This window comes from Grampus griseus (genome assembly GCF_964374135.1).
Source record: "Grampus griseus genome assembly, chromosome: 14".
NCBI classification, from domain to species: Eukaryota; Metazoa; Chordata; class Mammalia; order Artiodactyla; family Delphinidae; genus Grampus; species Grampus griseus.
In genome coordinates, this window is record NC_139008.1 from 6,128,134 (window position 1) to 6,241,231 (window position 113,098).

The 113,098-nt window shown below is 45.2% G+C and overlaps 5 protein-coding genes across 14 annotated transcripts in view; 3 read left to right on the forward strand and 2 right to left on the reverse strand.

Annotated features, from left to right (window-relative positions):
- Positions 1-8,888, reverse strand: part of ZNF789 (zinc finger protein 789) — an 11,355-nt gene extending 2,467 nt beyond the window's left edge. For 2 of the 5 annotated variants that reach the window (XM_082669910.1, XM_082669914.1), the window contains exons 1-3: positions 8,183-8,301; positions 6,453-6,530; positions 2,426-2,552 (exon numbers count right to left, since the gene is read on the reverse strand). In XM_082669910.1, the coding sequence (XP_082526036.1) occupies positions 2,426-2,552; positions 6,453-6,530; positions 8,183-8,281 (304 nt within the window). In that variant the 5' untranslated portion in view covers positions 8,282-8,301. Of the gene's footprint in view, positions 1-2,425; positions 2,553-6,452; positions 6,531-8,182; positions 8,302-8,618; positions 8,668-8,693 lie in introns of those variants that run through there. The other 3 variants (XM_082669913.1, XM_082669911.1, XM_082669912.1) reach the window with 3 other exon arrangements.
- Positions 8,889-25,310: 16,422 nt separating this feature from the next.
- Positions 25,311-38,872, forward strand: ZNF655 (zinc finger protein 655). 5 transcript variants are annotated; one of them, XM_082669905.1, is made up of 6 exons: positions 25,311-25,383; positions 26,349-26,511; positions 27,724-27,809; positions 28,206-28,332; positions 34,281-34,385; positions 34,891-38,872. In XM_082669905.1, the coding sequence occupies exons 2-6, from the start codon at positions 26,376-26,378 to the stop codon at positions 36,282-36,284; spliced, it is 1,848 nt and encodes a 615-aa protein (XP_082526031.1). In that variant the 5' UTR covers positions 25,311-25,383; positions 26,349-26,375; the 3' UTR covers positions 36,285-38,872. The 5 variants fall into 5 exon arrangements, with proteins under 5 accessions (XP_082526031.1, XP_082526030.1, XP_082526033.1 ...); XM_082669904.1 differs by lacking the exon at positions 25,311-25,383 and adding an exon at positions 25,404-25,599; XM_082669907.1 differs by lacking the exons at positions 25,311-25,383; positions 34,281-34,385; positions 34,891-38,872 and adding exons at positions 25,404-25,599; positions 29,328-30,250.
- A 3,016-nt stretch (positions 38,873-41,888) lies between these two features.
- TMEM225B (transmembrane protein 225B) lies at positions 41,889-70,831 on the forward strand. Of its 2 annotated transcripts, XM_082669993.1 has the most exons (7): positions 42,250-42,386; positions 58,297-58,468; positions 59,830-59,910; positions 62,179-62,389; positions 63,320-63,466; positions 64,239-64,376; positions 70,519-70,831. In XM_082669993.1, the coding sequence occupies exons 3-7, from the start codon at positions 59,899-59,901 to the stop codon at positions 70,689-70,691; spliced, it is 681 nt and encodes a 226-aa protein (XP_082526119.1). In that variant the 5' UTR covers positions 42,250-42,386; positions 58,297-58,468; positions 59,830-59,898; the 3' UTR covers positions 70,692-70,831. The 2 variants fall into 2 exon arrangements, with proteins under 2 accessions (XP_082526118.1, XP_082526119.1); XM_082669992.1 differs by lacking the exons at positions 58,297-58,468; positions 59,830-59,910; positions 62,179-62,389; ... (1 more) ...; positions 64,239-64,376; positions 70,519-70,831 and adding exons at positions 41,889-41,985; positions 50,907-52,519 and having other exon boundaries at positions 42,225-42,386.
- A 7,560-nt stretch (positions 70,832-78,391) lies between these two features.
- On the forward strand, positions 78,392-88,729 carry ZSCAN25 (zinc finger and SCAN domain containing 25; the record flags this gene model as incomplete). The annotated part of the gene is made up of 6 exons (XM_082669858.1): positions 78,392-78,409; positions 79,735-80,151; positions 81,299-81,500; positions 82,110-82,201; positions 83,547-83,673; positions 87,897-88,729. Exons 2-6 carry the CDS (start codon positions 79,765-79,767, stop codon positions 88,727-88,729), a joined length of 1,641 nt encoding a protein of 546 aa, XP_082525984.1. The 5' UTR covers positions 78,392-78,409; positions 79,735-79,764.
- A 338-nt stretch (positions 88,730-89,067) lies between these two features.
- On the reverse strand, positions 89,068-99,661 carry LOC309832234 (olfactory receptor 1f45-like; the record flags this gene model as incomplete). Its single annotated transcript, XM_082669859.1, is given in 7 exon segments — positions 89,068-89,169; positions 90,036-90,115; positions 98,395-98,469; positions 98,472-98,577; positions 98,581-98,799; positions 98,801-99,429; positions 99,652-99,661. Coding segments are annotated over 7 exon segments (1,221 nt in total).
- Positions 99,662-113,098: the final 13,437 nt, after the last annotated feature.

Consider the following 113,098-nt stretch of genomic DNA (forward strand, 5'->3'; position numbering starts at 1 on the left):
GCAATCTTTATTGAAAGCCTGAACAATATTTACACTCGGGGATGTGGTAATCTCACTCTTAGAAATATAGCCTAAGGAAAATTAGGACAAAGGTTCATGAACCAGAGATGTTCAGCAGAGTTCTAACAAACAGTGCAAACTGGAAATAAACTAAACGTCAATAGGGGAATGGTTAAAGTGTAGCACATGAATACAACAGAGGCGAAAGTATTAGGCAGATACTGAAAATCCACGTATTCAAAGAATATTTCTTTTGGGCTTCCCTGGTGGCGCAGTGGTTAAGAATCTGCCTGCCAATGCAGGGGACACGGGTTCGAGCCCCGGTCCGGGAAGGTCCCACATGCCGCAGAGCAACAAAGCCTGTGAGCCACAACTACCGAGCCTGTGCTCTAGAGCCCGCGAGCCACAACTACTGAAGCCCGTGCGCCTAGAACCTGTGGTCCACAACTAGAGAAGCCACTGCAATGAGAAGCCCACGCACCGCAAGAGTAGCCCCTGCTCGCCACAACTAAAGAAAGCCTGCACGCAGCAACGAAGACCCAATACAGCCAAAATAAAGAAAAAAAGAAATAAAATACATTAAAAAAAAAACTGAAAGAAGTTTCATATTAAAAAAAAAAGAATATTTCTTTTTCCCCCCAGTGCATCTGATACATTCTTCAAAGAATGTTTCTTAAAATAGGAAAATGCTCCCTAGATATTTTAAAGCAGAATACAAAACTCATGTAAATTATGATCCAAATTTTGTTTTTAAAAACTACGTGTGTGTCTGTGCGTGTGTGTGTGTACAGATCTTCCTCTACTTACAAAAGGGTAACTTCCTGGTAAACCCAATCTAAACTGAAAATATGCTAAGTCAGAAATGCATTTATTACACCTAACCTCCCGAACGTCATAGCTTAGCCTCACCGACCTTAAACACGCAAAGAACACTTACATTACGCCACAGTTGGGCAAGATGATCTAACACAAAACCTACTTTATTATAAAGTGGTGAAAAGCTGTTGTAACTTACTGAATACTGTACTGAAAGTGAGAAACAGAATGGTTTCAAGTGTACTGGTTGGCTGCCCTTGTGACGACATGATCACATAGCTGTGTGGGAGCTGCGGCTCTGAGCCCAGCGTCACCAGAGAGAACGGTCCTGCATATCGCTACCCGAGGAAAAGATAAAAATTCGAAGTGCGCTTTCCACTGAATGTGTATTGCTTTCACACCATTGTAAAGTTGAAAACATCTTAAGCTGAACCATCATAAATAGGGCTGTCTGTATACATACATAAAAGTAAACCAAAATGTTAACAGGGTTAATGCTGGGCAGTGGGCAGGCAGATGATTTTAATTTTCTGCTTTATGAGGGTTTTTAATAACAGGGAAAATGCTGATACTATAATGTTAAATTTTAAAGGGATTACAGAATTATACATAGACTATGCTCAGATAGCTTTTTTTTTTAAAAAAACAGCACAGGAAAAAAAAAACAGGAAGGAAATGTTCCAAAATATTAACAGTGTTAGCCCTGAATGTTTTCCCCTTCCGCTTATGCTTTCCTCTATCTTCCATATATTCAAGTATGCTCTTGGAATGCTTTTAGAACAAAAGTAAACAGTAAAACATCCAGTGCTGGGTGAACAGTCTCACAAGAGGCGGTCAAGACTCTGTGCCAAGAGTGTCTGCAAGGGAGCCAACACTCCCCAGAAAGAAAAAGTCATCCAGGAACCTCCCACCCTAGGGAGACTCTGCATCGGAGTAACACAAAGGCAGGCTCCTGGGAAGCTGGAAGCTGTGAAGGTTCAGAAGTGAAGTCAGTGAAGAATCATTTCCTGGGCACCCAGTGATGTTGTAAACAAGGAGGGAAACCATTTTCAGACAGAAGGAAGAAAAAGTCTTTTCAAGGGAGCAAGATGCTAGACTTGGAATCTGCGGCGGCCACAGTCTTGTCAGCGCCTAGGAGTCTTAACAGGTGTGGAGGATTCAGGTCGGGGTGGGGAATGGGCTCATCGTCTCTGAACTCTAAAACAAAAGGGAACTATTAATTGTCCACAATCCCTCATTTGAAAACTTTGAGGCCAGATGTGTTTCATGACTCAGAATTTTTCCAGATTTCAGAAAGGTGCCTTGGTGGGTATATTTTCTCTTATGCACCACCCCCAACAGGGGTTGGGGCTGAAACCTTAAACACACTGATATTTCTGATGCCATATATATATATATATAAAGACCAAATGAGAAAAAGGATGATGAATAGCTTCCTGTACAATAAAAATCAGATTTAACCACCTGATGACTTCAGGTTGGGTCTTATAGCCAAATGAGTTACGAAAAAACGTCTGGTTTTCAGAGCTTTTTCTGCTTCTGGAATTGCAGATAAGAGACTGAGGAGATGTGCAGACACTCAAAGTGAAATGTTAAGCTGACTCATTACCCAAGGAGAGCACGTTTCTGTAGTTGTCCAGCATCACGTCTCTGTAGAGGTCCTTCTGAGCCCAGTCCAGTGTGTCCCACTCTTCCCTGGTGAAGTACAGAGCCACGTCCTCAAAGGACAGCAACCCCTGGAAACACAGCGACTAACTGCAGCTGCAATTCTTACAATAACTTTGTGAGCTACAGTTTTATTATTACAGATGGTCAGTATTTGAGGCTTCTCTGGCCGTTTGATCTCTGCTGCAGTCACTCATCTCTGCTCTGGTAGCACAGACACAGCACAGACAACAGGAGAGCAAACGGGTGTGACTGTGACCCAATAGAACTACTCCCGGCTCCAGGTGAGTTTGCCGACCCTGCTCTGTGCAACCCTACCTTCCACATCCTGTATTTCTTCTGCCCGGATCTCTCAGGAAATAGATGGCTCATTCCCATGACGTCACAGAGGATGGGGCAGCGTGCGGGCCATTCACACAGGGATGGACAGGCTAATGGGACACAGGGACGGACAGACTAATGGGACACAGGGACGGACAGACTAATGGGAAACAGGGACGGACAGGCTAATGGGACACAGGGATGGACTGGCTAATGGGACGTAGGGATGGACAGGCTAATGGGGACCAACCAGGCGAGCTGGAGCTCGTGGGGCTGGCTGTCGTGGGCACCGCTACCCACTAGGTGTGAAGGGGGAGGACGGGAGGGGACACTGGGATCCAGAAAGTTGTTGGAGAAGCAAGACCGGAGCGGGGGGCAGCCTAGCAAGGAGGGACTGAGGGATAAATCCCCAACAGCGATCCCCTCCAGGCCTCTGGTCCCCACCCCATCCCCCTGCCAGAAGCCAACCCGAAGCAAGAGCAAGGGAGCCCGTGGATGGAGAATATAAAGGCCAGCCTCCCAGGGCGCAGACAAAGTGGGGAACGGTGGAGAGTGTCTCCACGGGCCAAACAGACCGCTGAGCACCGTGCCCACGGCAGAAGTTTCCATCTGCAACTGTGTATCCAGCTCCCGGGGGCCGAGAGGCCTGGCGTCTGCCCCCCACACTCGCCGTGGTTCAGGGGGTGTTCGTGCGGAAGGGCTTCAACAATAGGAACACCAGCCCCACCCGAGATGCTTCACGCCGCTCCCCTCTGCAGACAGACCCTGAGTCTCGCAAACGACAGGCCTTTCTTTCCTCCTGCCCACACCTGGCCCAGGGTTAGGGTCTCAAGCCCCCTCCCCCGATCCTGAATATCCTCCGTCCCCAGAGCTGCCCGCAGACACCCTCACCTGCCCCACCTGCCCGCTGCCTTCTCTGCACCTGCGTGGAGGCTCCCAGGCGCTGGGATACAACGGTTCAAAGCCCCAGAGTCATCTGTGTGCGTGGGGTTTCCTAGCTGGGCCCTTCGTGTGGCTCCACAGTTCTCGCCCTCAAGGTCCTCACCAGGGGTCTTCTTCCCCTTTATCACTCCCGCTCCTTCAGGAAGCATTTACTGAGCACCAGGAAGTCGCCGGCCTCCGTGCCACATGCCAGTGACAGTAAACGCACAGAGGTGACAGCTCCTGCCGGGCCCACAGGACCAGCCCCTCGGGCTGCGCACTGCTCGACTCTAGGGGACACTGTTCACATGGCAGCTGTGACAACGGGGCCCCCAGAGCTGCTAAGTGCACAGCCTGTGCGACCCACGGAGCCCCAGCCCCGCTTCAGGGAGTGAAGGGTCCAGTGGGGAAGCGGGAGAAGTCAATACGGTGACGATGCAGGGGTCCACGGGGGGCGACGGGGGCTGTGAGGACAGGGCTCGCCCCACCCCCTCCTCTCAGGAGGCACTGCCAGTCACTTCCCAGAAAGCAGCCCCCGGGGCACACGGCCCTCACCTCCTCCCGCCTCCCCACCGGCTCCCAGGCATCCCCTGCATCGGGCCTCACCACCCCCCTTCTCCCTCCTGGTGACCCTTTCTCCTCGGGCGGGCCGATTCCATTCTCTCCTGTCTCCTCCAGGGTCTTAATCCAATGACCACGACTCTCCTGTGTTTACCCTTTTCCCCCTTGTGATACTGTGATTTAAATAAGAAATATATATTTGGTCTTCCTCCCTACTTCTGGCACAGAGTTCCTAAAAACCCTTGGATTTTCCTAAGGGATAAGAACAGAGGAGCATCTTTTAATATTTGGGCTTTTGTCCTCGGTTTCTGAAATAGCTCCAGGGCCATACAGGTGAGGGGAATGTCTTGTTACTCATAACAAATCCCTCACCCACACCTGAGTTCATGTTAATGCGGAAAACTCCTAAGGATGGGGCTGGATGTCAGGGGAACAAGCATGTGATGAGAGGGTTAGAACCTTCACCCCTAGCACCTGCGGGGAGGGGAGAGGCTGGGGTTCAGTCAGTCACCAAAGGTCAGTGACTCGACCCATCACGCCCACTAATGAACCCCCATAAAAACGCAGAAACGGAGGTGCTGGGGAGTGTCTGCCTGGAGAGGAAAGCCCTGCACCCCTCCCCCACTCCCCCTGCCCTGGCCTCTCTTCCATCGGGCTGATCCTGAGTTGTAGCCTTTTACGTGAACCAGGACCTGCTCAGTAAACCGTTTTCAGAGTTCCGTGAGCCACTCTACCAGATCAATGGCACCCGCGGAGTGGGTCGTGGGAACCCAATTTAGAGCCGGTGGGTCAGAAGCACAGGTGACAGCCCGCACTTGTGACTGGCGTCTGAGTTCGGGGCGGGGGGCGGTCTTGCGGGGACTGAGCCCTTACCCTGTGGGTCCGATGCTAACTCCAGGGTGACAGTGTCAGAATGAGTTAAATTGCGGGCACCCAGCTGGTGTCAGAACGGTCAGAAGTGAGGCGTCATGAAGCAGAGCAACACAGCCGCGTTCCTTCCCAGACTATCACTCCTGCCCGTAGCCCGCAGGATGCTGCCGCCTCTCCTGCCTTTACAAAGATGCTCCTGGCGCCTTGCTCCCTCTCGCTTCCGCCCTCTCCTTCCCTTACTGGGCCTTTTCTGTAAAGAAGACCCTACACGCTCACCTCCAGTCACCCCACACCCACCCAGTGGCTCTTCTGCAGCTGTCCTTCTGAGCCCAGCCCTCCGCCCACGTGGGAACACAAGGGAGAGTCATGGGGTTAATGCAGGACCTCAGAGAGATTTCACAGGGAGGATTTTTGCGCTGAGTCTCAGCATATGCAGAGGTGGGTTGCCTGTGGACAGGGAGAACAGGATGTACACAGGCCGGGGGACAGAAGGGAGTCCACATCTCTGCGGGCGGGTCCTCTGGCCGTCAGGGAAGGCGGGAGATGCCACCAGAAGGGCAGGCAGAGCTCTGTGATCCCTCAGCAAATGCGGACACGCTGGGCCAACGGGTCAAAGCGCTGCCCCTCCAACTCCCTCTTGCCTCCCTCCCGTCCAAGACTGTTCTTTCCAAATGGTCGCGAGGGTTCCTCACGTGTCTCCTCACTTTTCTACTCAGCCTCTCACACTCACCCTCCATCATGTTACGAGTTCAGTAACTAAGCTTCCAGTGTCCCTTTGATGCCAACAGATCAGAATTTATCCTGTGTTGTGGGAGTTTGTTTCCACAGCTCCCTCTCCAAATGGCTTGTAAGCGCCTTAGGTGAGAGCTTCTCTCCCAGCACAAAGGCAGTACTATCTGGTATACAGTAGGTACACAGTAATGCTCACTGACAGAAACAAGGAGCAACTGTGGTGACAACAGCTAAAACTTACAGAGCGCTCCACGTGTCACTAGATACCCTGCCGATATGCCACGTGCCCCGTTTCATTGAATCCTCGCAACTCTGCGACAGCTACTATCATTATCCCATTTTCCAGATAAGGAAACCGTGAGAGATCAGGTAACACATCTAAAACAGAGCCTGGATTTGAACCCGTCTGGCCCCAAAGTTCAAGCTCTTTACATCCTACCTTCCAAGAAGGAAAAACCCCCAGCTGATAAAGATGGCTCGACCTGAACAGAGGAGTTAAAGCCACGTGAACGCCAATGCCCGGCGGTGAGGCTACACCAAGGTAGGGGAGGAGCAACCCTGCTCACCTTCCACAGGACTGGCAGGAACACGGCTTCCACGGCCTGGCCTCTGAGGTGGTGCAGCCTCCCGGCCATCAGGCTGAGCTGAAGGAGAGGAAAAGAGCACACGTAAGGCCAGCCCCGATTTGAAGCTCTCTCACCAGGCAGCCCAGGACAGGGAATTCCAATGGGGCCAACGAACCTCAGCTAGCACAAAGTCACTGTGTTTGGTGTTGGAATATGTGATAAAATGAAAGCAACTGCTAGAATACTCTTGTTAGGAATTTCTGAAGCTAAATCAATTTCCAATCTTTATCCAAGGAAACCTGTGGCTCTGCCCTCACCTCCTCCCTAGAGTATATTCAGCAGCACTTCGTTGAGAGACCCAATATGCCAAGGGACCAGACTGTAGGAAAAAACAGAACTCTGACCTGCAACCTGCAGCAACCCGCCTGGAACCCAAACCACAAGCAATGCAGCAATAGGCCCTACATCAGGACTTGGTCTCCAAGTGCCAGCTTGTCTCTGATATGTACCCCTGTCCTCCATCTAGGGCCGAGAGGAAAAGCCGAATATGCTCCCGTACCCAATCACGTAGGATGTTCCGCTTCTTTTATTTAACCTGCCTCCAGTTTTTCCAAGCCAATCAGCTCCAAACTCAGCATATTTGAGTCTTCCCTCTTTTCCACTATAAAACTTCCCCTGCTTGCCTTTGAGTCTCTGCCACACGCACGTGATGGTGGCCAACTCCCTTGGCCATGAAGGGAATGAAGAGCCTTTGCTTGTTCTCTTTTGGGTGGTCTTCATGTATTTCTACATCACACAGAATCAGCTCAGATAGTGTAAAAATGATTTTAGGGCAGTTAGAGATTTTAGGCTACATATGATATACAAAGAGCTAATTGTGGTCAAAAGAAAATTCAGAAGACTTTACTTGATAGGAACATTTTAGGGAGCAAAACCCAAACTGTGAACAAGGAGACTTCAAAACTGAAAGTCTTGGGCTCTCAGCAGTTACCGCTCAGTTTATAAAGCCTGTGAAGGGGTGGCAGAATAAGCCACCCCAAAATATACCACTTTGGAATACTGAGCTGCGGGACCTAAAAAACGGCTGTTTAAAAAAGAAGCAACAGGGGAACTTCCTGGCAGTCCAGTGGTTAGGACTCGGGGCTTTCACTGCCGGGGCCTGGGTTCCAACCCTAGTTGGGGAACTAAGATCCTGAAAGCTATGTGGACTCACTCATGCTAAGCCCCATGTCAGCAAACCAACACTTAATCCTTAACCTAACTGCCATTTCAGCCTCTTCCAGGAATAGAACCTCCCTCCGCTTTCCCTATGAAGATAGTATTTAGGCCCGAATTCTACGCCATCTCAGGGGTTAGTCATTTTTCCTTGGGTATCTCCCATGTTTACATGAGGTATACATGTTAAGAAACTTGTTTATTTTCATCTTTTATTGCGGGGGTCTCAACTAAGTACTCAGAAGGGTAGAGAGAAAATTATTTTCCTCCCACACACATGAATGAGGAAGTACATTGTTTTCTATTGGGACTGGTTACTAGAAACTGACATTCCTTTTAGAAGAGTAGCACCGGACAAGTTTACTTGTTTGTAGCTGATTGGCTAGGAAGCTGCAAGGTCACCCTGACACGAAGAAAGCTTGTTTCCTTTAAGGACAGAGCCAGCATTTGGGGGAAACTAGGACAGCTTTTAAGTTTTGGTTCCGCAGCTATGGGTGGTTGGCCAGGGGACATACCCAAACTGTGGCCTCCGCTTTGCTTCTTTTTAAATATAGTAAATTCGGTGTTGTTTCTCTCAGGGAATACACAAATGATGGGATACGGAGGATCTTCATTTTTTAATTGTGCTTCTCTGGCTACCGGCGAACCTTGCTTTATGTAAGTACATCTTTAAGAAAGTCCCTCACACACCGTTCACGTTCCCTAAAAACACTGCTCCTAAGCGCTCCTGCCTCTTAAGCAAGAAGGCACCCCCCAGACGGTCCTGATCAGGGGAAGGGACCTCAACCCTTTCATTATCTAAACTAGATTATCTTCTGTGAGCATTGTGCATTTGGAAGTCAGAACCCATAATCCAATTTGTTAATCTATAACAATACAGTGCCCTGAAGATCGGGGTGGGATGGGGGGGAAGGATACGGGGGGGAGGGGGTGTCTCTCCAGCCCTCACACCTTCTATGGCGGGGCCACTGAGGCTTCCCCGCGGCACCCAATCCTCCCATCACACTAGCTCCTTTCTCCCCAAACCTCGCGGCCTCCGACTCCAGCCACGTCGCCTCCTCCAGGAAGTCCTCAGGATGCACCTGCGGCTGCCATGGGGGCTGGGATCCCCTCTCGAGGTGCTGGGCTGGACCCGGAATCAGGTCCGAGCCTCTCAGCTAAACCGCACCTGAAGGCGCGACGCTAAAGGTCCCTGAGCCTGTCAGCCGGATCACTGGCGCACGCCGAGCAGAGCGTCCCCACCCGAGTACCTTCTAGGAACGGCGGAGGCTTCGCAACTCTCTGATAGAGGGTAAGGGTAGGGGCGGGGGTGGGGGGAGTGTGCGAGTAAGGGGGCGGGGCGCTCATGTCTCACGCAACCTCCGCTCCTGGCCGGAGCCAATCAACTGCCGCAGAGGGCGTTGACTAGGCCACGTGACTTCCAGGCCCTGCCCCAGCCCGTTCCAGCCTACCCTGGAGGTCTGGAGGCTAGGGGCTTTAAAAATGCTAATACCAAGTCCTTCCCCTTCGCACCGATTGTAGCAAAATCTCTAGGAGTGAGCCCTCGTGCAGTTGGGTATTTTTAAAAGCTTCTCCTGGTAGTCTAATATAGAGTGACCAACTTTTTAGAGAGCCGACCCTGGACACAGCCCTACCAGGCAAAAAAAATATGTTAGTATAATGAATTATAATACACATATATGTTATTAAGATAAAAACATAAAAATAGATACTTATCTGAAATTATGTTATTCAGAATTGTTTACTTTTCTGTGACATGAATGCTGTTATTTAAAGCAACAGAGGACTTAGTGACAATTAATTGTAAATGATAGTAGGACTAATTAATCTTTTATATGATTCCATATGTTTAGTAAAGAAGTAAGAGAGACTGCAGATTAAAAAAAAAAAAGCCTTCTGAGGTATTGTGTGAAATCTCCGTTTAAGTCCGGATTTCCACGGGATATACATATATATATATCTCCAGTATCATACTAGTTGTTTGACCTAGGACAAATTACTTAGCTCCTCTGTACCTTATTTTCCATAGATGTAAAATGAGGATACCAGTACTATGAATTTCATAGAGTTATGAGTATTAAATGAGTTAATATATGTGAAGTGCTTAAAACAATGCCTGGCACAGTAAATGTTCCTCAAGTATTAGAGTGAAAACCTTCAGTTTTCCAAACATCTTTAGATGAATACAGACATTCATTGACTCAGTGTTGTAGCAGTTTGAACTTCCATAGGAGAATTCAAAAAATCAGGAAATACAAGGAAATTCATTAATTCGATTAATGTTTATTGAGTGCCTAGAATGTGCCAGGCACTGTTAGATTTTAAATATTACACATTTAAATGTTATTCAAAGCACTTAAGGCTTGGTCCAGGCAAAAAGCTGCTGAACTCAGACAGAAAAATGCTCACACAGTTGAGCTTTTGACAATCATGCTGTGCTAAGTTGACGACATTGGAGACCTGGGGGCCTCAAACTCAGGGATAGTTTCCCTATCAAAATATTTACTGATATCTGAAGCTGCATGGAATAGAAGGCTAACGAGCTATACTAGAACATTGGACAAGGAAGAGAGGAATTTTCCAGTCTCCCAGTGTTTATTAGATAAAGACCACTATGGAGAGGAGATCAATAATTGTAAGTCTTATAAGCAATAGTTCCTATTGCTACTCTTTAGGCTTGCTGATCCTTTCAGATATTGGTGCTTTTTAAAATCTCTACAAGTTCCATTTATTTATTTATTTATTTATTTTTTGCGTACGTGGGCCTCTCACTGCTGTGGCCTCTCCCGTTGCAGAGCACAGGCTCCGGACGCACAGGCTCAGCGGCCATGGCTCACGGGCCCAGCCGCTCCACGGCATGTGGGATCCTCCCGGACCAGGACACGAACCCGTGTCTCCTGCATCGGCAGGCGGACTCTCAACCACTGCGCCATCAGGGAAGCCCAGTAAATTCCATTTTACATGTATTTTACCATAATAAAAAATTTCCCCCTGGCCAACAGTTCAAAGTACTTTTATATCACCTGGATTCTTTCAAGGCTTATTTTGAAGCTTTGTATGGGTGTATCACCGCCTGGAAGAGTGTGATCTTGGCTTGAAAGCTTGAGCTAATCTTGAAGTACTCCAGGCCTGGTTCAGTCCTTTTATTAAGGCATTATCCTTGTAGGATCTCTACTGGCTGCCTCAGGTGTTCAGTGAGGATTCCATTATAGCTGGCCAGATCATGAACGTCTCCTAGCTCTGTGTGAGCTCTGGGAATTACTCAGCTTACAGCTTCCTACTTGTTCTTTGCCTGGCTTGATTCTGCCAGGAACAAACTCAGGAGGACCCGTTATGGAGATTTCTAGAGCTTTTTCTCTGTGCAGCTTCTGGCTTTCTAGGCTTCTGCTACCCAAATCCCAGCTCCCTCTGCCTCCTTGAACTCAAATCTCTGTGTCCTCATCTGAGAGCCTGCTGTGGTCTGTTTGGGTGCCTCCTCCTCTGCACTGGGGCCTCCAGTTAGAAAGTCAGGGCCATATAGGCCTCACCTGATGTATTTCCTTTTGCCCAGGGATCACGGGTCTGCCCTGCCTGTTGTCCAAGGTCTGAGAACATTTTTTCATATATTCTGTTTAGTTTGATAGTTTTTACAGTAAGTCCAATAAGTCAGTCCAGTCCTAGAAACTGCATCACGGCCAGAAGAGGAAACTCAGTATAGTTTTTTTTTTTTTTCAGTATAATTTTAATGTGTGTTTCTTTTAATACGAGTGCACTCGAAGTTTGGGGCTTCTCATTGTCGTGGCTTCTCTTGTCGCAGAGCACGGGCTCTAGGCGCGCGGGCTTCAGTAGTTGTGGCTCACGGGCTCTAGAGCGCAAGCTCAGTAGCTGTGGCGCATGGGCTTGGTTGCTCCGCGGCATGTGGGATCTTCCCGGGCTAGGGTATGAACCTATGTCCCCTGCACTGGCAGGCGGACTCCTAAACTTGCACCACCAGGGAAGCCCTCTCATCCTTTAAGAATGGGAGTTTTTAATTGCAGTTATTCTGTCCCTGTTCCACTGTTGTAAATCGAGTATGTGCTAGGGGTAAGGAAAGGGGAGCAGATAACCTGTTTTTTAGTTCATAGTTTGTTGGACCCAAAGGAATCCCATCCAGACCTGCCGGAGACGACTGTCCATCATCCAGAGATCCTGGACTTTGTGCCGAATGTAGGAATTAGACTGGACTCTGGGTTCTCTCTTGGGGAAGAAGTAAACCTATTTCATGCATGGGACAGATGGGAAGAACTGTGGCAGAGAATGCTAGATTTCTCTAACGCATTCTCCCTTCTTTCATGCATCCAGTTTTATTACATTTCTCAGCCTCGCAGAAGTTTGTATGCATCTCACAGTTCTAGCCCATAAAACCTTCCACGAACATTTCTCCATGGCCAGAGTGACTTTGAAAACCATATGTTGAAGATGACAGAGCTAGTGTCAGTCTGGGTCCCTGAATGACTGCATTTGAATACAGAAAACTTCTATTTTGTTTGGGCCATTACATGTTGGGCCTATCTATGTTAGCACTTTAGCCTCCTCTGACTAGTACATTTGGTCCTTCCTATTATGACACAAAACCCCAAAGTCACAAAGGAAAAGATTGACATAGTTCACAATATAAAAATGTAAGACTTCTCTATGGGAAAAGTAAGATAAAAAAAGTTAAAATAGACATCAAGAAAATGTTTGCACAAGCACTATTTACAACAGCCAAGACAGCCAACCTAAATGTCCATAGACAGATGAATAGATAAAGAAGATGTGGTACATATAGACAATGGATTACTACTCAGCCATAAAAAAGAATGAAATAATGCCATTTGCAGCAACATGGATGGATCTAGAGATTATCATACTAAGTGAAGTAAGCCAGAGAAAGGTAAATATCATACGATAACGCTTATATGTAGAATCTAAAAATGATATAAATGAACTTATATACAAAACAGAAATAAACACATAGACATAGAAAACACACTTATGGTTACCAAAGGGGAAAGGGAGGGAGGAATAAATTAGGAGTTGGGGATTAACATATACACCCTACTATATATAAAACTGGTAAACAACAAGAACCTACTGTATAGCACAGGGAACTATACTCAATATTTTGTAATAACCTATAAGGGAAAAGAATCTGAAAAACGAATGTGTGTATATATACACACACACACATACACACATACACACACACATATATATAAACTGAATCACTTTGCTGTACACCTGAAACTAATACAACATTGTAAATCAACTGTACTTCAGTTAAAATAAAGAAAATGTTTGCACAATATTTAGTAGGCAAGAGATTAAGATCTATTCTAAAGAGGGAGCTCATACACATTAATAAGAAAAAGATTAAAAATAGAAAAAGGATATGAACTAATAATTCATACAAAATGCAAATGGGTCATATACATATAAAAGTGTTCACTCTCAGGACTTCCCTGGTGGCGCAGTGGTTAAGAATCCGCCTGCCAATGCAGGGGACACAGGTTAGAGCCCTGGTCTGGGAAGATCCCACATGCCGCAGAGCAACTAAGCCCGTGCACCACAACTACTGAGCCTGCGCTCTAGAGCCCGTGAGCCACAACTACTGAGCTTGCGTGCCAATCTACTGAAGCCCACACGCCTAGAGCCCGTGCTCCACAGCAGGAGAAGCCCCTGCAATGGGGAGCCCGCGCACTGCAACAAAGAGTAGCCCCCCTCGCTGCAACTAGAGAAAAGCCCGCGCCCAGCAACGAAGACCCAGTGCAGCCATAAATATATAAATTTATTTTAAAAAGTTCACTCTCACTAGTAATCAGAAAAATATAAATTTTCTTAAAGCAAAAGAAATATATTAATACCTTTCCTTTCTTTTAGTTATTTTTGACTATCTAGAATAGTATTTTTAGAGTGTACAAAGTGACAATCTGGTTTTCCCTTGTCAATTAATCTTTAAAATTTTCCCTAAAGGGAAAATGAGATGGAAAATGGGAAAAAAACCCTCAGAAACAGCTTTAGATAAACAGCCATACAATTAAGATGCCAGCACCTATTAAACCCTAAAATACAGAAATGACAAAGGATGGTATGTGTCCCGCATTAAGCAAAATGGTCTCTTTCAGACAGACGAAAACTCTCGTGAGAGTTTCTTCCCTTTTTGTTTAAGGCGCTTCTCAAATGAACAACCTTGTTCACGTCAAGTTCCCTGAAAGTGGCCATTGTGATTTCAAATTTTCCCTGGTGAAAAACTGTGCTGGTGAGCTATACATACTTGTTAATTTACAGTGAGAAAACATGAAGAAAGCAGGTATTTGACTAAGAAGAAGCAAGATTTTAGATAGAAAAGACCCCACAAAAACTGCCATGGTCCACAGGATGGTGCTTGTACAAACCTGGTACTTGGCCAAAGGCCAATTTTCACTAACAAGAGCCAAACAGATCTTGATTCTGGGCAAAGTAAGCCTCAAGGACACAGAGATAAGTCTTGGTCTCTCTTGTCCCCATCTTGGTCAATTTGGACTCTATTTCACAGAGTCTACACTGCTCCCAGACTTTACCACCAATTCCCAACACTTCCTCTCTATTGAAATGGGCAAACTCCTGGTTTCAGCTGCTGTTCTCAATATAGCTCACTGAAATATTGCAGGAATACCTGTTGACTATTTGCAGTTCTTTAATCTGTCAGATGCTTGTTGCTTCTGCTTCCTTTTACAGAATGGCTTGAGACCATGCTAGTTTTGTAACTGTTGGTGGTTCCACCACCTGGTCTTGTTGTAAATGTCCATGGGTTTCAGCTTTGCAATCCTAGTTGCTCTGTTGTTTTTTTTTTTTTTTTTCAGTTATACATACATCTATCTATCTACACATATTCTTTTTCAGATTCTTTTCCATTATTGTAGGATACTACAAGATATTGAGTATAGTTGCCTGTGCGATACAGTAGGTCCTTGTTGTTTACCTATTTTATACATAGTAGCGTGTATCTGTTAATCTGAAACTTTTGATTTCTCTCTCCCCTGCCCCCACCACCATCCCCTTTTGGTAAGTTTGTTTTTGTGTCTGTGAGTCTATTTCTGTTTTGTAAATAAGTTCATTTATATCATTTTTTAAGATTCTACATATAGGTGATATCATATGATACTTGTCTTTGGTTTACTCCACTTAATACGATAATCTCTAGGTCCCTCCATGTTGCTGCAAATGGCATAATTTCATTCTTTTTTATGGGTAATCATTCCAGTGACTGTAACTACCACACCTTCTTTATCCATTCATCTGTCGAGGGACACTGGGTTGCTTCCATGTCTTGGCTATTGTAAATAGTGCTGCTGTGAACATTGGGGTACACGTATATTTTTTAATTAGAGTTTTCTCCAGATACATGCCCAGGAGTGGGATTGCAGGATCATATGATGCTCTGCGTGTTTTTTAGGAGGGATTTGGGGAGATACAAAAACTATAGCACTATCGTCACTAGCTTCTCTTGTGTCCTTTCTTGAGAGCAAGGGAAACCTTCACAAAGATATCCTGACAGACTGCCCTACATATATCCTTCGCTAGAATTATAACATGTGCCCATGCATAAATAAACCCAGGGACGAGGATGGTGTTAGACCATGATCAGCATCAAGATTCACTTCCTGGAATTAGAACAGACAGAAATTCACTGGTGGTCCCATGGTTAGGACTCCATGCTTCCACTGCAGGGGGCCTGGGTTCGATCCCTGGTCGGGGAACTAAGATCCCCCAAACTATGTGGTGTGGCAAAAAACAAACAAAACAAAACAGACAAGGAAGAGCACATAGGCACATAAGTGGTGAGAAACTGAATCTAAATGGGGCTCTGCCTGAAAGAAGCAAGGCAGCAGCAGTGGACACGGCGACAGATTTGAGTATAAAACTAAGAGTGTTAAGAGCACCATTTTCCCAAATTGACAGCAATTCATAGAAATATATTTTACATCATTACTCTGCATACACATACACACATATTCATGTAACAAACAAGTTTCACGAGACAATACTTACTATACAAGAAAATGAAACCTAGTAAATCCCAACCATAATTTTATTAATATTTAAATACAATATACAAAAAGTGCCTAAGAACGTACAAAAACAAAATTTCGTAACGATTGTACTTAATGTGATGGGTGTGCTTGTCTGTTCATGAGTTCGTTCCAGTCAGGCACACATGAAGATAAGGCAACACACATGTCAGGTGCACTGTTGAGCTGATTTCCTTTCTTTGTTTTTAATCGTGTCAAGAGCGAAAATCCTAGTTCACACAAATAGGTAGATGTGAATGGTAATAATAGCGATATACTCTTTCTACTTAGCAGTGGAAATTCATCTTTAATCTTAATCCAAAGTGCTGATAAACTTAATGTCCTATAATAATTCCTCAGTGTGAATGATGAACTGAGCTGCAGTAATTCATTCTCTTCTTCAGGCACCAAGTGTAACTCAATTATTGATTCTGGGGTTTGATAAGCAAATGGATCTTTCATCCAAACAGCTTCCTTTAACAATGCAAATTTCTCTTCTCTAAAGTAACGATTGAAGATTTGAGACAAAGAAGTGAGATGTACTAATATCTCTAATTTTATTTCTCTTAAGCAGTCTTCATGAATAACGTTCTCTTCAATGTGTTGCAACAGCGTTGGGAACATGTAGTAGCTGGGGCGATTACTTTTAAGTCTTACCTGCCATAACAATAATGCCTTTTGGAATCCTTGAACGTGTTCAAGATATTGAAATATATCATTGTTTTTCCCTTGTAGCTTCGAATTTAATTCATTTTAAATGCCAAAAATGTCACTTAAATACGCCAATTTTGTTACCCAAATGTCATCTTCAAAAATATTTGCCAAATGCGATTGCTTTTCAATGAGAAAAATGTAAATCTCATTCCTGAGTTCGTATACTCTGCTCAATACTTTTCCTTGAGACAACCAACGAACTTCTGTATGAAACAATAAGTGGGTATGGTTCACTCCAATCTCTGAACACAGTATTTCAAGAAGTCGGCTATTCGATGAGCTTCCTTTAATAAAATTAACAATTTTCACTGCATGTTTCAATACCTCCATTAGGCTCGGTGGAATTTCTTTGGATACCAAAGCTTCTCGGTGAATAAAACAATGATTCCAAAGACAGTTGTTATGGGTGGCTTCTAACAATTTTTCAATAACTCTGCTATGTTTCCCAGTCATATTTGCTGCTCCATCACTTGAAATTCCTTTACCATTTTTCCAGCTTAATTTATGTTGACCAACAATGCACTTTTCTAATTCAGTGAATCAATCTAATCCAGTTATATGTGAATTTAAATTTAAACAACACAACAGATCTTCTATAAAATCATCTTGCCACACATACCTGACATATACCAAGAGTGTGGGACAACTTGCAATATCAGTGCTCTCATCAAGTTGGCTTGCAAAATCTATACCAGACTGTAGCCGTGTCATAAGCATTGCTTCTAAATGTTTTGCAATAGTACAGATTCGACGAGATATTGTATTATCACTAAGAGGTATAGTTCTTAATTTATCAGCTGATTTATCATCAAAGATGGTACGTACCATATCCATACATGCTGGGAGAATAATTTTTCAGCAGCTGTGTGAGCCATTTTCTCTTTTGCCACTCGATACGCCACTAAATATGATGATATTAAGGCTCTCTCATTCATAGTTGTGTAACGACTAAGAAATTGGGCTGATAACTCTAGGCTATTTCTTTCTGTTTGAAAACGGTCTTCCTCATCTTCTTCCTCTTCCTCCTTCCATCTCCTGGGTAGCCTGGGGAGACAAATCTGTAGCATTGCCTGATTCAGCAGTCATTGTTCGGGTTCAAAGAACTGGCTCACTTGATCCAAACAGGGTCTGTCTGCAGGACTTTCCTTTTTGTCCTAGATGTTTTATGAGATCAGTTTTTGCTGTCCTGCAGGGTAGAAAAATTTAATAGCAGTATTAAAAGGTTAACACAGTGTTGCTATGCTGCTTACACCTCATCCATGAAGACAAGTCACTAAATCCAATGACGTGACACAGTAAATGCGGAGTAACTGCCATTCATGTTAGCTGTGTACCAGGCAGATTCGGTACATTACATGCACAGCTCATTTAAGTCTCATGGAAGCCTAATGAAGCACACAATTATTATTCCTATTTTAAAAGCTGAGAAAGATTAAATAATGTGTCTAACAACATAGTGTAGTGGATCCAGTACTCAAACCCAAGTCTGAAGTCCAGGGTCCTAACTATGCTGCTACACTGCCATCTAGATACTCTTAAAAAGTGATCACCAAAGTACGGTGTACAAGACCACCCATTGGGGCACAGGGGAAAACAATGAAAACTTGTATTTATTTTTTAAAAACACTGAAACCCATTTAAGCTTTCCTGATAGCCACCTTATAGCATTTATATTCTGTCATCATTTGTGTTGCCATTCTTATTTTCATCTTCCAACTATTTTATTTTCTTTGCTCATTTCCCTTCATTTTTAGTGATATATTGTCTGAAAATCTCGTTCTTTCTTAGGTATTTTAAGATCAAGGAAAAGGAATCTTGGTTTTTGACATCTCATCAAAGATTTAAAGATGGGGTATGGGGAATAACACATTCCTAGAGGCCTTCCCTACCACTGGCAGTATGAATCAAAATGAAGTGACTCCAAGGGAGTGAAACTCAAGATACGGGGCTGAGGTCAGGACATGGACAGGCCCTTCTGGAGTGTTTTCCTGCTCATGTTCTAGGCAAGTAGCAGTAGAAAGACTGGGTTTTATATTGCATTTCTTGAATGATTCCAGCACTCAATCATCACTTGACCTTAAGCTCACTGGCTGTCTCCAGTTTGGTATGCAATATTTTGATAGTTCTTACCCTGAAATTTAATTTTTAATGCTTTCATGCCATATTTCAACTAGACTACTCCTCAAGAATAAAGACTGTCTTTTACTTTGTGGCCCTTAAGTCACATGACATAGTTCGTTGCAACCAGGAGATATTTAAAAAACATTTGTTTGAATGCATGCAATGTCAACATTTTTTGCCCATTTGGAGAAAGTTCAACAAATTCATTATAGGCCGGGTATTTCAATACTTGGAAGGGCATGTCATTTAGAAATTAAGAGATGCTACTCTACTGCAACTGTCAGGTTACTTATGAAGCATCTGAGTAAGATGGGAGGAATACTATAGCAGCACAGGTTTAAAATACATAAGTAAATAATGTGTCCATGGGTAAGTTACCTACGTCTCCCATTACACTATGTAACCAACCTATTTCTCCAGCAAGTAGTAAGGAGGTTTCATTGATCTGCTTACAAGGTATTCTCCACAACTTATTTATTGATTGCAAATGATCTGTGTAGCACAGTCCTGTATAAGTGTTTTCTTTGGTCCTCTGCCACTTAACAGCCTCTCTCAATGACTGCGTCTTTGTGTATACTGGTGGCATTTCAGGAAATGGCGATGGGGCATTAAGTTTGGCCTAGCTGCATTTTTCAGTTAATTTCCCTCTATCAATGAATGTCCAAGTTGGAAGGGCCCTCTGAGATATGCAGTCTAGTTTACCTTACTTAGGATAAATTTGAGACTTAGTGTTTTGTCTAAGAGCATCCTGCTAATCAGTGGCAGAGAGGGTGCCAGTGACCAATGGGCAAGTGGCCCAGCGATCTGCTCTTGCCGCCGCACCACGGCAGACACCCCTCACTACTCAGCCCTCTGAGTCAAGCACAGTTGGCTTCCACAATTGAAAAATTCACCTGGTGTCTCAAATTACTCCTGTAAAAAAAGCTTTCAGGAAGCTCGGAAACTGAAAAGAAGAGGGTGAAGTGCATGTAACCTTTTCCTGCATTCAACTCACTTTATTCACTAAGCTGCAAACATTCTTTAATCACTGCCATTAATGGTGGTGAATTTGGGGGTGAGCGGATGATCTGCAAACACTTATGAGTCTTAAACTTCTTCACTAAAAAAATCAAAAACAAAACCGTGGAGCTTGGTAGCCTCTAGGGTCTTTCTCATTTTACACCTTGAGGTCCCTAGGAACCCAGGAGACAAGCTTTCACCAGAAGGAAAGCAAAGGGGGACGATCGGGGAGCACAGAAATTAGGGTCATCTGGGGTGAAAACCGAGGACGAGGCGTTGTAGGTGGGGCACGCAGGCTGCCTCCTCCCGGTCCCAGAGACATCTCATCCCAGTCCAGAAACCAGGGATCCAAGGCTGTATCTGCAGGGAGACGGCACTTCCTACTGCCAAGGCTGGGACGAAGGACAGGGACACGGACCCTCCACCCCGTCTGGGGACGGTCGTGGCGAGGGGGATCGCGGAACACGGCCGTACACATCCACCTGCGTCCCCGCCCATCCTCCCCGGCTGGAACCCCGTTTCACCGTGAACCCCGGAGAAGCCTGGGGTGCTGAGTGGACTTGGACCCAGGCGCTCCGCTCGCCAGAACCCAGAGTGTCACAAAAGCCGGAAGTGCGTCAACATCCGCTTTCCGGGCCTGTGCTGCGCTTTTGGGGGGTGTGTGTGTGTGTGTGTGTGTGTGTGTGTGTGTGTGTGTGTGTGTGTGTGTGTGTGTGTGTGTGTGTGTGTGTGTGTGTGTGTGTGTGTGTGTGTGTGTGTGTGTGTGTGTGTGTGTGTGTGTGTGTGTGTGTGTGTGTGTAGGGGGGGTGGTCCTCTCTAGGAAAGCGGGAGGTCTTTGGTTCTTGGTGTGTGTGTGTGTGTGTGTGTGTGTGTGTGTGTGTGTGTGTGTGTGTGTGTAGGGGGGGTGGTCCTCTCTAGGAAAGCGGGAGGTCTTTGGTTCTTGTTGTGTGTGTGTGTGTGTGTGTGTGTGTGTGTGTGTGTGTGTGTGTGTGTGTGTAGGGGGGGTGGTCCTCTCTAGGAAAGCGGGAGGTCTTTGGTTCTTGTTCCCCAACTCGTGGGTCGGGCTTTGGAGATGACTTAGCTCCCCTTTTCCCGTCCGGGTAAACGGGGGTTAAGTTTTTCCCTCGGTACCCTCCGGCTCAGATACTTATACAATTCTCCTACTTTTTCTTATTGATGGCAGTAATCGTAATAATTCTAGTTATTATCAAACAATAAGGTGATTGTGTGTCTGTGGCAGAGGAACTGAAACAAAAATGTAGACAGTAGAGCAAAGTGAAGTCAAGGATGGATGGTTTCACGAAACCAAAGTGGTTGCTTCTCCGGGGACCCTGATTGCGTATTGCCACTTGAACGGACCTGGGGAGGAAAAATGTTGCCTGCCATACCAGTAAACTGCGGCTTCAAGCCAGCAGTCACTGCAGCCGCCCCCAACTGTGTACCCTGAGGGGATTCAGGATGGAGAAGAGCAGGGTACTGGCCCCAGACAGCTGAGGTGCATGTCAAAGGAATGATTTCAGTGAGCCCAGTCTCTTGCATCTTCCCATATATAGAAAAGCTCTAAAATCATTAACTTGAAATGTCTGGTTTTCTTTAATTAAGAGTAATCTTTTGATGTTCTGGCTACCAGGTTTTTGCTGCAAAACTCCTACATATCCTGGCTTCTCCCTTACCTCTTTGGAGCAGCCTCTTAGAGCTGAGAGGCTGTCTTCCCAGCTTAAGTCCTCAATTTTGTCTGCCAAATAAAACATAATTCTCAACCTTTAGGTTGTGCTTTTTTTTTTCAGTCGACAGTATTTTCAAATATTTGTTCAATAGGCAACAGATATTCTTTCCAATACTAGATAGTTACAAGATTCTGAGCTTGGCTAATGTTTCCAGGGAGTTTTGAGTGTGATAGTAATGAAATTACTATAGTAATTCGAATTTGAGGCATTTTTGCTATCAAAATGTTATCACAGTAATTACAGCATTTGCTATTACTTCACTTTTTATAAAACAGTAAAAGAGACCTTGAATGATTGTGACATGGCTCTTAAGTTCCAAGACAAATTTGAGGGCAAAAATGGAAAGCCCAAAAGGAACAGCCACCTACTACAGAGGCTACAAATGACTAAGTGATATTCTGAATAATCTTCCAAGCCCTAAGTAATGTTCCATTCCCAGTGAGGTTTGACCTTGCTGTGGTTGCCATTGTTTCCTCCTTCTACTTCCCTGTGACTCTTCAGTAATCCACTTGAGTAGGTTTTTGCTCCTCTATCACTGGCTGGCTCCCTGACCTATGGTCCTCCTTGAAGACATATTCCCAGAACTTCTGCCTCCAGATTCTTCCTCCTATTTCCTTCCAGTGTTGCAAGTCATCTCTAAGAGCCATTACATTGTTGTACGTTGTATTTTTCTTCTTTGCCTAAATCTGCCTTCTCCCCTATCCTCCCACCCCTGTTCGTACTTTAAAGCTCCTAAAGGATCCAGGAAGGTAGGTTGTTGAGTGCAGCCAGCTGGGTATGTTTTTGTATTTATGTATTGTGTGTCAAAGGGACTGTAGGAAGCCTTTGTAATAACTCCATTCTTTGCCTGCTGATATAATGGCACAAGGAACTGAAGTGGCCTGGTGGCATTTTCAGTTTCCAGTTCAGTGGAACACTCAAGGTATCTCCTAGAAGAAATGCTCTTCTTGAGAATCAGGATCATACCCAACAGACTCTAGACTGGGGAGGCAGGAAGCACAAATTCCACACATAGGTTGCTGGTTATGATGGTTAATAGGGGCCACTCCTCTTTTGACTCCTTGGTTCCTGTATCCATGTAGTCTTTCTGTTGGAGACACAATACCATATATATGTTATTGGTTCAATGCATATACTGTATCTTGGAGGACAGCTCCCCAGCTTCACAAGGTGCTGTATCTTGTATCAGCAATTTAGCTAAGTCTTCAACGTGCCATTCCACAGTTCCATCGTGCTAGTTGTTTCTGGCTGATGAGTAAACGCTGTGAATTCTGTGGTTACAAGCTCATTGTCACACCTCCTTGACTATAAAATGGGTTCTTTGGTTTAAGGTATATCCAGTGGATAAGGCATCCTATAAGCCCTCAGATGACGGTGCAGATGGAGGCAAAGCAGTCAGGGAAGACAAACCCATATTCAGAGCATGTATCGATTCTGGTGTGATAGTTCCCTTCTTTTGTATCTATCCATGCCTAGTGCAATGGTGGGCATGTGGGAAGGAGTAGTGAAGTGTTCAATCCCTTGGGAATAGTGGCTCCTACATTTTCTTTAAAGCAATATAGTTTAAGTTAAAAATCATAGATTTTGTGAGTTTGTTGTTTCCACCTGCATCATCTGAATAACGGTTGAAAGAAAATTGTGCTCAAGAGCAAAACAGTAGCTACTGTTTCTTACCATCCTTTGTTAGGGATTGGTGCCTATTGGTGGGACATGGACTCTTAAATGGGTGCCTCCTGAGGACCTCTTGCTGGAGAAAACTGCCCGAGTCGGGCAAAACTTAGACACAGATGCACCACTGTCATAGTTTGCTCACCTCTGCTGTAGAAATGCAACACTCTGCTGAGAGCTACATCCTGTGGGGCAACTCAGGAAAGAACCTCAAACTTATAGCTATCCTAGAACATTAGAAGAGCTTGAAATGGTGCCCAATTCTTGAGCTTGTTTTACAGAACAGCAGGTAAAGGAACAACTTGTTTAAAAAACCCTCTGCTGGGCTTCCCTGGTGGCGCAGTGGTTGAGAGTCCGCCTGCCGATGCAGGGGACGTGGGTTCGTGCCCCGGTCCGGGAAGATTCCACATGCTGCGGAGCGGCTGGGCCCGTAAGCCATGGCCGCTGAGGCTGCGCATCCGGAGCCTGTGCTCTGCAACGGGAGAGGCCACAACAGTGAGAGGCCTGCGTACTGCAAAAAAAAAAAAATAATAAAATAAAATAAAAAACCCTCTGCCTTCACTGAACAAGCTCGCTTAAATTATTTTTTTCAAGTTACACACCCTCCAAGCTTCTTGTAGCCTAGATAATATACCACGAGATTCCTCAACTACCCCTATAGATAACACCTCTGTCATATGAGTGGCTACAGTAACAGGGACTAAAGCTGTTTTTCAGAAACTTGGAGTCAGCTCTTGTCCAGTTCAAGCTGGCTAAGACTGGTTGGGACCACTGATCCTAAAACTCAGCCTGTGCAGGTGTCTGACGAATGAACTTTTGACATCAGAGGGCCAAAAACTCGAAGCTCAGATCATGCTAAGTGCCTGCATTTTTGAACATGCATCCCATTAAGAAGCCTGTAACTCAGATATGCCTTTGCAGAACACTGATTACCTCACCTTTCCCCAACCTCCTATCACCCTACCCCACACTTAAGACCAACCTGCTTCTTTATCCAATAAAAATCTCAAGTCCCTCACCTTCAGGGAGGTGGATCTGAGATTTGTTCTCCTACCTCCTCACTTGGCTTCCGTGTTAATAAACTCTGCTGCCAACCTCAGTCTCTCAGTGTTTGGCTTGTGCCCATTGGGCAAACGAACCTGGTTCATAACAAGTTGTTAATGACAAGCAGGAAGTAATGTGTCATCTGTTGTCCCAGGGATTGCAACAGGAACAATGGACATCACCAGGAGGTATAGTTCTGTTCAACACAAAAAAAAACTTTCTAACTGGAGCTGTCCAACAAGCAATTGACCAAGCAGTGCATTTTTTTTTTTTTTTAAGCAGTGCATTTCCTATCCGTGATGCTGACTCCATTGTGACAGAGATACTATAGACTAGAGAGATTGTGTCATAGTAGGAAGTTGCTGTAGGTTCATGAGATACTCAAGGAGAGAAAGGGAAGGCATATCAGAATCTCCCAGAGGCTTATGTAATTTGAAAAAGCATGGAGAATGTCACACTTGATTTTTCTTATATTTAACTGTAAATGTCAAATATCATTAAAGGGTAAATATCTGATTTGTGAGCTTAAACAAAGGAGTAGTACCTAAAGTCCCTTCCAATCACTGTTTTGATTCTTTAGTCGACTTGCCAGTCCCTGGCGGACCTAGTCCCACCACAAGACATCACATTCTCTAAGGATGCAGGAGGTCCTAATGCCCTAGGGGCTTCTGTGCTAGCCCTGGGCCTGCCTGTCCACGTGCACCGTGCTTTACCCATCCCTCCTTCTGCAGAGTCCCGTCTTTCCACCAGGAACACAGCTCTTTCCCAGTCTCTCTTCCACTCCAACTTGCTCAATGCCCCCACCTTCCCCCAAGAACCGTATTATGTTTCGATCCTATGATTTTCTGAGGTTCTCATATAACCGAAGCGCCTTCAACCCTGGCTGTAATCAGCGTATTTTGTACCCCTGTGCTAGTTCCCGAACGGCTGACTCATGGAGGTCGGACCACTAGGTTGGATATTTCGTCCTCATCCCCGACACGCACCCCCGCGGAAGAGCCACCACCCCGTGGGGAGTCTCGAAGGTTGGCTGCAGCCAGGGAAGGGAGAGCGGGGCCGCCTTCCCAAGTCCGGGGCTGTCGCGGTCACTACCGATGTACCGGCTACAGAGCGGCCAGCGGGGGTCAGCAGGGAGGGTGAGACCGGCAGAAGGACGTGGATGGAAAAGCCTCACAAACAAGACTTAGCGACTGACACCCGCTTATCAGGGGCCCGCATCCGGGGCCCTCATCCGGGGCCCGCCCTGCCCCCAGCCATCGGACTCCGCCTCCGGAAGTACCACAGAGAAGCGCCGGCCTCCGAGCAGCCTAGAGCGACCCCCGAAAGGCTGTGGTGGCCCCGTGAGCCAGGGTGTCCGCTACCGGACGGCTGACCGGCCCGCCCCTCCGCTTGGTGAGTCCCCGGAAGGCGTTCTGGGGTCGCGGTGGGTTGGCTCCTTGTTTAGCCTCCCGGGGAGGAGGAGTCTCTCGTCCCCGGCTGACTGCGGTTCCCGTCCCCAGGGGCGCGCGGGGCCGGGGTGCGAGGGCCCGTGTCTCTTCAGTCAGGGTTCGCCCCGACACCCCGCGGACGGAGGGCCCCGCCGTCAGGACCCGGTGACCGTGCCCTGCTGTGAGCTGGGTTTCTGGGGCCCGCTTCGCCCTTTTGGGACCGTGTCTTGACCTAGCAGGGAAGTGGGAGGAGGGCAGCGCCGGGCGAGGCCTTCTGAGGGCCGGGCGCGAGGGCCCTTTCTGAGGGTGTGGAAAGGGGACGGAGCGCTGCCGCGTCCTTGGGTGTGAAGGACAACCAGTCAGACCTGTTAGAGTCGCAGCCCTTCCCTGGCTTACTGTCAGGATTGTGGGAAGGGCCTTGCCACCTAGTCTGAGTTATCGAAGGGTCTGACCCCCCAGAGTGGAACTTGGTTATCAGTTGAGGCCATTCAGTAATTCAGAGGGGGCTGACAGTGTTTACCAAAAAATTCGTAGGGGCCTGCTTTTAAAAAATTACGAGTATCGGAACTAGTGTGTTTCTCTGGGTGCATACCTGAACCTTGAAAGAAGTTTGTAAATGTCAAGTATTTTCAATTTACACAGAAAATTTTAGGCTCTTAAATTGTGTTTCCTTGATTAAAAAAAATTCCACAAATTCTGGATTAGTGGAGTTCAAATAAACTGCATACTTGGACCATATGACTTGGTTCTTAAATATCTGAACGTGAATAATGTCCATTTTTCTTCCTGCTGTTTATTTTAGGTGTTTAATCATCATTAACTATTTTCATTGTGTCTACAGTGTGCAAGATATTTTGCTAAGTCCTGAGAATGTAAAATGATGGGTTGTTTTAACTTGTTACAATAATTTCTCCTAATCTCACCCCGCAGTGATGGTCATCGTCCTCCAGAACAGGGATGGAGGAAATATCGGCCCAGGAAGCAGCAGGATCTCCAAGGGTCCAGTTTCAGCCTTTGGAGACCCACTCTGAGGGTCTGTCCCGAGAGCCTCAGTTCGTGCAGGACACCGACATGGAACAGGGACTCACTGGGGGTAAGGCAGAGAGACCACTTCCATCCAGGAGAATGGGAGTGCAGAGGGGCTCCTGGGCCTGGTATGAGAGAGGCCAGGGATTTCAATGAGAGATTGCTCCCTAGAGGGAGATCTTGAAGGGGAGGCACAGACGCAACTCAGTCCAGTCCTGATCTCGGCCCTTCTGTTGAGGTCAGCCTGTCCTTTAATAGGCCGAGTGGTCTTCGCTCACTCTGCTCTGGCTGTTTCTCCTTCATGCAACTTTCACTTCATCACAGTTACCACATTCAGAATAATTTCTAAGAAATGCTGCTTTTGCCGCACCTTACCGCCCGTGCCTTGCTTTCACTTCCTCTTAGATTTAGGGCCTGTCCCTCCCCCTGTTCCCTTAACTTAGTTTCTTCCCTCCTTGACCTTTTGTGCTTTGCCAGCTGCCATTCTGTTGCAACTGCAGTGTTCGTGACTAATCTAATTTTGATCAAGAAAACAACCATCTAATTCCTTGGTTGAGCCCAATGTATACATATCACATATTGACCGTAAAATAACAATGTATACATATCACATGTTGACCACAAAATAACATTTTTATGTATTATAGAGAGAGGTTGATCTCTCTTGTACTGCCTTTGTCTTGTATGAAGTTTGTATGAGATCACTTGTGCCGACTGCAGTGCCTGAAATAACTTGTGTGTCAGGAACACCAGCTGAGTGCCATGGTGCGTAGAGTGCTGTGGAGCATTGTGAGAGTGTGGAAAGGAGTATGAGGAAACAGATGACCACTCCTTATTCTAGAGGGCCTTACACACTGGTTGCAGAGACAGTGCCCAGTCTCAAAAGAAAGGCTTAATGAAGTTTACAGAACAGTGTCTGGGAGAGGGTCAAAAGTCTACTAAATAACTGTGGCTCTGGATGAGCCACTGCAAATCTTTATGCTTTGCTTTGCCCATTTGCAAAACAGGTAACAGTGCTTACCCTTCTGTTAGAGGTATGTCATGTCATGGAATAATGTACAATATGAGATTTCATAATAAAATCCTGTATCACGGGTCTAAGCATGTGTAAGGAGGGCATGCAGGTGCTGAGAAGGTGCAGAACATGGTCAATACCCGATAAACGTTCGTTGGTTTTACCGTAATGTTGATGTGAGTAAGGGTCCCACTGACTCTCTCTTGCGTAAGGGAGCCCTGGGGAAGGGCTGCTCTCACTCTTGGCTCCTTTCTCCTCCCTCAGCTCCACCTGTCCCCCAGGTGCCTGCTCTTCCCCACGAGGGAAGCCCAGGAGACCAGGCAGCTGCGCTCCTAACAGCCAGGTACCAGGTGAGCTGAGGAACCCTCTGCTTTTCCTCAGGGACTATTGCTGCTGATTGAGTGTGGTCCTTTCCTCATCCCATCCATAAACCTTTCCTGAATTTTTTTTTTTTTAATAGCAGACCCCAGGTTGGGTGCTGATCATCTTCAGAGACCTGGACTTCACAGAAACCACCTTTCCATCTCCCCAATACCACCAGCAAACACTTCCTTTATCCTTGGTGCTGTCATGGGCGCTTATTAGATGTTAAAGGGTTGTGGAACCTATTCCCTAGATTCTACTCTGTTCTCCCTCCTTTCCACCATAAATGCACCCTGCAGACCCTCTGTATCATCTCCTTCATTCTCTGGCCATGATGCTGTGGTGGCCTCCTTCCCCAGAGCAGCCAGGCTGTGTTATTTCAGGAGTTTGTGACATTCGAGGATGTGGCTGTGCACCTTACTCGAGAGGAATGGGGATGCCTGGACCCTGTTCAGAGGGCTCTCTACAGAGAAGTGATGTTAGAGAATTATGGGAACCTGGTCTCACTGGGTAAGGATTGCCTTTCTTATTATTCAGTTTACCGCTTAGGATTTCTTTACTTCCTTGTTTTTGAGTAGGTGTGAGGTCTCTGAGTGTGGCTCAGATCCCTGGCCATAGAACCTCCGATTCCTCCTTCTTTAAGGTTGTCTCCTCTGGGAGTGGGTTTCCTTCGGGGGTTTCAGGAGGAGACATTCTACTCCTTAACCTCAGTTAATGTTTCTTGCTTTTGTGGGGCATCTGTTCCCTGTTGGAAAAGGGAAACTTGCTGGTGCTTTGCAAGTTCTCACTTTCCCTATCTTTTCCTTTTTTATGAGAGAGACTCTAGGGCCTCCCAACCCACAACCAGACACTTTCCTACCTGGTAATTCAGTGCCCCTGTATCTGAGAGTTTCCCATTTTTCTCAGAAGAAGAAATGCCTTTTTTTTTTTAAGATAGGCTAACGTCTTTGTTGAATAATCCCTCACCTCTTAAGATCCCTAAATTCATCTGCAAGTAGGCAGAATTTGAGAGACTTGATTTCAAGGCATGACTCACTGCGAGTACATTTCAGTGAGTCACCCAGAAGGTAATGCTGCGTAACCTCACCCGAGCTGCAGAAGTCTCAGACTTAGACCGAGTCTCTCCTTTGTCATTTGGATGGTGCAGTTGGCAGCTGAGATTAGACAACCTGTGGTGTTGTAGAGAAGGATCCGTGGGAGTTGTCGGCATCCCCCTCGGTGTGAGCATTGCTCCTCTTTCTTTTTTTGCCTGTCTCTGCTGCTCTTTTCTTTGTTATGTATGTATGTACTTAATCATACTTTTTCTTTTCTCTTTCTCTCCCTCTCTCTCTCTTCTTTTTTTTTAACTCTTTTTTGCTTTGCCTGTGCTGGTGGCATCCAGGGTGTTGTTTTGTCTCCTTGATTACACTCAGGATTAAAGAGGTCTTCTTATCTGTGGGGAGGCAGCCTGCCCACTGGGAAGGTTTTTAGTATGTTTTCCATTGCTGGCTCTTTGATCTTCGTAGGCATACTTCTCCGCCTTCCCACCACCCGGATTCATAGTGTGAATTCCTGCCCGGCCCTGAGTCATACCCAGGCAAGTGCTTTCTCTGGAGAAACACTTGCAGTCCTTTCAGCAGGAATCTCCAAGAGATGGCCCAGGTATCGGCTTCCCATCGATAGTGCTCGTCCCCGCTCGGAAACTCCTTTTCCACGGTTATGAGATATTACACTTGATTGATGGAGTAGATGCTTCTCAGGATGCCACCACTATGTAAAATTGCAGCTCCTCAGATGACCTTTGATAAATTTCAAAGGGCCAAGGAAGCCCTCCGTTGCAACCAGAATTTTGAACCCTGAATTCTGAGCTCAATCAGAAGCCATGGTTGGTGGTCATCGACTTGTGTTCTCAGAAACCACAAAGTTCGACTCCAGCTCTTCGGTTATGATCTTTTCATGTTATTTTAGACTGTGGAACATACACTGTGTGCCCCTCCTTTTCTGTAGTGAACATGACCTGCCCCTTCTGTTGCCTAAATCTCCTGAGACCCCTGGGCCTTTCTAACGTTCTAGTCTTTTGCTTCCTTTAAATCCCTGTGGCCCCCTCCAGGGTCCTGCCTTTGTCCCGTTTTTTCTTTGTGGGGCTGTACAGATTGATGCGTTTATATGACCTTTCCTGGTCAAGTGTTCCTTAGCCTTTCCTCAATGGAATGGAAAGGCTGTCTTTCCTTCAGGCTGTCAAATTGAATGTATATTCAACAACTTGTAAATTGTAAAGTGATATGTAATTGTAAATTACTGTTAATATCTAATAATTACATAATTTCCAACAGTTAACCTGTCTACTTTTTGGAGTAAAGAAACTTCTTAGTAGTTCAATCAGCCTAACAGCACAGCATACTGTTAGACTGAATTTTATCCCATTTCCTCTGTCATCTCTGCACATACACAGGACACGTATGCACAGTCACACATGCTGGGCACAATTACGTAAAAGAAGCCCTCCTACTCAACTTGTTTTTGTGACCAAGTCAGCAGCCTCTCCTTAGTAATTATTTTTTACAATCTTTAGGAAGTAATTTTCATATTGGGGGTTCAGCAAACTCCACTTGAAATTGAAGTTTATACACTTAGTTAACTTAGCTTAATGTTTTGTGTTGTAAAATAAGGACTTTATAATTCAGTCTCTGATTTAGCAGCCCTGTTTTCCAGTTCATACCTTTTTCCCATGATAGTAGCTCTGAGTTGTATTTGTCACAGATATCAGAACTTTGGTCTTTTGGTTAAGTGCTTCCACTACACAATAATAAATATACAGAGTATGAACAGAGTAAATGAATAAAAAAGTAGGTAAAAATTTTCATTACCACATCTAAAAAGAAGCATATACTGTTGCCAGTGAGTGAATTACTGGCTTGGGGGTCATACCCAAAGGGAAGTCGTCTGTGACTTAGTGCTGGAGATTAATAAGACTGGGAAAAAAGCTTGGATTACAATTCACATGGGGCAGTGTGGCAGGTGCCCTGTTAGGTGACAGCATTAGAAAGCTGCTTCCCAGAACTCTACTGGATGATGAGTGAGCTGATAAATCAGGAATGTTTGGCACATACCCTTTGCTTTTTGAAGTTGATGTCGTGAGGGCAAAAATGATTTTGTATAGAATGTCTTTCACTACCACAGTTGTTCACTACTACTTAACATATCTCATTTAATCCTTACCATAACCCTGTGAGCAGGTATTATTCTGTTTTATACCCGAGGCTAAGAGGAGTTAAGTGATCCATCCAGGGACAAAGCTAGGCTATGGACTCTGATCTGACTCTGAAGCCCACGCTTTTTCACTGTTTTGTGCCTTAGGACAGTTAGTCCAACCACATATAGTGTTTTTTTATATTTTTATGGCTCTGTACTATGATGGTAATTTAAAATGGACAGACAGGCATGAGGTTATACAGTTTGGGAGCAGAAAGGGCATGGATTCAAGAAAAAGTAAAATTGTTAGAGGATACATTCCATTATAATAGGTATCTACACAGGAACAATATAGCTAAGGAGAGATTTTATTTGTGTGTTTATTAAGGACCAGGAAGAAAAGCATGCAGCTTTTAGATGGCTAAAATCTTAGCACAGCACTGGTATAGGCAACAAACAATGAGGTAAATTTTAAATGTTATTTTTAAAGATCAGATTAAGTTAAAAATAAATCTAATTAGAAAACTGTCAAGGTTTCAATTTTAAAAATCAAAATGTTTTAATAAAAAATTAATTTTAGATAGGAAAAATTTCAAATTTCGATAGGAAAAATACATATTTTGAAAGCGTAGATTTTTGACTTAAATCTAGGAAAAAGGCATTCAGGCCAGTGGTGAGAAAACCTGCTTTAATGCTTTCTGTGACCCTTAGTATAGATTGGAAAGAATGTTAACTGTGGGTTCCATTTACCATCTGTGACTGAGCAGATATTTAAACCGATTATAATGACATTTCCATCTGTAAAACAAAAAATAATGTCTGCTTCCTGGGTTGTGTCAAGGCTTAAATCAGGTTATGTGCATAAGCACCTGGCTTGTGCTGGTTACTTACCAGCACATGTTCTTTCCGAAGGGGCAGCAAGTGGGAGCTATGGACCAGATTTCTTAATACAGACAAAGATTTCAGGAGAGTGTTCAAATTGTTTGTTCATAATGGAATTTTCTCAGATTGAATGTTGCTCAGGCTGTGCCTATTACGAAGAGATTTTCATTCCTTTGACACTAAATGTTCTCTCAGGTCCCTTTTAATTAAACGTCATGATTCTAAATCTGTTGGATCCTGTCTCTCCGTGTATTGTTCTAATTACTGTTTCTCTGTTCTTTTTATTATTTTCACCTTTTGCTCCATTGTCACTATGTTGGTCTTCTGTTCTCTTTCTGTACATATTTAGAGGAAGGGATGGATTTCATTCACAATCATTATTTTTTACTAGTAGATTATTTAAAAGCCGGTTTCTGAAATAAGACTGTCTGTTTGAGCCCCAGCTTCACCAGTTATCATGACCTTGGGCAACGTTCTTAACCTCTCTGAATCTTAGTTTTCCCATTTGTAAAATTGGTACAGTAATAATTCCTATCTCATGAAGGTATGGTGAGTATTAAGTGAGTAAAAGCTTATAAAGCTCTTGGTGTGGTACTTTGCACCTACCAAATGTTTAGTGAATCTTAGCTTAATATTTTGATAATACAAGTGACTTTAAGTCTGTATCTTGAATCCCTTTCTCTCTTCTAAACTGCAGTCTTGTATCTCTAACTGCCTGCTAGGCATTCTCTATACCTTCCTACATTACCTTAAACATGTGTCTAAAATCAAACCCCTAATCCAACAAGAAGATGATCTTTTTTGTTGTGTGTAAGTGATTTAAGTGTAGATATAGAGTAACCAAAATTAATTTCAATTTTCAAATACCTAGAAACACCTTAATAAATATCTGTCAAAAGTTGCGAATTATGTTATCAGAATTCTGAGCAGAGTAGTTGCTGTGTCATGTCATACTAACTTTTTTTAAACTTGCAAAACTATTTCATTTGACATGGAGGACCTTAACTAAAATGTGTCCAAAAAGAGAATTGACTCTATGCCCAACAGGAATTCAGAAACACAGTAAATGCCTTTTTTATATCTGTTCTGATCTCCCTGCTCTTAAGCTGTCATGTGGAATCCCATAGGACAACTATTGGTTTATCATACTTTTCAGGCCCAGAGCCCTTTTTAAAACATTGATTATCTGTTGACACTTGGGCACAAAATTGGCACTCAATGAGTAGCTTTTAAATAAATGAATGAAAAGAAGTGCAAGATACAAGGTACATGGTCCCTGTTATCAAAGAGTTTATAAATCAGGTAGGGATGATAATACCTGAAAACAATTTAAAAAAATCTGTAAACTTCATTATATAGAGACATGTCAGGATAAGAAGAACACATAATACAGTTTGTAGACATTCAGTAAGTGCAGAGAAAGGCTTTTGGAGATGAGGGGCTTGAGCTAGACCTTGTATGTGTGCTACTAGAAGCTTTATGGGCTGAATACGTGTAAAAACTGCCCCTTTGATACTGTAATAGTTCTGCCCCACCTCAGAAGCAGACTGCCTCTTGCTTTTGCTTTAAAAGAGATGAGATAAAAAAAAAATAAAATAAAAAAATAAAAGAGATGAGATCCTAGCAGTCCATTATGCAAGCCAGAGAAAGACCATTTTGTGTGAAAATGCACTTTTATTGCATCTTCCTCACTGTATCATATTAGTGTAAGTTATTTATATCTGTCTCTGCAGTTAGAGTGTAAGGTCCTTGAGGGGATGGACCTTATCTGCTTGGGCTCTTTATCTCATACATACTTTGCATATAGGAGGCACTCCATAAATGTTTGTTGAATAAACAAGAGTATAAGCTCCTAAGGGGTAAGGATGTGTCATATTATTTGTTTCCTCATGTGCCCTGAAATGAATTGTTTCTTGAGATTGGTCCTTGGAATATTTTTTCAGCCTTCACTGATTCTATTGCTACAGTTTAGCTCACCGCACAACAGGTGCTTGAGAATTCACCTTTCTCCAGTCCAGCAGAGTTATATTTTGATGACCTCCATTTTGACCAGGTCTAATACTTGTAGGCCAGGTCTAATACAAAGAGTAATCTGTAGGCAACAGATGAGGAGTGATAATGATAATTTCTGTGAAGACAGGTACACACTCACGCCACATTCCCTGAGTGTGTGTAAATGAATACTTATGCTCCCAAAAGTCATCAACTTGCCCCTCAGCATACCTCTTTCTAGAGCACAAATATGAACTCCTTGTAGAAGGTCTTTGGCCTTCTCACTCTCCAGGCCTTCCTAATGTCTTCTAAGAATTTACTTTCTTTCTCCATTAGCCATTATTAAGAGAAAAAGTGGCTGGTGTAGTATCTGGGGATAAATTGCCACATCCCATTTCCTTCTCTGTGAGCAGGATTTCCAATTTCCAAGCCTGATGGGATCTCCCAGCTGGAACAAGATCTACAGGTCTTTGATCTGGAAACTAAGAATAGAGAAGTCTTAAGAGATGACTGCTCAGGTGAGTAAGGCAGAATCAATCAGATAAATTAGTAGGGAAGTAAAGTCTAGTTGTTGAGCCAAGCTGTAGTTGCTTTGGCAGTCAATGAAGAGCTCTGTCTGTATCCCAGAACGGAGAGCTCTTTCCTTTTCCGTTCAGTTTTGATGAACTCTTACTTTGTCCCTTATCCATAAGTTGTACTAGGTCCCTATTCAAGTTGCTTATCTATGATTCTGTTGAACTAGTTCCCTGTTATCTCCATTGAAACACCTTAATTGGTTATCTTCTTACTCTGCTGAACCTGCCCTCTATTTCTCCCACACCTTGGACCACTTGGATCCTACCTCACTGCTCCTATTCATGCCCTTGCATCTGCTGTTGAGATTTTGTTCCTGTGTTTCAGAGTAAATAAACTTCTCTTACCCTGGTAGATTGTAGATTATTTAGTTTTCTCTTCTCTAAGTTTTGTTTTTCTAAGCACAGGGTACAGATTACATTTGCATTTTCTATTTATATATTGAATCAGATGGAGAGACCAGAGAAGAAAACAAGCTGTTGATTCCTAAGCAGAAAATTCCAGAAGAAGTACATTCATACAAAGTGAGAGTAGGAAGACTCAAAAAGGATATTGCCCAAGTTCCTGAGACTAGAGAAGTGTATAAGACTGAGGACAGATTAGAAAGGCTTCAGGAAATCTTAAGGAAATTTCTCTTCCTGGAGAGAGAGTTTAGGCAAATAACAATCAGTAAGAAAACCTTCACCAGTGAGAAGAACAGTGAATGTAATGAACCTGAAAAAAGCTTCAGTCTGGACTCAACTCTTGATGCAGATCAGAGAGTTCTTAGAATACAGAATGTTGATGACATTGATAAGTATGACATGAGCCTCAACCAGAATTCAGCTGGTAGACATGAGCAAATAAATCTAACACAGGATTTTCAGAGTAATGAGTATAAGGAAAGTTTAATGGAACTCTCCCACCTTAATAAATGGGAGAGCATTCCTGCCACTGAGAAATCCTATAAATGTGATGCATGTGAGAAAATCTTCCATCAGAGCTCAGCCCTTTCTAGACATCAGAGAATTCATACTAGGGAGAAACCCTACAAATGTAAAGAATGTGAAAAATCTTTCAGTCAGAGTTCAAGTCTTAGTCGACATAAAAGAATACACGCTAGAGAGAAACCCTATAAATGTGAAGCATCTGATAAATCCTGTGAGGCGTCTGACAAATCCTGTAGTCAGAGCTCAGACATAATTCAGCATAAGAGGATTCACACTAGAGCAAAATCTTATAAATGTAGCAGTTGTGAAAGAGTCTTCAGTCGTAGTGTACACCTCACTCAACATCAGAGAGTTCACAGAGAGATGCCTTGTAAGTGTACTGTGTGTGGCAGTGACTTCTGTCATACCTCACACTTAGCTGAACATCAGAAGGTCCATTGTGAAGAGAAGTCCTATGAATACAACGAATGTGGGTTGACCTTTATTAAGCATCAAGGAATTCGTCTCAGAGAAAAGCCCCATACATGTAATGAATGTGGAAAAGACTTCAGATTGAATTCCCATCTTATTCAGCATCAAAGAATTCACACAGGAGAGAAACCACATGAATGTAATGAATGTGGAAAAGCTTTCAGCCAAACCTCATGCCTTATTCAGCATCACAAAATTCATAGGAAAGAGAAATCCTATGAGTGTAATGATTATCAGGATAATTTCAACCATAGCTCAGATCTTGTCCTGCAACAGGAAGTCCTCACCAGAGAAAAAGCCTTTGATTGTGATGTGTGGGAAAAGAACCTCAGTCAGAGAGCACACCTCGTCCACCATCAAGGAATTCATACCAAAGAGAAACCTTGTGAATGTAATGAATGTGGGGAGACATTTAGTCAAGTTCAGGCCTCATTCAGCATCTGAGAGTTCACACCAGTTCATGTGTGTCCTGAATGTGGTAAAGGATTTGGTCCCAGCTCAACCTTTGTTCATCATTGGGGAATTCACACCAGAGAGAAGCCTTCTGAATGTGACGAACGTTGGAAAGCTATTAGTCCGTGCTAAACTCTTTACACCTGCGAACCCATATCAATGAGAAAACCTACAAATACATTGAAGGTGGTAGATGCTTCATGCTATTTTCATACCTTAGTCACCATTGGAGAATTCATACTGGAATAAAATTCTATAAATGTGATGCATGTGAGAATATCTTCCATCAGAGCTCAGCCCTTTCTAGACATCAGAGAATTCATACTAGAGAGAAACTCTACATATGTAAAGAATGTGAAAAATCTTTCAGTCAGAATTCAAGTCTTAGTCGACATAAAAGAATACACACTAGAGAGAAACCCTATAAACGTGAAAAAGCCTTCAGTCAAAGAAACTACATGGTGAGCATCAAATTCATTTCATGCCGAATACCTATGAATGTAATAAATGTGTATGTGTGGGAGGATTCAGCCATATGCCAACCTTCATTCAGCAAAGAATTCATACCCAAGAGAAGTCATTTGGGTATATAGTAAATGACAAGTCTAGGAGTTCAAGTCTTTTTTCATCATCAGAATATCCACACCAGACAGGAATTTGATATAATGCAAGTGGAAACATTTAGCACCGTATTTCAGGCTTTATTCAACATCAAAATATTGAAGGGAAAATTATTATTTGCATATGAAATCGTTAATATATAGTCCCAGTCTTTTTCATTGCAGAAGAATCTAGTCAGAGGAGTGACTTGGTGAATGCAGTTCTGTTTTCTCGTGGCATTCTTTTATTTAATAGATGTTATAAGTAGGTATGTATGCTTTATTTATGGAACTCATTTAAGCTATTTTTATTTTTATTTTTATTTTTTTTTGTGGTACGCGGGCCTCTCACTGTTGTGGCCTCTCCCGTTGTGGAGCACAGGCTCCGGACGCACAGGCTCAGCAGCCATGGCTCATGGGCCCAGCCGCTCTGCGGCATGTGGGATCTTCCCGGACTGGGGCACGAACCCGTATCCCCTGCATCGGCAGGCGGACTCTCAACCGCTGTGCCACCAGGGAAGCCCCTAAGCTATTTTTATTTTAATGTGGCCTATAAACATTTTTATTTTTCCTGAAGTTGGTTCTTATTGTTCACAGCTTCCCTAAGATAAATTGATACACCAATGTTAAAACATGTCAACTTCTGGAAAGTTTCTCATTTAGCTTTTTCTACTGTTCTCAGTCAAAGTTCTCTCCAAAACAGACTCTTAGGCCTGCTGTTTTCTGAGGACCCTATTTCTTTCCAGCCATAACATTTGGATTCCTGTTGATTTCTCCATTCTCTTAAGCACCTTCAATGATGGTTTCCTAGTTTTAAGCTTTACACCAGCAGGTATGCCACCCCTACTTGCTTTTTTGGTGTCTTCTGTCCTAATGCAAATTATCTTCCTTTAAAAGAAATGGATTTACACACCCTGTCCATCCATGAGTATGAAGGATTCTGTTTCCCCTGAGTTTGTGGCAGGCAGCTAAACATTTTCAAGTGACACCCAAATTCTTAGCTGTGTTAGCATTCACAGCCTTCTAAAAGAGATGAAAAAGACCTTAGGAAGCCAACAAGACTGGTGGTAGCCTAGCTATATTCAGCGCCTATTCTGCATGTCTAAGTTCAGAATTATTTTATATATGTCCATTGAAGGCCAGCAGAATGCTCAAGTCTGCTTTTGATAGGGTAAAACGTAAAGAACATATACTAAAATCAGAGATGTTCGTAAGGGAATGCTGCCTTCCATCAAAGGTATTGCTGTTCTTGTGTAATATCTTTATAGTATATTTCAAGAATGGCAGATATGCCTGTAAAATCTAACCATTACAGTTTTTCATTTCCCGTTTTTAATTGTTTACACATCATCATATTTTTTGTATTTTACTAGAGTCTACAGGCCATATAAAATAACATTTTTTTTTGATTGATGAAACTGAGCACAGATGTTGGCTCCAGAGTTCAGTGTCACTGTCATAACACCTAGCAAGAGTTCATGATTCTTTAGATGATGTCAAAGCATTCTATTGCATTTTTCCATCTTAAGCGTCAACATATTTTGTGAATAAGACAGTGTTATTTAAAATTCTAGTCGTCGTTCCGGCGATTGAGGCTTTCATAATTCATATGTTAAAATATTCTCTAGGGATCCTTAACAAATATATAAAAATTCATTGCTTACTCTGTAAGCCTCTTATGGCTAATAACCTCTAGGGTAGTTCTACCACAGTATTTTACCTCTTAGCCATCAGCAAGCATAGGATCTCATCAGGGCACGGTAGGGACCTAAATGAATGATCTAAATGTAAAAGCATATGAAAAATGCATGTTTTCGTTTTCCTGTCTATGACCATATATACCCTACGAATAGAGAACACGGGTAATCACCTCCAGTGATTATGAAACAGAGGATTAAGTAATCTCTAAATAGCAGAAAATGTAAAAATCACATGTATGCATTTGGTTTAGGAATGTGCTTTTGTACTTCCACTTGAATAAAGGTGTGTTTGGTACTCTGAGAATCTGTTTCAAATAAAATCTGAAGTCCTCAGCCGAAGCATTTGGGAATCTTAGAATCACCTTCCTGGCTGCAACTCAGTTCCTTCTAGAAACCTGCTTTACAGCGGGAATAAATCACTCTCCTTCGTACAGGTACAAAGCTTGCTCTTCCACAGACCTCTGCAATAAAGTCAGTGTTTACAATTTAAAGGGTTATTCGGTTGGGATGCTGTTGGCACATTAAGGGTAAATAGTTTGAGGTTTCAGTAGAGCTGGGCAGAATGTGTTTTTTAAATAAAACACATTTTAAAAAATGAGAAACCAAAATAATCCTTGAGGGCAAGTAACTTGTCTCTTTAAACTTGCTGATATTTAATCGGTCCAGTATAGTTTGTGTTCTTAGTCTTTTTAGCCTTGAAGACAGGGGAGGGAAGAGAAGAAATCTAATAGTTGGAACACCTAATTTTATCTATCTGTCCACCTACCTACGTACACAGGTATATATATATGCACATATTCAAACAGTCCTCACAACAACTCTGCAAGGGAACCAGCTCCGTTTTACAGAGGAACTGAGGTGTAGAGAGGTTGAAAAACCTGTAGGGTCACACAGTAAGCTCAAAGTCAGGGCTGTTTGACTCCACAGCTTTCCATCATCGTGATGTTGGTATCGGACACATCCCAGAACCTAGAGAAGAGACGTTTTCTTTGATAGTTCTTTGTTCCCTGTTACACACCCAGTGATTCACCATTAGTTTGCAGCTGATCCTAAATGCTCCCAGAGCTCTCTGGGAAGCTGGGAGAAAATATCCCAGTATCTTTTGGGAGCTAGTTAGAACCCCCCTGCCCCACCCTTTGAAACAGGCTTGACAATTTTGACGACAGGCTACAGGTCAAATCTCCTGAATTCCCATCTTCTGCCAAGACACCCCCACTGCCATCACTAGATTTATATTTCCATTTCTCAATGACCCACATGCATTCTTAATTTTTCTGCCAACTAGGACTTACTAATGGATACATATTCTTACCAAGGTTTACTATCACCTCTGACTATATTATAGTGGTGGAGCAGAGTGGGGAATGGGAAAATCAAGTTTGGTTCCTAGGTTTTCGGCTTGAGCAAGAGTGGATCGGTAGACTAGAGATGGAGAGTGCTGAGAGTGGAGCAGGGAGAGTATTTTGGGCAAAAGAGAGCATGTCAGAAGGCCTGCAGAGGAAAGAGTATGGCATTTTCAAGTCAGTAATAAATGAGCTCTTTGGAGAATGCCTCACCTTAGGAAATAGTACGTGGGTAACTGAGGATTTGAGAACAAAGTTCAAAGGAAGCCCATAGGGTGTTGTCTCAGAAACGATGGAATTTCTCACATCCAAGTATGTAACATCTTACGTCCTTTCATTCATTCAGTAATACAGTTGGCAGGCAATATTTAGTGGAAGCCGGTGGATACAGTTAACCTAATCAAATGCATTAAACAATCCATTGAGTAAAGAAGACGAATGAGTCAAAGCGATGACTTTGGAATGAGACATACGTTTGAATTTTACTAGCTATATGACTTTGGACATTTTACTTAATTAGCCTTTCTAGTTTTCTTGTGTATACAGTGTGGTTGTTAATAGCATGAAAATTAAGTGAGGTAATGTAAAAGCTACTGGTCATATACTAAATGCCCAGAAGTTTTTAATGTAAATACTAATATAAAAAACGCTACAACGGAGGAGAGATACTTAGCATAAAATCTAAAAAAGAGGAAATCAACGAGCAAGCGTTTACCAGTGCAGGACTAGCATTGTTCAGGGAGGGACACCCTGAGCTAGGAGAACTTAAAATATGACTAGAGAAATCACTAGGCATTTGTGGTCTGTGTGGTAGGAACTGCCTCCTGACAGGCACTTCCTGCTGGAGTTGGCAAACTGACACGCCTCTAACATTCGTTATCATGCGGCATCAAGTCTTAATACTCCCTTCAAAATATGAGTGCATGAAGGAACCGATGTTAAATCCAAGACTTAAGAATGGTTTCAAATAGATGGTGCTCTGTACAAATCAACAAGAAAATACTGATTTTGGAATTATTTTGCTGCCTCATCCCACTCTTTAAGAAAATGGTTACCCTTTTATATTTGTATTTCATCCATGTTAATAAATTTACAACTTGGACGTAATTACGAACGTCTTTCCCGCAGTCGCTTATGTCCCGCAGACAGCATTTCCCCCGTCTTCCTCCACTGTCTCTCCGGAGTGTGGTTAGCCTCCAGGCCCTGGTTTGAACGGGCCAGGGTTGAAATCCTGCCTCTAGATTGCTCACTAGCTGTGCAGCTTCTGGTGTGTAAGATAGTAAAAAGTATAAACTTTGTGGGATTGTTGTGAGGGTTAATGAGATAATGTTCAGTTTCAGTGCCCCATAACTGGTAGCTGTTATGTTTGAGTTTAGCAGGAAAATCCTCTATCATGAACAGCTCGTTTCCTTATCCTTTTTTCCTGCTTCAGCATATCAGATACGCCTCTGCAAACCTGTACTCCAGGTGCAGTAGTTGTTTGGATCTTGATCCTATCTCTACGGCTTTTCTTCCTCTTTCAGCCCTTTGGTACCAGTACGTTCCTCCTTTTTGTTTATATGCTCCAGGCATAACTGGGAGGCTGAGTTGAAGCGACAAAGGGAGAGGAGGACAGGCTGGACAGAGGGCGTAGATAACAGGTTTTGGCCCAGCAGGGTCAGCGTGGCCTGTGATCTTGAAGAAGGCATGTGGAGATGGGTGGAGCAGAGCGGAGGAGGCAAATGGGGTGCACACGGGACACTGGGGATGAGAAAGAAGAGACAACCAATTTAGATCCTAAGTCCACTTGGGCGATGGAGGGCAAATAGAGAAATCTTTTCTGTCCTCCTTCAATCCCTTCTTGGGAAGGAGGACAAACGCCCAAGGAAGCCCCTCACCCGACTCCGCTCTGGACCCAGCTCCCCAGCGGCCCCTAGGGAACCCGCGATCGAGATTAGACCTCCGAGCTGCCTAGACGGGCCCCGGAAGTGCGCGCCGAGGAGCAGGCGTTTCTAGTCCCCCTGGAGGCCGAGGTCGCCGACGCCGCCGGAACGTGCGGCCGGCTGAGCGAGTGAGTGTTGCTGTTCGCCGCTGGGGCGGCGGGAGAGGGTCGGGCAGCGGGGATCCCGTGGGGTCGGGGTGGGGCTCGCTGCCGGCCGGCCGGGCGCTCCCCGCGGCGGGGTTCAGTCTGCCTGCAGGGAAGACGAGGCTTCCCCGACCGCCCCCAGGCCGGGAACCTCTCAGGAAGCGGCACCTACGGCACGGGCAGCTTTCCCTACATCTGTCCTCTTCTCGCTCTCTGTCCTGAAGTGACTGCCCGTTCCTTGGGTCGGGTTCTGAAGACCTTTTAGAGAAGATCCTGGCCTTGGAGCGGCACCGGGGACTGGACCCGGCCCATGGAGAAGCTGCCTGAGCAGACGTCCCCGGAGTCCCCGTGTCCGTCCCTCGAGCAGGAGCCTCGAAAGAGCAAGGGTGAGGAGAGCTGACCTAGCTGCTTTCTTTGTCTAAACTTTGTCCTTCCCACCGCGGCCTCAGATCAGATGGACACGATTAACCGTGCGCTTAGAATTACCCTGGTGCAAGACACTGATTTTTTTTTTAATCTAAAACTCTATTACATGTAAATAAAGCCTATCACTAATGTTTCCTCTCTTCATGTGTGGAGCAGACAGACCTGCAGACCTGCAGCAGCACTGTCCATAGCACTAAGTTTTGAGGATCTGTTATTCCAGCACGTGTTAACTTGCTTGTCCTTTGAGAGGCTCAGTAAACGTTGTGTGAATAAAAGAATGAATGAACCCAGCCAAGTGTGTCCTATACCCCAAGTACCAGGAAAAGAGTGGGCTTCTCCCCCGAACCTGCCTTTCTTCATTAGGGAAGATACATTTTCCACCCAGGATGTAAACTTCGAGAGGGTACCTTGCCTGTGGAGTACAGTAGACAGGCCAGACACCTGCTGATGGAAAATGAGGTTAAACTGTAAACATCAACATTTAAATTTCAATCTACCATCCCACCATTATCTCGTATATGCTTCGCCTTTAAAAAAAGGTGGATTTGGATTATTTAGTTGAGGGACAAAGGCTTAGATAATCCACATCATAGATTTTGAGATGGCTAAGGTTTGGAGGATTTTTCTTTCACATATTTAGCTTTCTAATTCTGTTTTAGGCTGATTTTTAACTCAGATATTCTATTGAGTTATTATTATAAGGTGCTGAGACTAAGTTGAAAGAAAACGTACCTCTGTTGCCCCCCCACCACCACACACCAGCTTAGAGTTGAGTTGGAATAGTTATCTGTGAGAGACTACAGGGCAATAAACAATGTGGACGTTCACCTATCAACTGGGTATTGGCCCAGGAGGCCTTAGAAAATCATATATTTGGCCTTGAAAGAATTTAGAGTAAGAAAAGAATCAGAGTTTAGGTAAGAGGGGATAGGCCCTTATCACAGGCTCCTCACTGCTAGTCTTTCTAAGGCCAAGTGCCTTAGTTGCCATCCTAAAATATTTATTTGTGTTAGTTCACAGTGCCCACTGCATTCAGTTCATTCTCTGTAACCTGGCATTCAGGGTCCTCTGCAGTGGGGTTTCAACCCAACTTTAAAGTCTTTATCTCAGTGTTCCCCCAGACAGACCCTGCAAGACTCGTGTGTCTGCACAAGGTAATGCTGAAAACACTTTGCACTATCCACCATTGTGCCTTTGTGTCCTTTTTTTGCGTCGCTGTCTCCTACATTCTCTGCCTACCCAAACCCCACACATCCCAGTGTCCCATGCTTGAAAGCTCAGTGCAGGGCAGCCTCCTCCATCAGGTTTCTGAAGCAGACTGGTGGCTGCCAGGAAGGAAACAAACACATGCTAGAGATGTGGAAACCTGTAGGACTTGGTGGTTGACTAAGTAATAGAGGGAAGTTGGGTGTAATCACCTTTGTTCCCTTTGCTATCATACCTCTTAAAAGTCTTCACCAGTTGCTGTTAATTTTGTAACTGCCATTCACTTGGTGCAGGGCACTGCTTCTGCTGCATCGAAAGTGATTATATCCAGGTTGCCAGTGGCTTAACTAATGAATCCACTGGACATATTTTTTTTTATCCCTAATTTTAATTTTAATATATTTTTTTAATTAAAAATTTTTTTTTTTTTGGTCTGCGTTGGGTCTTCATTGCTGCCTGTGGGCTTTTCTCTCTAGTTGCGGTGACCAGGGGCTACTCTTTTTTGCAGTGCGTGGGCTTCTTATTGTGGTGGCTTCTCTTGTTGTGGAGCACGGGCTCAAGGCCTGCGGGCTCAGTAGTTGCGGCACACGGGCCCCAGAGCGCGCGGCCTTCAGTAGTTGTGGTGCATGGGCTCAGTAGTTGCGGCGTGCATGCTCTAGGGTGTGTGGGCTTCAGTAGTCATGGCGTGCTGGCTCAGTAGTTGTGGCTCGCGGGCTCTAGAGCACAGGTTCAGTAGTTGTGGTGCACAGGCTTAGTTGCTCCGCGGCATGTGGGATCTTCCTGGACCACGGCTCGAACCCGTGTCCCCCTGCATTGGCAGGCGGATTCTTAACCACTGCGCCACCAGGGAAGTCCCATCCCTAATTTTTTTTGACCCTTTAGTATTTCTGTTGATGTGATCACTGTTCCTTGAAACTCTTGTTCTTTGGTTTTGGAAGCACCGTTTTCTCCTGGTCCTGCCACTTGCCTTCTCAGGGTCTTTCCCATTCCTGTTTCTCTGCTTCCTTCCTTCCTTCCTTCCTTCCTTCCTTCCTTCCTTCCTTCCTTCCTTCCTTCCTCCCTCCCTCCCTCCCTCCCTCCCTTCCTTCTTTCTTCGCTGCACCATGTGCTTTGCGGGATCTCAGTTCCCTGACCAGGGATTGAACCCGGGCCACTGCAGTGAAAGCGCAGAGTCCTAACCACTGAACCGCCAGGGAATTCCCTCCACCCATTTCTTAAACACTGATTTTCCCCAAAGCAGTTCTCAGCCCTCTTCTCTTTCACCCTCGTGGGTGATCCTGTCCCCTTCTGAGACTTCAGGTTGCACTCTGTGCTGAACCAGACATCTGTAAGTGTACTTCTGGACTCATTCTTTTCTGCCATCCCCCACCTCCCTACCTTCCAGTGACTCCCTTGACTAATTTTAGTAGGTGCTTTTCCCAAACCAGAAAACTTGGATCATCCTCTACATTCTCCTTCCCTCTGTATTCATTTGGCCACCAAATCCTGTCAGTTTTTCTTCAGAAAGGCCTGACTGTTGCCTGTCACCACCACCTCCTCATTTTAGGCCCATTTTATTTCCTTGGAGTATTGACACATCCCTGTGCTGTTGGTAATTTCCCCCACTCTCAGCTGCCCATATTATTCTCTGCCTATAGAATAAAGTCTCAAATCCTGAGTGTGGCGTATATGTCTCTTCATTATGTTTTTCAAAAAAAATTGTTCAGAGTGACTTTATTATTGTTTTTTTGTCTTTTCATTATCTGGCTCTACTCTTATTTTTTCTGCTCTATGTCCTACTTCCTGCCCACATGGAGCATACATCTCATTGAATTTTTTATCACTGCACCTTAAACTTAGTATTCCCTTTTATGTTTCTGAGCCTTAACATATGCTGTTGCTTTTGCCTACAGTTCTCTTTACCTTGTTGATCCCAATCATAGTTCAAGATGCAGCTTAACGTCATTCTTTGAGGATGTTGTCCGCAGTTCACCTAGGGAGGGGTTGTCATTCCTAACTGTGCTTTGAAACAGCATTATAATCTCTTTACCAGAATCTTGCACATAGTCAGCGTGGTACATATGTTTGTTGAGTGATTAAATCAAACAGGAAGTATATTAGTTTCCTACGACTGCTATGACAAATTACTGCAACTGCATGGCTTAAAACAACTGTATTTTCTCATAGGTCTGGAAGCTAGAAATCCAAGAGGGCCAGGCTTGCTCTGAAGGCTCTAGGGAAGAATCCTTCTCTGACTGCTCGTAGCTTCTGGTGGCTTCCAGCCATCCTCCGCATTCCTTGGCTTGTAGCTGTATCGCTGCAATCTTGCCTCCATTGTCACATGGCCTTCTTTCCCATGTGTTTCTGTGTCTGAATCTTCCTCTCCTTTCTCTTAATAAAGATTCCAGTCACTGGATTTAGGGTGCACCCTAATCCATTATGATCTCATCTTAACTAATTACCTCTGCAAGGACCCTATTTCCAAATAAGGTCACATTCTGAGGTATACATAAATTTGGGGGTGAGGGCTCTGTTTGACCCAGTACAGGAAGCGTTGCTCATTTCTTCTGCTGTTAGAAGTAAATGTACTTGGGATCACACAGCTTTGTAGTTAAGCTGCTTGAAGAACTGTGTAGATTTCCCCCTCCCTTTAAATTAGAAGCAAATCAGTCTAGAAATGTTTCTTTAAACCTTCATCCACAGGGACACATTTTTTTTTTTTTTTCTTTTTGCGGTGCGCGGGCCTCTCACTGTTGTGGCCTCTCCTGTTGCAGAGCACAGGCTCCGGACGCGCAGGCTCGGCGGCCATGGCTCAGGGGCCTAGCCGCTCTGCGGCATGTGGGATCTTCCCGGACCAGGGCACGAACCCGTGTCCCCTGCATCGGCGGTGGACTCTCAACCACTGAGCTACCAGGGAAGCCCCACAGGGATACATTTGATGAGCCTGTTATTCCACAGGGCAACTGCTCTCTTCTTGGGCTTCTCTAGCTCTGTCTCAGACTGGCCACTGTCTGCAGAGGTATTCCAGAGGGTCCTGCCATCCATCAGAGTTTGGATCCAAGTTTTTGATATTTCTTATATAAGTGGCTCAAACCAATGAGGAGATATACCTCTCTGAATTCTATTTGAGTTTCAGTCCTGAAGACTTTATGAATGGTCAACGTGGGGCCCTCCATGATTCATAGATTCTTCTCTTGATGGAGTAGAACTTCCTTACAATGGATTGCTAGGAAATAATCAGGAGCATTTTAAAGCACCTAATGTGTGCAGAGTTCTTTACATAGTACTGGGGTTGGAGGAAAAGAAATGGAAGACACCTCTTATTCTAGAGGTACTTTCAAAATAAATTGAAGGGAATACACACATACAAAAAACTAAACATATTTCTAAGGAGAGGCCCAAAGTCGATGTGGTTAAATGCCATGAGGAGAGGGCAGGAACTGTATGCTTTAGAGATTCAAAGGAACAATCACTTCCAGCCGGGGTTTGGAGCAGGGTTAAGTTTGGGGAAGGAGGCTGCCTTTGATCTGGGTTCTTGCAGGGTGGATAGGATTTTGATTGGTGAAGTTGGAAGGGAGGCTGATTCAGGTGGAGGAAGAAGGTCGAGCGGAGAAGGAATTGTGTGAGGAGCTAAATGTTCAGGAAACATTTCAGAGTAACTGGAGCATAGAGTAGATTGATAGAGGATGAGACTAAAGGCAGAGCGGAGCACGAGTGTGGAAAATGAATGCCACGCCAAAGAATTTAGATTTGTTTGGCAGAAATTGAAGTATGTGAGCTTTGCTTAACAGGAGGCTAGCAGATGAGCATTGCAAATCAAGGAAGAGATTCTAGTTTGTTTAGTGTGAGAGGTGATTAGGATCTGACTTTAGGATATTAGCAGTGATAACAGGAAGGCAGGGGAAAAAGAGTATTGCTACGTTGTAGATAGAAGCAATAGTACTTTTGTTTACTGAGTGGATATGGGGACAGAGAAGAGAGTCACTGGTCATTATTTACCGCACCACCCTCCCTTTTATTTTGAAAAATGTTAAAGTTACAGGAGAGTTGCAAGGCTATCGTACCAAGTACTCACACACCAGAAGTGTATGTGCAGGTTTGGGATAGGTTGATCTCAAGAAACTGGTATGAGAGCCATCGTGTGGAAATGTCTTTTTCGATTATTGGAGATGCTCTAGCTGGTCTACGAATATCCCCCGTCCCAGTAGATGGGAACATCATCCCTCCTGCTACACAACCCAGAGAGAAACTTTGGTTTCTCTCATATCCATATCCGTCAGCCAGTAATCCTGTCCATGCGACTGTCAACGTTTCTTTCCAGAATCCAAGTGCTTCTTACTACCTCCTCTGCCACCGTCTTGGTTCAGGTCGCCATCATTTCTCCCCTGGATTATCGCAGCAGCCTGGTTGGTTGTCCTGCCTCTGCAGTTACCTCCCTCCAGCCTCTACCCAGCATGGCAGCCAGTGTGATCCTGGTAAAGTGTCAGCTCTTGTCTTCCTCTGGTCAGAACCCTCCAGTGGCTCCCCATCTCACTCTGAAATAAACCTCTTACAGACCTGTAGCCTACAGGGTCCTGTGTTCTCTGATCCCCCTTCTATGTCTCTGATCTCAGTTCTTACTCCTCTCCCCCTTGCTCATTCTGCTCCAGTCATACTTGCATCTTTGAACACCCAGGGTCTCGCACTTGCTATTTCTTCTATGTGTAATGCTCTTTCCCACATATCCTTATCTCCTTCAAGTCTTGGCTTAAATGTCATTTTCTTAGTCCTCCTTTGACTGTGATATTTAAAATTGCAACCCTTTTGCCCACTGCCCCCTGGCACTCTAATCCTTGTTCCTTGCTTTTTTCCTCTATAACACTTTTATGACCTTTTAACAGTATGTAATTGACATAGTTTACTATCCATCTCCCTTAGTAAAATGAAAGGTCTTTGAGGATTTTTGTGTTTTGCTTACTGACGTATCTCAGAGTCTGGAACTATACCTGGCATGTTGTTAGTGATCAATAAAACGTACTGACTGTTACATGACTTAAAGATGAGTATTTCAAGAGCCGTAGGAAAAGGATCACCTTCACCTTCATGGAGAAGGTGATATTGAACAGGGCCTGAGAGCAGTGAGATTGACATCCTCGACTACGTTGCGCAGGCTGTCAAATTTCGGGCAGTGGGCCAAATAAAAGGCACATCCTCTACAACATCCCAGCCTTCACATATTATGAGTAGAGTGGTTCAACAGATAGTAAAGAGGCTTTGTGTAGGGAGAAGATCAGAATGAGGCTGGAAAGACAGATGGGGGCCAGGTCAGGGCGGTAGAGAAGAAACCCTAGTCCCTGCTCCTCAGGAGCTTGCAATCTGTCTGACAAGTAAGGTAAACACACGTGCAAGGGGACGTAAAAACATTAAACCAGCAATCCATTCACACCTGGTAGAATAACATCGAAAAAATAAGAAATAAAAAGTGTTGATGAGGATGTGGAGAAAAGGGAACCCTCATGCATTGTTGGTGGGAATGTATATTGGTGCAGCCATTATGGAAAATGGTATGGAGTTCCTCAAAAAATTATAAATGGAACTACTGTGTGATCCAGCACTTCTGGGTATTTATTCAAAGGAAAATAAACCATTCTCTCGAAAAGATATCTGCACCCACAGGTTCATTGCAGCATTACTTACAATAGCCAAGACATGGAAACAACGTAAGTGTCCATCGACGGATGAATGGATGAAAATGTGCTATCTGTACACACAATGGAACATTATCCAGCCATAAAAAACACGAAATTCCTGCCATCGCAACAGCACGGTTGGACTTCAAGGACATTATGCTAAGTGAAATAAGTCAGAGAAGGACAAACACTGTATGACCTGACTTGTATGTGAAATCTGAAAAATCCAAACTCATAGATAACAGAGAACAGATTGGTGGTTGCCAGAGGCGGGGGGTGGGGAGTGGAAGAACTGGATGAAGGGGGTCCAAAAGTACAAACTTACAGTTATAAGGTGAATAAGTTCCAGGGATGTAAGGTACAGCTATAGTTAATAACACCATGTAGTATATTTGAAAGTTGCTTAGAGAGTAGATCTTAAAAGTTCTCATCACAAAAAAATTTGTAAGAAAACCAGTATCCAAATTGAATGTACAGAAGATGAGGGCATGTCTGGAGGTGGAGAACAAGTGTAAATATGGCTCTGTGAGACCAGATACTTCTTAAATTCCTTAAAGACAGTGACCATTCCCTACTAAAATCAGGGTTGCATATGTTTTAGACTTTCACTGCTGATGGAAATGATACTACATTGGATATTCCTCAGCACCCCCTTCTTCCAGAAAGATCCCCCAAAGCAGAGGGCCTTCTTTCTGTAATATCACTACACTTCAGTAAGCCATATTTAATAAGTAAAACTTAAGAGGAGAAATGTATTATAGTAAACAGGAGATGTTTTTCTAAGGTCTCCCTTAGATACAGCTAGGGTGCAGAATTTTTTGTTTGTTTGTTTTTAAATTTTTGGCCGCACCGCGTGGCATGTGGGATCTTGGGTCTTAGTTCTCTGACCATGGATTGAACCTGCGCCCCCTGCGTTGGAAGGTAGAGTCTTAACCACTGGACTGTCGGGGAAGTCCCCAGAATTGGTTTTTGTATGTTCTCTTAGAGTTGAAATAGATTTGGAAGTATTTCTCACTACCCCGTGCTTCATATTTTAAACAACTTTTCCCCCTATTCTCCCCTCCCTTCCTCTTGCAAATCCTCCCAGTTTGTACCATTTCTAAAAGTTGCATCTAAGGTCCGAGTATGTCATGTTCATGAATGAGCATGTGAGCATCTGTGTGTAGAGAGAGGCTCTCAACAGGAGTGAGGAAGGTGCTGGTGTGTGATTACAGGAAGGGAGCCTTCCCTGTTACCACAGTGACAACGCATGTGACCAGGGTACCGTGTGGACAGAACCTCTGTGTGAGGTTCTTTTATTTATCCGCTCAGGCCCTGCCCCTCCCCACACAGAGCCCCCAGCATCACTCTTCCTGTGTTCTGAGATAATCCCACTTCCCTCAAACTCTGCTTTCCTATTCTGCTAATTCCAGTATATCTGTCTGGTCAGGGACTTCATATATAAATCCTCACTTTAGTTTCCCCACCACTTTCTCCAAATCTGCTCAGCTTGTATCCATCTTTTCCTCCTATTGTGAGGCCATTTTTCGTACTTTTTTGAACCAGATACCCTGGAATACTTTGATCATCCTGTTTCCCACAGGGAGTTTTTATTGTTACATATACTTTTTTTGTATTTTCCATCAGATGGTGAGACCTGGACTGAGGATCAATTAATTATAAAGCAGAAAACTCTTGAAGTAGGGACACAGCCACATGAAGGAGAGGAATGTGAACGAAACAAACATGCGGGACCCTATGGGTATGGACAGAATTTTGGTCATATCTCAGACTTTATCCGACAGCCACACATTCTTATGGAAGAGAAATCTCAAATGTGCAACACTTGTGGCAAGCTATTCAGACGGAACACATACCGTATTCAGCACGAAAAAATCCACACACAGGAGAAGCCTTATGAGTGTCATGAATGTGGAAAAGCCTTTGGCCATAGTTCAAATCTCATTCAGCATCAAAGAATCCACACCGAGGAGAAACCCTACGAATGCGGTGAGTGTGGGAAGGTCTTCCGGCACAGCTCACACCTCATCCAGCATCAGATCATCCACACGGGGGAGATGCCTTACCTGTGTAATGAGTGCGGAAAAGCTTTCGGTCGGAGCTCAAGTCTCCTTCGACATCAGAGAATCCACACTATGGAGAAGCCCTATGAATGTACCGAATGTGGGAAGGCCTTCAGCCAGAGCTCAAATCTAACAGAACATAGGCGAGTTCACACCAGAGAGAGACCATACGAATGCTGCGACTGTGGGAAAGCTTACAGTTGTAACTCACACCTCATCGAACATCAGAGAGTCCATACAGGGGAAACTCCTTATGACTGTAATGAGTGTGGAAAATCTTTCAGTAGGAGTTCACTCCTTATCAAACATCATAGAATTCACACTGGAGAAAGACCCTATGAGTGTAGTGAATGCGGGAAGGCCTTTAGTCGGAACTCCCACCTTATTCAGCACCAGAAGACTCACAGTGGGGTAAAACCTTCTGAATGTAAAGAATGTGGGAAAACCTTCAAGTACAGTTCATACCTTATTGATCACCTGGGAATCCATTCATGAGAGAAACTGTGAATGAAGTGAAGGTGGTAAAGCCTTTGTTTGGAGTTCAGCTCTTAGCGAACATCAGAGAACTCGTGCTGGGGAGAAAACCTTTGGCTGTAGTGAGTGCAGACGGCCTTCAGTCCTAGCTCAACTCTTACCAAGACCTGAAAATCCACATAGTGGACAGATCTCATGGATGTGTTCAGTGCATAAGTACCTTTAGACAGAGTTCCCGCCTTACTCAGCATTAGCCAGTTTGCTTTGGGGGAATGATGGGTATGGGGAGAGCCTTGCTATGTGTCAGAGAGGGGCACGAAAGGGGCGTCATCTGACACTACAGAAGGAATGACTAAAGTGGAAGCTTAAGTTAGCACTACTTTTTATTTGATTTTGAGGATCTACATCAGAGGGAGATCCTATGGTTTTTTTTCACATCTCCATAATCTTCTGCCAGAAATGGAATGGGTTAGGTCCATTCCAGGGAAGAAAGAATCAGGGCATTCTGGATTCAGACTCATAGATCAGGAAAGCTGCAGTGTGACCTTTGAATCCAATAGCTTTCCTTGTATCTCATCTGTCCTGTTGGTTGTAACTATACATGGAAGTGGCTCTTGGGTCTTCTTGGACCAGCATTTTCCCTCCTCAATGTCCTGCAGACTACTGAATCTCTTTTTGTTTTATATTTCATAGATGCTTTTAATAAATGGGCAAATTTTCTAAGCCCAGTAATTTCTCAGTATAACATGTCATGGGCTTTGTTACGTGTCAACTCCGGTAGGCTGAAGTGCATTTGTCAGATTTCCCTTTCTTGTATTTTTCGGTTTGTGTGGTCTACAAGGGAGATTCTTGGGAGAGCTGGAGGGCAGAACAGAAGCAGCAGTAATTTTGTAGCTCACACATGTCACTGATCTGCTGACTCACCTCACTGGCACTGGACATGAAACTAGTGTACCTTCCCCAGGATTCTTTTTTGCCTTTACTGGGCCGTGGTTTTCCTTCTCTGATTGAATCCTAGTCAGACACATGCTTACTATCCTATGAGAAGTACACATTTATTTCAAGTTTAGGTAGAGAGAAATGGTTAGCTTCTGGCTGTTTTTAAAAAAGAACCTCAATAATAAGCTTCAAGATTTCCTATCAGGAAAGCTATTGTTCAGACTCCTTTATAACAAAACTTCCATCATAACCTGAGGCAGAGCTTCACTACCGTGTAATTATCGAGGGAAAAGTTTGCAAAGTAGTTGAATAGTGTGATACATGATCGACTGATAAAATTTTTAAAAATCAAAAATTTGAGCACCAATTTATCATGAATATTTTAATAATTAAAGAAGATTCCCAAAGTACCTCTAGTAGGCAGTATATTTTAGATTTATTCTAGGCATCTGAGAGAAATATCTACTTTGTTGTAAACGTTTATGTTTTGATTACAAAAAATCAGATTATTTTTCCTCCTGTTAGTCTGGATTAGTGATTACCTAAAATATCGGTGAAAACTATACTTACGTTGTAGACTCTTGAAATTGAAAGTTGCCTCTGTCTTGTATACCTTTCCCTGCCTGGTCTGGTGCTATGCACACAGGTGTTCAGTGGCTGTGGAGTGAATCTGTTTACTGGAAGCTAAAGTCTTCCTGTTTGTCTCCACGCTTCTCTGCACTCCCCCACCTTCCTCCCCTGTTCCTGTAGGTGATTATCGCACTACACAAGGGTCACCTTGCCATCTGGACACCCTGAGTAGACTCTGTGAGGCCAGGTCTGAGCCCTCAGCCAGTGGGCCCACTTACTCCATCTGGCATGTAACCCTCTTCGAGTCCCTTCCACCCCTTATACCACAGAAAGGGCCCTTTCCTTCTATGGGGTCTGAGAAGCTTCTGGAATAAGGCAGGGCTTGATGAGTGGGGTCTGAAGGCCAGGTCGGATTCTGACTGGCCGACAAGGGCACCCCAGGACAAGGTAAGTGTGTGGGGTCACGTGCCAGGCTGCAAGAGCGGAGGTGTCCCTGGAGGCCAGGAGAGGGGAGAAAAGAGTTTGCCTAGCAGTATCAAAAGCACTCAAGTAGGGCTCTGGTTCTTTAGGCACAGATATTACTAGTGGACAGAGTAGTTCATCAAGCCGTTAGAGCTCAGGTGAACACGAGGGTGACCAGCTCATACCAGTTTGCCAGGACTTCCCCAGCCTTAACATCGGACATCCCACATCCAGTAAAATGCTCAGTCCTCTGCAAACCAGGAGGGTGGATCACCCGAACCCATCGTGACCTCATTCCCCCCCCCCCCCCCCCCGCCAATGGCTCCTAGCTGCAGCAGGACCCAGTAGAGCAGAGATTCTTAGCTTGGGTTGCCTACTGGAATCACCTGGAGAGCTTTCAAAGCACTGGAGCCTCAGTCTCTGAGGTTGTGTACATTTGGTATGGGGTATGGCCTGGACTTTGGTGTTTTGTAAGCTCCCAAGTAATTCTAATGTGCAGCCAAGGTTGAAAATCTATACAGTAGAAGTAAGTTATCAATGCTTCACAGGTGCTAAGAGGACACAAAGAGATCACACAGGATCTGGTGGCTTAGGCACTGAGGGCTGGCAAGAGGGCTGGGCTGGGAGTATGGAGAGACTCCGGGGCCTGTGTGAGAGGAGACAGACTGGGTGTCCCAGGCCAGGTGGAAGGAGCGGTGGGAGGGACTGTTGTGCTGGGGGTGGAGCCAGCTATTGGGTGGGCGCCCTCAGGGCCTGCTCATTGCCGGGTTCTGGTTCTGTCCTGTGCAGTAAAGCTCTGGTTTGGGTAACTTTGGATTTTCCCTTTGGAGCTTGGGACCAAGGAAAGCACAGAGCCTGGGGGAGTCAGAACTGAAGACTCCAGCCCCAGCTCATGGGCTCTCTACCTACTTTTCCAGCAGACAGTTCCCTCTTCCCTTGCCTGTCCCCCTACCCTAGACCCGGGAAAACATGAAAATGCTTCCAGAGGAGACTATGACCTAAGCTTATACACACTTTCTAAAATATTCAGTCCTGGGAGGGGCTGGTCTGGCAGTCCCAAGCCATACTTTGAACACAGCCTTGGGCCCCCTGGGTGAGAGGCATTTCCTATGCTCTGGTTGAAGGGGTAGGAGTCTTTGGGCAATGGGGATCTTGACTTAAAAAAAAAAAAAGTACAACGTGAGAGCTGCGAGTTAAGTTGGGGCAAAATAAGGACTGCAGCCCCAGGGGGACAGCGTTTCAGATAACTCTGAGAAATTGCTCCAGATTATTGTTAAAGAAAACCAGATATCTCAAGGAATTTAGCGCTTTTCTATGTATGGGAAGATGCAAGAGTCTTGGCTCACTGAAATCATTCATTTGCTGTGCACCTCAGTTATCTGGGGCCAGTAGCCTGACACATCCTGGGTTTCCTCAGGGTTCACCACAGGGAGTGGCCGCAGTCTGATGGCTGCTAGGTGGCAGGTGTTCTTTTCAGCCCTGAGTTTCCTCAGCTCACGTTGGAGGGCTGCAGTCGTTGACAACTGTGACATCCTTTGTTTATTGATATGGCAGGAAATAGTTCATTTCTCAGGGAGACAGGAGGAGGAGGAAGTTGAATTTTGGCAGTGGCACCCACATGGACTGCTTTAATCCCACCAAAGGCCCGTCATGGCCCTCAGAATGAAATCAACAAGACCTTCAAATCCCAGCTCTGCCCACTGACTTCTCCAGCCCTCCGTGGCCTCCCCTTCTCCCAGTCATTCTGAAATTCACTGGGTCCTTGAACACAGTATTTTTCAAATGTAGGTAAAGAGCCACTAGGGGGTCTTAACATTAATTTACTGTAATGAGTTGAGAGTAGAAAAGGGTAAAAGGAAAAAGTAGGCAGAACTAGAACGGAGTAGAAAACATCCATCACAAAGGTAAGTCAGACTTTTGTTCTGTTTGTGCACAAAGGAGCATGTGTGCAAAGTATAATGTACAGTGTTTCTTGCTGTAGAGCAGGTAAAAGTCTTTGCACATTGCAATCCCTTTTTGGGAGTAAGATTCTGTCTAGAAGGGCCTTCTTGGCAGGTCTTCCTTTGGACTGAATTATTCGCGCTCTGCAATTGCCGTAGCATGCTATACTTTTTGTGCACCGAGCACACTTTAAAAAAATGATTTATTCAGTTGCCTGTCTTCTGCACTTGCTGCAAGCTCCATGAGGGCAGGGACCATGTTCACCTATCCTGGCCTCTGTCATTAGAGAAAGCACTTGTGTTGAGTGGCTGAGTGATAAACCCGGGTTCAGTTTCCAACTGTTTGTGTTCTTAGACAAGGTCTCTTTTTATTTTTTCTGATTTTTTTGTCTGATTTATATACAGAAAACTTGAAAGAATAGAATAATGAACACCCTATATATCCTCCACTTAGATGGACAGTATTAACATTTTTCCATATTAGCTTTCTATCTATATGCTTTTTTTCTGAATTATTTGAAAGTAAGCTCAGATATAACCTTCACCCTAAATACTATGGCATGTGTCTCCTAAGAGTAAGGTCATTCTCCTACATAATCGCAACAATATTAACATACCTAAGAAAAATAATTTAATTCCATAATACCATCTAAAATGGACTCTGTATTTAGATTTTCCCTAGTTGCCCCAAGAATGTGTTTTATAGTTAGATTATTTCAAATCAGAAAAAAAAATCAAGGGTCACATTACATTTGGCTTTATATCTCTTTAGTTTCTTTTAATCTAGAATAGTTCCACTTTTTTTTTTTTTTTAATGACAGTGACTTTTGGAGGAGTCAAGAAGAGTTATCCTTTATAATTTTCTACAAAATTGATTTCCTTGTTTTACTCCGGTGGTATTTAGCTTCCTTCTCGCCCCCCTGTATTTTCTCTTAACTGAAAAGAGGTTTAGAGGCTTGATGACACACACCGGTGAATACCTCACAGGTGATGTCTCCTTCATACTGCTATCACCTCAAGAGGCACACGATGTCAGATTATTCCACCCCAAGTAGTGCTGTTTGTTCACTTGTTTAAGGTAGTGACTGCTAGATTTCTCCTATGTAAAGATATGTTTTCCTTTTGCAGTTAGTAATTTGTGAGGACGATAAACTCCAGCACCATGTGAAGAATCTGTTCCTTTACAGCCTAATGTTTTTAGTAATCATCCATGATCCTTTAGCAACCATCCACGTGATAGTTTGGGCATGTTCTTAACCTGAAACTCAGTTTTTTCATCTGCAGCCTGGGTATAATCCCATGATTTGGATTTGATGTGTAAGAAAGTATGACGATGCTGTCACGGTCTGCCATAACTTCTCCCTTCTTCTGAGAACATCTTTTAGAAAGGTGTTCTAAAGATGTTCACTTCCTTTTAGAAAGTTTGTATGCTGCTCCAGATGAGTGGTCCAGATCGCCGGCTTCTTAGATGATCCTACCTGCCTGGCCTCTGTGGGGCACAGCTGAGTCATCTTCTTTGGCCAGAGTGGAATGAGCTTTTGACCAGAGCTGAGCCAATCAGAATGCTTCCCTGGGAGATTTCCAACCAAGTAGGGGTGGGAATAGGGTGAAGAAGGTATTCTTTTTCCCTCAGGTGGCTAAATGTGAGGATGTGAGTCTGGAAGTTGACTGTGTCCCCTGCCGCCTGGAGGATGATAGCCTATGGGGTGGAGGGGATCAAAACCATCTGTCTGAGATCAGGGCAGAGGGGGTCTCCCTGGCCTGGCTCCAGGCCTCCCCAGCTGTACTCTGCCCTGCCCCAGCTAAGCCAATAAAGACCCTGTGTTGCCTGAGCGCTTACAAATCTGGGGCTGAACCTTAGGACAGATAGAATCCTGACTAGTAAAAGGGCCTTTGCTATGCCTCTCCCATGATAGGTGATTCAATAAATTAGTGGTTCATCAGCTCTCATCCCTTCCTGTTGTCTTTGAATATGTGCTGGCCCTAGTGAAGAGGTGTGAGGAGGTGGCAGACATGGTCCTGGCTTTTTAAAATCTTAGGAGTTACAAATGCGTTTCCTTGGTGGGCGTAGACTCAAAGCAAGGGGGGGCTGGTGACTTATCCGGCTCCAAGTGTGGCCGCTCTTGCCACTCGAACCGGCCCCCCAGCCCCACCCCCAGGGCCAGGAGCCAGAGTGCCTGTCTTGGAAGAGCCTAAGTTTAAAAGTTTAAAACCAGCCCACGTGGTGAGAGGTGCAGTCAGCCTTAAGACGCGAGGGCAGAGAAGAGCGGAGGAATGTGAGGGCCAGGGGCGGAGGGGGGTGGGGGGCTGAAGGCGATCAGAACGCATGCGCAGGGCAAGGGCGAGGGAGGGCCTGGGAGTGGGGGAGGGGGGTGAGCGAGGGTCTTGGGGAAGGGGAGCGAACTGGCAGGGCCTTGGGTAGTCAGGAAACTCTGGCTTCTTCCAGGCTCGCGGTCCAGGCTGCTGTTTGTGTAGCGCTGCCTCTCTGCGGAGTCCACAGCGAAGTGTCTTCCAGGCACTTCCAGCCATCTCACGGGGGGAGTTACTATTATCATTCCCGTTTCACAGATGAGAAAACTGATACCCAGGAAGGAGAAGTAACTCACCCAAGGTCATCCTGCTGGTGATGGCAGAGCTGGAATCCGAATTCAGATCCGCGGACTTAAGGTTGCTCCAGCCCCCACTCTGTTCCGGGACTGCGGACCACCCCGGAGACCAGGTTTCCCCAGCCGAGGGCCAGGTGAGCGGCGGGCGGCGGCGGGCCGAGAGGTGAGAACCCCCGCCCTCCCCTGCAGGGCCCCGAGGGCTCGGTGGGCTCTGCCGGGAGACGGAGCAGACCCTCGCCCGGCCTCGGGGGCCAACGGAAGGTCCGGACCGCGGGCCGCCTGGAGGGAAGCCCCGCCCGGGAGACTGGGAGACTGGGAGATCCCAACGGTGCCTCGGCAGAGGGACGGGAAACAGTGGGGTGGGGGGCGGTGGCGAGCGGAGGTGGAGTCACGGGTTGGGAAGGGGAGGGCGAGGAAGAGGAAGAGGCCCCCCAAACCCCAAACATTACCGGCCGGCTGTTGGGACCCGCGGGGCTGGATCTGGGGGCTGATGGCCAGGTCAGCACCCATCTTTGGGTCTGGAAAATGTCACTGGGGCTTTGGGGCCACGGAAGGGTGGAGGGTGGTCAGCAGGAAGGAACCTCTGGCGGAACCTAAGCTAGTCTGCATTCCAAGTAGCCTCAAATTACTGGCGGGAAAAGTGGGGAGTGAGGCTCCTCGCGGCCCAGATGGTTCCCTCCTGGTCTCTTCCCGGTCCAGCCTGAGATGCGCTCTATGTTGCTCCTCTCGTTCTTCGCCCTGTGTAGTCCTCATCTGTCCCTGGCATGCGCAGGGCCTGGGCCGGTGACAGGGCTGCCCTCGGGCTGGGCGCGATGGCTCAGGGAGACCCTGCCAGCGGGAACCCGGGCCCCACGGAGCACGCAGCTCTTCTACTTTACAGTGCCGTAGGTCCTTTTCAAAATAATAATGAAAACAATTGGTGAGAGTAGATGGCAGTAGTTTTGCTTTGTTTTGAATGCCCTTGGCAAAGTAAAAAGTTGGTAGTTTTCTGTTACCCCCATTCTCTCTCCCTGACCCCCACTTTTGGGAATCCCGAACTGAACTGCTGGCCAGTGGCGACTAGTGAAGAGGTGAGGAGAGAGGGGCAGCTGTGCAGGACTGTGGTCCCTGCCTCCACTCTGACTGAGCCTGGGATCCTGGACCAGTCCATTCTTCTTTCCAGCTGTTTCCCCATCAGTACAAAGCGTTCTCCAAATCCCCCTTTACATGAACATGTCTATGGTCCTTTGAGTCTGGCTCATATCAGTGTGTCCCCCAATTGTATATCCCTGGTGCACAGTCGTCCAGAACCAGCACTGAGGGCTGCTCCATGCAGGACGCTGGCCTATCCCCGGAGAAAGGCCCACAAGGTCCCCCTCACTGGAGAGCAGCCTGGGGTGGGCAAGGGGACAGACAGCTAGGAGGTGGCTCCTGGCCTCTCAGTCACCCCGGGGGGGGAGAGGGGGGAGGGAAAGCGCTGTCCCGCGTGACAAGTTTATGTGTCTCTTCTCCCCAGTAGTTACCAAGAGCCTGCGAGTTCCTGTCTTTTTTCATCCCTGATTCTCCCCATTGGCCTAAGCTGGGCATGGGGCGCCCAGTAAGTACACAGTGCACTTTTGTGGAATGAATGGTTAATGGCTGGTGGCTGGGAGGGTCCATGGAGTGGACAGGACCAAGGTGAGCTTTGCAGAAGATGTGGGATTTAAAAGGTCTAGAGGTGAAGTGAGGGCACCGCACCCCCCTCCCCTGGGAAAGGCTGGAGGTGCTTGGGGTGACTGTGGTGTTCTGGGAATGAAGGGAGACATGGCGGGTGTGGAGGCAGGAGGCTGGGTGCGTGGGAAACTTTATGAAAGAAAAGCTGAGAAGGTGAGGAATGCTGAGGAGGTGGAAGTGTGGGAGAAATGGAGAAGCCGGCAGGAGCTCCAGGCTAGAGCGTGGGGAAAGGAGAGGGTGACTAAAATAGGGAAGACACCGAGCTCAGCTTTAGACACGTTGAGGTTCATTGTGGGGGCGGGGGGGCAGGAAGGGGCTCAGACCATCAACGGAAAATGTCCAGGGTTCTCTATTCCATCCAGAGGGTGGGGGTCAAGATGCCGCCATGACTCCTACCTGGAGAGCTTTAGAGCCAGGACTCAAGGCTCTCTGGTCTTCATCCTCTTAGAGGACACCGAGGCCCTGAAGTTCAGGTGACTCATCAGTACTGGCCAGAGGGTGGAGGGAAGATCGAAAGGGAAGCTTTGCAGAGACGGCAGGATAAATTTTTCAGGGGGGAAGACCTGAAAAAAAGAAAGTAATGAACAACAGAAAGAGGAGAGAGTGCTTTAGAAAGTTCCCAAGCACTCTGACAGCAGTCGGAGGTTAACAGTTGTTAACCCTTTTATAGACAGCAGATTTCCTCTGCCCTCTGCCATCAGGCTTGTTCTGCTGTGGTGATCAGCAGATCTCAAAGCCTCAGACACTCCTTGCCCCCGGCTGCAGTGAGAGGGGCATCCGCATGGGGAGCGTGGAGGGGCCCCAGCGTGTGGGCACACACAGGGGCGGAGAGGAGAGGGAAACCCCTCACTCCGAGGGCCTTGTCTTGCGCACAGCAGTGCGCAGCTGCGAAGCTTGGTGCTGCCAGGCAGTCTGCTTAGGCAGGAGCCTCCAGGCCTGGCTCTGGGCATGACTTGGAAAGAAGGGCTGTTGTCTTGGGGTGTCCTCCACCTCCCATGTCCTGTCTCTCACCCCCTGATGTCGCCATTCTGCACCGCCGTGTGGCCAGGGTCATTGGGGGCCACCCGGACAGGGCCCGCCCTGCCTGCTGCACCCAGGCTTCCAACCGCCCCTCTCCTTCCCCTGCCAGCCTGGAGAGGAAAGCAGACTAGTTGAATACATTTGCCCTTGGGTGGTGGATGTGAATTTCCCTCAGGAATGCTTGCATTTTTAGGAGAAGTTGGCGGCCCCTCACCCTCCAACTTTAACCAAAGGCCTAGGCCCTAAGCACTGTGCTTGACATGTCGTTGGCAGCATTTCACTTGGCCCTGGCAAGGACCTTACTAGGCAGGTGTTATTTCCTCTTTTTTCCAAATGGGGACCCAAGGTCCTGAGAGTTTTAGCCAGTTCCCCGAGGTTACCCAGCCAGCAAGTGATAAAGCTGGGACATAGTCACGGGCATCCAGAACCAAATCCAGCTGTCGGCACTTAGCTTCCACATCACAGGTGCTCCTTCCAAGAAGACATCCTTAATGACAGCTGGTGGTGATAGAGAAGTTATGAGGGATCCTTAACTGAGGGTCTTGACCTCCAGGCCTAGAGGGTACCTAGGGCTTCAGGAGGGTCTGTGAAACTCTAAAACTATTTTTAAAACTTTCTGTGTGCATATTTTCTGCTCGTTTTTCAGCAGAGGGCTCCTCCAGGCCAGGGGGACCCCTGTCCGTCTATACCCCAGGTCCTGAGAAAAGGCCAGTCACTGAGCAAAGGCACTTCAGGCCCTGGTTTTAATCTCTGCCCTGGTCCTCATTCTGAAATCTCAAAAGGGACATAGTAGCTGACAGCTGACTGGAGAGGTTCTTCTGTGGCCAGTGGGTGGGTGTCAACAGAACTGAGAGGTTAGAACTTTAGAGCTGGGAGAGGTGGACATTTTACAGAGGTGGAAATTGAGGCTCAAAGAAAGGACCCCACACGCTCAAGATTGCCCAGTGAATTAGTGGAAGAAAATGTTTTATGCATTGTTTAGGCCTACTGAAGAGGTCTGTAAGGCTGTAAGTTTAATCAAGGCAAAGAAATCAACATTTCTTGAGCCTCACGTGTGCTAACATGTCCACGGGCATCATCTCCTTCACCCCGTGCTGCGTGAGGACCCCCCCTTCATTGTTCCCCTCCACAGGTGATGCTGACATTAGAGGACAAAGACATGAAGGGGTTCACCTGGGCCATAGCCCCTGCCTTGACCTCCCTGGGCTACCTGCTTATACTGCTGGTCTCCATCTTCCCCTTCTGGGTTCGTCTGGTGAATGAGGAGTCCCAGGAAGTGTTTTTCAGTGGCCTCTTTGAGAACTGCTTCCATATCAAGTGCTGGAAGCCACGACCCTTACCTGGTACAGGGGAAATGGAGGCGGGGATGGGGGCTTGGGAGACGGGACCAGCGTGGGCATTGGGGGGTGACGGAGGACTGGTGGGGGCAGCTAGGACAGAACTGAATTCGCCCCTGCCTTCTCCTCACTAGAGTCCATTAGCGCCCCCCCCCCCCCCCGCTAGTTGTGATGCCCACTGTTACCTCCTGGGTTTGCCAGACATCCCCTGTGGGGGCAGTACTGCCCTTGCTAGAGAACCACTGGTTTAATCCCAGGGTAGGTTCTAGGATATCTGGGTCTTCAACACCTTTGTCTCTTTGTCCCTCCCCCAGCCGCTCACCTCTGCACGCTCAGGGGGTCATACAGACTCACCTTAACAAGGTCTGAATCGTGCCAACAGTAGGAGAATGAATTCCCCTCGATCCTTGGTCTGTTTCACTACTGCTGTTAACGTGGATAATTAAATAGGCGTGTGAGGGGCTCCCTTGCAGAGTTCAGAATATCCTGCCCTCACAGAGTTCTGATTTTCCACCAGTGACTCTTCCAGTGTGGCCAGTGCGGATGCAGTTCTTCACATTCCACATGCCACAAATTTTATCACGACAGTTTCATTTTATGTTGTTTATTAAAGCCACCGTTTTCCCCAAACAATACATGGTTTTCCCCTACGCTTTGATACAACCAGATTCATGTAACAGTATTGTTAAGAATTGGTTAATAATTTCAGTGTCTGAAGTTGCCCATCTAACTTTTTTTTCATGTCATGGGGAACAAGATGGTGGGCCCAGGGCGTGCTTGGGGGCAAAGCAGTCGGGTCGGAGCCTTGGTCCCAGGCCACGCTTTGGGACCTGATGGCGACCCGGCTCCGGGGCCACCCCTGCCCGGGCTCTGCAGGGCTCTGCCCTCTGGGCCAGGGTGCCCGGCGCCAGCCCGCTCTCCCTCCCTCCCCTGCAGTTTACATCATCGTGGGCCGTGTTTTCCTGCTGTCCACTGTCGTCTTGTCTTTCCTCACCACCGTCGTCATGGTGTCCTTTGCATCTCGGCTCTTTCCGAGGACCCGGAAGCACAATCTCGTGTCAGCCTTCATCAGCTTCCTCACAGGTGGGGAGCAGCAGGCGGGCCCCAGCCTTGCGGGTGGGGGATCTGGGGAGACGGCAGGAGATGGGGGGTGGGTGGTCTCTGGAGAGGGGATTTTTTAGGGCCCCTCTCCTCCACTGCCCTCTCAATGAAGTAGCCCACCCCAACCCGCCCCCTCAGGGTTTGTGATTCCCCCGCTTTGGGGCTCATCCTAACTGCACTCCCAGCGGACACAGTCCTCACAGCCTTGGCTTGGTGTCATCTGTCTGGGGGTCTTTTCCCCATAATCTCTATCCCAGCAACTGTCATAGAATCTGGTACAGGGTTATAATAGAATTGAAATATAGATTATAAATGAAATACAAATGTTTCTTGGATGAATGAATGGAAGAGATCATCTCTGCCCTCTGGAACCTTTTGACTTTAAAAGGCTGACCAAGGCCCTACCCTGGGAGGCTCCCATCAGATGGAGGAGGTGGAACGCTCACAGTGGGAAAATCAGGTTGAGTTTCGTCCAAAGCGTCACACCCAGGGGGCCCCATCTGGAGTCAGCCAAGAGCACAGGCACAGAGGGTACCCGGGAAGGGGATTTCTGATCATGGGGCCCCTGGGAGGTGAGGCACACGGGCTTTGAGATGAGTTGGGAAGGAGGGCGAGACAGGCATGTGGGGTGGAGGTTATTGGCTCTGAAGGGGCAAGGGTACGGGCAGGAGCCACAGGTGTAGGAAGGCTAGAGTGGAGGAGTGGAGGTGGGAGCCACGGGAGGAGAGCAAGGCTGCCGCCCTGTGACCCACAGGGGCCTGTGCCTTCCTGGCCTTGTTGCTGCATGCCCTGGAGATCCGGAGTCTGCGGATGAAGCCCAGCCCCCCGCAGTTCTTCGTGCAGTGGCCTTACTACGTCCTGGGCTTTAGCATCCTTCTGTTCCTAGTGGCTGGTGAGTGTCCCAGGGCTGGTGCCCTCTCCCTGCCCTCTGTCTGGATTCAGGAGCTGTGGACGCTCTAGAGCTGTGCTGTTCAAAACCGTAGTCACTTGTGGCTATTTAATTAAAATGAAATCAAGTTAGAAATTGAGTTCCTCAGTCACGCCAGCCACATTTCACATGTTCAAAAACCACATTATTATGTGCCTAGTGGCTTCCACATTGGACGGTGCGGATGCAGAAGTTTCTACTGGACAGCACTGCTTTAGGGCCTCAGCCCTGTCCCCCACCCTCGTCCTCCCCATTCTTATGCTCCTTGACTTTAGAACCAAACTTGCACACTTTCATACTCTCCCTTACCACCATCCCGGTTCCTAAGGCTTTCTATTCCTGTCTCTTTATCTTGAAATCCGTGATCGTATTCCTCACTCAGTCGCTTTTTCTTTACCAACCGTCATCATCGAAATTCTTAATCCCATCTAATTTTGTCCCTACTCCTAATCTTCTTCCCACTATTTTAACCTGACCCATGATCAGAACCTATTTTAACTTGATTTTATTATACATTGAATATATAACAAAGAATGTTTATAGTATATCTGTAAGATACAAGTAATTGTAAATAAACTGTACACCCATATTTCCACCATATAGCTTGAGAACTAGCCACGTTTTGTCGAATCCATTTTTTATAAGTTACACCCTTATTTTATGTACCACTGAGAAAGAAAAATTGATACCATGTATAATTCTAAGGTGCTAGAGCTTGTAAGGTACATCCTCATTTCAGAGATTTTAAAATGTGAAAAAAAATGGGTTTGTCAAAATTAACGAAACATGTTAGAACATTAAGTATTCAATATCTTTGAAGTCTTCCCCCCTCTACCATGTGGCTGTTCCTGGTCACTTCCTCTTCTCTCCCCTCTGGATTCAATTCTTCAGAAATTTATGCCAATCATGTTTACTACACATATATATCCTTAAACAAGGTACTATTTAGTTTTGCATGCTTTAAAACTTAATATGAATATAATCAAACTGTGTTTTTCCTTCTGGAGTTTGCTATGTTTGATCAGCATAATCTTGAGATTCCTCCATGTTAATATGAGGAACTAAGCTTCATTCATTTTTACCACCTTGATTATTTAATTGTATAACTAAGCTTTCCTGTAGAAGCATGGCATTTCTCTATGGGAGAATTTTAAGTTTATGACTGAGTTTCTTTCATGATTATAGGACTATTCAGATATTTTATTTCTTCTTGAGTCAGTTTTGGTAATTTATATATTTCTCTAAGTTTATACATTTTCTCTAAGTTTTAAATTTTATTGACATAAAATTACTCAATGTTTTCTGTTTTAACTTTTAATTTGTGCTGCATCTGTAGTTATGTACTTTAAAAAAAATTTTTTTTGGCTGCATTGCATCTTCATTGCTGCGCGCGGGCTTTCTCTAGTTGTGGTGAGAGGGGGCTACTCTTCGTTGTGGTGCGTGGGCTTCTCATTGCGGTGGCTTCTCTTGTTGTGGAGCATGGGGTCTAGGTGCGCGAGCTTCAGTAGTTGCAGCACGGGGGCTTCAGTAGTTGGGGCTTGCAGACTTTAGTGCGCAGGCTCAGTAGTTGTGGCGCATGGGCTTAGTTGCTCGGTGGCATGTGGGATCCTCCCGGACCAGGGATTGAACCGTGTCCCCTGCATTGGCAGGTGGATTCTTAACCACTGCACCACCAGGGAAGTCGCTGTAGTTATGTACTTTTTTCACACCTAATTTTCTCTTTTTTCATTACTATGTTTGTTAGAGGTTTATCAGGGGTTTTTTTAGTGTTTTCAAAAAACCAACTTCTTAGCTTTCTTGAAAACAAACCTTGTTTCTTTTCTATTTAATTACTTTTTGCTTCTTATTTTGAACTTCCCTCCCTACTACTTTTTTGTGTATTTATTCTGCTGTTCCTTTTTCAGCTTCCTAAATCAGGATCTAAGCTCATTGATTATTTCTTCTTTTCTAAGTAGGCATTTAAAGCTTCAGCTGCCCTCTAAGAATTGCATCTTTATTTGCAGCTCTCATTTTGTTGTGTAATAGCTTTTGTTGTTGTTTGATTTCAGATATTTTCTTGTTCCCCTTATGATTTTTTCTTTGATCCGTGAATTATTTAAAAATATACTTTTAAATGTCTAAGCATAGAATTTTTATTGTATCTTGGTGATAATGATTTTAACTTAGTTTCAATTTGATGAGAGATCATGGTTTATATAGTCCTAATATTTTCAGATTTATTGACTTGCTTTATAGCCTAGTCTGAGGTCCATTTTCATGTCTCATGGTGAATGCAACCTTTTATCTATAAACATTACATCAAGCTTTTTTATTATCTTGTTTAAACCTTGATTTAAAATTGCTATATTTTACTAGTGGATTGAACTTTTTATCATCATGCTGTGATACTTTTTATTTCTTATAATGCTTTTTGTTGTAAAGTCTGTTTTATCTGATATTACTATAACTACCTCTACATTCTTTAGGTTATTATTTGCCTGTTACGTCTTTTACTTTAAACCTGTCTCTGTCTTCACGTTTTGGATGTCTCTTATAGATAGCTTATGATTGGATTTTTTTCATCTAGTCTTATTATAACCTTTGTCTTTTATCTGGAGCATTTAGTTGATTTACATTTGTTGTGACTACTGATATATTTGTAGTTTTTCGACCACCTTAGTTTGTGCTTTCAGTTTTTTCTGCTCCCCACCCTCTACCTCACTTGCTTTGCTTTGGGTTGATTGAATTTTATGTATATAATTCTCATTACATTTCCTCCCTCGTTAGTTTGGAAATTATACGGTCTGTTTTCATTTGTGTCATAGTTACTCTTGACATTTCAACATGCTTAGTTAATCAGCATATTTATTCTCTTCATAAATAATTCAAGGCCCCTCCCCCCCAACTTATATGGTATTTTGTCCAGTGTTTTGGTTTCTTCTGTTTTTTAAAAAAATTCTATACATTATTATTATTATTATTTTATGCATTTAATACTTGTTTAAATTTACCCACATATTTACCAATTTAGCTGCTCATCAAACCTCAGACCTTCTATCTAAGATCATTATCCTGAAGTACATCCTTTATAATGATTTTTTTATAACTTTTTAGTTTATATTGGAGTATAGTTGATTAACAATGTTGTGTTTCAGGTGTACAGCAAAGTGATTCATTTATACATGTATCTATTCTTTTTCAAATTCTTTTCCCATTTAGGTTGTTACATAATATTGAGCAGAGTTCCCTGTGCTATACAGTAGGTCCTTGTTGGTTATCTATTTTAGATATAGCAGTGTGTACCTGTCAATCCTAAACTCCCTAACTATCCCTCCCTCAACCCTTCCCTCCTGGTAACCATAAGTTTGTTCTCTAAGTCTGTGAGTCTGTTTCTGTTTTGTAAATAAGTTCATTTATATCATTTTTTTAATAATGATAATGACTCTACTTTTGACAATTAATGTATTTTATTTATTTATTTATTTATTTAGGGCTGTGTTGGGTCTTCGTTTCTGTGCGAGGGCTTTATCTAGTTGCAGCAAGCGGGGGCCACTCTTCATTGGGATGTGTGGCCCTCTCACTACCACGGCCTCTCTTGTTGAGGAGCACAGGCTCCAGACGCGCAGGCTCAGTAGTTGCGGCTCACGGGCCTAGTTGCTCCGCGGCATGTGGGATCTTCCCAGACCAGGGCTCGAACCCGTGTCCCCTGCATTAGCAAGCAGATTCTCAACCACTGTGCCACCAGGGAAGCCCTCATTTTTTTTTTTTGCCTTTTTTTTTTTTTTGGTACGCAGGCCTCTCACTGCTGTGGCCTCTCCCGTTGCGGAGCACAGGCTCCGGACGTGCAGGCTCAGCGGCCATGGCTCACGGGCCCAGGCGCTCCGTGGCATGTGGGATCATCCCGGACCGGGGCACGAACCCGTGTCCCCTGCATTGGCAGGCGGACCCCCAACCACTGCGCCACCAGGGAAGCCCATTTTTGCCTTTTTTAATGAGGGTCAGTTAGAGATACACTGTCTCATATTTTGTTTGTATGAAATTATCTTTCATTTTTGTTTATTAAAGTTAGTTTTGCTGAATATACATTTTGAAGTTAACAGTTATTCTCTCAGCATTCAAGATATTATTCTATTACTTTCCCACTTCTGTTCTTATTGTTGAGAAGTTGGCTCTCTTTAAAAATATCATTCTTTTTGAGGCAACTTTTTTTTCTCTGAGACTTTTTTTGGTATTTTGCAGGGTATGGATGTTTGTGTTATGATTTGATGTGTGAACTGAAGCTGAGGAGTGATATCTTTCAGCATTTGTAAAACATTTTTATCTCCTCCCCATTTTCTTTCCCTTTCTTTTTGTCCTTTGTGGAACTCCAGGAAGATTTCTGTTAGACCTTGTTACTCTATCCTGCATGTCTTAATTTCTCTTTCATATTTTCTGTCTTTGTCATTCTGGGCTGCATTGTGAATACCTTATATAGATGTATCTTCAAGTTTACCCATTCACTTTTTTAAAAAAGATTTATTTATTATTATCATTATTTTTTAAATGTATTTTTGGCTGCATTGGGCCTTAGTTGTGGCACGCGGGCTTCTCTCTAGTTGTGGCATGTGGGTTTTCTCTTCTCTAGTTGTGGTGCACAGGCTTCAGGGCGTGTGGGCTCTATAGTTGTAGTGCACCGGTTCCAGAGCCGTGGGCTCTGTGGTTTGCGGCACACGGGCTCTAGTTGAGGCACGCGAGCTCAGTAGTTGTGGCATGCAGGCTTGGTTGCCCCATGGCATGTGGGATCTTAGTTCCCTGAGCAGGGATCAAACCCACGTCCCCTGCATTGCAAGGTGGATTGTTTACCACTGGACCACCAGGGAAGTCTCTACCCATTCACTTTTTAGCTGTGTCTGGTCTATTTAACCTAGCCATTAAATTTTTATTTCAGTTAATCTATTTTATAACTAGAAGTTGTATTTTCCTGTATATCTTGTTACTTTTATGCTTTTTTCCTCATATTCAAAATATGTTCTCTGAATATATTTTTATTATACATGTTAAACATACTTATTTTATATTCTGTGTCTTATAAGTTTAACAACTGAATTATTTGCTGCTGTTTTTACAGCTGTTTCTATAGGCTCTTGCTGTGGTACCTTGTTTCTTGGTATGGTCTGTGGATTTTGACTGTGAACTCATTTTCCTTGGAAAATTTTTTTGTTGTCGTTGTTGGAAATTATTTGAGGCCTATATTTAAAGTGTTTCCTCAAAAAAGGATTTGCATTTGCTTCTGCCCGGTGCTTGGGTGCAGAACTACCAAAATACTTAGGTATTGTTAGTTTAGCTGCAGACCCACATAAGAGCTAGCCTGTGTTTGTGAAATCTCAGTCAATGCAGGTAACTTTGCAGTTCCAGTTTCATGTGGCCGACTCTTATTAGATTTCCCCACTGTGAGCAGGACCTGGGCTTTCCTTTTATTTTTTCCGTGTCCTGAAAGGCGAGCAGAATGGAAACTCAGGGTCACCTGGGTTGAGCGTGTGTCTCCAAGGCGAAGGCTAATTGTGTGGTTGCTTTAACCCTTCAGATTCCTGTTATCACTATGGTTTTGGCATCTAAGAATGTCTTACTCTGATGTCAGCTTGATGATGCATTTATAAATAATAGGTTTTCGAAGAAATATTTAGAATTTTTGTTGTGTTTAGTGGGAGAGTAGCTAGTCTGCTATAAAGCTGAAAATAGTTGTCTTTTATCTTTGTCTTAGCCATAATACAGCATTTATTATCCACTCAAGATATCTCTGTTTGTTCTTATGAACATTGATCCTCTTCTTCCTTTCTTTCACTTACTGAGGGTCTTGAGTGAGTTGGCCATGAAGAGGCCTGGGCTGTGTGTTTGACCTTCCTCTCTGAAACCTTGTTTTCTTACCTATTAATGGTTAGACAATTGCTAAGATGCCTTCCAGCACTGGCCACGGTTCCATGAGTTTATCCATCTATTTGTATGCCTTGTCCTTTTATTGGAGGGGAGAACTAGGAGGGCAGGTGCAGACCAGAGGGAGTCAGGTCAGAGGAGGGAGTTTCCGACCTCTAGGGCAGGCACTGAGCTTGACACTCTCTCTCACCTGACCCAAACTTTTGCTGTCACCCAGGTGCCATCTGCCTCGTTCAAGAAACAGCCTGCCTTAGCTGTCATTTGTTGCCCATTTCCCAGAGTACTGAGGAGACCCAAGAGATCTCGCACCTGGAAAACGTGGAGAGTTTGGGAGGAGAGCTGAGCTCCATACAGAGGGAGACGCTGCTGAAGGAGGAAACAGTTATCTAGACCAAGATAGTCTGTGCCCTGCCCTTCATCAAGCTGTGTGAGTGCACACGTGTCACTGTGTGTGGCTCCCCTGCCTCCACCAGTCTCTGCTACTTTTGATGAGGCTCTTGAGTGTCAAATCAACCCTCCACTTCCCCTACTCAAAGTGATTCTATCTTGCGTGTGTTTGAAATTTGTTAAAAGTTTTCTGAATTCTTCTGAGCTTTCTGAGTGATTTTTTTGGACAAGTGTTTTCAATAAAACGATGACTACTGTCTGTTAATCCATGCCTCAAAAAACAAACAGGGGACTTCCCTGGTGGTCCAGTGGTTAAGACTCTGAGCTTCCAGTGCAGGGGGCACAGGTTCGATCCCTGGTTGGGGAACTAAGATCCCACGTGCCACACAGCATGGCCAAAAAACAAACAAATGAACAAACAAAACACAACAAAACACCAGCCTGCAGCCTAGAGGGCAGGAAGGGAGGGAGGAATATTAGGAAATGATCAAGTGACATGAGTTTTGTAAAATAAAAACTGAACAGAGTATGACCACACCACTGTTCCAGCCATACTGATCTCCCAGTTGTGGCTTTCCATACTCATTCTGCTGGTTTAGGGTGGTCTGGCCCACCGTTACATATTTGAGAGTTTGTAGATTTTCTCTATGCCTACTTCTATATTGTTCCTATAGGGTTTTGTGAGGTGGAAAGTGAAAAGACTGGAACTAGGCTGTCATCATCTCCCTATAAGAAAGAAACTCCCAAGATACCTTTTGGAGAGAAATGTAGTAAAATACTAAAAACAATCTAACTAAAACACCTAGTGCCTTTTCTTCAGGTGTGTATGTCCAACATAGGTAAAATCGGAGTCCCTGAGGAAGAAAATGGAAATAAAGGAACAGAACAAGTATTTAAAACTAAAATTCAAGAAAACTTTACTGAAATAAAGTTCCTTTCTATTGAAAAGGAATCTATTGGAAGGAGTAACATCTGCTTAGGAAAACTGATATGAGATGATCAACCTCTTCCATGATGGGACAATGCTTTATTATTATTATTATTATTTACTGGAATAGACACTCTGGAACAAAGCATGGCCCCATTGTGGAAGGCCTAGAGCCTCTTCCTTCATGCACAAATACTGGCGTACTATGCAAAATTACTAGACATGAAGAAATGTGACCGACAAGAGAATAAACAACCAATAGAAGCAGATGACAGAATAATCCAAATATTGGATTTCGCAGATACACACTTTAAAATAACTATTATTAAGCTATTATTAATGTGTTAAAGAAATTTTAAAAAAGTGCAAAAATTTCAAAAAATGGAGAACACTCTACCGAAATGCCATTTCTCCCCGTGAGATTTGCAAGAATCAAAAGTTTGATGCAACATGTTGTGTTGGCTAACCTGTGGGGAAATAGGCACCATCATACATGGCAGATGGAAGTGCAAAATGAACAAACAAAACAGCCCTCCTGAGGGGAATCTGGCAATACCTACAAAACTGCAGAAACAGTAATGCTTTAACCCAAACCAAAGTCTCAATTTAAGGATTTATCCAACAGGTATACCTGCACACATCTTTAAGAATGACATAGGTGCAGGGTGATTAATTGCTGCAGCTTTTGCTGTAACAAATGATTAGGAGCAACTCAAATGCTCATCAACAGGGGACACTTTAAATAAATTATGTTACGTCCACACCAGCTTAAATAAAAAAAGAATGAGAAAGGTCTCTAAGTACTGATATGGAATATTTTCTAGGACATATTACATGATAAAAAGCAAGGTATCTAGTATATTTCCTTTCGTGTAAGAAAAGGGGAGAAGGTAGGGAAATATGTGAATATTAGTATTTGCAAATAAATAAACACTTGAAGACCGTATAATAAATGAATGAATCTTTAGAGATGGGGGTAGATTAAGAAATGGGGTGGAGGCTTCCCTGGTGGCACAGTGGTTGAGAATCCTCCTGCCAATGCAGGGGACACGGGTTCGAGCCCTGGTCCAGGAAGATCCACATGCCGTAGAGCAACTAAGCCCGTGTGCCGCAACTACTGAGCCAGCGCTCTAGAGCCTGCGAACCACAACTACTGAGCCCACGTGCTGCAACTACTGAAGCCCGTGCGCCTAGAGCCCGTGCTCTGCAACAAGAGAAGCCACTGTGGGCTTCCCTGGTGGCGCAGTGGTTGAGAGTCCGCCTGCCGATGCAGGGGACACAGGTTCGTGCCCCGGTCCGGGAAGATCCCACATACCGCGGAGCGACTGGGCCTGTGAGCCATGGCCGCTGAGCCTGCGCATCCGGAGCCTGTGATCCGCAATGGGAGAGGCCACAACAATGAGAGGCCCGCGTACCGCAAAAAAAATAAAAAAAGAAAGAAAAAAAGAGAAGTCACTGCAATGAGAAGCCCGCGCACCGCAACGAAGAGTAGCCCCCGCTCGCCGCAATTAGAGAAAGCCCGTGTACGCCAATGAAGACCCAAAACAGCCAAAAATAAATAAATAAATTTATATTTAAAAAAATGGGGTGGGTGGAGTGGGCAGAGGGAGGAGTAATAGTTCTGTGTGTAACTTCTTATATGAGTTTGGCTCTTGAATCATGCATATGTATTACCTATTCAAAAATTCATATTAAATCTTAAAGGGTAAGTTGGGTAATATAAGTCAAATATCCAACACTGTCCATACCAGCACTCTGAACTCCTATAACCTTCATTTCTATCGTTAATGCTAAAACAACGTTCACATCTGCCATTTCACTCTGTCCTGCTAAAGACAGGCCAGCTATGATTCTACCCATTTTCTTATTAAAGAACCAGAGAGGTGAAGCCCTCTGATGTTCAGTACAGGTTTTTAAAATTTTAAAGTAAACTCTGCTGCCTCTTAACCTGTTTCCTCTTTATGGTCATGACAACAACTCCCGGCTTTCTGTATTTCACCATGTAACCTCATCTCTTCTGTCTCTTGTCAGATAATTTTCTTCCTCTCTCCCTCTGCATCTGTCCCTTTCTCCTTCCATTCCTCCCTTTTTCCCTTCTTCTTTCTTGCCCCGCCCCCATGCTCTCAATTAATTCAGTACCATGTTCTTTGCCAAAAAAAAAAAAAAAAAAAAGCCTTCATTTGCTCATCTTCCTGAAATCTGCCTTCTTTCTGACAATGCCATTTCCCTAGCAATCCTTAGTTCTAGTCTGGTCTCTCAGGGCCAGGAGCATGAGGTCAGAATTTATCTGGTTTCTTTTGCAGTTTTCAGGGTAACATTCTTAATTTTTCTCCAACAATCTCTTCTTTAAACCATGGGAAATTACGGTCAGTGATATAGAAAATCTCTTCCAGATGCAAAAGCACAACATAAAACTGCAGTAATTAAAACAGTTTGGCAGGTCCTGACACAGGATACAGATAGATTACAGAACAGAATAAGAGTACTAATATAAAGTCTACTTTATAGAGGAATATAATATTTGATAAAATTAACCTTTTAAATCAGGAAGGATTATTATTATTATTATTTTTGCGGTACGCGGGCCTCTCACTGTTGTGGCCTCTCCCGTTGCGGAGCACAGGCTCCGGACGCACAGGCTCAGTGGCCATGGCTCACGGGCCTAGCCGCTCCGTGGCATGTGGGATCTTCCTGGACCGGGGCACGAACCCGTGTCCCCTGCATCGGCAGGCGGACTCTCAACCACTGTGCCACCAGGGAAGCCCAGGAAGGGTTATTGATCCTTCAATAAATGGTTGAGGAAAACTTGCTAGCCATTTGGAAAAAAAAAAAAAAGGCTGGCTGGATTTTCTTTTTTCTTTTTTTCCTTTGATCAGAATGCATTTCCGACAGAGCTCAGATTTAACCTAACAATAAATGTCTTAGAAGTGCGTACAGGGGATTTAAAAAATCATCTTGGAGGATGGAAGGCACAAAATGGAGAAGATTTAAAGAAAAAGGAAGGATTAATTTGAATATGTAAAACGTATAATATTTTGCAGTGCACAGAGTTCCATTAAGAAAGACAAAAGGCAAATAGGAAAATATTTGCAAAACATTTGAAAAAGGGCCATTTTCCTTAATTTTCAAAAAACTCATATATCAGTAAGAAAGAGATAAACAAACCCAACAGAAACAGAGGAAAGGGTAAAAACAGCCAATTTGCAGAAAAGGAAATACAAGTAGCTAATGAAGGTAGGAAAAACGACTTCACTTATAATTAAGAAGTCAAAACAAAAATGTGGGCATCACTGATTTCACTCATCAGATTGGCAAAGATGAAAATGTTTGATGACATCCAGCGTTCATGAGATTGTGGGAGAATGAACGCTATCCCCCACTGTTTGTGAGAGTGGAAATTGGTGCAGACTCTTTGCAGGATAATTTGGCAGTAGCTGACAAAATTTAAAATGCACGTGACTTTTAGATCCCGTAATTCCATTTATGGGAACTCATCCTTTAGATTTATTTGCCAAAAAGTGCACAAGGAATTCTGTATGACGATGTTCATCCAGGTTTCTGGTAAATCCGAATGCTGGAAACCGCCTAAATGTCCACTGATAAGCTTTATAAATCATGGGGAACACAGAACATACAGTGGAATACTGTAGAGCTGGTAAAGAGTGGGGTAGATCAGTATGTGTAGATGTGGAAAGATATGTTGTTTACTGAATAAAAGCAAAGAGCAGAACAGAATATAGTATGATTCTGTTTATGGAAAACAAACAGGATAATGCGTTTTATGCTTAGTTTGCCTATAACATTTCCGAAAAAATTCCTGAAACCTGCTTCATGGCCTCATCCTAACCTCTGATTCCTCAGGTCTCCATGTTTTTCTTGTTGGTTTCGGTCCCTCCCCCACTCAGCTTGGACACCATGGTCACTCAGTACAGCCTTCTCCCACTAGAGCCCTCATTCCCCCCACGCCCTTGGCATTCTTTCATAATCATCCTTATGACCAATCCTAATATTGGATTAATCCAGCTGTTTTCTTAGCCCCCAGACTGCATAGACAATTGTGTGGATTGATTCTGTCACTTATTTTGTTTTGTTTTCAATATCAGTCGTTCAGTGTTGCTTGACAATCTTTTCATTCATTCTATGATTTTTTTCCTACTACATCATTCCTCACAACAGATATTCTAATCTTCACTCCATTATTTAGGCTCCAACCTACCATTGTCCCCTGCACTCTCAGCAGGTAACATCACTGAGAAAAGAGGTTAAGAATGAGCTCCTTAAACACTTCTCTAGAATAATTTTAAAATAATCTATTTCAGGGGTAAGCAAACTACAGCCCTTGTGTCAAATCCAGCCCTGGCTGTGAGCTAAGAATGGTTTTTACAGTTTTAAAGGATTGTAAAAATGAAGAGCAGGCGACACACTATGTGTTCTGTCTAGGTTAGTTACCATCTGGCCCTTCATAGAAAAATTTGCTGAGCCCTAACCTAGACCATAAGCCATCTTTGATTCTTTTCTTCCCCGTTCAGAGGAACCCCTTTCTCTTCTCCAAGGCTGACCTGGAAACCTGTGATCTGATCCAACCTCTCTTTGCCTCTTCCAGAATGCCTTCTTCCTTGTGTCTTCTCCATGGCAAGCTGAACGATGGTTTTTGAAGTCGCTAGGTATAGTTCAGTTTTCCAAGACAGACTAAGTCCATCAGGCTGTTTCTCTTGGTCCTCGATGACAAGGTTCAGCCTTGTCCCTCTTGGATGTGAGGGCATATTAGCAAATGAGGAGGCTAGCCAACAATATTTCCAAGATGGGTTGATAACGAAATTTGTAATATAAAAGGATGGGAGACCCTGTGAGCAGGGCTGGACTTTGCCCTGGCATGTGGTATAAGGAATGGACCCAACGTTACCTTATTCCAGATGACCAACCAGTTGTCTGCTTTCTAAAAGTCCACTCTTATTGATATGAGATGTAGCCTTTGTCATTTACTAAATGATTCCACCTTCTCTCTCATCCTCCAGATCCAATCAATCCCTAAACTTTGCCAATTTTACTTTCCCAATATATTTGATATCCAAACTCTCCTTGCGATCTCTAGTCTCACGAATTCCCCAGTCCTGTCTCTCATCCTTTCTCTCGGGGACTGCATTATTTATCTTCGTTTAACCCACAGTCAGTCTTCTCATCTCCCCACCTCCCTCGCCTCTTGCTCAGTCTCTCTTGCAGGTTTCTCTGTAGTATCTTTCTAAAATCGGTCCCTTCCCGCCTTCAAATCTTTCCGCGGCTTCCCATTGCCTCCAGGTTACCTAGCTAAGCCGCCTGCTCTAGCGGCTCTGAGGGCGCGGGAAAGCCACCAGTCCCCACCATTTGCTGGGCTCGTCGTGCTCCCTCCGCTGGGGGCACCTGACCTCACTATTGGGTCCATCCATCAAATCTGTGCTCAGGCGTAGGTTCCTCCAGGAAGGCTTCCCTGACTAGCGCCTACGCCCCCCAACACTACCCAGGGTGGAGGGCCCTTATGTGAACCCACAATACTCGGTGCTACCCTCCATCACCCTCCGCCCCTAACCCTCGCAAAAAGCGCCGGAGGCTGCAATAAACACTTGTCGACCGACGGGTCTCTAAAGTCTTTGAGGGAGGCGCGGTACCCGGCGGTGCGTCCGGAGGGTCCTTCCCACCGGGGGAACGCAGGTGCAAAGGCATGGAGGCGCAAAGGGGCCTGGCGACTGCGAGCCTCCAGGGGAGTAGGTAGGCGGGGTAGGAGCCCCTGGTGGTCCAGCGCGCGCTCCCGAACGGTCCCCGGGGACGAGCGACCATCGAGACGCACCGGCCTCCGAGAGTCCTAGAGGGGAAACGGAAGGGGCCCTTCCTTGACGCACCTGTCTGACAGCGTCCGTCGCCCACTTCCGATCCGCCGCGGGCCTGGGCGAGCCCGGCACAGGTGCGGGGCTGCGGGGCGGAGGTGGCCGGGGATCCGGGGCCGGGCTGAGGGCCTGCTGCGGGCCTCGGCAGCTGCGAGGCTGTCGCCGCGGGCGGCGCGTCTCCCCGGAGCTGACTCCCGCGGCACCGAGTCTTTGCGGGTCGGGACCCGGGGGGCCGCACCGCGCTGGGCTCAGGTAGGAGCCAGGCTGATCCCGCCCGGCCAGGGTTGCCTTAACGGAGGGGTGTCCACGACCCTGATCTCTTGAACCAAAGCGGAACACTGTGAAGAGTGAGAGTGGTCGTTCTAGAACCAGACGCTCATTTAAAGAAACCATGGGAAGCCTGTTTGTCGAGTGCTAGGGGTAAAAGATGAGTGAGGACCTTTCCTGACTAAAGGGAATCTGGCAGACGGAGGGAGACACAGGGGTAAACATTCGTACTATAATGCGGTAAATGCAACCATGAACAAATGCAATAGCTAGAAAGCCAGGAAAGAGAAATCTCAATTGATGCAGCAGAGAAGATGAATAGACTGAAAATGTAAATAGATTTAAGATAGGTAGGTAGGTAGGTAGATACCTAGGTAGATAGGTAGATACAGAAACTTCCAATAGAATGTTAAGCAGACACTTGGAGTATTAAATGAGAGTATGTGCTCACATGCTTTCTGAATGGTAAAGCCTACACAAGTTAGAAATCTTTTGATCAATTAAAGTAATGATATATATATATTGTTCTGTTGTTTTCTTTAGGCTGAGTACACCGTCACATCCTAGCCACCAGCATGTCTATTGGTTTTACCTCCCAGCTGTCTTAACTTTGTCTGCTTCTCTGTCACCACATTGATCTAAGTCTCTTATCTCCTGCTTGGACCACGGTAAGCGCAGTTTCCCTTCTTGACCCTTCTTATCTATTCTCTATTGACACTTCCCAGGCAGAGTGACCTTTGAAGAACATGTATCTCCCCACTAAAATAAGGAATAAGAGTAAAGCCCATAATTCTTAGTGTGTGCCCAGGCCCTCGGTAATGTGGTTTCCACCTGCCTCTGAGCTCTTTCCCTCCCTCACCCTGCTGAAGCCACACTGCACTGGGGCGTGTTCTCAGACTGCAGAGTAATTTCTAGCCCTAAGGCTTTTGCCTGGAATGCTCTTTCAATCATTGGCTCATCTCATTCATTCGTTGGGTCTTAGCCTAAGCATTATTTATTCAGAAAAGCCTTCTCCAAGTCTCCAAATTTTTTTTTTTTTTTTTTGCGGTACGCAGGCCTCTCACTGCTGTGGCCTCTCGTGTTGCGGAGCACAGGCTCCGGACGCGCAGGCTCAGCGGCCATGGCTCACGGGCCCAGCCGCTCCGCGGCATGAGGGATCTTGCCGGACTGGGGCACGAACCCGTGTCCCCTGCATCAGCAGGTGGACTCTCAACCACTGCGCCACCAGGGAAGCCCAAGGTTTTTTTTTTTTTTTTTTTTAAATATTTATTTATTTGGCTGCGCAGGGTCTTAGCTGTGGCACGCGGGATCTTGGTTGCCATGTGGGGGATCTTTAGTTGTGGCACATGGGATCTAGTTCCCCGACCAGGGATCAAAACCAGGCCCCCTGCACTGGGAGCGAGGAGCCTCGGACACTGGACCACCAGGGAAGTCCCCACATCTCCAAGTTGATTGTCCCCATTAACACCCTCCTTACTTCGTTTTTAGAACTTATCCCCATTTATAATTTAAATTTATTTGTTTCATTTTTTTTGGCCAAGCGTATGGGGCTTGCGGGGATCTTAGTTTCCCCCACCAGGTACTGAACCTGTTCCCTCGGCAGTGAAAGTGCGGAATCCTAACCACTGGACCGCCAGGGAATTCCCTAATTTTTTTTTTTTTTCCTGTCTGCTGTACCAGTATGTGAGTTTCATAGGGCAAGCACCTTGTCTATCTTGTTCTCTGTTGTATTTCTGGTTTCTGTGGGTCAGGCATAGATACATGTCAAATGTATATTTAGTGTTGGAAGAGTGGACCCTGGTGACTAACCTAGTTATAACCCATCTTATATTTTTCTATGATTGTAGTGTTGTCTCTCTCTTGAGATTTTAAGCTATTTGTGGGTATAAGCTAAGTCCTAATTTCATTGATGTAGAGAACAGAACTGGGATGACCTGACCTTCCATGTGTCTTATTTATGCTGTTCTCATTGTCTGTCTGGTCTTCCCAACAGACCCTCAGTCTTCTGGGAGGGAGTGTGAAGATGCTTAAAGAGTGTCCAGGGATGGCAGAAGATCGTCAGCAGCAAATGGGTGTCCCTGTGGTAAAACTGGAGAAAGAGTTGCCGTGGGGCAGGGCGAGGGAAGGCCCCAGCCCGGAGACTTTTCGCCTGAGGTTTCGGCAGTTCCGCTACCAGGAGGCGGCTGGTCCCCAGGAGGCCCTCAGGGAGCTCCAGGAGCTCTGTCGCCAGTGGCTGCGCCCCGAGCTGCACACCAAGGAGCAGATCCTGGAGCTGCTAGTGCTGGAGCAGTTCCTGACCATCCTGCCCCGGGAGTTCTACGCCTGGATTCGGGAGCACAGCCCGGAGAGCGGCAAAGCCCTTGTGGCCGTGGTGGAGGGCTTCACGGAGGGAGCCCTGGAGGCCAAGGCGGTGGGTGAGAAGGGGAATCTGGGTCTCGTTCTGTTGGTGCGGGAAGCGAGAGGTTTGAGGAAGCAGTGGGAGTGGATGAGGCGCAGAATCTCCCTCCTCTGTTCCCCGACCATCTGGGGTACATTTTGGAGGGCAGAGGAGTTTTCATCAAGGAAAGCCATTCCCAGGGAAGACGCAGGGCCGGTGGAAGGGCTGTCAGCTCCTTTTTTGGTCATCAGGGCAGAGGCCTGGCCATATTTCCCTTGTGAGCCTCGGGTCCAAAGAAGGCAGTTGTGATCTATTTCAAGGGCCCTGGTAGACTCATTCCTCTTTGGGCAGAGATGCATGTGGTGATGCAGGGAATTCTGGAATTCCACTTGGTGAGTATTCTTCCTGAGAAGCATTGTCTGGAACAGTGCCGTTTCCACGTCTGGGACGTTGGCTGAGACGGCTCATGTAGTGAGTGACTTTGCATCTCAGATGCTCCCTTGGGACTCTGGCCATGTGTCTGTCCCTCTCTGGTAGTTTTCCGATTGCCGTCTGGGAAAGAGAGGGCAGGACTGAACGTTACTGTCTTGCTTGCAGGTAACAATCTGTCTTCATTTTGTTCTCCCTTTTCCCACCGCAGTCGCCCCTGACTTCCTGTATAGTCCTAAGAGAGTTGTTTTGTTTTTTTACTCCCTACCAAGGAGCTTAAAAGTGGACCAGGAAAGGCCTGTTCTTGTGAGTTCTGGTTTTCCTTGCTATTTCTAGAGCAGTTTTTTTCCTCACTGATTCACTGCACAGTCTAGGCTTTGTATTTTTTACTTTCAGCATCTGTAATTGGGGAATCTTTTCTCTAATAGTGAGTGTTTTGGGCTAAAGTTCTCACTGGAATAATAATAACATCTCTCTGTGATACTGTTCATGGTGGAATTTGATCAGTATTGACATGGGCAGAAGGGACCCTTGTAAAATGGCATGGATGCATAGAAGTTGCTCAGCGCCTGATAAAGACAGTTTAGCCTCCTTTTCACCTTCTCACTCATGTCTTGGGGAAGAGCTGAGCCGGCTTGTCCTTTGTCTCCCCTGCAGCTGCAGTGGGTCTCTTTTTTAGGTTTTAATTCAACTCCTTTCATAACAGCCTTATGCAGGCCTCATTCTAATAGGTGTTGGGGCCTGTTCTTAGGTTCCGTGCCGTGTGCAGGGAGAGCAGGAGGAGACAGCACTTTGCAGAGGTCCTTGGGAGCCAAGTGTCCACCTGGGGCCCGTGGAGGTCAAGCCCGAGTGGGGGCTGCCCCATGGGGAAGGAATTCAAGGCCTCGACCAAGGCGCTGAGGAGCAGCTCAACCAGGATCCTGGAGAGGGGACGCAGGCCTTCCAGGAGCAGGGTAAGCTGCAAGCAGTGAGGAAGAAAGGGCACAGAGAAGGGTGCTTTGTGCCCTGCCCTCTCCTCTTTCCTTTACAAACCCTGCAGTTGATAAACTAAGTTACCTGTAGCGTGCAGTTCTGGGTTTTCCTGGCTACTTCCTGGACTTCAGTAGGAAACAGATGAAGTGAAATTGTTTTCTATAGCTCGATCTCCTGATTTCTGCGGGGGATATCTGGTATCACGCTCTTATCATTTCTTCTCCTTTCCCTCACATCCCTTCTAGAAACTGCCAGGAAGTATGTAGCTGACATGTAGGGATATTTTTTTTAAGTGGGCAGATAAACTGAATCCCTAAAAGTGACATGTGACTTATTGTGTTGCTGAATCTCAAGGGGGGTTATTGCTGTAGCGTGACTTGGGAGCGTGAACAGCCCTGAAGGGCAGCGCATATTGGGTCGGGCCCTTTTTCCTAGCTGAGAACAGGGTTAGAACAGGGTAGGGTACACCCACACCTACCTGTCTGGAGTCTCCTTATGGTTCCTGGGGTTCTGTGTCAGGCACTAGACGCCTGTGGACGAGCTGCTGCAGGACAGCGCTAATCCTGCTCCTGGTTTGTTTCCCTGCTCAGCTCTGCCAGTTCTTCCGGCTGGTCCTGGCCTCCCTGCAGTGAGCACCAGAGACCAGGAGATGGCAGTGGGGTTCCTTACAGCTGGATCCCAGGTGAGCTGTGACTGCTCTTCAGGGATCGTGATGTCGCTTTGAATGAGGCTCACCTTCCCCAAGATTTCTCCTCACAGCAGAGCACCGTCCACAGAGTTGAATTATTCTACCTTTCTTGTTCTGATAGATGTGACAGCTTCGTTTTCTCCACTACATCCTCAGTTATTAATTTGAATTGAGCCTTATGCCAGCGGTCCCCAACCTTTTTGGCACCAGGGACTGGTTTCGTGGAGGACAAGTTTTCCACGGATGGCTGTGGGGGGATGGTTCAGGCAGTAATTCGAGCGATGGGGAGCGATGGGGGCGGCAGAGGAAGCTTCACTCGCTCACCGCTCACCTCCTGCTGTGCGGCCCGGTTCCTAACAGGCCGCGGTCCGGTACCGGTCTGGGGGTTGGGGACCCCTGCCTTAGGGTCGAGGCATGAGGCTCAGTTCACTCATTTGGATTACTCTTTGTTTTTTTTTTTTTCTTTTTTTCCTCCATCGACTCAGTATTACTCTTGTAATTGTGAGGAGGAAGACATTAGTGGTGGAAATCCCAGAGGCGTGATCTAGGGTGTGGTGGATGGCCAGGAGGTCAGTAGCCCTTTGTGGAGGCGCTTTATGGATACTTCTGCTGCTGCTCTTCCTCTGGACCCCATCCTCCCCCCACGTCAGCAGGAGGGAAGCGACTCGGGTGGGCGCTCCCAGGAGCCCTGAGCCGAGTGGTCTCTCTGGCCCCTCCTATGGGAATTCCCAGAAGTGACTCAAGTTTGAGCTCACTAAAGTCGTATTTGGGCAAGGGTTGATGCCTGTGCTGTTTGCTGTTTCTGTTTTCCAAGCATATTGTTTAGAGGAGATGAAGAAAGGACATCCAAGTTTTTGAATTTGGTCAGAGCCTCTCCTTCTACCACAGTAGTTCTTCACGGTGTCATGACGATGACACATTGATTTCAACACAACGTTGTTTTTGAGGCAGGGCCAGCCCGAGTTTTTACTTATCTCTGAGGGACAGTCAGTTCTGGTTGAGGGGCTAAACAGCAGCCCCCAGTCTCCATCAAACATGAGGATCGAGTGGAGGTGATTGAACGGTGGAAGTTAGAGGCCGCAGTTGTTGGGTACCAGCCAAGTGGCTGCAGCAGAGGCTCAAAAATACAGTGGCTCAGACAAGTCCATCGTTCTCTGCCATTAAACTGTCGAGAGGGAGGCCCTTCTGGCCCCACTCGGAACCATCTAGGGACCCACATTCCTTCTGTCTTCCTGCTCTGTTCTCCCCTGGAATGTCGTCCCCTGTGTCTCTCTGCTTTTCCACTGCTCCTGCCTCGGGATTATTTCTTTATCCATAGCCATCTCCTGTGCTGTTTCAGGGGTTGGGCCCATTTAAAGACATGGCCCTGGCTTTCCCCGAGGAGGAGTGGAGGCACGTGACCCCAGCCCAGATAGACTGCCTTGGGGAGTACGTGGAGCCCCAGGACTGCGGGGTCTCACCTCCAGGTAAGACTGTTTCCATCCCGGAGGTAAGAAACTGAGGAGTTGTGAAAGCTATAGGTCAGGGTTGTTGTCCTTGCCCCAGATTTCAGAACCTGATGCTACTGATAAAGGAAGGGAATATCATGGCAGATGAGTAAATGGGTCTGTGGAAAGCGCGTGGACCAAGGCACATAGGAGCTGGCGAGGTGCTTTCCTGGGTCAGGAGAGGAGCAGACAAGGAGCAAGAAAACACCAGGTAGTTATTCTGGCTGAAATGAGACAGGTCGGTCGTTAGGATGCCCTGAACGAACTCCTACTGTGTCTGTAGTTGAAGGGGACTGAGGGCTTGAGAGCAAGAGAAAAGCAGCGAAAGGGGGATCCTCTGATCTCTTTCACCAGCCTGTGTTTATGGAGCGCTCCCTTGTGTGCAGGCCCCACATTAGCAGTTCTGTGTTGGGGCAGGACTGACGTTCATGAAACCTCGGAGCCCACAGTGTGTGGGTGCAGGAGGGCACGGGGCTGCAGTGGGATCTCAGCAGTGGATGGGGCTGGTGTGGGCTGGTGTTGCAGAGCAAGCAGGGCCCTGGCCGGGCGTCTCAGGTGGCAGCCGGGTTTTACCTGGGGTCAGAGCTGGGAGGAAAGGTGCTTGTGGGGGAGAAGCAGCAAGAGAAGGTAGGAGGGAAGGGTGAGCCTGGGAAGTGCACACCGAGGGCCCACCAGGGACAGCCGGTGAACACTGCGGAGGGCTAGGGACGAGGGGTGACAGCCCCGCGGCTTGGATGGGGTGGGCGGTGGGGAGAGGGGAACCATGGCTGCGAAGGGCCCCCTCCTTTGTTCCCTCTGATTCTCTCCTTCCTCCTCTCATCACTTCTTTGTAAGTCATGTGCTGACCACTCACCTGTACTGACGTCTCCTGGTCTTTTTTCATCTTAAAACATGTTAAAACATGTTTCATCTTAAAACATGCAAAAGTGTCGTACAGTCGACCCATTAACAACAGAGGTTTGATCTGTGTGGGTCCACTTACACGTGGGTTTTTTTCAATGAATATGTACTACAGTCCCGCATGATCTGTTGGTTGAATCTGCGGATGAGGAAGCTTGGATACGGAGGGCCGACTGTAAAGTTAAATGTGGATTTTTGACTAGCGGTCATCACAGAGTAGTGTCAGTGGCAGTATACTGGGAGGCCTGGGTCCAGTACAAGGCTGTCACCCATGATGAAGCGATGTGCGATTTCTGTGATGGCAGAGGACGTGGAACCCCTCCGAGGTAAATGCAGAGCGCAGGAGCCGTGCGTGTGCACCCATGGAGGTGCCGGCATCCTAGCGCCTTCATCCTGGCGCTGCGGACGGGCCTCTGCCAAGGCCGCCACTGTGTTCCCAGCAAATTTTTACACCCTCCTGGCCATTCTGACTGTTCTAGAGACGCTGGCTTTATGCTTGTCCTCTTATCCGCTCACTGGTTCAAAACAACCCACGTACTTCCCTAACGTTTACGCTGAGACTGGGTGAGCCGGAGGTCTGCTTCCCAAGCATAGCATCCTCTAGCCGTCTCAACCTTGAGTCTTCCTGAGAGTTCTTCCCATGTGATTGCCGCTCTTGCATTGACAACTGTCTAGGATTGGGCCTGAGAAAATAAACATAAATTCCATGATACATAATATCTAGCTCGTACTCACATTTCCCCACGTCCAGTTAGGTTCATGCATTGCATTTAATTTTAATTTTGCTGTACATAACACCTCAAACCTGGAAACTACCCAGATGAATATCAGGCAGATTAATAAGGACAGTGTCATATACTCTTACGGTATAACATCGTACACTGATGAGAGAGAATGTAGTGCAACTACAGCTACACCACGATGTAGGTGAATCACACAGGCGTAATATTGAGCAGAAGAAGCAGACACAATGTGTGAATCAAATATGTAAAGCCTGGGAACTTTATCACCATACTTTATGGTGATAAAAGCCTGGATAACACATTACCCTGGGGACAGGATGGTGTCACCAGTCTCCGGAGGGGAGGGGACGGGAGGGGCTTCTGGTGATGTTGTTTCTTAAAGTGGCTGCTATTTAATGGTCATCTTCATTATGAAAATTCTTTCAGCTCTTTATGTTTTGCACACTTACTTTTGTGAAAGGTGCAAAATAAAAGAATACATCAGAAGTGAGAGCTGTGTCCTTCATATTTTATCACATCACGAGGCATGAAATGTTCTTTTTCCCTTTATCTTTTTTTTTAAAAATTAATTTATTTTTGGCTGCGCTGGGTCTTCATTGCTGGGCGTGGGCTTTCTCTAGTTGCGGCGAGCGGGAGCTACTCTTTGTTGTGGTGTGAGGGCTTCTCATTGCGGTGGCTTCTCTTGTTGTGGAGTATGGGCTCTAGGTGTGTGGGCTTCAGTAGTTGTGGCTCGTGTGCTCTAGAGTGCAGGCTCAGTAGTTGTGGTGCACAGACTTAGTTGCTCCGCAGCATGTGGGATCTTCCCAGAGCAGGGCTCGAACCCATGTCCCCTGCATTGGCAGGCGGATTCTTTTTTTTTAAGAAATTTATTTACTATTTTTGGCTGTATTGGGTCTTTGTTGCTGAGCATGGGCTTTCTCTAGTTGCGGAGAGAGGGGGCTACTCTTAGTTGTGGTGCGCAGGCTTCTCATTGCGGTGGCCTCTCTTGTTGCAGAGCACAGGCTCTAGGCGCGCGGGCTCAGTAGTTGTGGCACATGGGCTCAGTAGTTGTGGCTCACGGGCTCCAGAGCACAGGCTCAGCAGTTGTGGCGCATGGGCTTAGTTGCTCCGCGGCATGTGGGATCTTCCTGGACCAGGGGTTGAACCCATGTCCCCTGCATTGGCAGGCGGATTCTTAACCACTGCGCCACCAGGGAAGTCCCCTGGCAGGACGATTCTTAACCACTGTGCCACCAGGGAAGTCCCTCCCTTTACCTTTTGATGGGCTTGCCTGAAACGACTCTTTTCCGTTTAAGCATCACCTGTCATTTCCCTCTTCTTTTCTTTTTGGTTTCTTTGCTCCCTAGTACCTCTTTTCTCTCTTCTCCTTCCCTTCCTCTTGATCTTCTGTAAACAACTATTAAGTTAGAGAGGGTATAAGAGGGATCACAGGAAGGACTTGTAGAAGGGCGTTTCAGTCCTAATAAATACGCCGATGTAGAGGTAGTCTGGTACAGACTGGGTTCATTCACTTATCCGGCAGTCATGAAGCGTCTCCCCTGAGTCAGTCCCTGTGCCAGGGTCCCAGAGACCCAGGTTAATAAAACAGGGTGAGGTGGAGGGCACAGTGCGAGCAGGGATAGTGAGCTGAGGGAGGATGTGCAGTGCCGGGAGCTCCCCGTTGCTGGAACAGGTCTGTGATCCTGGGGAAGCTGAACATCTCAGATGACCGTAGAATAGCACATGCAACAAGGTCAGTCGTAAGTAAATGTGGAATAAACGGTGCTAATTGAGTATATGTGTTGATGAGACCCAGGATGGGGCAGTAATCTGGGCAAGTTCCTTAGAGGAAACCATTGAGTTAGATTTTGAAGGAAAGCAAAGTCTGACTTAGTAGGAAGTTAAGAGGGAGGGCATTAGAATTTAGCAGACTGTTCTGTAAAAGGGCATGGAGATTGTCTGAGCTTGGGCTACTGTAACAAAATACCAGAGAATGGGCGGCTTAGACAACAGACATTTATATCTCACAGTTCTGGAAGCTGGGAAGTCCAGGATCCAGTTGCTGGCATATTTGTTGTCTGGTGAGGGCCTCTCTTCCTGGTTCATGGGTGGCCACCTTCTTGCCTTGTCATCACGTGGCTGAGGGAGAGAGACATCTTGTGTCTCTTCCTTTTTTTATAAGGACCTTAATCCCATCATGAAGGATCATGCTCACATGACCTCTGTGTGTGCAGAGAGCCAGCTCTGGCTTCTCTTCTTAGAGGACATAATCCCATCCTGGGGGCTCCACCCTCATGCCCTCAGCTAATTAGTGCCCAGAGGCCTCACCTCCTAATAGCACCTGGGGGCTTAGAGCTTCAACCTGTGAATTTAGGAGGGAACACAAACAGTCTGTAACAGATGGAAAGAAGTAAAGGAATGCCTGGTTTTAGAGTCAGAGAAAGTCAAATGTACTGAGGTTGTTGGTTAAAGGAAAAAAGAAGGAATTCTTAGTGGGACACCCTTAGAAGCCAGGTTCTAACATGGAAGTTTACCTTCAGATCTGTTTCAGTATCGGTCTGTATCTCCCTTATCCTGTAGGCCTGGGGAGCAAGGAAAAGGAGGCGAAGACCCAGCCGGCAGACCCCAAGGGGCCGCTTGCTCGGGGGCCGGCAGAGAGGTTTGGGGAAGCCTCTCTCCAGGTCCCGGAGCTCGGAAGAACCTGTGAGCAGGAGGCCGGGAGCTCGGTGGGGAACGCGCCTGGGCCGCCCCCTCCCCAGCGCGGCATTGCCCCCCTGCCTGATGACCTCAAGACCCACAGCTCCTTCTGGAAGCCTTTCCAGTGCCCCGAGTGCGGAAAAGGCTTCAGTCGGAGCTCAAATCTGGTCAGACACCAGCGGACCCACGAAGAAGACAAGTCCTATGGCTGCGGGGAGTGTGGGAAAGGCTTCGCGCTGCGTGAGTACCTCCTGAAGCACCAGCGGACCCACCTGGGCAGGCGGCCGTACGCGTGTGGCGAGTGCTGGAAGACCTTCAGCCAGCGGCACCACCTGGAGGTCCACCAGAGGAGCCACACGGGCGAGAAGCCCTTCCAGTGCGGGGACTGCTGGAAGAGCTTCAGCCGCCGGCAGCACCTGCAGGTGCACCGGCGGACGCACACCGGGGAGAAGCCCTACACCTGCGAGTGCGGCAAGCGCTTCAGCAGGAATGCCAACCTGGCCGTGCACCGGCGGGCCCACACTGGGGAGAAGCCCTACGGCTGCCAGGTGTGTGGGAAGCGGTTCAGCAAGGGGGAGCGGCTGGTCAGGCACCAGAGGATCCACACTGGGGAGAAGCCCTATTGCTGCCCTGCCTGTGGCCGGAGCTTCAACCAGCGGTCCATCCTCAACCGGCACCAGAAGACGCAGCATCGCCAGGAGACCCCAGGGCAGTGAGGGCGCCCGGCCGAAATGCCCGTCTTTTGCTCACAGAAGGTGCCGGAGAAGGTGGGGCCTTCTGGAACCACCAGGCGGAGGGAGACCTCATTGGAGGATGTGCCCCCTTTACTCATTGAAGGGTTGGGGGCGTCGAGGGACGTTGGGGGCAGAGAGGCGCTTTCACCCGTTTTCTTTCCACTCGTTTTACACATAGGGGAAGGGAGAGGCCTGGTTTATTTGAGAGGCCAGAGGGCACAGCATCTCACGTCTCCTACCCAGGTGGTGCTCGTACTTTCTCTTACCCTTTTTGAGGAAGCGGTATCCGGAGTTTCAGTTCAGGTCCTGGTTTTTCTCCTTCAGTGGATGTTCACGTCCACCTCCTGAGCGAGTCTGGTTGTCAAGGTGAAATCTTGTCCCGTGTCGGCAGCTTGAACCTCGTTTTTCTGAGGGCTGTGTCCCTGCAAGAACATTAGCTCTGTCTCCCTTCCCCCAGTTCTCTTTTCCATTTAACAGATATTTATTTGCTAAATAACACCTACTGTGCGCCTGGTTCTGGGAGTGCAGTGAACGAGACAGATGAGACCTCATTCCCCTGGAGCTTGTGATTGGGCCCTGGAAACAGACTCGTTAATAACGCAGAGCGCCCTCAGTTCCCTTCACAGCGAGTGCCGAGAGAGAGGAAGTCCTCTCAGGCTCATTCTGCGCTCCTTCTGCCCTGCCCCTCCAGGTGCCTGATCTTTTCCTCCCAGCTGGGGTCGCTCAGGCAGCCTCCTTTATTTTACTTTATTTGCGGCCCCCTTTGTCTCTGTGACAGTCTACTCGTTGGTGGTTTCCCCATTCCATTATTCCTTGAACAATAACAACTGTCCACACATCTGTTAGGAAATTAATATTTTGCTTTTGATCAGTGTATAAACAGAGTATTTTAAACAAACATCCAGGTCTGTATAAAATTCTAATTAAATGGGGCCGAAAGATGAACTAGTATTAATACCCTGTACTTGATGGCCCTTTACAATATATAAAATGTGCTGCTTCCCTGTTTTCTCACTTGACTCGTTCCACAGATATTTACTGAGGCCCGACAGTGTGCCAGGAACTCTTCTAGGTGCTTGAGGTACATCAATGAATAAAATAGGCGGGGTGTGGAGGTGGCGTGGGAAATCCCTGTCCTCGTGGAGCTTACGTGTTGGTCAATGTATTTGATCTTCAGAACCACCCAAAGTGGAACCCGTGGCTGTTCCCCGGGACCCTTTGGACCTGGCATCTGAGCCTGTGCCTCAGTCCTGTCAGCTGGCCCTGAAATGCATTCGCCACCACCTACCTCTTGTTCCTGAATCATCTCCGTCCTCAGTGCATCTCGGTCCTTGTCATCTGAGAGGTACTTGGGGTCCTCAGGGCCACCTGGAGATGATGAGACGGTAGCAGTCTGTTTTGCATGAGTGCCAGTTAACGGAAGACAAAGATGTTTGTAGGCATCAAAAAAACACATTTTGTAAAACGAGGCGCTGCAGCGTTGGTAAATGTGCTTAAGCGCCGCCGTCGTTAAAGGCTTTCCTCCCCCCGGACGTTCTGGAAACCGCCTAGCGAGCCTGGGCCGCGCTGCAGTGTCGCAATGCTGTGCCCTTGGACACCGGCTGCCGAGTGATTAGTTTTCTGACGGGACTGTAAGTTAGTCTGTCTGTGGACTGTGTCCTGTAATTGCAAGATGTGATTTGTCTCATGGTGCCTCTTGATATTATATTCTTTCACTGGGATTTTTTTCCCCCATTTTTCATTGTAAATAAGGTAAATGGTAATGACTTTAATACAGAGAGTTACATTACTCAGTCCACCTTGAAAAACATTATTTTATCACTCATTTCTTGGCAGATAACCGTGCGGTTTACTTTTGATTTAACGAATGATCTCCTGGCCCTTCAGTTGTCCCCATGAGGCTGCGCTGACCAGGGCGCTGTGAGATGTCCATTCTCTGAGATGCTGGGCTGCTACTTCTCAGCAACATCGAGGTCCAGATGCAGAGTCAGCTCTTTTCTTCCCCATGCCCCAGACAAGCCAGGCAAGGCTTACAGCCACCTGGAGGCCAAACCCAGTAAGAGGCTTTTCCTAAGCCTCTGGCCTGTAGTCTGTGTGACGTGGGGGCTGACCTGACCTGAGTTTGGCCTTTTCTGGAAGGTCTGTATTCCAGAGCTAGGCGGGGAGTTTGGGGCCAGCGTGGCCTCCGAGTTGCTCATCAATGGGCTTCTGTTTACCTGAATTAAGTGGTAGATTCTCTGATCATACACTGGGTTTCCAGTCAGCTGAGATCTCTTGAGGGAGCTTCTGTAAGAGGCCTTGCTGTCTTTCCCACGTGGGCTCCCCTGTCCGCTTTGAGAACAAAGCTCATGGACAGTTCCTCAAAAGAGTCTCAGAAGAAATCTTTCCCCATGGAGTTGTAGTAGCCTTATTTTTGGTATCTATTCAAATGTCAAATATTGTTTTCTGTATTTTTCTATTTAGGAATTTTTCATAATAGAAAATTTCAAACATAGATAAATGAATCCTCATGTATTCATCATTCAACTTTATTTATTTTTTTGCGGTACGCGGGCCTCTCACTGTTGTGGCCTCTCCTGTTGCGGAGCACAGGCTCCGGACGCGCAGGCTCAGCAGCCACGGCTCATGGGCCCAGCCGCTCCGCGGCATGTGGGATCTTCCCGGACCGGGGCACGAACCCGTGTCCCCTGCATTGGCAGGCAGACTCTCAACCACTGCGCCACCAGGGAAGCCCATTCAACTTTAATATATACTCATAACCAATCTTGTTTTATCCCTACCCCATCCTCCTCCTCATCTTCCTCCCCAGTTGAAGTATTTTAAAGCAAATCCCAAATGTTGTTTATAGATATTTCAGTGTATATCTCTAAATGGTAAGGATTCTTAAAAAAAACCCCAAAACCCACAATACTATTATCATATCTAAGAAACTGAGCAGTTGCTTAATTCCAAATTAATATTTAAAAAAAAAACCCCACAATTTAAAAAAAACCTTCTTTAAGATCAAAGTAAGAAGACTTCCCTGGTGGCGCAGTGGTTTAAGAAGCCACCTGCCAGTGCAGGGGACACGGGTTTGAGCCCTGGTCTGGGAAGATCCCACATGCCACGGAGTAACTAAGCCCGTGCACTACAACTACTGAGCCTGCGCCCTAGAGCCCGCAAGCCACAACTACTGAGCCTGCGTGCCACAACTACTGAGCCTGTGTGCCACAACTACTGAAGCCAGTGCACCTAGAGGCCGTGCTCCACAACAAGAGAAGCCACCGCAATGAGAAGCCCGTACACTGCAACAAAGAGTAGCTCCCGCTCGCCAAAACTAGAGAAAACCCGTGCGCAGCAACGAAGACCCAATGCAGCCAAAAAAAAAAAAAAAAAGTAAGATCCGTAAATTTTAATTTATTGCTTTGTCTTCTAAGGCTAATAATCTATAGTTCCTATCCCTTTTTCCCCTTGAAAAGAAATTTTTTTTTTAATTGTAATTTTTTATTTGGCCGCGCTGCATGGCTTGTGGGATCTTAGTTCCCCGACCAGGGATTGAACCCACACCCCCTGCAATAGAAGCGTGGAGCCCTAACCACTGAACCGCCAGGGAAATTCCCCTCCCCTTGCAATTCATTTATTGAAACAACTGAATTATTTATCCTGTGGAGTTTCTCATACTCTGAATTTTATTGTTTGCATACTCATGGCATAATTTAATACAGCTCTCTGCCATCTGATTAACTAAAAACTTAGGTGTAGAGGTGTAGCCAGATTTGTATTTCACACTTTGGCAAGAACACATTGCAGATGGTGGCATGTCTGGTTGTTTCTCATTATGTGATGTTGGGAGCCTAAATGCATTTATTTCATTAATTCTATAAAAGATTATAAAAGATTCTTCGTTTATTAGCTGGAAAGCTTCTGTAAGAAATTTCCCCTCAAAAAAAAAAAGAAATTTCCCTTCACTATTAGATACAGTTCCTAGAGGAAAGGAAATGCTTGACTCTTCCTTCCCTTTATTTACCTGTCTTCACAATAATAATGATCTGGGGGCTTTGCTTCTTATAAAAGTGATCAGTTATTATTATTTTTTAATCAAAATGCATTAATGAATTCAAACCAATCCACCACAGTTGTTATTCTTATTGATCCTCAAATCATTTCGCTTTTGGCCAGTGGGAACCTCTTCACGTTGGCTCCTAAATGGACATAACCCTCATCATCTTTGATAGCTTCTTTGCTGTCTGGTGTGACAGGGTGTTACAAGATCATCTTGTGCATTTCCTGCCCCTTTTGAGAGTGAAGGGAAGTGCTATTAATTATGTCAGGACAGTGGTGTAAATGGGACTCCAGGACCAACAGGGATATTTGGTCACTTTATATTTAGCCTTCACTGTGTATGACTGGGTGTCTGCAGTTCCCTCACACAGGGCTAATGTGTACTTCAGGGCCTGGCTGCGCGTCGTGGGCCATGCTGCTGTGACAGGAAAGGTGCCACTCCCAAGGGGTGTGACCTTTGTAAGAGAAACCCCATTTTATCCCCTGGGTGTTAACAGAACCAGGTAACTTTCTGCCCAAGGTGTGTCCTGGGGAGCTAACGCATTAAAAAATTGCTTCTCAAAGTGTATGCCAGGGTGAATGTTGTCTGCAGGCTGATTAAGTGTGCTAAAAATACTTTCCGTACCTGTTTTATCCCGGCCTAGGGAAAAGTATGAGAACCTTTGTTTCTTAAAAAATAAGCTGGTTTCAAGTCTACTTTTGAGACAGGGAGGAACTGGCAGAACACATTTCTCTAGAGTCTACTTGTTCTTTTAAACTCTGCCCAAGTTTCTCAGCCTCCCCACTATTCTCCCTTTGTGTCAGGAAATTCTTTGTCTTGGAGGCTGCCCTGGCTTTTTTGTGCATGGTAGGCTGTTTAGCAGAATCCTTGGCCTCAATCTACTTGATGACAACTAAAGATGTTTCCAGGCCTAGCTGAATGTCCCCTGGGGGCAAAACTGACCCTGGCCGAGAACCCCTGCCCTTGGGGTTCAGGGTAAGAGCTGAAAAGACTCAGATGGTTTAGCTATTGAAAGGACTGGGCTTCCAAGGCCTGGAGCTATTTCCTGCTAACCTTAAAGAGCCCTGGCCTAATTTCTAGAAAACGAAGGAGTTACTAGAGATCACGTGGGTTAAATGTAGTGTTGCCAAGCAGAGCCAAGAGCTTTTGGAGTGGAATCTCAGGATGGGGTGCTGGGGTCTATCACAGGCAGCCTGGGTGGTTGCTTTGGGTTCCTTTCAGGCAAGCACCTGCTGCACCACTCCACACAGCAGTGAGCTTTTGCCTGGGGCTAGGTTCACCATCCTCAGTGAACGCATGCGCAGTGAGAGCCAGTGAAGCACAGGGCAGCCAGTTCCAACTTTTTTGCCTCCATGATAAGGTCTCCTAAGGCCCACAGTAGTCATAAATACTTGAATGGATGAAAGACCTGGATTTCTTCCTTTTTCGTAGCTAGAAGGCTCTCTTGCGGGTGCCTTAGGAGGGAAGAACCCTGCAGCAAGTTGCCCCCCAGCGGCCCCCGATCTGGCAGTCATCTGTAGCTGCTGTCCTGCCAATTGCAGTTATGTTGAATTCACTTAGAAATTCTACAAATCAAAGAAATTCACTTGGGCTTCTTACAATTTCATATTCCTATCTTGCCTTATTTTTCTTTATTATCTTCAGTGAAGGGCATATTTCTAGAGATTGGTCTTATCCACCCATTCCCAGGACTGACCTGTTTCAATAAAAAATTTCAGTAAACATTTGTTATAAAGTGGGGAAGGTAGGCAGTTGTCTTCCTTGTGTTTGTCTCTGGGAATTTAAACTGCTGGGAGAGTGAGGATGGAAGAGGGGGTGGGTGATGCAGGTGTTGGGCCCTGAGAAGCAGAGGGACTTAAGAGAAGCAGTTTGGAGGAGCAGAGAGGTTCCAGTAAAAGGTCTGCCATCACTGCCACGCGCACCACCGTCTAAGTGGCCAGAGACCAGGAAATAGGGCAGACGTAAGAGCTTGCTTCATGTTTTCCCTTCCTAGTTAAAAAATGTGTTTTATTGAGAAGGTGGTATATTAGCTTTTAGAGAGACTGGGAAAAAGTGGTGGTAGAAGTCTGTATTTGCCTTCTTGAGTCCCACCTGCAGAAGCTGTTTGCGTCTTACACCATCTCCACGTCTGTGAAGGATTTGAGAAAATCCGGTCTCTATCATCTAGACATTTTGCTGACTCCTGTGGAAGGGCTCAGCATGTGCTGTGAACTGGAAGAACAGAGTGAACGATAAGCAGTTTATCGTTGAGAACCAGTGTTCCCACTAGGTTTTCCCAGTCTTCAGTTCTAAGCATTCTAAGGTGCTAATGGAAAGAATGGAAAATAAGAGGTGGAAAAACCAAGAGTTTAAACAGCGTGGTGGTAGCACACATGGAGGGATGGAGTGGAATACAGCGTTCAGAAACAGACCCAGCTCTGTATGGAAATTTAGCTTATAATAAAGATGGTAGCTCAAATCACTGGTCATGCTGTTAAATTAATTAAACAAGGAGACCATTAGAGGTGATTCTAAAGCCTTGGCAGCCTATATAAGCAAACCAAAACCTCAGCCTGTAAATGCCTCAAGGTTAAAAAAAATCGAAACCTAAGGACAACCAATCACAAACAGCCGACTTGACTTTCCTGTATAAGGCAGCCTAAGCTATAGCCACTCAAATAATTTCCTCCCTTTGCCTTCTTGTCTTCTCTGTGAATGTCTTGCCCCTACATCCTGTGGCTGGAATGATTTTTGCTCAGATAAACTCTTAAAATTTTTACTATGCCTCAGTTTATCTTTTAACAATGCTTTTCAACAGAGATTCTCAATGTCATCTGAAGACCACTTACATCAAAATCACCTGGGGAACTTGTTTAAAATGTAACTGGGGGGGCTTCCCTGGTGGCGCAGTGGTTGAGAGTCCGCCTGCCGATGCAGGGGACACGGGTTCGTGCCCCGGTCCGGGAGGATCCCACATGCCGCGGAGCGGCTGGGCCCGTGAGCCGTGGCCGCTGAGCCTGTGCATCTGGAGCCTGTGCTCCGCAATGGGAGAGGCCACAACAGTGAGAGGCCAGCGTGCCGCAAAAACAAAAACAAACTATTTTAAAAACGTAGATAATGGAACTATTTTTTCCCCTTCTTTTTTTAAAAAATTTATTTTAATTTATTATTTATTTTGGCCGCACTGGGTCTTCTTTGTGGCGCGTGGGCTCTTCATTGCGGCACGCGGGCTTAGTTGTGGTCAGTGGGATCTCAGTTCCCCTACCAGGGATCGTACCCGGGCCCCCTGCATTGAGAGCTGGAGTCTTAACTGCTGGACCACTAGGGAAGTCCCCTACCCTTTCTTCCTGAACATTTTATTTTTAAATAGAAGTTAACATTTTGGTATCTTCACACGATTGGGTTTATGTTATCAAGTCTATAAGAGTGGCTGAGCTTCTGAACTTTTTATAATTGACCTGTGTGCAGGTCATTCCTTCTTATTTACAGCCTCCAGACCAGGACTTGAACCAGGCTGAAATGGTGTTTGCCGTAAGAGAAGGGTTATCTTATCCTACGCCCTTCCTTGGAAAAGTAGGCATCAGAGCAGGCAGTGTCCTCACAACCCATGGATGAGCAAGGTCAGTTGAAGGTCTTTCAAATTTATTTGTCACTGCCTCCCCCCCAACTTTTTTTTAAAAATCTTTTTCTTGTTCTTTTTTTTTTTTTTTACCTTGAGGCCAAACCATTGTATTATTCACCATTATAGTAAATGCATACGAAGACCTCTTCTCCATGCTGACGTCAGCTTTTCTTCACATCATTTTCATGGGTTTGAGGTGAGATTTTATGGCTATTATTGTAGTTTTATGATTAGAGACCCAGGAGAGCTGAAATCCAATAGTCCCAACTCCTGAGGGATCCCAAGGAAACAATATGTTCAAGGAACAATAGCAAACTTTGAGCCAAAGTACAACTCTGTTAGTATCTGAGTTACACCCAGTAACCTCCATCATGGGCTCACTGGTAAAAGGTGGGCTGAAAAGTAGCTTTGGCCTCCCTTGCTTCCCACTCTCAGCCCCAGATCTTAATTGAGGACCTGTGTGCTCAGGCATGGTGGGGAGAGAGAGAGACAGAGAGCGAGAGAAGTGACTGGACCTAAGTGGAGACTCCAACCAGACATACGGATAGAAGATGAGCAGTCGGGGGCCAGACTGGAAGGAAGGGAGCTTCATGCCTGGATGATGACCCTTTAGGGCACACTGCCCTTCATAAAATATGGACCAGAGAACTCCTTGGGCTCTGATCAACCAGCTTGGTAAACTCTTTTTCCTTGTCTGGTGTTGGGGAAATATAAAAGTATTGGTTAAGGCAAAATCATGGGGAGAAAGGCCATAAGTGTTCTTTTTCCATGTCTGCTGTCAATTTAAATCAAAACATTAAAATTAAAAAAAATCTTTAAACTCGACTCCAACAATCCTGTTTGGGGTAGAGTTGAGGTGAACTCTGCAAAGTGGAAGAATGCAAAGCAGAGCATGAAAGGGGCTATAATAGAATTCAAATTATATGGAGTTCCAGAGGAGAAAAAAATAATTCCTTTTGACTGGGGAGACTCGAGGTGGCTTCACGAAGGGCGTGGTATTTTATGCGAGCTTGAAGGACAGCGAGAGTTTTGATAGAAATGAGCAAAATGGGATGGCTGGAATAGCATGAGAGGGACAAAAATGCACGGTGTGTTTGGTAGAATGGTCAATTTCAGAGGGACTGGAGTCAAATGGCTGGTAATCGGACGGGCCAGGACTGGATGCCCATTGTGCTGACTTTCTGGGTAATGCTCTCCCAGCTCTGCCATACCCCTTGCAGCCTAGGATATCATCCTGTTGCTCAGGAGGCCACATACAACTTCTTCAGCCATAAACTTGTTACATGAGGCCTTTCCCCTTTGTCTCCTTCTCCAGGTCCTTCCTGTAGAGAAGCACCTTCATAAGGATTATTGTGGCCCATGCCTTTTATGTGCTTCACACCCAGAGAACCAGCTCTAAGTCTAGCCTCTCTTCTCTCTTTACTGTGTGGCCAGCAGACCTCTCTTTCCTAAGAAAAGCACATAAGTGGGACAGTATGGGGCCTGCGTAGGTGGTCAGCTGCGACAGTCATTATAGGCATTCCTGATACAAGTAGGTAGAGCTGTGGAGCTCCACCCGGCAGGGCCCAAGGCCGAGAGTGGGACAGCTTTGAGGAGGACCGTGAAGCCTGTCTCCAAAGCTAGGTTCAACCCAGAGTGTGGGGTGGTGGTGGAGGAACTGGAGGAGTTTGGAAACTGGGATGCTTGAGGGTTAAGGGTCTGAGGCTCTGTGGGGTGCATGGGGGCACTCAGAGGGCATCTCTTTGGCACAGGCTGTCAGCATAGGTCACAGATTCCTATGAGCTCACCCTTCACATGAACCCCCTCCAGAAGGTCTGCAGATAGAGCTAGTTTATACCTGTTTATGTGGTCCTGTCTTTACGGGAGAGTTTATTCCCCTTTGGTAGTCTGGGCAGTCAGTGCAGGGGCCAAGAAGTTTGGGACTTGCAGATTACTTATGGAGCAATGAGAGGCTTCCCCGGCCATGGTGACAACCCAGGACAATGAGGTCTGTGCTCCTCCCACCCTCTCTGTGTGGAGCCTGTCCCTGGGGTTCATCCTCCTCTAGCACAGAGGCCCTGAAGGAGAGCTCTGCTGTCACAGCCCATGGGATAAAGCCTTCAGGTTGACCAGTTTCCTTAGAGCTCCCTTCATGTCCTTGTTCCTCAGGCAGTAGATAAAGGGATTCAGCATGGGGGTGACCACCATCTACATTACTGAAGCCAGAGAATCCTTGTCAGCTGCGTGGGAGGATGAGGGACTCAGGTAGACCCCTGTGATGGTCCCATAGAAGAGAATGACCACAGCAAGGTGGGAGCCACAGGTGGAAAAGGCCTTTGGTTTGCCCCGGGCAGATGGCACCTGTAGCACAGCAGACACAATGTGGATGTAGGAGACGAGAATGCCAAGGAAGGGGATGAGGACCGCCAGGTCCCCCTTCCAGCAGAATCATGAGTTGGTTGAGTTGGGTGTTGGGGCAGGAGAGCTGGATCAGGGGAGCAAGGTCACAGAAGGAGTAAGGGATGACGTTGCTGGCACAGAACTCCAGCCGGGCCATGAGGAGGGTGTGTAGCAGGGAGTGGAAGTTGGCGAGGGGCCAGGAGCTCCCCAGCATCAGGGCACAGACTGGCATACTCATCACCGTGGAGTAGTGCAAGGGCTGGCAGGTCGCTGTGTAGAGGTCATGAGCCATGGCCATCAGGTGGAAGCTGTCCATGTTGACAAGCAAAATGCAGAAGTAGATCTGGGCTAGGCAGCAGCCATAGGAAATGGACTGAGTCTGTGTCTGGATGTTCACCAGCCTCTTGGGGACTGTGGCGGAGATGAAGCAGAAAACTACCAGGGAGAGGTCGCTGAGGAAGAAGTCCTTGGGCGTGTGGAGGTGGGAGTCTGAGCCAATGGCCAGGATGATGAGCAAGTTCCCTGCGGCCCCGACCAGGTACATGACGAGGAAGAGCCCGAAGATCAGCTCCTGCCTCTCGAGCTGGCTTGAGAGCCCTAGGAAGATGAACGCAGAGGCGCTTGTGTGTGGTTTCGCCTCTCCATGGTTGGCTGGTCCTGCTAGGAGAGCCAGACCAGCAGCAGACTTTAGAGAAGATGGAGACGCCCATGCCTCCCTCCTTCCCTCATATAATCCCTCAGCTCACATCTCTGTGTTCATTTGGTAGAAACCCAAAAGAAATCTCTCTACCTATCAACCAGGGAGTCCTGTGGCCTCAACAGATCCCAAAGTCAGGATTTTAGTGATTTTGCCACCAAAATACTACTGCACCTGAGCCCCACAAAGCCCCATGTGCCGTCTCTCCAAGGAGAATCCTTGTGACATACGGCCCGGTACCCAGTGGTGGCAACAAGGGGGGTACTTAGGGTGTCTTAGCCCCCCAAAATTCTGTCATACTCTCATTCTTTGTTGTGATGTTGTAAGTAAAGAGCTATAGGAATGTAATTTCCTCCTACTCCCAATAGGATTGCCACCCGAAGGCCCTTGCTGTACAGGATTCTGGAACCACCGTGGCACATACGTGGAACCTGAGGGTAATATTCGTAAACATCCTCCTTCCGCACAAACCTCCTTCCCCACCAGTATTTTATCTCCCATGTTCTTCCACCCACATGGAGCCCAGGGATCAAGATGCTCCGGCTGCCACTCGTCACCGACTCTGGGCCACCTTGGTCCTGGTGATGATGCCGTGGGATGGAGTTGGCCAGAGCAAACCTGGACAGAAGAGCCTGCTGACTGGGACAGCTCAGCCAACCCTTCTGCTGGGGCTGGCCCAGGAAGGGCCTCACCTCTGGAGGGAAAGAGTTGCCCCTGCAGATTACAAAGAGAAACTGAAGGTGTAACGTTGCCCAGAGTAACAGAGTGGGCAGCAGGGCAGCATAGGGATCCCTCAAAGTTGGAGTTCGTAACAGTTCAGTGCGAGCTCAGCTGAAGTTTCACTAGATAGAAATGATTTTTCAGTGCTTCACAAGACATAGTTAGTTGGGATTTGGGTCCTATAGAATGTAAATCATCAAGAGGGAGGGGGAGAAAGAAGCAGCTGGAGTTACTGTGCTGCTTGGGGATGGGGAACAGCTGACGGGGGAAATCAGTCTGGAAAAGCTATGGGAATCGGTATGGCCCACCTGGGAACTGGGCAGGCAGTGAAAGGGGTAAACGGTCTTGGGAGGCTTTGTCTGTGCCGCCATTTTGCTTGGAGCAAAGGAGCTTACCAGCTCAATTGGGCAGCGTACAGCAGGGATGGAGATTTCAGCTCTGCAGCAGGACCCAGCTGAGCTCTTGGCCTCTGTTGAGCTATGCCTTAGTATGGAAAATAAATGGCTCGTTTTGAATGAATGTTTTACTGATGTGATTTTTTTTTAAAGAATTTGAGTATTTGGTGGCCCAAAGGCAAGAATCTTTGGTAAAGGACAACCGTAAGATAAAAATGCAGGAGGCTAAGAGAAATCTGTTTGGTGAAAAGTAAGAATGAAGGGAAACATGTATTTAATATGGGTTAAATCCTCATTTGATCAGTACTGATTAAAACAGCTCTAAAACTGGGTGATGTGAGAGATGAGAAAACAGTGAAGGAAATGGTTCTTGTTCCCCAGAAGCTTCTAGTCAAATGGAAAGGTAACTCCTTAGCCTAGGGAGCTGACATTGAGCACCTACTGCGTGTCATATACAGGACTAGGCGTGTGCATGTATGTGCATGTATTTAATCCTCACATCGTATATAAGGTAGGTGTTGTTATTCTTATCTTACAGATGAGTAAACTGACACCTAGAGGGTTTGAATAATTTCCCCGGAAGACATCAGGATTTGATTCCAGGTTGGTCTGATTTCAAAGCAGTACTTTGATTTTCTCAAAAAGACCAAGGAAGTACTACGGGGTAAACTTAAACTTGGGGCATCAGTGTAAATGGATCAGGGAATCCTGCAGTGACCAGCACAGGGGCGGGAGGAGGGGAGTGTGGAGCAGGTTGGATAGGGCAGGGACATGGTGGAAGAGGGTCGCCTGTACTAGGGAGAGAGGGCTTGTTCGTGTGGCTGCAGCATAGGTGCCGAGACTGACACGTGTGGTGCAGTGACAAAAGCTCTGTCCCTTTCTTGACTAATGTTCCTTTTGAACCAGGGTGTCTCCATCCTCTCTTTTCCTTCCCATCCTCCCACTTCCCCAGAGGTATGGGAGAAGAAAATTTCCTTGTTACTATATCCCACTGGTTAGGAAGATAGTCTTTCCTAGTGCTCCTATTTTAAGAACACCAAAGCTCAAAACGTCTAACTTCAAACAGAAAGGATCACCACCCCCGTAGCATCTGGACCATTCCTGTCAGCATGCAGACATCCCCCAGTTTGAAAAACCCACCCTTGACCTCACATTCCCCTCCGGCCATCAGCTCATTCGTCTACTCCCCTTTTCCGCAAAAGTCCTCAAAATGTGGTCAGTACTCATTCTCCAGTTCCCCCTTCCTGTCCTCTCACGTAGCCCCCTTTTCAGGCCTCCCCACCAGTTCCTGGAACTTCCCTCCTTAAGGCCACCATTGCTCGTCTACTCAGGCTCCATCTCCCGAAACCCAACAGAAACCCAACAAGCTGGAGCCAGCACTGCTGGTCACTTTCCCCTTCTTCTTTTTTTAAATATGTAAAGTGATTTCATTACTTATTTCTTTATTTTTTAAAAATTTATTTATATTTTATTTATTTTTATCTTTGGCTGCATTGGGTCTTCGTTGCTGCGCACGGGCTTCCTCTAGTTGCAGCGAGCGGGGGCTACTCTCCGTTGTGGTGCGAGGGCTTCTCATTGCGGTGTCTTCTCTTGTTGTGGAGCATGGGCTCTAGATGCACTGGCTTCAGTAGTTGTGGCTCGCGGGCTCAGTAGTTATGGCCTTGTGGGCTCTAGAGCGCAGGCTCAGTAGTTGTGGCACACGGGCTTAGTTGCTCCGCGGCATGTGGGATCTTCCCTGACCAGGGCTCGAACCCGTGTCCCCTGCATTGGCAGGCGGGTTCTTAACCACTGTGCCACCAGGGAAGCCCTACAATCGTCTCTTAACCGGGCTCCCTAAAGCCTCAGCAGTCTGTTTCTACACAGCATCCAGGGTTGAAGTTAAGAAATGTAAGTCAGATCATGTTACTTCTCTGCTCAGAATCCTCCAGTGGCTTCCCATCTCACTCAGAACGAAACCTAGAGTTCTTGCCAAATCCCACAGGGCTACGCATGACCTGGGCCTCTGCCCTCTCCCTGATCTCACCTCCTTTATTGTCCCTCACTTTTGGCAGGCCAGCCACGATGGCCTCCTCACTCTACCTGGACACATCAAGCACATTCCTACATTAGGGTCTTTGTACTTGTTATCCCACTGCCGAGAATTCTGTTCCATTGTGATTTACTTTAGTTTGATTTCTGCTAAAATGTCACCTCTGTTCAGGGTTCCCCCACCAGCTATCTAAAATAGTACCCCTGAATCTGTCTTCTTTCTTATTTTTGCTTTGTTTTTATTCTCAGCACCATCTCTCTCTCTTATCATCTGTATTATCTATCTAATCATCTATTATCTATCTATCTATCTATCTATCATCACTGTGTTTCTCTAGAATATAAGCTCATGAGAATGAGAGCAGGAACTTTATTTTTATGTATTACCATATTCCCAGTTTCTAGGACCGTGTCTGGACTATAGGAGACATCAGTGTTGTTGAACGAATGGGTAGCTGTTCTTAACGTCCCCCTTTGTGACCTCATGCCTTTGAGATTGGGTGAGACCTTAAAGATAGTCCTCCTTCACCTGATATCAACCTAGCGTCTTCCAAATGTCAATCATATTTACTTATCACCTGTATTTTTGTTTCCTTAATAGTTATTTAATTCACTAATTTTGTTAATTGAAATTCATTTATTAGAAAAGAAAGTTTGTACACCATTATAACATAAGAAAGCAGTATCGCTTATTGAATTTTAGCCAGTACCATTACCTGCAGAGAGTTCTGAGTCTGAAACCCACGTTTACTTGGTTAAAAAAGGAGAATGCAAAGTTGTAGAGTGGAGTTAGGGAAATAGCACCAACCTGAGTGTTTTTCTGAGAGGTGATCAGAAGGGTTGGAGGAGAAGTAGAAAGAACTCAAAAGGGAATCACTTTCTCACCAGGCTGTTTGGTGCTATTTGTCTCCATCTCTGTAAACCACCTAATGCCAACTTTCAGACCCCTGTAGGTACGGGCTTCACACTGTGGGCAACACTGCACTAACCCATACATGCCTGGACTTGGACACCTGTTTGTTCAGGTTTCATTTCTGTTCCTGATCCTTGGGCAGCCAGCACATGGGTTGACTTTGTTTTCTTGCGTCATCGGCAGTTGCATCTCTCTCTGGTGACCACTGCAGCTCTGGGGTTTGTGTCAGCCTGAACACTGGACCTATTTTATGAAAGCCCAAGAGGTGGAGAAAAATGCTTGTCTTTGACTTCGAGGTTCTCATGTTTAATTTTCTCCAATCATTGAGCCATAATTAACTCTGTTTAAATAATTTAGAGGGGGAAACAACAAATTAAAGATGCTAGCAAAATATAGATAATAAAACAAAAAATGGAAACAAACCACATAGAAGAAAAATAATTAAAGCAGAAATCTGATAATTGATTATTTGAAAAACAATTGATAAACAATATCAATTTTGATAATGAGAATTAAAATGAAGTCAGGATTTGGAAAACATACTTAATACAAAAGATTTATATTTAAGTTGAATATTCTTTTCAGTTGTGGGCTATTACATCTTATCAAATGAAAAATAGATGGCTACTTACAAATGTATGAAATATCCCCAAAGATGCAAAAATGAATTAGAGAACATAAATATAATGATAATAGAGAAAGAAACATAAAGTTATTAAATAGTTTCTAAAGGGGCATCTGATTCCAATGTCTTCAAAATCTTCTAAGAACCAATAATTCATTCAGTAATAAAAAAATTTAAAATATAGAAAATTATAGCATATTAATAATCTGTAAAATGGATAGAGTAATAATATTTGCTTAAAGGGGCTGTTGTGAGGATTAAATGAGAAAATTCCCATAACTTGTATAGGACAGTGCATTGCACATAGTAAGCAGTTAACCAGGCTATTACTATTACAATTATTATTCAATTCACTTTTAGAGGCAAATATTTTAAACTCAAGGTAAACAAAGACAATGAAAGGAATATTTTAGATCAATTTTGATCATAGATATGGATATAAATGCCCCAAGTAAAATATCTGCAAAGAAAATAACACATTAAAAGAATTAACTGTTAAACTCAAGGAAATCCAGTAACCTCGTTCACCATGAACAAAATATAAAAATAATGTAATTAGACCTGGATAAAGCATCCAGATAAATGTATCATTTGCCTTATAGATTAAAACTCTGAAAACATTAGGAGAGTTTTGTCTTAATATAATAAGCTGTGTATTTAAAAACAAGATTCAACATCTTGTTTACTGAAGACTTAAACCTTTTCCCGCAAAAGAACAAGAAATGGATGTTCTCTGTTATTATTCCTTATATAATATTTCACTAGAAATGCTGGTGATGGTTATCTTAAAGAGATAAAGACATAACTTTTTTACACAATATCTCTTATAACTAAAGTCTTAATAGAAATGAAATCATTGCTAAAAATAAAGTTAGTTGAGTAAAGTTGTAGGCTATAATGTCACACAAAAATCAGTAAATTGGTTACTGATATATCAATAATAAAACCACAAAAAAAAGCACTGAAAAATCCCACTAATGATAAAATAGATTATTTGGATTTTAATTCAACTTAAAAATGAAATATTTGTTCAAAGAAAGTTGTAATGGATAAAGGTATATATATGGTATAAATAGATTTTAATTGAAAGGTTTAGGTATATTTAGGTGATCATGCTTTCCAAGTAAGTATATAGATATTTTATTAGTAGTAATAAATTAATAATAAATATATACTCTACAGAAGGCACTGTACTAAGTGCTTAAATATTAGCTTTTAAATTCTACCCCAGACTCAACAGATAGGTACTATTATCTAACTTACAGAGGTTTACAAGTTAAGTAAATGTAATAAATGTAGGAATTTTACATTAGGGACTGTACAGCAGGAAACGAATCCTATGGAAAAATAAGGTAATTTGTTCAGATATTTGTTGAAACATTATTCCTTCCTAAATTAAAAAAAAATTGGAACAACCAAATGCTCAAAATAGTAAGAGAATAGCTTTGCAGCTATGATTTATCAATGCAGTGGAATACTATACAGATATTAAAAACAAAAGAATGCTGGGCTTCCCTGGTGGCGCAGTGGTTGAGAGTCCGCCTGCCGATGCAGGGGACACGGGTTCGTGCCCCGGTCCGGGAGGATCCCGCCTGCCGCGGAGTGGCTGGGCCCGTGGGCCATGGCCGCTGAGCCTGCGCATCCGGAGCCTGTGCTCCGCAACGGGAGAGGCCGCAGCAGTGAGAGGCCCGCGTACCACAAAACAAACAAAACAAAAGAATGTGTCAATATGTGGCTATTTGTCTATGATACAGACTTTGAAAGCAGAACATAAGATAGCATGTACATACAGATGACATCTATTTCAGAATGTACATCCGCCAACAAAAATAAGATGTTAATTTGGAGGGTAATGGGAACAGTTTGAGGTTTAATTTCCACTAGTTCTTTCCTTGCCAAGTTGCTTACATTCAACGTGATGTGAAATAGGCCATGGTGGGCAGTCACTTGCTCTGCTTCTGAGCCGGTCTTAATGTCAGCAAACATTATCAATTGTATCTACCAGGGATAAGCATTAGAAGTGGGTGGAATTACTGGATAGGCCTCCATGGTCGGGAATGAGGGCAGGGGCTGAGTGAGGTTGTCCAGGAATTGAATCCTGTGTGATATTAGGAAGTTTGTGCTCTGATTTCTTCTCTATAAAGTGATGAGGTTGGAGTCCTAGCTGGTTTCCAAGGTCCCGGGCTGGTCTCTGGTCCTGCCTATCTTTGAGAAGTGGAGGAGAGGCCTTTGTGCTTATATGTTTTGGGGGCATTGGGAGAGGAGTGTCTCCTCTCGTCCCTACACTGGCACTGTCCTGTCCAGTTCTTCTGATTTCTGCCAAGAAATCTTCTGATTTCTTCCCCACCCAAGGAATCGGCCTCCTCCTGACTTGCTTCTCTTCCTAAGGAGGGGCAGACAGCTCAGAAGCAGCCTACAGCCAGAGACACAACCTCTGGCCCCATGGAAAGCAGGGTGAGGAGTGCATCTGTGCCTGGAATGCAGGGTGAGCAAGGAGGCTCCAGTCCCTGATTCTTGGGCCTCAGAGAGGTGTGTGGGCCTCACACTTGGATTATTTGCAGAGCTACTCGTGGCCTCTAGGGAGCAGTACCCAATGGGCAGTGTTGAAAATAAATGTGCAGTGATTACCTTGGGTCTGGCTGGGCCCAGTTCTCCTGGGCTCCACATCATCTCCTTAGGGTTTTTCTACTGGAAAGTTATTGCTTTAATGGTTTAATTTGTAACTTTTGTCTACAGGGGATATCTTAATAGTTTCTTTTAATCTTCAGTCCAGGGAACTCATCTTGTTTATTCAATCAGATCAGAACTCCAATGTTCATGTTGATGGTCATTTATTAAAAATTGTGATTTTTTTTAAGTTGAAGTATAGTTGATTTACAATGTTGTGTTAGTTTCAGGTATACAGCAAAGGGATATATATACATATGAATAAACAATGCTATTGCTTACTTAATAGAATATAGTATAGTGTAAAATAACTCTTATGTACACTGGGAAACCAAAAAATTTGTGTGACTTGCTTTATTTTGGTGCTCTGATAGCAAACATGCAGTGTAATATCGCTGAGGTATGCTTGTGTGTGTGTGTATACATATATATATATAAAATAGATATATATATAATAGTAGCCATCCTAATGAGTGCAAGGTGGTACCTTACTGTGGTTTTGATTTGTACTTCCTTAATGATTAGTGCTGTTGAAGATTTTTTTCATATTTGAATAAACAAATGGCTTAGCCATTTGTATATATTTGGAGAAATGTCTATTCAAATCCTTTTCCAATTTTTAAATCAAATTTTTTTCTTTGTTGTTAAGTAGTAGGAGTTCTTTATGTATTCTGGATATTAACCCCTTATAAGATATAAGATATGTAATATTTTCTCCCATTTCATAGGTTGCTTTTTCACTCTGTTAATTGTGTCCTTTGATGCACAGATACTTTTAATTTTGATGATCAGGATTATCTATTTTTTCTTTTGTTTTCTGTGCTTTTGGTGTCATATCCAAGAAATTATTCCCAAATCCAATGTTATGAAGTTTTACCCCTATGTTTTCTTCTAAGTGTTTTATAGTTTTAGATATTACATTTAGGGCTTTTATCCATTTTTAGTTCATTTTTGTATGTGGTATAAGGTAAGGGTCCCAATTCATTCTTTTGCATGTGGCTATTCACGTTTCCCAGCACCATTTGTTGAAAAGACTGTTATTTCCCCACTGAATGGTCTTGGCACTATTGTCAAAAATCACCTAGCCATTTTTATGAGGGTTTACCTCTGGGCTCTCTATTCTGTTCCATTAGTCTATATGTCTGTCTTTATACCAGTACCACACTGTTTTGATTACTGTAGCTTTGTAGTAAGTTTCAAAATCTGGAAGTGTGAGACCTCCAACTTTGTTCTTCAAGATTGTTTTGTCTACTCAGTGTCCCTTGAAATTCCATATGAATTTAAGGATGGGTTTTTCTATTTCTAGGGGAAAAACCCTGCTGTTTGGGATTTGATAGAAATTAAATTAAACCTGTAGATTGCTTTGGGTAGTATTGACATCTTAACAACATTAATTCTTCCATTCATGACCATGAGGTGTCTTTCCATTTATTGGTGTCTTTAATTTCTTTCAGCAAATTTTTATAGCTTTCAGGGTACAGGTCTTCTGCCTGCTTGGTTAAATTTAATTCTAAGTATTTTATTCTTTTGGCTGCTATTGTAAATGGACTTGTTTTTAAGATTTCCTTTTCATACTCTTCATTGTTAATGTATAGAAACACAACTGATTTTTGTATTTTGTAATTTAAAAAATATATTTATTTATTTATTTTTGGCTGTGTTGGGTCTTTGTTGCTCTGCATGGGTGTGGGCTTTTTCTAGTTTCAGCGAGCAGGGGCTACTCTTCATTATGGTGTGAGGGCTTCTCATTGCAGTGGCTTCTCTTGTTGTGGAGCATGGGCTCTAGGTGTGAGGTCTTCAGTAGTTGTGGCATGCAGGCTCAGTAGTTGTGGCTCACAGGCTCTAGAGCGCAGGCTCAGTAGTTGTGGGCTTAGTTGCTCTGCGGCATGTGGGATCTTCCCGGACCAGGGCTCGGACCTGTGTCCCCTGCATTGGCAGGAGGATTCTTAACCACTGTGCCACCAGGGGAGTCCCTGTATGTTGATTTTATATCCTGCAACTTTGCCGAATTTGTTTATTAGTTTTAACATTTTGTGTGTGTGTAATCTTTAGGGTTTACAACATATAAGATCCTTTCATCTGTGAACAGAGATAATTTTACTTCTTTCTTTCCGATTTGGATGCCTTTAATTTCTTTTTCTTGACTAATTTTTCTGGCTTGGATTTCTAGTATTATGTAGAACAGAAGTGGTGAAGGCCCTTGTCTTGTTTCTTAGAGGTAAAGCATTTAACTCTTGACCATTAAGTATGATGTTAGCTGTGAGCTTTTCATATATGGCCTTTATTACGTTGAGGTAGTTTCCTTCTATTTCTAATTTGTTAAGTGTTTTTATCATGAAAGGATGTTGAATTTTGTAAAATAATTCTTCTGTATCAGTTGAGATGATTAAGTGATTTTTTTCCCCCTTCATTCTGTTAATATGTTTTATTACACTGATTGACTTTTGTGTGTTGAACCATCCTTACATTCCAGGAATAAATCCTACTTGGTCATGGTGTATGAGCCTTATAATGTTCTTTTGAATTCTGTTTGCTAGTATTTTGTTGAGAATTTTTGCATCAATATTCATTAGGTGTATTGGTCTATAGTTTTCTTTCTTGTAGTGTCTTTGCATGGCTTTGGTATCAGGGTAATGCTGGTATCATAAAAGTGAGTTTGGAAGTCTTCCTTCCTCTTTGATTTTTTGGAAGAGTTTGAGAAAGATTGGCATTAAGTTTTAAAAATGTTTGGTGGAGTTCACCATGAAGCCATCTGGTCCTGGAGTTTTCTTTTCTGAGATATTTTTGATTACTGATTCAATCTCTTTACTAGTAATAGGTCTGTTCAGACTTTCAGTTTCTTCATGATTCAGTCTTGGTAGGTTGTATGTTTCCAGGAGTTTATCCATTTCTTCTAGGTTAGCCATGTTTTTGATGTACAGCTGTTCATAGTAGTCTCTTATGAACCTGTGCATTTCTGCAGTGTCTGATTTTATTTATTTCTTTTCTTTCGTTTTCTTAGTCTTGCTAAAGATTTGTCAATTTTATTTTTTCAAAAAATCAGTTTTATTGATTTTTCTCTATTGTCCTCTTAGTCCCTATTTAATTTATTTCTGCTACAGTCTTTGTTCTTTACTTCCTTCTCCTAACTTTGGGCTTAGCTTGTTATTTTTCTAGTTCCTTGAGGTGTAAATTTAGGTTGTTTTTTTGAGATTGTTCTTTTTTCTTTTTAATGTAGGCATTTACTGCTATAAACTTCTGTCTTAGAATTGCTTTTGCTGCATCCCCTACGTTTTGGTATGTTGTGTTTCCATTTACGTTGGTCTCAAGGTATTTTTTGATTTCCCTACGATTTCTTATTTGACCCATTGATTGTTCAGAAATGTGTCATTGACTTCTTCCAATTTTTTAAAATAGATCTTTATTGGAATATAATTGCTTCACAATACTGTGTTAGTTTCTGTTGCACAACAAAGCGAATCATCCATATGCATACACATGTCCCCATATCCCCTCCCTCTGGAGCCTCCCTCCCATCCTCCCTATCCCACCCCTCTAGGTCATTGCAAAGCACCAAGCTGATCTCCCTGTGCTATGCTGCTGCTTCCCACCAGCCAACTATTTTACATTCGGTGGTGTATATATGTCAATACTACTCTCAGGAATGTGTCATTTAATTTCCACATATTAGTGAATTTTCCAAGTTTCCTCCTGTTATTGATTTCTAGTTACATGCCATTGTGGTCACAAAAGTTGCTTGATATAACTTCAGTCTTCTTATATTGGTTAATACTTTTTTTGTGGCCTAACACATGATCTATTCTGGAGAATGTTTTGTGTGCACTTGAGAAGAATGTCTGTTCTACTGCTGTTGGACGGAATGTTCTGTATATGTCTGCTAGGTCTATTTGGTCTAAAATGTAATTCAAGTTCAATACTTCCATATTGATTTTCTGTTTGGATGACCTACCCATTGTTGAAAGTGGGGTATATCAATATATGCTTTCAGATATGTTAATATTTGTTTAATATATATAGGTAATCCAAGGTTGGGTGCATGTATATTTACACTTGTTAGATCTTCTTGAGTAAATGACCCCTTTATCATTATATAATGACCTTTTTTGTCTCTTATTACAGTTTTTGACTTAAAGTCTATTTTGTCTGATGCAAGTATAACTCCTTTGCTCTTTTTTGGTTTCCATTTGCATGGAATATATTTTTTCTATTCCTTTACTTTCAGCCTATGGGTGTCATTAAAGCTAAAGTGAGTCTCATATCAGCAGCACAGAATTGGGTCTTATTTATTTATTTATTTATTTTGCGGTACACGGGCCTCTCACTGCCGTGGCCCCTCCCGTCGCGGAGCACAGGCTCCGGACGTGCAGGCCCAGCAGCCATAGCTCACGGGAGGGGTCTTATTTTTTAATCCATTCAGCTACTCTGTGCATGCAGAGTGGTAATGGAGTCAGGGTCTGAAGTGTGGGTGCAGGCAGAGCAGCCATGGCTCTGGGGCCTGGGACATTCACAAGGTTAAGGAGGGCTGACAGCCCTCATCCTGAAGTGGTGCAACAGCAACTCCTTCTTGGGAGGGGTGTGGAGTGGTGTCTGCCTCTTCAAGTAGTCTGTAGTCGCAAAGGCTACCTGTGTCCTCTGCAAAGCAGGTCATTGGGATCCATGCTGATGAACACTATGTGACCCTCCACTGAGATATCTGTGGGAGCCTGCAGTTTTTGAATTAGAGTCTACTTTGTCTGATATTAGAATAGCCATCCCTACTCTCTTTTGGTTATAATTTACACTGAATATCTTTTTCTAACCTTTCACTTTCAACCCATGTATGTCATTAGATCTAAAACAAATCTCTTATAGACACAGTATCATTGGATTCTGTTTGTTTTACCCATTCTGACAATCTCTGTCTTTTGATTGGGTAGTTTAATCCATTTATATTTATATTTAAAGTAATTAACTAATAGAGAAGGACTTGCTATTACCATTCTGATATTTGTCTTCTGTATGTCTTATAGCTTTTTTGGACCCTCATTTCCTCCCTTACTGCCTTCCTTTGTGTTTGGTTGATTTTTTTTGTAGTGACATGTTTTGATTTCCTTCTTATTCCTATTGTGTGTATTCTATAGATATTTTCTTTGTGGTTACCATGGGGGTTACATAAAACATCCTAAAATTATAACAACCTGTTTTTAAAATATTTATTTATTTATTTTATTTTTGGCTTTGTTGGGTCTTCGTTGCTGCGCGCGTGCTTTCTCTAGTTGTGGCGAGCAGGGGCTACTCTTTGTTACAGTGCGTGGGTTTCTCATTGTGGTGGCTTCTCTTGTTGCAGAGCACAGACCCAAGGCGCGTGGCCTTCGGTAGTTGCGGTACGTGGGCTCAGTGGTGTGGCTCACGGGCTGTAGAGTGCAGGCTCAGTAGTTGTGGTGCATGGGCTTAGTTGCTCCATGGCATGTGGGATCTTCCTGAACCCGTGTCCCCTGCATTTGCAGGTGGATTCTTTATTTTTTTTTAACATCTTTATTGGAGTATAATTGCTTTACAATGTTGTGTTAGTTTCTGCTGTATAACAAAATGAATCAGCTATATGTATACATATATCCCCATATCCCCTCCCTCTTGCGTCTCCCTCCCACCCTCCCTATCCCACCCCTCTAGGTGGTCACAAAGCACCGAGCTGATCTCCCTGTTCTATGCAGCTGCTTCCCACTAGCTATCTGTTTTACATTTGGTAGTGTACATATGTCAATGCCACTCTCTCACTTCATCCCAGCTTACCCTTCCCCCTCCCCGTGTCCTCAAGTCCATTCTCTACATATGCATCTTTATTCCTGTCCTGCCCCTAGGTTGATTTACTTCACTCTGTATGACAGACTCTAGGTCTATCCGCCTTACTACAAATAACTCAATTTCATTTCTTTTTATGGCTGAGTAATACTCCGTTGTATATATGTGCCACATCTTCTTTATCCATTCATCTGTCGATGGACACTTAGGTTGATTCCATGTCCTGGTTATTGTAAATAATGCTGCAGTGAACATTATGGTACATGACTCTTTTTGAATTATGGTTTTCTCAGTGTATATGCCCAGTAGTGGGATTACTGAGTCCTATGGTAGTTCTATTTTTAGTTTTTTAAGGAACCTCCATACTGTTCTCCATAGTGGTTGTATCAATTTACATTCACACTAACAGTGCAAGAGTGTTCCCTTTTCTCCACACCCTCTCCACATTTATTTTTGTAGATTTTCTGATGATGGCCATTCTGACTGGTGTGAGGTGATACCTC

Coding starts and splice junctions, on each gene's coding strand:
- TMEM225B (XM_082669992.1), top strand. CDS start 42,311: ATGGAGAAGCTGCCTGAGCAGACGTCCCCGGAGTCCCCGTGTCCGTCC. Junction 42,387..50,906: donor GGAGCCTCGAAAGAGCAAGG/GTGAGGAGAGCT, acceptor ATTTTCCATCAG/ATGGTGAGACCTGGACTGAG.
- ZNF655 (XM_082669905.1), top strand. CDS start 26,376: ATGGAGGAAATATCGGCCCAGGAAGCAGCAGGATCTCCAAGGGTCCAG. Junction 26,512..27,723: donor GGAACAGGGACTCACTGGGG/GTAAGGCAGAGA, acceptor CTCCTCCCTCAG/CTCCACCTGTCCCCCAGGTG. Junction 34,386..34,890: donor CTTAAGAGATGACTGCTCAG/GTGAGTAAGGCA, acceptor ATATTGAATCAG/ATGGAGAGACCAGAGAAGAA.